We start from the raw sequence: 131,989 nt of genomic DNA on the forward strand, positions 1-131,989 counted from the left end.
CTGTTTCTGATTCTGTCAATAAAGGAATAAAAAGCACAAAAATAAAATTTAAAAAAAACGACAAAGTCTGAAAATTTCCAATTTCCTCCAAACATCCAAATTTTCCAATTTCCCATCAAAGACAAAAACATTCAAGGAAATTTCTCCCAAAGTTTCTAGAGAAACTCATCAATAGATTTTAAAAAAAATCCCCAAAATTTCCATGAAAATACTTGCAAATTTCACAGTGAATTCTCCCAACATTTCAGTCAAATTACCTAAACCTCAGTAGACATTCTGGACAATTATCTCAAATAAATCTAATCTGAGAAATTACTTCTCTGTTGTAGGAAAGCCAAAATATAATCTCCTCCTACATACTGTACATGCAGTGTCATAGGTGTTTGAACAGGACTGTAGTTTATGATAAAAAGAGGCAACAGTAAGAGATTTATCTCCATTCTGTCCTCTTCTATCGCCGCATACAGTCCTGCCTCTCTTTCCTCCATTGTGTAGCGTTGAGCCATCTGTGTGTCTGTTCCTCTGACACATTTCCTTTTCTGCTCTGCGTCTGTGTGAGCGCCCCTCTTCTTGTTTTTGGTGGAGTAATAAGGAAACTCATAGTCAGGGCTTTTGTGAAGAGCTCATTGTTAAACACTGCGTCCACACTCCTAATCGGCCAATCCATTCGGAGAAGAATAGCAGGAAGTAGAAAGTGGTTGTGTAAGCGGCTGAAGCCCCACAGTCGTACTCAAGAAGCATTTTCAGAACATGTGCTAACCTTTCTGTGGTGTTGTTTATTTTTAGTGGCTGATTTACACACTGACATCATGTCTGTAATATCTAACGGGAGAAATTAGGACTCATAAATTACTGGAAGAACACAATACTGGTTTAAAACAAAAAAATATGGAAAAATACTGTAGTTCCTTGTGTACTAGCCCAATTCCAAAAAGTTGGGGCGCTGTGTCAATGTAAATAAAATCAGAACACAATGATTTGCAAATCAAATAAACTCATATTTCATTCGCAATAGAGCATACAACCATCAGATGTTAAAACTCAGACATTTTACCATTTCATGAAATTATTAGTTTATTTTCAATTTAATGATGGAAGAAAAATCCCTGTTAGTAGGGACAGGGCAACAAAATGCATTAGTGCTGATGAAAAACAGCTTGGAGGAGCATTTTGAACCTAGTTGGGTGAGTTGGCAACAGGTCAGTAACATGACTGGGTGCATGTTAAACTTTGAGTATCCCACCATCTTCAGTACATGGTATCATCAGAAGATTCAGAGAATCAGGAGAAATCTCTGTGTGCAAGGGATACGATTGAAGGTCAGTATTGAATGCCTGTTATCTTTGGGCATGACTCTGCACTGGAAATCACTGCATCGGGTCAAGAGCACTTGTAGAAATAATCGCCTGTCAACTCAGTTGGCCGTGCCAACTACAAATGCAAGTTAAAGCTGTACCATGAAAAGACGAAGCCGTAAGTGAACAGGATCCAGACCCATCACTGTCTTCTCTGGGCCAAAGCTCATTTAAAATGGACTGTGGCAAAATGGAAAACTGTTCTGTGGCAATGGGCCAATCGTGGCCCATTTATGCTACTTCTCTTTGCCATTATTAACCCAGTTTTGCCTTGTTTTGCCATTTTTTACCAATTTGCCACTTCCCTCAAGGGGGAAAGCTTTCTGGGAACCAGATAAATTTATTTATTTATTTATTTATCTTTATTTAGACTCCAAATCATTGAGGGTGACAATGGCGTGAGCATATAAAGAATGAAAATGCATGGTATCAAACATATTCAAAAGATATAAAGCACAGTGACAAGTTAAAAAATACATCATATCAAACAGAAAAGGTCAAAGTCAGTTAAAACAAGTGCAATCAGGTGGAAAGTAACTAATTACTTCTACTCAAATTACTTTAATTGAGTAGTTTTTCCGTGTACTTGTGTTATCTTGAGTACATTTTGAAATCAGTACTTTTATTTCTACCATAATCACACCAGCGTGCTTTCATCATGAACTACTTTTGTTACACGACAGCATGGAAAACAAAGCCCCATTTTGCACAGCAATCACTTCATGTGGAAGCATGGTCTTTAAGCATTTTTTCAGTTTTTGTTTGATATCATAGGCCAAGTAAAACAGGAGATATGATCATTTTATTTTGATATGAAAATGAATGTGGCATATAGTAGACAATGGGCCATGCTGTACAGGACTGGCACTGGTATTCTTTAATAATTTCAGCAAATTGTAATTTCTTTTTTAAAATAACAACATATTGTTTTAAATAACATTTTTAAAAATACCGTAAATTAAACTGAAAAAATATAGTATTCCTTTTATAAATTTGAGGTAGCTCCAAAAAAGATTATACCAAACATGAGCGTGGTTTCCTGTACATTTCCTGAGTGGTTTATTTTGTCAAAAGAAAATTAACAAAATGGCAGAATAGCCACTGGAGCGCTAAGGGTTGAGTAAATTCTGACCAGAGTAAGTGTATATCACATCTGGGGGATCTATTGGCAGAGTTTCCCAGCATGCCCTTGGGCAGGCATGTTTAGATGTGTTTAGTTGTGTAAAGATATTGCCTGTTGTACAGTGATCCCTGTTGGGGTTATTTTTGATTCTTTTTTCAAATGTTTTTTTTCAAATGTTGTTTTTTTTATTTTGCTTTAAGATATATTTGCACCCTGAGTGAAGTTATCCACTGAGTCGGAGTGTCCACTTGTGACTTGACGTATTCTTACAGGATGCATAGAGTGTATTCTTCATCAGTATACATTGCCTCGCAATGAGGTTGGCTTTCTGCTTTTTTCTTGCCAAAGGAGCCACATAGTATTGTATAAACACTTGTAATGTGTTTGATTAAATACATATGCACACAGTCAGTTTTTCAGTGTGTAACTTTACCTGAACAACCTGGATGGAGATCTATTGTTTTGGTTATGATACTAAGGAGAGATCACTCCTCAGTAGCTACTCAGTACTTAAAGTACTTTATATTAAATATTTTTTACTTGTACTTGAGTAGGTCAAGAGACCCGTCCTTTTACTTTTACGTAAATAAATTTTATCCAGAGTAACTGTACTTTTACTTGAGTGCAGTAGTCATATAATTTTTCCCCCTATGATGTCATGAATAGATAATTTGAACATCAGAGCCCAATAATAGCTTGACACATTGTTCAGCTCCAAAATGAAGTAACTGTTAACCAGGACGCAAGCACCAAAGCCACAGATCTAACACACATGCATTAGTACTATTAATAAATCACAGTTGGGGAGGGACGGTTTACTTGGGGCCAGCCAGTTCTGTTGGCAGGCCTGGGAATATCACTCAGCCTAAACTCAAGCACAATGTGGTTCACAAAAGGTCCTGACTGTATTTAACAAAAGTTTTATCAACATCTAATCCCTATTGTGATTGAGAATAGTGTTAAATCTGCAGGGACAAGAGAGTCAATCATCTTTAATGTATTTCTTCTACAGTAACATGAATGGATTCACAGAGAGTCGCTCAGCTCATAGAAGATTTGTTGGCTTCAAAGTCCGCTGAATCACAAGGTCTCTCTTTCCTGTTGCTCCCACTTTTTCTGCTGACCTTAGCAGGTGCCCTGGTTTCACTCACAGACACATACAGTTCTTGGTTTCCCCTCTCTGTCACATATGCAGAGGTTTCATCCTCGTAGTTAGAGTCTAAAACAGAGTCATGGCCGGTGCCAGGGTCCATGCTGCTTTACCAGATCCTCCTCTGCAGAGCGAAGATGAGAACAAGGAGGAGGAGAAGGCGTTTGGAAATATCTTTGCAGAGTTAGAATCTGTGGATCTGCCTCTGGGAACCACTTTAAGGTAAATTCATGGAGTGTGCAGGTTGACAGGAGGGTTGGTGAAACGTCATCTGCTGCTTACGACTGACAGTGAATGTATTTCTTCCAAAGTGAGTCATATAAAATGCTGATTCATTCCAAAGGGGTTGGTCATGAGCATGCTCAGTGTAATTCTTTTATAATCTCAGTGTTTAAAAACATATATGTAGTGTATGAAAATATTTCTCTTTTTTCAATAAAATAAGTAGGGTTTATGCAGTTAAAAGGAGACAAATTCTTTAAAAAAATGATTTCTATTTGATGTTCATGATCAGGGTTAATGTTTATTGAGAAAACCCATGCAAAAGTGAGAAAAATACTAATGTATAGTATTTTAGAGCATCTTAGAATTAATTATATCTGCGAATTAAGAGTTGCTAATGTGCAATTACAGTAGCTACTTTTTTAACACCTCAAATGTCAGATAAAGTGCATTGCTTTAACTCTATGTGAGAACAAATGTGAAATTAAATTCCATAAAGTTGAAGATTTTAACTTAATCCTTGTCTGAAGTTCCTGCAAGGAGCTTTTTCTCTGCTGATTCTGGTGCAGCATGGACAAAACCAATAAGACATTTCTTTTATTGTGTACAAAGATATAAAACACAGCTGTTTTGGTGGGTTGTCAGCCATCTGACACCTACCCCACTGCAGTGGTTTGAGGAATTAAGTTTAAGAACACAGAAATACTTAGTCTTGTTCTAGATGTTCTCATTTGCTTTCTAAGGTCCTACAGAGGTACCAATTTGAATTTCAGTCCATTTCACAGGCAGCTAAAATCTCCTCGCAGGAGCTTTAACCTCCAGAGAACTCAGTTTTGTTAGGAATGCATTTTAGTTTCTCCCACTAATTCAGGAGGATAGCAGGATAGGACCTAATAAGTTCAAAGGTCAGCCTTTTCTTAGTACAGGAATTCATTTTGACCATAAATGATGTCAAATATCAACACAAATTCCCTAAAATTTAAATTAACTACCTTAGATTTATGTGAAAACTTTGTAAACATATTTTTAACCTTTCAATAAAAGTACCCCAAAATTTCTTTAAGTAATCCTCAAATGTTTTGGTGAAACCTCATCATAAAGCCTAAATATTATTTTTTTTTTAAGTTACCAAAAATTCTATGTAAATTCCTAAAAATTACAAAAAAAAAAAAAAAACTCAAAGCAAATTCCACAAAAAAGTACAAATATATTCCCCAAGATTCCAAAAAAAATGACATAAATTCCCCCAAACTTCCAAACAAATTCACTGAAATATTGATAAAATTCAATGAATTTCATAGGACACCCTCTTTGGATTCCCAATCAAATTCCCAAAATAGAAAAATTAAATTTATATGAGAATATGCAAAAATTCTAAGCAAATTTTCCCCAAAAAATACAAATAAAATTTTCCAAATTTACACAAAAATGAATGAAGATTTCCAAACAAACTCCATCTCAAGTCCCCATGAAAATATTCAAAAAATTTAATTGCAAAACCCTTCCAGTGCAACTCTACAAAAAATATACAGAAATATTGCAAAATTTCCCTGAAAATACTTGAACATTTTTAAGATATAGCCATGAAAATTCCTGAAATGTCATTGAAAATTCTCCAGCATTTCATGCGAATTACTTAAACTTTAATGAACATCCAGACAATTATCTCACAAATTCTAAAAGTAGAAATTAGTGTGATGTTGTAGGGTGGCCAGCATGCAGTGTTCTCATACAAGCATGCAGCGACTTAGGAAACATGGAGGTAATGTACAGTGTGGCTCAGCAGTATTATTAGCTGACTCTCATCTGGTCAGGGTTTTATCCTCAACTCTTGCAGCCACATTTGCACTTGATCTTGACCAAAACACTTAACCCCAGAGTGCTTCCACTGCTGCATCAGCAGGGTGCAGACATATATATATGATACTAGTTAATACTGATGGCCACTTCACATGGCGGCTTCCACCTTCAGCGTGAATGACCATGTGGGACCTGCTGTGTCAAGAGCTTTGAGCAGTCAGACAAGTATAGAAAAGCCTCATGATTCTAAGTCCATTTATTATGAATACTGACATATAGACTCAGCCTATCTAATAATCTGCAGCAGCAGAGTTTTATACTGTTATTGCGTTATTAAATTGATATAAATGCTAAATACTCAGCAAGAGAAACAAGATCTTGTAATTTTGTCAATAAGAATACATTTTATGATCCTAACTTTGTTGGTGGTTACAGAATAATACAGCATACTTTTAATTATCATTTAAGAAAGGTTGTACTTTTTTGGTTGTACTTTTTTTTTTTCTTTTTTTTTTTGAAACTTTTATCTCAAAGGTCTGTGTGTATTTATTAACCATACAACCAAATATTTCTACGAAATCGCCTATAGGATACACATGCAAACAGCAAAGCAAAGTAAGAGTAAGCCTAAAAGAAGGCAAGGAAAAAATTTAAAACAAAATAAAATAAATATCAAATTAAAAAGTGGAAGGGTTCACATAAAGACAAGTTCAGAAGTCAGAAAAGAAAGAAAATGAGGTCCAGGATTCAAAACAACAAATATTTAGACAAGTCAACTCTTATTTATCGCGCACTGCTGTTGGATTTGATATTTTCAGCACCAAAAAATAAATTTTAAAGCCACTTGTGAACCAGTCAATAGAGTGCTTACTTGTTTTTACTCCATGTTCTACAGTGAATATATTTACTCACGAGTTTGAAAAAGAAACGTATGAAAAATATAGAAAAGGTTAAGTTTCACCTTGTCTTCGTACCACGGTCTGTTTACTCTAAGGTGGAAACAAAGCTGTTGATACTGAGTGAACTGCAGCTCTAGTGCGCCCCCTGCCGGTCAGACCCTCCTGACCTGAGCTCTGCTGTAGCTGCAGTCACAGCCATAACACACACATAACAATCATGGCGGAGAATGAAACCCTGGAGTGTATAACGGAGCACGAACGGATTTTACAGGAAATAGAGAGCACTGACACGGCTTGTGTCGGCCCCACTCTTCGGTAAGAAAATACGCTTTATTGTAAAGCATGTATGAATTTAAATACCCGTGTTTTTGTGTGCATTTCGTCCGTTATCGGACCTTTTGTTCACAACCTAGCTTAGCTACCCTAGCCACCGGTAGGCTAACATTAGCAGCATCATCCAGCAGGCTTTATAGTGCTGAAATGAAGCATGAGCCTAGCTGTGTGGCTAGCTAACAGGCCAACATTGACCACTGTTACAGCTAGTTGAATGTAGCTTTAGCTCCACAGGGCTGCTGTGTGTTTTCCTGGCTCTGTGTGATGATGGAGTTGGCTGATGACCTGTCAAATCTAACCTAAACATCATCTGTGGGTGTGGCTGAGAGACCCCACATCTTATCAGTATACAGCTGATGCTAACTGACGATGCTAACGGCTTCTGCTAGCTGTCCAGCGAATGAAATGTGAAATTAGCCCAGATGACATTCCGTTAAAGCTCGGTTTGATGCGTCATTCTGACCCCCCGGGGTTTCCCTGTGGTTGACAAAGAGCTGTAGTGAAATAGGAAGTTCAGTTGCTTAAGCTGACCTTCTCTAGTACAGTGTACTGGTAATGTTTAATAGCTTCTTCTCAAGGCCACCAGATGGACAGCAGGATGACAAGCTACAGTAGTTATTGTGTACCTAGCTTCTGTTGACTGCCTCCACTTTACAGACACACCTGTCCTGTAGACATGCCTGCAGGCGGTGGTTGTTTAACAGCATACCTGGGGAAAGCAGTGAAAATCTGCCCTGAAGGGAACATTAGTTTACTCTGTAAGCCTGTTTCAGCTTCCCTTTTTTTCTCTGATCATTTTTTCACTTACGTTTCACAACAAAACTACTGTGGCAGACACTGTAAAACAATGACCAAGGGGGGCAACACAAGCCACAAAGAATAAGCCTCACAAAACAAACAAATAATATTAGAAATGGGTGTAGCAATGTAGCTGGAAACTGCAGGACATAGTCACAGTAAAACACTTAGATATCAATTAGATTGCTCATAAGTGTGTAGCTATCTTGTGTTAATGGATTGTAATGCTACCATGAAACTACAGTGTGCTGTCGGCCTAGGGCCAGGCAATATGCAACTAAAATCAGGACTTGATATCGTTTAGTTGAATTGGTATTAATGTGATAAATATGTTTTTGAATGTTAAGAAAGAACAAAGACAAAGTAACTTTATGTTAAACCCATTTGGGCCTACTATCTAACATCACACAGGCTCATTGATTTACAGTAGGGTGGAATGTTTGGGAGAAATTATCTAATTGCGATATTTTTTTTTCTATTATTGCATTTGGAATTTATTATGCAATTATTGTGAAGTTCCTCATCTAAAGTTGTGGTTTTTTTCAACAAACATAAGCCATAAATGATTCTATAACTAACACAATACTGGTAGATTGATAAAGGGCTGAATGATTCTGAAAAAAATATCTAGTAGCGATTATTTCAACTCATTGCAAAATTGATATGAGTTGGTGTATTGTCAGGAATGATCATTTTTTGTCATTTTCATTTTGATTTAGAAAAACATGCAAAAAAGAAAAGAAGGATTTTTGTAAACTATTCTAAAAAATTGGCATGAATGTTTGCATGATGTGTAAACATCTCAGCTGCAAGAAAAAGGTTGCAGGTTAATCTAAATTTCAGTTAACCCTTTTGTGCCTTTTTTGCTCTCATATCTAGAAAACTTGAATTAGTGACAACTATTGTTGCTGGTGGGCACACCTTATCTTTACCACTATAATAGTAAAATATGAATAATCCTAATAATCTTCATTAGGAAACAATTTTTTAGCCCGGCATATGTGGGAAAGGTCTTTTTTTTTCATTGCATAGATGGCTGGGAGCCTGTTATTTGTAGTTGTGAGGTCTTTTTTTCTAGGCCAACAAACTTGAAAAGAATCAATCTGTTTTTATTTGAAATTTGGGGGGTTACAATTTTTTAAATCTCTAAGAAAATATGTTACTTCAAGTTGATAAGAAATATATAATTTTAGTGTATTAAATCAGGCATTTCTAGTCTCAGTCAACATTGTCATCTAAAGGAGTCTGTTTCATGTGTGTGTTTTCTCAGATTGTAGCACTATTGTAATGATTAAGATTGTTGCAGAGGGGTCATCTATAAGCAGGATTTCAATAATGTCTACCAAGATACATCTGAATAAATATTAATGAGCAGGAGGTTAACTAGTGGTACTCGGTGATCAGCATATTGGCTGATCATCTAAATTCATCGGCGGGTGATTGTGATTGGTGGTTAGCTGCAAAAACCAGGCCAGGGCATTTTTATTAGCAGGCTTATGAAAATAAATATGCACATAAATGAAAGTAGTTGATCTCTTATGTCCAGCATAACCTTTTCAAGAACAGGTTTGGTTTGGAAGGTAAGAAGTGAATTACCTTTAGAGTAACAGAAACCCAGAGTTCACTCTGAAGTTACATCGCTAAGTAGAAGTCCTGCTTTTTCACACAGGCCCTTTTAGTGTGTATCCAACAGAGCTTCAGGTTTTAATCCAAGGACAGAGGTAGCATATCCAAGTCTCTTCTAACAGGGATTGGGGATTGAGGACATTGCTGAAACAAAGATATGATGTTTGCATACAAAACACAAAACCAGGATACACTCAAATAAAACCTGATCATAACTAGGACGCGTGAGTGTGTAAATGAACTCATTAATATAGTTAGCCTTCAATCTCCACTGCCAGTAATATATTTACTGACACACCTAGAGCCTGTTTGACAAAGTCACCTCAGCTTTCTTTAACTATTCATACCTCAGGTTCAAGTGAATTTACAACCCCTGACTCAGTAAAGTTAAAAAAAAATGTGCAAGCAGAAACGTAAATGTCGTGATTTTCCAATCATAAAATGTGTTTAATATTAAAAATAGTACCAAGACAACATGTCAAATGCACTGGTTTTGAAAATTCTGTGCCCTTTTTGAAACTGCTCCAGCAACTTGCTTCAAAAAAAGTTGGAACGGCGTTGTGTTTACTGCTCTGTAGCATCATTTTTAACAACACTACAGGTGTGTTTAGGGCGTCTCTACTCACTGAGTCGAGCTCTTCTGGAAGCCATGCGACTCAGTAAGCAGAGACACCGTCTTGAGAATTCTGGAGGTCCAATATTCGCGCATCAAGCTAATGTCTGCCCTATATTCTGGGATATTCTTGAGATCTTTGCCCCCCCCCCCCCCCCCCCCCGGGGGGTCCCGGACCCCAGGTTGGGAACCAAGGCGATAGAGCATAACATCTCTGCTGCAAAAAGTGAATAAAGCTGGTATTTTGAAATGTATTTCATGGTCAAACTAGAATGGCTGTCTGAGGCGGCAGAACCACGCCTAAGCAGCGTCACCGAGGAACTGACGCTCCCATTGATTACTATGGTGTTAAAAATTTCAAAGTCCAAGAAAAAACGAACGGGTGCGCGGATCATCACCAAAATCTAATCGATTCTTCCCTGTCACTATCCCAACAGTCCCTGAAAGTTTGGTGAAGATCTGACTTTCCGTTCTGGAGTAATCTTGTAAACAAACAAACAAACAAAAATCGAAAGATACGGAACCCTTTGCATAACCCCCTGCCGACTTCATAGGCGTGGGTAATAAACATTACACCTGTGTTTTGAAAATTGCAGTCGGCCATATTGTGGTTTATTTAAGTTTTGATTAATTGCCCAGCCCTAGTACTGAGCCACAGTAAGAGAGCCACAGAAGCAGACCAATGAGTTGTGATGTCAGCATGAGACATCAAACATGAGGTCTGCAGATTTCCTCCAGTATAAAAATGTAAACTTAGCCATGATGATATCACTCATTAAGTCATAAAAATCTGAAAAAAATAAAGAATAAAAATATTAGAAAAAAAGGAACATGGGAAAAGAAATTAATTTGTGTTTTCATTTCATATTTTCAATTTCACATAGCACAATTATGATTTCAGTCTATTATTTCGACTTCTATTTCATATTTTAACCTTTTAAATTTATTGTTTAAACTTTTTATCTCATATTTTGACCATTTTCAATTTGTTATTTTGACTTTTTGTTTCATATTTTGAATTTGTCAATGTATTATTTTCACTTTTTACCTTATATTTTGAGCTTTTCAATCTATAATTGTCATTTATCTAATAATTTCGGCTTTTTCAATTTAAAATTTTGACTCAACAATTCATATTTTGACCATTTTCAATTTATTATTTTGACTTTTTATCTAATCGTTTGACCTTTTTCAACTTATTATTTCGACTTTTATCTCACATTTTGACCTTGTAGGTGCACCATTTTAGATTTCAAATCATATTTTTGTCTTAAAAACATAATTATGACTTTCTTTTTTATATACATGTGCCTTTTAAAAGCATTATTTTAACATCTATTTTGTTTTTTTACCTTTTGAACTAATAAGTTTGACGTTTTCATCTCAGATTATGAGCCTTTTAACTGATCATTTTGACTTCTTAAATCTCAAAATCATTCATTATTGGTACTAGTTTCTTTCCCCCACAATTTATGACTGGTGAAAATAAGGGTTAACAGTTTGGTTAAATGTGGACCCTGTTCAGCCCTCTGGTTAGACCTTAATTCAGAATCCGGCCCCTTCTGTGATTGAGTTTGACACCCCTGTTCTAGCCCAGAGACAGGCATCCAAAATCAATGAAGGCATATAATTCCCAAAAATAAGGACATTTCTGTTTTAACTTAAGATATTTGACCTTTGAGGTATTTTTAATTTAATAAAGGATTTGATTTTTTTGCAAATCATTGCATTCTGGTATTTTTATATTTTAAGCAACATCCACATTTATTTTGGATAGAGGGCTGCAAGGATGTTGTGATGTTTTGATGGCTATTGTAATGTTGTATTTCCTCTTCTCCACCATCATTTCAGTTGATTCAAACCACAGACTAAACTGGACTTTCACATTTACAGACAAGGACAGGATGGCACCTCTCCATCATTGTTCTCCCTCTTTCCCAGCACAGTGATGAAGCTAGACACAAGGCAACAAACAGGAGCTGATGTCTGTTTGATATAAAACCTAGAGCCTGATGTTGCAGCAGCTGATATGGGGATGTTTTCCTGTTTTTTCCCCCAAAGTCTTGCTCATGGACATTTCTCTGGCATCCATGTAGAATTGATGATTATGCACGATTATCATGCTGCATGAAAAATGTGCTCACCTATCAGAGTTACATGTAACAGTAGAATAAAACATCACTGGGTCCTTATCTCACTAAAGATTTGAATCAAGATTTAATGGCAGAAAACATGTATTTCACTCCATAATACTAAATATTACTATCAATCCCCATTTCACATGTTTCTGATTGTTTGGGTGGTGTCAGTCACTGATGATCGGTTCATTTCATCTCCACCCAGAGGACTCTTGTCTGGCTGAGCCTCCAGCCCTGCAAGGAAACAGGAAGATAGTGACCTGTTTGTGTCAGTGGTACCACCTGGTTTCAATTATTAATAACAGGAAAGAGGAACCTCACGCGGTGCCATAGAGGCTGATCTTTACTTAGCTGACTGGACTCTGCATGCCCCGTTTGTTCATTACAAGCCAAGTACATGATGTCAGAGTCCTCCAAACATTAGCCAGAGCCTGTTTTCAACTTAAATGATTGGTCAGATTGGTTGGTTAAATGTTTTTAGTTACTGCTGGGAGTTTGAGGTTTTGTTACTGTTTAAAAAAACTTAATGGCGTGTCTTGTATGTTCCATGGATCAAATCAAATTTTTTTTAGTTTAATCAATGGGCAGCTTTTCTGCTCTTATCTGTGTATAAAATGAAACCTTTCTTCTTTCTTTATAGCCCATGCATATGTGTATTACTTCCCTGTTTAGTAGTTTGTTTTACAGACATGGCCACTTAAATGTTGTGTGCCGTTTTATGCCAGATGTATAAACTTCCACATGCTCGTCAGCAATGGAGCAGACTTTAAACTCGTCTGCAAATGCTGTGGCAGTGAGGGTGAGCACTTGTTTGTGTGAAGCAGCGTCTAATTTGTTAAACAAAAGTGTCCCCAGCAGTTTGCAGTCACAGATCTCTACAGAGATACTGTAGATCTAGAAGGCCGGGTTGTTGGCCATTTGAATATTGTTTTGCAGATTTTGGTTTATTAGAAAGAGGGGAAACTTGGGCAATTGGGATTTTTATGGAAATCAGCGTCAGTTATGATTGAAGAGATGTTATAGGAAGCTGCCAGTCATTGTTGACCACTGCTTTATATGCCTCCATGTGCCATGCATTCTTCCATTCAGATCTCTGTAAATCATTCTCCTGTAAACATTGAAAATATAAAATAATAATAATAGTAGTAACTTTATTTGTATAGCAATTTTAAAAACATGGGTTTACAAAGTGCTTTGACATGTGAAGAGGCAAACAGATGAACAAAGCAACAAACCCAAACAAAGGGAACAAGAAGACAGAACATGACATACAAAAAACATCAGAACAATCCAAACACTTAAAGAAACAAATCAAAAATATGGACTAAATAATTATTCATCAACATCAAAATACATCAAAACCTAGACGTCATGTGATGCCATGCAAACTAAGACATCGTGGACATCAGTCGGAGTGTAGGCATGAAACCATACTACACAACTAAGACATCATGGACATCAATCAGAGTGTAGGCATGAAACCATACTACACAACTAAGACATCATGGACATCAATCAGAGTGTAGACATGAACCATACTACACAACTAAGACAACATGGACATCAATCAGAGTGTAGGCATGAAACCATACTACACAACTAAGACATCATGGACATCAATCAGAGTGTAGGCATGAAACCATACTACACAACTAAGACAACATGGACATCAATCAGAGTGTAGGCATGAAACCATACTACACAACTAAGACATCATGGACATCAATCAGAGTGTAGGCATGAAACCATACTACACAACTAAGACATCATGGACATCAATCAGAGTGTAGGCATGAAACCATACTACACAACTAAGACATCATGGACATCAATCAGAGTGTAGACATGAACCATACTACACAACTAAGACATCATGGACATCAATCAGAGTGTAGGCATGAACCATACTACACAACTAAGACAACATGGACATCAATCAGAGTGTAGGCATGAACCATACTACACAACTAAGACAACATGGACATCAATCAGAGTGTAGGCATGAACCATACTACACAACTAAGACAACATGGACATCAATCAGAGTGTAGGCATGAAACCATACTACACAACTAAGACATCATGGACATCAATCAGAGTGTAGGCATGAACCATACTACACAACTAAGACAACATGGACATCAATCAGAGTGTAGGCATGAAACCATACTACACAACTAAGACATCATGGACATCATCAGGATGCAGGCAAGACACAGACATCAAGTACCATAAAAACAGCAGGAACCCAGGCAGTGCAGGAACCCAGCTACATAGGCTGAGACTGAGAGGACCAAAATTAAAAACGTGAGAAATTCAAAGAGAAGTAAAAACCAAATGGGAGGTAAATGAGAAAAGGCAGTAAAATGTAAATAAAGAGGGCAAAAACAGAGAGTAAGGGAAAGAAAAACAAGCACTATAAAAACCTTTAAAGAATAACTTAAATTGTAACTTAGGACTTCATAATTTGTCATGATTGTTTCATACTGTGCCCAGTATGGTTGTCAAAGTATAGATACTTTAATACTTTGCCACGTGCTTAAACTAATACAATATCTGTTGTTTTTACGAATGCTGGATGCTATGTGCATGATATTGGCATATTAGAGTTGTTCCGATTCTGATACCAGTATTGGAAATACATCCGATACTGCTTAAAATTCAGGTATTGGTGTTGCTGAATACACGTGATTATTCACCAATCCGATACCATTTTGTTTAACTTTAGATTTTGCTTTGTTTAACCATGCTAAATGTTAGTTCTATAAACCGGCAATCAATTCTTTTTTGCTACCAGAAAACACTGAATGCACGAACTACCGTGTTTAGAGCAGTGAAGAAGAACCAAAGGTCCCACTGCAGCATCAAAGAATGGTGGCTGCGTGACATTTTTTCTCTGAATGTGATCGTTAAAATGACTGCTAGACCGGCACTGTCGTACACAACAAGAAGTGACACAGTTTATCAAAAGTCAAATAACTTTTGAGTCATAAATCGTTGCCTCTTAAGGTGGCCTTACACCTAATGACTTTTCCTCTGATTTCAAAGTTGCAGACAAAATTCAAAAGTCAGAGTAAATTCATGGGAGTCTTGCTAAAGTCGCAGCTCACTCCCGTTGTCTCAGTTGTTAGGTATAAGGTGGTCAGACTTAATTATAGCCGTTTTTAGGAAATCTTTGTTTAGTCTCGGCGTTATGATAATATCAAACACGTTTGATATTGTGGTAAGTTTGAAGTCTGGTTGTATGCATATTGTGTTACTCAGTGATGCAACCATGAATGTGAAACATGAAAACATGAATGTGAGCGTAGATCATTCTAGAGATCACTCAAGAGATTAAAAAGCTTCTCTGTTCAGAGCTGCGGTCAGATCTCTGCACCTGTGTGTTTGTGTGCCTTGTTAGTCAACTCATTCCAGGCTGACATGACAGGTACGGTAAACCGCCACTGGGATTTTCAAAGTAAAAGCCCAATTGGTTTGTTTTTGTGGTGAGACGACTCGTTTTCATTCGGTACTTTTATCCTGAAAGGTTTCTGGGGTAGTTTCTCAGCTGTTGCAGTAACATGCAAAGTTGCTTTGGTGTTAAACTTTCCTATTTTTTAACTCGATGTTAATGATTTAAAAACATCAGATTATCAGAGATATCAACTTAAATGCGAACTTCTTCTACATCTTGTTCTCTGCTCAAAAAATGTTGTTGTGAATTTCCACCAGATGCATGATGGGAAACAGTCTTAAAAGGAATCATATTCTGGTCTTGTAGTTAGTGACCTACAGTCTGCAAAATCTGTGTCTGAGACTAAAAACTCAACGGATTGCCGACAAATTGTCTTTAGATATGAGAGGGTCTCAGATGTCAGTCTTTTTAGAGTCTTTTAAGAGTTTTAGCAAAGTCCTCTGGTGTAAGGCTGGCATTACTTGTTTTTCCTTCTGAAGCTTGTGCTTTCCCATTGACCTATTGATGCCTTTGAATCCCTTGCAGCAGCATTTTCAGTGAGCCAAGAACTTGTGTGACTTTTTAGGACTTAATGATTAAATCCACACCAATAAAGCTGATATTGAACTAGGGCTGAACCATTTGCAAAAATAACCTAATTGCGATTTTTTTTCCAACTATTGCTGTTGCGATTTAATATGTGATTATTTTTAGGTTCTTCATCTTATATATTTTTCAATAAATACAAGCAAGAAATCATTCTTAATTATAATGTACACAATATTAGATATTATTTAGTCAGGGAAATGATTTAAAACAAATATCTAATCGTGATTAGTTTGGCACTATTGCAAATTTGATATAAATTGCTATATTGAAGGGGATAATTGTTTTAGTGTCAATGGCATTTTAAATGTGAAATAATATACATTTGGTAGAGCAGAAATTGTTATTCTAAAAAATGTGAATTTTTGCATTATGTGTATAAAATCTCTGCTGCAAAACAGTACTGAAGAAATATTGCAACTTTTGCGATTTGTAAATTGCAGCAGGCCATATTGTGATTTTATCTAATTTGGGATTAATTGCCCAGCCGTATACTGAACAACTTTTTATCCATTTTAATCCAGATATGATCTATTATTATCGTTAGCTTTACCCATTATGAAGATCTGTCACCCAGTGGCAGGCTTTTCCATAATCACACCATGCTGCCTGAATAGAGCATAATGGAGAGAGAGAGAGAGAGCGCCATCCTGTGATGCAGCCCCCTGTATTATTGTTATTTTAATATTTAGCTGTAAAACTCAATAATCAGCAGAAAAACAACTTTAGGGTCCCAGAGATGCTGTACATTATGATTCTACTTGTTCAGTCATGTTCTGAGTCAAATGTAGGTCTAAAAGTATTTGCTAGTCTGCAGAGTCAGTCCAGAAAGTTCATACTGGTATTGGATCAGTACTTGGTATTAGTCATTACCAATCATCTTGGTATTGGAATCGGTATTGGGAAGGAATAAATGATACTGGAACATCTCTAGTAGTGGTTCAACAAGTGACCATGTTAAATGGAGGCCGCACATCGAATACGTCCCTGGTTAATAACAGATAATATCAAAAACTTTGTCCCTCTTTTGTTTAGTTTTTCATTAAATTCATATCTTCTAAGCATATTTTATACAGAAAATGGTTAGTGTTTTAACAGTGTTTAAACTAAGACAGCCACTGACACTTTCATTGCTACACGGCTAAACATTTCTGTGGTTTCAAATCTGTACTTAACAAATAGCCAATATTCAGATTTATCTTACAGACATTCTTTTTTTATCACAGTTTCCTGCTGAACCATACCTTTTCCTAATGCACAAGCCAACAATAAATATTATTAAAGAAGTGGCATTTTACAAACATAAAGGTTAATGTCAAATCCCCTTGGTTGAGCACTAAAGTTTAGTGACTACCTTGAGACTGTGCTGACTGTTGGAATCCGAACTGCTGCCTCTGTGCTGATATGTGTGAAACCATTTCTATAATCAGATAATATGTTATTGTTTCAGTAATCTCAGAGTAAGTAAAAACATGGGTACCATTGAACTCAGCTGCCTTCATAAGGCTTTTATGTTTTTTTCTGCCACGTTAACCAAATTCTGTGCTGATACTGTGACAGGCACATGTAAATAAGCTGGCCCAAATCTCTGTGCACCTGTGTTTTAGTGGATTGCCACGAGTGTTTATCAGCAGTGACCCCATGCTGATCAATATCTCCTGACAAATGCTGTTTATGCCTCTGCAAAGAGGAATTACTTTTGCATTCTAACAGAGAAACCCGCTTCAATTTTTGTCAGTTGATTAACGGCAGGCAAATTTAGACAGATCGTTATGCAATAAGGACATGGATAAACCATCACATCTTTATCTTAACATCTCTTCTCCAGTCTGTCTCTTTTGGATATGGGTGGTTTAACGCTTTGAAAACTGCTGGCTGAAAATACAGGAAATTATTTTTTTTCATTGAAGAATTAAATTAAATTAAATTATTAATTAATTACATTAAATTAATGGCAGCCACTGGTGTCGTGAGATCATGTTCACTGCGCCTCATTTGTAGGTTTAATTTTGTGTTTCTGCCCTTTTTGACAGCATTTATCAGCAGTACTTTGTATAACAACTCTCAAATAAATCACCCACCTCTTGAAATGTCTCATTTCAGTGTTTCCCATACATTCATTTATTTGTGGCGGACCACCACAAATAAATTAGGCCCACCACAAATAGATTTTGGTGTCTGCAGCGTTGAGCAGTCATTCAACTTTGAAAAGGAAGAGGTCTAACTCATGTCGTATTTGTTAAAATACGCCATAAGATGACTCCGAGATAACGGCAGCAGTAACACAACATGTCACTAACAACATGAGCCCAGTGTTGTTGAAAAGCCAGGATTTAAAAAATCTCATAAAGACACTTAACCCAGAATACAAGATTTGCCTGGGTGCAAACATTTTGCTGAAAACTCCCTGCCAGAGTTGTACATGTCTGAGAGAAGACGGCCCAGCAGCAGACAAATATGATCCACTTCTCCACAACTACAGAGCCTTATCTCAGCCTAACAGTTCAAAACACCGACAACGAGAAGTTAAAATGTTCCTGCCTCCAAACAAGCTTTTCCCCCTATGATCACACAGGAGAGTTTATTGAATAAGGTCTAAAGACGCTCTCATGTTATGAACTTGTCAGAAACATATCCAGCGTTCATCAGCACAGATTGTCCCTGCAGTTAGGGTTAGGGCAGTGTAGTAGGGTATACCCTGGAGCCCACCTTAAGTCCTAGGTTTAAGGTTGGGTGTTTAATCTAGAGCCCTGAAGGGGGATTAGGTTTAGGCATAAGTCACTAAGCGGTTAGAGTTAGGGCAAGGTAGTTGGGTAGGGCATACCTTGGAGCCCACACTAAGTCCTATGGTTAGGGTTATTACATAATTCGGCGTTATTACATAATGTGGCGCTACACGTCTCTCTCACAGCAGTGAGCCCCCGCTCATCCGGAAAACTCTCCTCCGCACGTGCGTTTTTGTATCAGCAGAGAAAAGAGAAGCATTGGAGAGTGAAGGAAGTAAACAGAACAGCGAGGTGAGTTAGCCGTGAGTTAGCAGCGTCCAGAGATGGACAATGAGAAACAGTACCGGATCAGACATCTGGCAGTGGTTCAGCTTTAAAAAGGAACAGACTTTGTAAATATTTTTTCCCTTTCTGCATACACTTTTATTAAAAATCCAATAAAACGGTCTATTTTAATCACCTAACTGGTGTCATTTAGGGCTGAATTAAATTTTATACAGCTACTTGGAGGAAATTTCAAAATTTATACTACGATATATATCGTGTAAGGGGATATAGCAAATATATATCGTAGTATAAATTTTAGGCCATATTGCCCAGCCTTTTAGCATAGTAACTGTTTAATTTCAAGTAACTTGTTTTTATGATTGTGAGAAGCTACATTTGTTAATAGGTAGCGCTATGCATTTTCTACAGCCTCAGGATACGATATGTATCACGATACAGGGGCCATGATGTAAATCGTATCACCGTACTAGAGGTGTCCCGATCCGATATTGATATCGGATATCGCTCCAATATCAGCAAAAAAACGACTATCGGATTATATCTGATTAGATCTAAAATCTCCGATTTAAGCACTCCGATACAAGCAGTCCATTCCAAACTCCGCTCCAGCACTTCTATCCAGCAGCACCACAGGATCCAGCATGCAGAGCCCACGTGATCACAACAACAGCATGCTTGAGTGCTAACCAGTGCTAACTGCTAACACAGTAGCAAGAAGTAGGAGTGATGTCGGCCGTGTCGCAGTATTTTTCGTTGAAGTCAGATAAAGACGTTGCAGCTGAGTGCAAAACTTGCCATGCACAAGTTCCCCATGGTGGCAAAGAACCGGGGAAGTTTAATATGACCAACCTCATCCGGCATTTGAAGAAGCGTCACAAAAAACAGCATGAGGATTTTCACAAGACCATGAAGAAATAACAAGGCTCTAGCTCCTGCAAATAACCGACACTGTCCGAAACATTTGGGTATTAAACTCCCAGGGGACGGCAAAAAGGCATTAGCTATAACAGAAAAGATCGATGACGAGCCCCTGTCAGTGGTGAGTAATGTCGGGTGTAAACACTTGATTGAACCTCGAGCCTATTTTTAACCAATGGGTTACATAAATTTTGACCTTAAACGTAAGCATATTCTACAGTTGAATAAAATACATCAAAAATAAATTAGACAAGCCTGAAAATGACCTCAATAAATCCAATAAAAAACAAATCATACTTTTAAAGTGCAAAATAACGAATGAAGTTCACCTCAGTTATTTTTTACTGCCATTATATGGTGGGAACAACTGAGGGCAGGGAAAAAAAAAAAACACAATATAGTCTATTGTCCAACTGCTCAAAGTTGAGTCCACAGCTCCAATTTCAAAATACACATCTCACTCTAATAACAAGAGCAGAAAACAAATAATAATCAGTCAGTTAACTAAATTCCTAACAAAACCCTTCCTACTCCTCCATCTCCACTTTCTGCAGTCTGAGCATGACGGGAGATTCTTTTTTAAGAAGATTAGCATTTCGGCTTTTTACACCCTGTCCCCACACATTCATGCTCACAGAAAGAAACACAGTATAGGCAGGCTTGTCTAAATTATATTTGATTTATTCTATTGTAGAATATGCTGATGTTTAAGGTCAAAATTTATGTAACCCATTGGTTAATAATAAATGGGTCAGTTTTTCTCGTACCTACTGTTGCTGACTTGTTCTCTGAGTAATATCACTTGATCAAGCCTTTTCTAACATTCCATACTACAAAATAAATAATAAAAGTATGTATTATTCGCGCTGATATCGGTATTGGCCGATACTCAAGGCTGAAATATTGGTATCGTATCGGAAGTGAAAAAATCTGATCAGGACATCCCGATACTGTACACTTTGATTTTGGATAATAGAGAGGATACGATGTTTCACATGTCCTACACTGTGTTTTATTGTAGAGGATAACAGAAAAGCTATAGTTTTGTGGCTCTTACACTTCTCCTCAGAGAAGGTCCTCAGAGATCCAATTAAAACAGTAATAATAGTAAACAGTAAATAATTATTGTATTGATATATGCAGTTTTATTAATATTTAACTTTTTACGCTTAAACTATCCCTCCCTGTCTTCTCTTCTACTGTTGTTTTTCATATTTTTCCATATAATTTTCTGGTTTCCTTTGCTATGTGTCCACTAGAATTTGTTGGAATGAGTTTTTACTTCTGTTTCTGGTAGTATAGACAAGTGAGGATTAAACTACCACTGCCTGAAGCAGCGTCTTTAATCCTTCATTATCAGCACCACTGTTAAGCTCATGTCTTCACAAATAAATCACAAAGTGCTGCTCATGATCTCCTTATCCTGTTTAAAAGCTGAGGGAAATTTTGACTTAAAAGCTTCATTCACTGCTGTTAAGGACGACACAGATTACCCTGGTGAGCCTAGCTGTTGCTGCTAACTGCTAGTTAGCCTGGTGTTTTGTCAGTGAAGATTGGTGTTTTTATCCTGTTTTTAGACAGACTGCATGATTCAAATCCAACTCCAGACTTTTAAAGAAACCAGAAATAATCCAGTATCTTTGCCTTTAGTCTTGCTGTCAGCAGATAAGAACTATAGTCCATGGTACTTGGTGTGAGCATCACCTGTAGCTTGTTTTGGTTAAATTAGATGTGCGCTCCATTGTGCAGTTTTACAACTGCTGCCATCTACTGGCTTTTTTTTAACTAAGACTAGCCAAAGATGGACCTGAGATGACTAAAACTGACAAAAAACTAAGTTTAGTTTTTGTCAAGATGACTAAAACTAGACTAAAATGTAATGTAGTTTTCATCGGACATAAAAATCCCTGATATTTCTCCACTGTGGGTAAATCTGTCAAAATACAATGCATCTGTATCTCTTTTGCCTCTTAGCAGTAGAAAGCAGGGACCCCAGGTTTGGCAGGGTGCATAGAACACACTACCATGACTTGGTACCAGATTTAGGTAAGAGAATAATTTCTTGGACTAAAAGTAAAGACTAAAATGTGAGGACTTTTTGTGGACTAAAGCTAGACTAAAACCAAAAACAGGAGAAATGACTAAAATGTGACTAAAAAATGTTATCAAAACAAGACATGTTATCAAAAGACTAGAATTAAAAATAGCTGTTAAAATTAAGACTGAAATGCTGTAACTGTAGTACGAACATACATTCCCCACGATGCAGTCTAGTTTTCATCATGGAAAAAACAGGCTGTGGACGAATGCTGTTACGGTTTGCATATCAGCAAGGTGCACGTGACGATATTGTTGCCCAATTTTTTCAGCACAAGAACAGATAAAGTGAAGTCTTTTTATTTTTTCATCCTCATTGCTTAAACTTTAAAAGGACTTAAGTTTTAGGTCTTGACAACAGTTATATATCAACATGGTATCAGCTAAAATGAATTTGTAGATATTTTGAATTGGATATCATCAAAAATTCTATGTCTGTCTATAAAAGAAATACTTTTATGTGTCACTGACCAGGCTAAAGAAAACACTGTTCAACAACTTAAAGGCTTTGCACGCATACAGTAAACAGTAGTAGAGCACCCTGGCTTTAAGTTCATTTTGAAGTGCTCACGCCTTTTTACGGTGTCTCACCCCGAACATACAGTCTGTGGTTTTTCGCTGCTGTACACAAGTGGCGACTGAGCATAAATTGTCTGCTGCAATTAAATAATCCTTATCAAGCTGTAAGCTTTGCGTGACTAAGCAGTGCATGTAAATTTACTACCTGTTGAATTAATAACAGACTTCCTGTGACACTTAAAGCTATTCCACGATGACAGCACACTTCATCACCTCAGGGAGATCTTCATCAACCACTAATTTCATTTATATGTAAAAACCAGGAGATGTTCATTTCTGTGTTGCTTTTTCCCTGATGAAACCAAATACAAGGAACCGTGACCCTAAAACTGAGGCTGTACCTGAACTGTGGTCTCTGTGGGCTTTAACATCACATCAGTGACTGGTTATGTGTGCTTTCAGGAAGCTGTCAGGATGGCAGGGGATGTTCAGAATACCCCCCTGGAACCAAGGTGCTGTCCTTTGACTGAGATAAACTCAATAATCATGTACTGTACCTGCATAGGACAGCAGATAAGAATTTCTCTCCGTTGACACTAGATGGAGCTGTTACCATGCTGGAAATAAATGGCTGCTGTTGCTGAGGTGTTTTAGCAGGCTCGAAGAGTTAGTCAGTCGGTGAACCTTATTAATCAGAAAACTTGCTGCAGACATGCATTATTACTAACACTGCAATTATACCTCCTGAGTGTTTCTCACATTGAATTCCTGCAACCCATTTCACTCACTGTGAGTTAACCTTCAATGAAACCATTACTGTGTGTACAAAATGAGAAAACACACAAATAGTTGAATCCCATTACAACATAGAATCTGCTCTCTAGTTCAGACCAAGAGCTCTAATGGAGTTTAAACCACTTGCATGTAATTTTTTTAACCTTTAATGAATATATGACAACTTTGATGACTCTGAGGTCGGAGCATTTAACAGCATAGAAACTAAAGAGTGAAGGCAGAAGTCATGCATGCATGGTACTTCTTATTTGGTTCCTCTTCCTCTCGACACCACCAGATGGCGCATATTACACACAATATGGGAGAAATCAACTGCACATATGCATTCACTGGAACCAGTGAGGATCACTTTATCTCCTATATTTACCTGCTACCTAAGGCTAGTGCAGACAATGTGACTTACAGTTTAGATTTTTTGTTTTTATCAACTACAGGGAGTCTTTTTGACCTTTTATCTTGTGTGCTGTTAGCTTTTAGACAAATAGCTAAGCTGAAGAAATCTATAAGAAATAGTACAACTAGATATAGACTGCAGTAGAAATATCCCCCCTTTCCTTTTCCTGGTTAAGACCCATTCTGTTTATTTAAGGAATAATTAACACTTCCATTGCACTGAAAAATGAATTTAGTGGAAGTCAAGTCCCTCAAGTGTTACTTTGGAAATGTGTCAGAATTTGAAATTGTCTCTTTTCATTTTAACCAAGTGAAAGCATTCAAAGAGTTATAACATCCATAGACTCTCAGATTTTTAAGCCCTGATGATTGTCAATAAAAAACCTGATGATGGATACCCGTAAGGCATTTCACCCCCTTAATTTGCATTGTAGCAAGGAGTCTTTGCATAGATTGAGCTGCCTGGTACTACACTGTCGTATTGTCAACAGTCTTTTCTTTCACTGGATACCCAATACATGTTAAAAAGATTATACTTACTGTAAAATCTGGGATACAAGACACCCAATGTGTAAAATACTTTATCCAGAAAGTATACTGATTCAACCACTATATTTGATGCTGACCATTATTTTTTTTTCAGGGCTATACTGATTCCAATTGTTTGAAGTTATGAGATTAATCAACAAAAATAGAACCTGTATACATTTAAATTATAAAATGAGCCATTAGTAAGTTTCAGTCCTTTGAATTTCACATTAAAAGAGGTGACAGAATGTAAACATAAGACAAATCAAGCTAGGCTACTACATTGCTAATTATTAGCTCAAAATACAGCAGCAACAAAGGGTTTTTTTTATCAGGGAAAATTTTCACCTATTCCAGTTCATGTTTGTATTAACTACATAACAAGTGCTCAGATTTTCTACTCCAGTAAAAGTTTCAGTACCACACTGTTAAGATGCTGATACAAATAAAAAAAATCTTTATTTAACAAAAGTAAAAACGACGGGTTTACTGATGCTAGTTTTTTCAGAGCAGATACTGATTATTCATGAGACTGATAGGTGATATTTGGAACAGATGTTCATTTACTATGACAAGCAAAATGTTCTTAATGTGGCAAAAGTGAAATTGCATGATGACGTGTTGTTGACATAGTTTGTGTTATTGTCCATGGTTTGAATTGCCAGCATGGTCGTCCACAGAGTAAAATCAAAGAGGGCCTTTTTCACAATGACCCTAAGTTTAGAAACAGGATTATAATGTGGATGTCTTGAGTCAGTCTTGCACACATCTCTAGCAAATCTTTTAAATGCTGAAATTACAATTTAAGGCTGAAATTTCACAGCAACACACTGAAAAGCTAACCTGACACGCCAGATGGATTTGTTTCACACACCCATCTGGTAAACCCTCCATAGACAGCCATTGGGAAACGGCAGAGTCTTTGAAAAAAACTTGGAGGATGATTGGATGAATGTTCTGTCCGTCACATCTTTACGGGCCAATAAGAGCAACAAAACACGTGACGTCGCAGCCCCAAACCAAGGTGCGCCGCTACCAACGAGTAAACTCCATAGAGAACTGCATAACGCAAACCATGGTGACTGTTGAAAAGAAAACAACTCAGTGCTGTTTTTGTTCTTCTTTTAACGAAGAAATGTGTCAAGTTCTGATAAAACTGGCACTTTAGCAGCATCCACGTTAATCTCTTTTGCCACAATTGCGTTGGCCTCTTGTTGCTGCTTGCTTATGTCTCGACTCTGCCATGCCCGAAAGTTCTTGCCCTCGTTGCTGATTGGTCCTGTCACTTTTTTGTTTGTTTATTGCAGTGATGTAGTGATGTGGAATCAGTTGGTCACCCTGGCCTCATCACTTGTACAGTCATGTTGACTTTTATTTCTTTTGTAGAGCTGTTATTCATTTGACAAGGCAAAGATTTTTATTTGATTTTTCTGTCAGACTATTTTAAAGGCTTAAATGTGAATCTTCAAAATGGGAATTAATAGTTTATTTTTATTTAAAAGGGTTATGTCATACTCTGCCATATTGAAAGTACAGGACTATGTGTTGACTCCATAACCCATGAACCAACACAGCCATAACATTTTCATAAATGCTGAGTTAGCTTCAAGTTTGTTTAGGGTTGCCAAGATATTGAATGTATACTTTTATATGACACTAGTAAAACTCAGAAGACATTGGAATACTTTTGGAGACCACAGCAACAAAAATAAAAGTCGTAGCTTTCCAATTTTGGGTAATGTCTTGTTTTCAATTTAAAAAAAATGCAGACAATCTGATAAATGCTGTCAAAAATGTTTTGGCAGCTTTGCTGCACCAAAATGGTCCAGATGTTTTGTGCAATTACAGAAATTACTCTCTCTGTCCTTTGAAGCAGCTTTTGGTTAAAAAATGGCTGAAAGGCTGAGGTTTTCATAGCTTAGGTTCTTTTTGATCATTATAATAAATGGGGACTGTTTTAAACCTCACTGTGCTGAACAACACTAAAGTATCGGAAATATTGAGAACCTGAAGTCTGTTTGTATAGATGTGCTTCGAAACCTCCAACAGGCAGCAACACAAGGTCAAATGCCAAGTGATGTTAGCAAATCATTTTAATTTTAACATTTTTTCTTTCATCTCCTCCCTCTTTCCTACCCACCTCTCTCTCCTGCTCCCTCTACTTTTGTCTGTCTCAGGTCTATTTACGATGACCAGCCCAATGCCCACAAACGTTTCATGGAAAAGTTGGACGCCAGGATAAGGAATCATGACCGTGAGATTGAGAAGATGTGCAACTTCCATCATCAAGGCTTTGTGGACGCCATCACAGAGCTCCTCAAAGTCCGTGCTGATGCAGAAAAATTGATGGTATGAAATATTCAGAGTGTCCGCAGGGTCTTAAAAAGTTTAAAAGTTGATAAATCAATGCTACCAAATATAGGCTTGTAAAAACTCCAAAGAAGTCTTCAATGCAAGACTATGAAGCCTTAAATTTTGTAGCTTTTTTTGAAATTTGCATCCTCTCCACATGAGGTTATGAATTAGTTATCCTGCATTTGTTTTTATATTTTGTTTTAATCACACCTGAGATTCTTTTGGGACTCCGCCAGATCTGAGGCTGCTTAGTGCATTTGTGATCCATCCCAATGAGTTGTCAGTGCATACTCAAAGCTTTGCTGTGTCTCTAGCAAGTGTAAGTGATGTGTAATTGATGGGTAAATGCAAGTTTTTTGCAAAGTAATTGGAGAAAATGAAGATGGAGCCACAGCTACTGTACCTGGAAACACACTGCAGGATTTTAGAAAAATGAAAGCAGCTTTATGGTGAAACATGTGCAGAGTTTAATACAAGGAAATCTTTACAAACATTTGTGGTATGGCAAAAGGCAGCATCTAGCTAATTTGTGATGAGACCTGGGATCAGTTTTAGTGTACAGAAATCTCCAGAAGTTAACTTTTCAAGCCCAGAAAACTTTCATACTTTCCCCACGAAGCAACAGACTTTCTACATGTGTGCTAGCACAGCCTCCCTTAAAGCTGTCTTTCCTCTTTCTGTCTCTACTAAAAAAATAAAATAAACAAGTGACATGTTTGGAAAATAAAACTAGCATGATTGGAGAGATGTCTAAAGAAATCAATTCTCTGTTTAATTTGCACTTGGGAAATACTTGCGACAAACTAAGATTTTCAGAGTGGGGCTAATAATTTTGTCCTCTTCTGTTTGTAAAATAAAAAAAACAACAACAAAAAAACAGTGCTGCTGCACTAAAGGAGAGCAAGAATGCAGAAATGCATTGTTTAAAATTATATTCAATATTTAATTGATAAATTCTGCCACCTCACAAACTATCCATACTTCTCATTAATTTTAAAGATGATAACTTCTCTAGAAAAATGAATTAAAAGTTCTGACATCCATTGTGCCTTAAAAAGACTTTTTTATTTGGCTAAATCAAAGTCATATTAACTTATTGATTTGATTTAATGGGGTACATGGTGTTGAAATACGCTTGTGTATGGATGAGAATCTATTTTATTATGTTGTTTCATTGTAATATCAGCTGTTAAACAGACTAAAGTTAAAAACCATCATTTTCTAAGGTAGTGGATAGTCATTATGGGGCTGCACGGCTGCATCACAGCAAGATGGTTCCTAGTTCATACCCCAAAACGGGCCTTTCTGTGTGGATTTTTGTATGTTCTTCTCATGGCTTGCATAGGTTAAACACCAAGAACTCCAGCTTTCTCCCTTTGTCTAGTAACATGCTCATTAGGTTAATTCGTTATTGGGTACGTACATTCCCCTGAACAGGTTTAGCAGTGTAGATAGCTGCATGGATGGATCATCACAATTTCCTGTGGGATTATCTGCAGGGATTAATCTTGTGAACACAAATTGGTGGAGGTGATGTGATGCTTACAGTATGTGTTACTGCAGGATTTTAGTCTGCCGCAACTTGACCTGCTGATGCTGTGATCCAGTGTTTAACTATTAAATACTATGAAATGTTGACTTTTATTTTGGGTGTTTTCTCAAGACTAATTGTCTGGTTTGAATTCCAGTTTCTATTGGATCAGCTCTGACGTTAGTTGTCGAGGAACATTCCTAGTTAAAGAGATGCAGGACCTCCCAAAATCAGGCAGTCACACTGTGGTGCGTCACCCGTGCTGGGTAAAAAGGAGACAGTGATTATGTAGTCGGTCCTGCTTGTTTGGAAGCTTCCCTGTTGAAAGGATTGTCATCAAAAAGCCGACTGGTCATTTGGGTCATGGCTCTCAGCTGTGTGACAAGAGCCGAGAGTTCAAAAATCCTCATCCAGAATCGAGAAGTTTGTCACTGAATCTGTGAGAAAGAGCCTGTCACAAGCCATTAAACCCCATGAAAGGCCCAGTGCACCAATGATGGGTTCAGGTCCCTGCTGCCTGGTTAATCTGAATTTGCCTGCTTTTGTCCCTGCCCCTTCATGGACAATGAGCTGATTTCAAGGCTGAGCAGCTGCAGCGAGGGAGGTAGAGAGGGAAAAGAGAGGGCAAGAAGAGGGGGAGCAGACAGAGGAGAGGGATGGATAGACATGTGACAGCATATTAGCTGATCCAAGACCAAAGAATTCATGTCCTGGAAAGACTGGATCCTTTAAATCATGGGAAAGGTCCTGCGTTAGAAATATATAGACTGTATCTGACTTCACTGTGTTTAAGAAACATGTTGTCCTTTGCAGCTGTTCACTTCACTTCAGCTTATGTTTTAGTTTTTGATTATAAACTTTACTTATAGGATGCATTAGTTAAGGATAAAAGGAGAACTACTGAAGCTGTGCTGATAAACTTATGCCTGTGTTTCTTTTGACAGGGTCAGGTAACAGACACCAACCGAAGACTTCAGGAGGCTGGACGGGAGGTAAGTTCATGTCTGCATGTATGGAAAAGTGCAGAAGACAGAAAGTATGTGTTTTGTCCAGGCAAATGCAATCACTTTGATGGCATTGCCTTGCTGATCACTCATTGTCTTCTTCCATTGTGTTTCTTCAGGTAACGGCTCAGACAGAGGAGGTGATTCGCTGTCGCATCCAGCAGAGGAACATGGCCACCACTGTGGAGAAGCTGCAGCTCTGTATACCAGGTATCACTGGCTGAAGTACACGACAAAAAACTTAAATTTTAGCAAGTGTGTTTGTCTGCTCTCTAGTCAACATTATCTCATTAAGAATAAATTAAAAGACCTTACAAGTCTGTATAAACATGTTATTTCCAAACAAACATGCTGAGTTTGTTGTATTGAGTAAAATAAACTTTATGAACTAAAGTATTTGTGGGTGGCTGAAAAGTGGTGAGCTTACAGGACCCCCTAATCTTTACAGTGGGGTGTTGAATTTTTGGCTTTCACAAAGCCAAAAAAACCAAGAGGACAAATGCCAGATATGAAAAAAAACAGTGTGGAAGACTGAGACCGCATGAGCAGCAGCAACTTAGTTTAGTTAGCAAAGGGCTAAGGTAAACACGCGTACAGAATCTTGATGGCTAACTCAACATTAGCGAAAAATGTAATCATATATTAAGTTATTCGAGCCTGAGAAAATATGCTGTTCTTTCTCCTTTACAGTCTGCCTGTTTACACAGATTGCACATGATCAGACGATGATGGTGCATCTGCCAATACAGCGTATTGTTTTACAGCCCTATTTTTAAATCTGAACAGAAGATTTTTAGCATTATATCGAAGTTCACAATATTTGGTTGGTGATGCTATCTGGTATGGGGGAATTCTGTTGGAGGAAGTCTGACCTTGTATCATTAATATCAATGTTGTATCAATGTTGTTTGTTTGAGCATTTCACTGCATTTCATTGCAGTTCCAGATCAGGAAGGCTCCAATGTGATAGGGAGCAGTGAAAATCTATGTTGCTACTACATATTTAAGGATTATGTCAACAAAAAGTCGGTTGTGACATGCCTCAAATCAGGTCCCAATTTTTAACTTAAGTTTTGGGTTTTTATAATTTTTGCTGGTACTTGTGGCACCATAATCCAGCAGTGATGACAGAAGTCACAGATTAGAAGTCTGCAGTTTACATTAGCCCACTGGTGAACCAAATGTTGGTTAACTGCTGTATGTTTTACTGAATAAACCTATATATCTTTGTGCAGTTTGTTCGTCAAGTGTGAACGTGAGTGAAATGCTTGGCACAATACATTTTCATAGTGGTATTAATATCGGTTATTGATCATGCACTCTTCTCCTTTGCAGTGCTGGAAATGTACAGCAAACTGAAAGAGCAGCTGGAATCCAAAAGGTAATAATTTCATCACAGTTTATCTAAAATATCACTGTCATAAAAATGTAAAAAACAATGAAAAGAACTGGATTGCTGATTTCCAAAGACTGTGTAATCAGGGTTACTCACCCAAATGTTTTAATCATTTGATGTAATAATAGTCTGTAAAGTAAATTTAAAAAGCTACTGTTACTAATGGTGCATTTCCACCAAATGATCTGTTTTTTTGCCAGGTTTGGTATAATAAACTGTGATCATGCTTTTGTTCCCACAGCCTGTGTCTGTCTAGCTTAAGTGATGGGAATTCCACCTCTTTTAGAGATCTGGATTATTTGGCTCAGCTCACTGAGAAAAACAGACCTGTATTATACTCCCCCCACCCCCCTTGTTTTCAAGTTCCCTCATAGCTCCTTGAGAAAGCGTTTGAAGGGGTAATGGTAAAATATTTCCCCACAAGATAAGAGGCCCTTCAAGTCTCTGATACACCGTCAGCTGTCGTCTACAGCATTTACATAAACAGACGCCAGGATAGCACGGAACATTTGTACTCTGAGCAAATTTTTTGAAATGCTTGTTTGAAATAAAAGGACTATAATACATAGAAACAACATTAAATTATGATGTAAGGTTGTTGTCATACTTTTTAAATCTTGCCAATGATTCATAAGATGTTCTTAGAGATAACACTCGTCTCAGAGTGTACCTCCAGAAAATATCCTTGTGAACATTGTTAATTTCATGGACTAAAACTTATACTAAAAATCATACTAGGCCACCCTTTTCCCAAAAGCAGGCTAGAATAATTCTAGCTAAAAAATAGATCTTTGGTGGCTAAAAACTCTGCAAAAAAACTATGTTTTCTTCAAGGAGAGTAAAAAGACACTAAAATGTTAGTGCAGGGCTATTTGGCATTAAACATACGGAGAGCATATTTCTCTATGTATGCTTTAATGATATGTCAATAATGCCATAAGTATTTTTTGAATCAATAAAAATATTGATTGTGCATTAATATGAGTGTTTTACAGTTTTATTAATTCTACAGTTTGGCCAAATAAATTAGCTTCAAGAAAAGATTTGCTTTGACTAAAAGTAAAAACTAAAATGTAAGGACTTTTTATTGGCTAAAACTGTACAAAAATGGTGTTGGAGAAAATCTAGACTAAAACTATAAAAGTTAAAATGACTAAAATGTGACTAAAATTGAAAGTCATTTGAATTTAAAGACTTAAGGCACTTGCAAACTGAGTCCGTTATTTTCGTCAGAATTTCCACGCGTTATAAAAGAAAACCGAGCTCATGTTGTTCTAATCATGTTTGCACACTGACGCTGAAATTGTTGTCCGTCATATTTTTTTTTCAGAACATTTTTAACAATTTTATGTGAAATTTCGCATCAGTCCAAGTCATTTTGATGATTCAAAATGGTGCCCATTACTTCTTCTTTGCTTGCTCAACCCCTCCAGACCCATCCTCTCTCTCTCCCTCTCTCGCGCCGAAACCTCACCTTAAACACCAAAGTTTGCTCGTTTATTATGTGGATATCAATTATGAAAATATAAGAGATAGATGGGTGATTGATGTTTCAGATCAGCGCCTGTTGCTTTATTCTTTTTTTGCTCGCTTACCCCTGCCCAACCCCTCTCTCTCTCTTCCTCTCTCGCATTGAAACCTTACTTTCAACCCCGTAGGTTGCTCGTGTATAATGTGGATATCAGCCATGGAAATATAACAGATAATGGCAGAATTTTGTAGCCTACTCAGGTCAAAACAGAGACAGAATTAATAGATTTTATATATAACACTATTTAAAAATGCACACAACTTCCTGGGTATAAACATGATAGAAACAAGATCCTAAAATATCCTTACAGTTAGGGCTGGGCAATCACAATTTGGCCTGCTGCAATTTACAAATCACAGAAGTTGCAATATTTCTTTTACTTGAAATGTGTCAAAAAACATGTTTAATAAATCATTTTGCAGCAGCAGAGACTTTATGCAGTGTCGGTTTTTTATAATGGTTTACAAAAATCCTCCTTTTCGTGTTTTATGTATGTTTTTCTTCATCAAAATGAGTGACATAAGAATTATAATGCCCTTAAACAAAGCAAATGACATCACATTTGCAATATGAACGAAATAGTTAGCTCATTCTAAATAAAACTGATGAAGCCTAGTGTATTTTCACGAAAGTCAGACCCTAGCTGTGATCAGCTGGTAGCCAACTAGACCTCCTCCACCCTAGCCGCTTCTTTATAGCTTAAAGCTTGTTGCACCCCCATATTCAGATTCATGCTACTATGTATTAATTGCTTCTGAAATAATTTCATTGTTTCCAATACACATGGTCTTATTTATGGAATTATTTATAGCTTGAATTTGTCGAAAAATACACAAGATTGACTTAAGAATAATCGCATATTAACTCATTGAGTGCCAGCCCTTTTATATAATGGAAAGTGGCTTGTGCCAGCGTTTTTGGCAATTTTGAGTCATCTTTAAAGACCCACAGAATATTTTGTACTATGACTCTGAAAACACAGAATAGCTCACACAGAAGTTAAAGTTTCTTCCAGCATCCACTGGCGAAACTGGCCACTTGATCCCTCAGTTTTTTGGGGGGCAATTTGTGCCGATACTAAATATTTTAGAACTTTTAGCTTAAATTACCTCCATCCCTGCGTCTCCACTTCCTGCTTTGATCTCAGTTGCTTTGATCTACCGTCTTCCGTGTTATGACTACGTATACCAGAAGCCCCAAAATTACTCACGGGAGCATGAGAGCGCCCCCTTGTGCCAGCCGTCGAAAAAACACAATGAGTTAAATTGCAATCACAATATTGAAATCACAATTGAATTATTTTTGAAAACCATTCAGCCCTACTTACAATGCATGTTTAATTTTAAGAAATGTGGTGCTGGTGGTTCAGAGGGGAAATATTTGATTAAAGTCAGACTGCTTTTAAACATTTACTTTAAATATGAAAGTAAGAAATAATCAAAATCAGGTACAAAATGTTGACAACTCTATATCCTATCAAATTAATCAGCAAATTCGTAATTGAGCCTCATGATTCTTCTGGCCAACTCTCAGGCTCATCCACTGCTGTGTGGGTTTGATTGAACTTCATTTTTACCCCATGAACTTCATGTTTGGCAGTAAATGACATGCCTGCCTGTATGAAGTGGAGAGGGGGGTTCACTTTGAACAGGAAAATAATGACCCTTTCTTGTTCATTACTGTGTACCAAAGGAAGCGGCCATTCACTGGCAGGACAATTGACCCTCAGTGTGCCCTTGTTCACAACAAGGCCGCCTCTCTGCAGCTCTTTCACAGCCCACAGCCAATCCAAGGCAATTAGACCATGCTGACTAATGACATGGTCTATACACATCCTATAAATTAGAATGGGTTTGCATGGCACAGATGCACATTTCTATCTGGACTATATGTGCTGGTGCCCAGGTCACATTCTCTTCAATGTCCTGCCACTTGCAGCCTTTGTGCGCTCCATCCTGGTGCTCTGCACCCTGACAAACCTTTTCACTGTACAGTTCATGAGGCCGTCTTCTGTTCATGTGTATACAACACATTTTACACTCACTGACCGACCAATTAGATCCCTTCACAGCCTGCCTATCAGCCTAATGATGGGAGCTCAGCACACTGACCCCAGGCTGAACCCTGGTGTTGTGTGCAAACTATGAAAGACCCCCAAATCTTTATAACGTAGGTGGCTGAATAGGCATTGAGAAAAAGATATCCCACAGTACTGCATGCAATGCATAAGACAAACAAGTTGCTCTTTAATTACCCCATTAGAAAATATGAGAGAATATAAAAATGTGAGAAACTGGTCAATCAGTGGAGACAACACTGTCTAACATGTTTGCATTACTATGCTGCACTTTAGTAAACATGTTTTTTAATCCAGCAGGTTTTTTCAGATTATTATAATAGCCTTGCATTTTTAAATATACTTCTTTTTTTCTTATTTTTCAAAAATCCTGGTTAATTTTTAACCAGGCAGCATACTTCTAAGTAAGGACAGGGATAAGAACCAGCTTCTGTCAGGGTTTTTGTTCCCCATTTATCAAACAAAAAAAGGTTAAGCTGTCAGTACTTCTATTGAACCTTGTAATCTCTTTACTGATAATTAATCTTGCATCAAATATTGGGATCAACCACAAATTGAAAGTTCCTCTATTGTGACAATTCCTTAAAGGTTATGCCTGGTTTTGATTTTCCAGATGATCCCATAACATTCCTAACACAATGTGAATTTTTCCTGCAAGTCTGACATTTGCAAACCACCTTTAAAGTCTACTGTGAAGTCTGGACCCTGCACTAGCTCCTTTCTCCCTCTGGTTTCAGTTTAGGCTTTCATGGCTCCAAAATCATAGAGTTACAGTGAGTCAGTTTACAGAAGAATGTGGATCTACCCTTTATTGATTGTGACTTTAAAAGACATAAATGTGATTTTACGATAACACGAGTTGTGTTGATTGTCTCTGCAGGTATTATGCTGCGCTGAAAACCATGGAGCAGCTGGAGAAGGTCTACATTCCCAGGTATAGCTTTACTATCCAGGCTCCATGAAGAAAAGTCACAAGATGACGTGAGAAGTCTGTAGCTCGGTTTTAGAATCAAAGCAGTTCTAACTTCAGCAGGGACTATAGACTAAATGTTCCTAGGAACCTCTCCACCATACTTGAAGCATAATGCTTAATCCTGTGTTGATTAACCATTTGCCAGCCACTTGAACTGTATTGCCTTTCGGAGGCAGAATACTAAAGTCTTTGTTATGCCTCACGTGTAATTTGTAATGCACAGAGGAGAAATGCTGGGGTGAAGTTTTCCCACCCCTGTTCCATCATTGAAGGTAGTGACAGAGGCAAAATAGGGGTACAGACTATCAGTGGGTAGCAACAGAGCCAGTGAGGCAGAGCAGAGCTTTGTATGTGCATGCGTGAGTTTGTGTGTATGTGAAACTTCCACACTGTGTGCACGTGCTGTGCCTCTCCCTCTCAGTGGATTGAAACACCATAATGATATTTTAATCCAAAACACCAGGGCACCATTATTACACTGTCATGAATCCTACAACATGATTGCAGTGTCACCAGTTTTCCAAAATTGGATAAGTCACATATGTCCCTTAAAGGGTAAAGTTCTGTCTGAGGGGAGTTGAGGGGAGTCTCTAAGGAGGCAGGACACAACCAAATGACTACAGTCATAGTAATGAATAAAAAACCATCATAGGCCTTGTATGTGCATTGGAAAGCAATGCTCAAAATGGTAAGTATTGTATCAGCAGATTTTAAATTTGTCAGTATTATTAGCCAATATCTCAGTTGTACACATTCATAACTTTCATATGCATACCCACATTCTCAGCTCTGCTGCTCTTCCCACAAAAGCATGTTTCCTTACTTTTTTGTGCTAAATTTATATGTATGAAAAACACTTCTCCATAACTTCATTACATTTAAAAATCCAATTTCTCTGAGGCCTTGCCTGATATTGGATGTACACTCCTGATCAAAATTTTAAGACCAGTTGAAAAATTGCAAGAATTTACATTTTGCACTGTTGGATCTTGAGAAGTTTCTAAGTAGAGCTTCAAAATGCAAAAAGAAGAAATGGGATTGAGACAAAAAAAAAACATTTGAGTTAGCAATTTATTGAAAACAACAAAGTGTAATCACCATATTGCACTGTAATCACCTGAGCTCTGAGTACCTCAAAATTGATAATAGATGGTATTGCAATTGGTTTTTGTTAGTTTTTTATAAATTAAACTTTGCTCCTTTTTCATACTTAAGTTTAAGTGCTCATGGTGGTTTTTGAAGTGTTTATATCATGACTGGTCTCATGTCTCCTGCAGAGTCAGTCAGTACAGATTCTGTCAGATCATGGCTGAAAACCTGCCCAAACTCAGAGAAGAGATCAAGGAGATCTCCATGTCCGACCTCAAGGACTTCCTGGAGAGCATCAGAAAACACTCAGACAAGGTTGGAGAGACCGCCATGAGACAGGTAAGAGGGTTTGTGTTTTTATTTTATCAGATAATGTAAAAATGTTTTCATTAACTGATCTTTGTGTGCATGTGTGTTTATCTTTTTTAGGCACAGCAGCACAGAACGTTTAACAGTGCAGTAGCCAAACAGGCCAGTACAGGCCACTACACCAAGCCTGTATACTCCCTCAACGGACGAACACATTCACATGCTCACAATGGCCTCATGATGGAGGAAGACTCTGGAGATGAGGAGGAAGCTGATGAAGAAGTGAGGAAATACTGTATAAAATAGGATGTGGCATGAGGTATCCTTAAGGCGGCTTAGACTACACGAATTCAGACAGATTGGAGCCCGACGGTAACATCGCAGCTCATCATCAAATCTCAGGCCTGATTTTGAGCATCAAATGGTCTTTCAGTATGACATAATTAACGACGCATCCAAGACACCCCACGACATGACTCAACAAGACTAGCATGTCAGAAATTTTCTTAAGTCATTGTCTAGTTTGACGTCAGCCATGTGAATCCCGATGCCTACCAACATTAGAGCATTTGCTCTTTATCTTTGCATCATCATTTACAAGAGTCCCTACTTCTTCTCCATCAGGGGAATTAATGTGTACATTTTATTTTATTTACAAAAAAATAATTGTCGTCTGAGCCAGCCTTAAAACTACAGTGTTTCAGTCTTTGTGATGTGATTTCTGCAAATTACAAAAGTCTTGTTGTAAAAGTCTGACTTTTATTTTGCATAGTTATAATCAAGAGCTTCATTGAGAACAAGCTGTAATTTTTAAAGATGAATTCAAGAGATTTTTTTGTATTTTTTATTAGTACATGATAAGGCCGTTTATTAACATAGATCTCTGTATGTTGTAATTGCTTGATATATAAATTGCTACCAAAGGAATGTAATTTTGTTTCTCATCCTTGTCCGACAGATTCTAACAGCTCAGGACCTGGTGGACTTCTCACCTGTCTACAGGTGTTTGCACATATACACAGTTCTGGTAGGTGTCTCACTGTCTCAATTAGCTTTTCAAATTTACATATGAAAATGATTTCAACAACACAACCGTCACTATCCGTACACGTGCACATCCTCACTGGGATGACATTTAAAATATTCATCCACCACAGGAAGTGATCTCCCACAATTCATTTGTGCCGCTCTGAAATGCTTTGATCTCATGAACTGATTCACCTACTGCTTAAGTATTCTCTAGTGTATTCCCAGACGAAAGAGCAAGACAGTAGTGTCTCCTAGTCTTTAAAAGTTTTTCTTTGCACCCTCATTGACAAACCTACAGTGCCTATAAAAAATTTCACTTCTTGGATGTTTGCCCCTTTTATTTATTTTTAATAAATCAATCATGGTCAATATAATTTGGCTTTTTTGACATGGCCTCTCTCACTAGTCTCCTTCTTGCACAGTCACTCAGTTTGTGAGGATCTAGGCAGATTTATACATGTGCCATATTCCTTCTATATCTTGATGATGGATTCACTCAGGGGGATATTCAGTGCCTTGGAATTTTTCATATCCATCCCCTGACTTTCACTTTTCAACAACCTTCTCTCTGAGTTGCTTGGAGTGTGTAGGGTGTAATGGTAGCCTGGACCTTCCAGACACAGGTGTTTTTATACTACAATCCCTTGAGCCACATTCACTGCGTTCAGGTGATCCCCATTTCACTGATTGTGAGACTGCTAGCACTTACTGGTTGTGCCTCTGTTGCATTAGGTCAGTCACTTTAAAGGGGGTGAATATTTATGCAGTCACTTACTTTAAATTACATATTTCTATTTAATTGACATAACTCTGCAATCACTTTTCCCTTTGATATTAAAGAGATCTTTTTGTTAGTATTTTGGGTCATAACAAGCCAAATTTTATTGACCATGACTGATTTATAAAACCAATAAAATGATAAAACATCCAATACTTTTTATAGGCACTGCACTTTGCAAGGTATCTGGAGATTATTTACAGTCATATTAAAGGACACCTTTCAGAAACAGGTTTATGATAACAAGAACTGGAAAATCAAGTCATTTAAATCAGTACCTGAATGATCCTTAAGTAAGAGAGTTGTAATGACTTTCTCTGAATATTTGTCCGCCACTTTTAGAGAAGTTATTGAAGTCATTTTTGTTTCTCTGTGTCTGCAGGGTGACCGGGAGACATTTGAGAACTACTACAGGAAGCAGAGAAAGAAACAGGCACGGCTTGTTCTGCAGCCACAGGCTAACATGGTGAGCAACACATAAATACTCCAGTAATCTCTAATAACTCCAATAACCCAAATAATCCAATCCAGTTAAGTCTAATAATCTCTGATCTCAATTACCAATTAAGTAGTACTTTCATAAAAACATGTCACATGCATATCCAGGAAATTCAAGGACCAAATTCATAAATATCAGCTTGTATTCATAATCTGTATAAACAAGGTATATTTTATTTCTGTGTTTTCAGCACGAAACAGTGGAAGGCTACAGAAGATACTTCAATCAGATTGTAGGGTAAGCTTTAAAATTCATTGTCACAGAGGAAAACGTTGTCATTGACATGAAGTTCTGGTCCTTTTTAAACAGTTTCATTTGTTAAAGCAAGCTTGCCTTCTTCAGTTCTGCTAATTTAAAGAAATAAATCCAGTGAACACACGAAAGGAAACAATTTATTGATTTGAATTTCTCTTTAATGCTTAAAAACATCTGCTCGTGCTTTCCATATGTAGTCCTGGCTCGACTATACTCTGTCTTGTGGTACCAGGCACCTTGTTACAGTATTAGTGTGTGTAGTGTGTGAGTGACGCTGCTGTAGAAGCAACAACAACAACAGAAGATATTAAGGCAGTGGTGTACCTGGTCCTTGATCTGCAGCTTTTCAGTGCACAATGAGACAGGAAGGAAAAGTTTTGTCAAAGGAGAGGTTTGCAAGCAGTGATGCAAAAGACTGCTGAGAAGTACAGAAGAATTTGCGAAGTCACAGTATGACTCTGATTAGTGTTGTCACAATACCAGAATTTTAACGTCAATATTGATACCCAATTTAGTATCATGATACTCGATCCTGAAATGATACTTGTAAGGTGGAGATCAGAAATAGGAGGTTTATGTGGGATTTTCACACTGTGGAAATGATCATTTATGAACAACCTGAAGTGTAAAACATACATTTAAACAAAGTTTTGGTTATCTAATTTTTATTTATGGTAACTCTTCTATAGCTATAATCAATTATTTGATACTCTTGTTTATTTGTTCTTATACAGCGTGCTTTTACAAAACTAGAAGACTCACTGAGTTTAAAAAGTTCATTTTTCAAGATATCTTTAATGCCTAATTTTACAGACATCAAGGATAGCAGCTAATCTGCTGTTAGATTTAAATTAAATGAGATTGGAACCTATATAAAGTTTATTTGGTAATATTTAAAACAATGCTATTAGTCTATACATAAAATAGATTCCTTAAATCTGTGATCAGGCTTTTCATACTAAAACATTACTCCAGTGACCTGATCTTATTTTTGTCTTTCTCCAGGGCTTTATGTTAAGTCTGGGCACTGACAGGTTCATAGAGGGAGTGTGACTTTTTATCTTTTTTACTAGTTGCTTAGTCTCACGCTATAGAGCCACCGTATTTTCATGTAACAAACGTTAGCAGCCCTACTGTAAGCTATTTAGCTCTTCAGTCATAACTCATATAACTTTAGCATCATAAATTTGTCATTTTAGAGCTCACGTTTTCCTGTCACCCTGTCAGATCTGCTGCTGGGCAACGATGATGGCAACTAGCTAAGGATTTGCTAACGCTAAGCTCATCAGCTTCCTACTAGTGGGCTAGCCAGCTAGCTTGTGTGCTAACCTGTTGCGTTTTGTAAACAGCTCTGTGTATTTGTGACTGAAGTGCTTGGTGATCTTGTGTGTGCCATTAGCATGAGGTTAAATAAGTCTGTTGTTCAGCGTCAGCTCTGAGGATAAGTTAGCTCATTTTGCTCACCTGTGCATGTGGAGGTATTAGTCGCAAAGGGGCTTTCCTCATGGCTGAGGCTTGCGCTATGTGCAACTGAATGGATGAACGGAGCCAGCTGCTAGCTGTTGATATGTCTGCCTATCTTGGTCTCACTGCCATCTGGTGGAAGTTCCTTAATTCATGGAAGTCTTTTTTTATTTCCTGTACAGTGGGTTGGTTTATCATCAGTCATGTTGTCCTTCTATTTGACCACGTCTAAAACATATTGAGAAAAGTGTATTTTCTGTGTGTTTCCAGTTTCTTCGTAGTGGAGGACCACATCCTTCACGCCACACAGGGGCTGGTGACCAGAGCTTTCACTGATGAACTGTGGAACATGGCGCTGTCCAAGATCATCGCTGTGCTCCGAACGCACTCTGTAGGTTCACACATAGACACACACATTTAAACCCACACACTCACACGCACCCAGTCAGCAGGGAGAGTACTGTGAATGAGAAGGTGGCTGTTAAGAGTTAATAGAGATAATAGAGCCTGCTGTGGATCTATTTATCCTGGAAGACGCTTCATTCACAGCCCCACAGAGGTCAGCGCACCCACAAACACTAATGATGTCACTCTCAGGAGAAGAGGTCAAAACACACATACGCATGCGGCCAAAGAGGAGGTCATTGGGGCCTTAATGAGAGACAGATTGCAACAATAACAGCAGATTAAGGAGGCATATTCCTGACCGCTGGGCTCTACTCAGTTGTAAATGACCCAGAGGATTATGCTAACAGGCCAGAGAATGGGCCGCACAGCTAGGGGTGAGAACACTAACAAAGGCCCTGGTGTCCCCCCCCAACCCACCCCACCCGGCCTCCAGCCCCTCTGCTGGGCCGTGACACAGGCAGCTCCACACTGCCGGGGGTCCTGCCCTTACAACCACTGCATGGGCAGCACACCAGGAGCAAATCTTTTCACAAACCCACCCATGAGCAGCTTCACTTCTCATTCAGTCAGTTTGTTTACATGCACTGTTAAGCTGAGCTACAGTTACAGCTCAATTAGGATAGTTTACTAGATTACTGTCAAATTCTCAATATAATGCATGGATTAATTGAACAATATATATTAATCCAATAAAGTAGATGATAACATGCCACCCTTTCAGGTCCATACTTTTGGACAAACTTTCAATTAGTCTTGCTAACACATTTGCAGGCGGCCATCCAGTCATATGTTAAATGGCCAAAACATGAACAATATAACAGCTTTGAGCATTTCATTTACTTTTTTACTTTTGGGACAAATGCTATGCACATTGTCCTTATAGGTTGTGATGATGTATAAAGGCAGCAACAACACGATTTCTGCTTTGCTCAGCCAAGGCTTAAGACTTCTGATGTCCTGCAGCAGACCTGGATTTATTAACAAAACAATAACTAAGCTAACTAATGCAAACAGTAAATGGGTCACCAAAGACTGCAGACCTATCACTTTGCAGCTGAAGGTAATTGATGTTTGTCTGCTGCCTAAGTTTGCAGTTTATGGATATTATTGCTCAGCAAATTAAGATATTGTAATTTACAAACCATTGCAACTAAGCTGAGATTTTAAAGGAAGTTTAAAAACTATAGTTACCATACTTTTTGTACTTTAAATGTATGCTTCGTCGTGATTAATCATGGTGTATTTATGTCATAAACTTTTATATTTCTAACAGCATTTGCATGCAAAAGCTTCATGTTTATATAGATGGAAAATATTTTTCTTAGAAAATTACCTAGTGAACTAATTGCAAATTTAAAAAGCAGATCTTTGCATGCTTTTTCTATAAAAATATGAAGTTAGTTTGACACTGACTTTGGGCTCATTGTGGACTCATCGCACTGATTGCCAGCTTAAGACTACTACAGCGTGGCCTAACATAATGTTTCATGATGTTTTTTAGCAATCAGTATTGCCTTTCTTTGTAGTACTTCAGATTTTTAAGTGCTACCATTGCAAAGAAGCTTTTAAGTAAAGCTGCCATTTTTGGGGACAGTTTCCCATCAGTTTGGTATGATTTAAGATTTTTCCAGTGATAGTGGCAAAAACTGTCAATATGGAGCCCTGGTGCTTAGTGTATTTGCTATTTGACTTGTGTTTCAAAGGCTGTGCCGAGTCCAATTTGGTTTAAATTGAGGTATAAACATGCAAATGTAGTCTGAGTTCCAACTGCATTATCTAGGTGTTTTAGTTTTCAAGAAACTGTGACTGATTTTGACGTTAAAAAATTAAACTTAGCAGGACTAACACCATAATTCAACTTTTTCTAATGGCATGTAAACATGCTGACTGTTGAACAATGTCAGCAGTTTCATGGCTAGAGGGAATACTTTCATCTATTAAAACTTCATACATCTTAAAACCATATTACTCACACAGACCGCTAGGTTCATCGTCTTCAAATAAAGGTGGTGGCACTATACACTACATGGCTTAAGACGACACATATAGTACGATTGTCAAACTTGATCTAAGAAAACTGTCCTAACATGCAAGGTGCATTGTGTAGTTCAGTCTCCAGCTGGTTGTTGGTGTATATACGTGTGTCTCTGAGTAAACAGAGAGGCAGGCGGTCGCTGCTTTACGTCAAATCTCAGCCTGTGTTCATTTACTCAGTTGATTTACACACTCCTGTGTTGGCAGGATCCCTGTGTCAGTGTTTAGGACTCAACTGTGCTGCTTTCAGGGTCATAAATCACTCTGCACCCCAGAAAAATGGAGGGAGCTTCTCTGTGTTGATTGACCCTTTGCTAAGACCCCTCCCCACTCCTTAACTCCCCCTAGTAACTGGTGCTTAGCCTGTCAAGCTTTTATTCTGGCTTTTTAGTTACATAGGTTAAAATTTTAAACATAGAAGATTTTCTTCTTTGATTTGTTGGAGGTTTAGTCTACAATGACCAGAAAACTGAAAACAAGATGCTTATTAATGGAGGATTTTGCAGCTGTAGTCCTGACTACACATTTGTTTTGCATTTGTGATGCATTTTGGGCATTTAAAAACCAAGTGACTGCACTTTTGTCTCTGCATGTATGAACAACCAGACATCAGAACTCACTTGTCTACCTCTAATGCAAACAATAGCCCATATATTGTCTCCCTTACTGTGACTTGGTATCCCTACATGCTGTGAAGCTGCTGGTGACTAGACTGGTTGTGGTGTAATTGGCCATGAGCTAAGAGACTCATGAAAAAACATCAATGTGGTACCAAATAAAGAGCCATATAGAAGCCTAAATACCGGCTCTTATTACTGAGGTGAGACTGATAATCTGGATCTCTAAAATGAGCAGAATACTGCAGATCACATCAGTTAATGGGATGGTATTTGATGTGGGCCAGTAAACGTTGCATCTACACAACTAATCCAACCCAAATCAAGGGGTTCTAGACCTCCTTTGTATGCAGTCTGAGCTATAACAGATATCAAACTACGCTGAGATACGTCCACACAACCCATTAAGGATCACCACTTGGTATCTAAAAGCCCAAATCAAGTATAAATCCCTGTTAACTTTTCATTCTGTTTAGATATTATTGATATTGAGGACACCAAATTGAGCTTAATTTTCGATGCCATGGCTGTTAGAACAAACTTGGTGCATGAAAGATCCTTTTGCTTTTATTTCAGTTTTTTAAATGTAAAAATGTTTTTTGAATCTTTGAGTTGAACCTCTCAGTTCGTTTCAAATCTCTTAAACACTCCGTTATGAGATATAAGTGTGACAGTGTTGTTTTTGTTGCTACATGCATGTAAATATTACCTGCTGATAATGATGTTTATTGTCCGTAGTCATACTGTGATGACCCAGACCTGGTCCTGGAGCTCAAGAACCTCATAGTCATTTTTGCTGACACACTACAGGTAGGTTCAAACATCTTGGCTTTTACTCACTGAGTTTGTTTTACATCTGAAATTGTTTAAACAGAAATCCAGTCTTATGTTGGGCTGCAAGGTGTCTCAGTGGTTAATGCTGTTGCTTTACAGCAAGAGGGTTCCTGGTTCACATACCAAACAGACAGGACTTTTCTGTGTGGAGTTTGCATGTTCTCCCTTTGCATGCATGGATCCTCTCCAGGAACTCTAGTTTCCTCCCACAGACCAAAGACATGTTCTTAAGGCTGACTGGTGACTCTAAATTGCCCATAGGTATGAGTGTGACTCCTTGTTGGTCTCTGTAATTGACTGGCATCCTGCCCTGGGTGTATCCCAACTCTCGCCCAGTAACAGCTGGGTTTCACTCCATCCCCCAGTGGCCCCAAAAAATAGGAATAGGTCTGATGTTGTACCAATCATGTTTTGCACTCTGATTTTTTTCAGAACAGGTTTGATTACTCTGCAACTTATCCCATCTGCTCAAGTCATTTAAATAGGTGATTGGCTATTAAGAGCAGTGGCTGTGATTTAGCGTTATGCCTGTGCATTCTGTGGATGGAACATGATAGATCAAGACCAGAGTTTCAGGTCACAGCCACATAACAAGAAAGTCTGAATTGAAAAGATGTGCTCTCACTCTCCAGCTTGGCTATGAGGGTTCTAGCGGGAGTAGAGATGAAACAGTTGCCAGTATTAATTTTTATCATGATCAAAATTTCCCCACAGTCATAATATGTGACCTTCTCCTTCTGTGCATTTTCTTTTGAACAGAAAAATAATTTCAGACTCTGTGTGCAACGTTTTTACTAAATCATGGATCTCGACATGTGTACAAAGAAAACAGACTTGATATGCACTGAAATCTATAAAGCAGCATGTATGATGTCTCTCTGTGTTTTCAGGGTTATGGTTTCCCAGTGAACCGGCTGTTCGACCTGTTGTTTGAAGTCAGAGACCAGTACAATGAAACTCTTCTCAAGAAGTGGGCGCTGGTTTTCAGGTGAGTTACTGTCACTGGTAAAAAGTCACAGCTGAGTTTGGACTCTGCTCTAAGTCCAAAAATTGATTTGTAAATGCTGTCCATTTTAATACATAAGTTGCTGTTTTTTTTATCCAGTAAGGAATGCAATGTTTATTGAAAACAGTGTTGGTTATTTTTGTATAATTGGGTCCACCCTTTTTTTAAGGAATAAAATACACCCACAGCACACTTCCCCATGTAGATGTATTCTGATGAACACTTGTGGACACTCTAGGCTCTGGTAATGTTTGGAGAGTTTGCAGAAGTTGTAAACCTTTATTTTTCACAGGGAAATCTTTGAGATGGACAACTACAGTCCGATCCCAGTGGAGACAGAGGAGGAGTACAAACTGGTAGTCAGCCGCTTTCCGTTCCACGATGCTGAGATAGAGAAGGTAACAAGTTTAAGAGACTCAACTTTCTGCTCCCGTATAAAGAGCTTTGACTAGATGAATACATTTGTCAAAAGTCGTAAAAGTATGAAACAGGGAGGAGTGGGTTATGTAATGTTGTTTCTCTGTCCGTCTGTTTGTGTAAGCAGCAAGACTTTCCAAAGAAGCTACCGATGTCTCAGTCCGTCCCTCAGATCTACACACAGGTCAAAGAGTTCATCTACGCCAGCCTGAAGTTCTCTGAGTCACTACATCGCAGGTTGGTTATTATGAACAGTTTCTGTATGTTTTTGCACATTGTCTCTTTTAGATTTGCAGATGTAATATATCCAGATCTGTAAAACTACTTTGTGTTCCCAGTTCAACAGAGATCGACGACATGTTGAGGAAATCCACCAACCTACTGCTGACGAGAACGCTCAGCAGCTGCCTGCAGAACCTCATCAAAAAGCCTCATATAGGACTAACTGAGGTATGAGTGACACAGTAATTACTAATCACAAACATCATGTAGATCACAGGAAATCTAAAACCATGACCTTGCCTCTGCAGCTGGTGCAGATCATCATAAACACCACCCACCTGGAGCAGGCCTGCAGGTATCTGGAGGAGTTTATTACAAATATCACCAATGTCTCCCCTGAAACAGTTCACACCACAAGACTCTACGGCTTATCCACATTTAAGGTAAATAGATTTTTTTTAATGTAATCAGGCACAATTAAAACCACTGAACATTTTTTTTCGAAAGCATTAATCGTTGTTGCGCAGTGTGAAAATGAATGTTCTATTGCACTGAGAGAGCAAGAGTGGGAAAAGCAAAACAGTCTGGCTGCAGACCTGACGGCCACTTCCATCTGAGATGCCATATATCTCAGAACGAAAATACATGCTAAAACTTATGACATAAAAGATGAATAACTTCCTTTCAGGGTTAAGGTAAGAGTTTGGATACCCTTACCAAAGAGTTGTAAGTTAAAAACCTGACCTGCAAAACCTGATTACAAAAACGTTAAATAAAACCAAGTAAACAGTCTGCTTATGGGGAAAAAGCTTGCCCTCCATGAAAACATTCTAATGCAGCCAGCAAAGCTAAAAAAGCTCTGGAAGCTTTGTGAGCTACGTAGATAACAGAGCTGCATAGCTAAGTAACTAAGGCTAAGCTCCCAAAGCAGCTACGTAAGCTACGCATCCATGCTATCTGCATAGCTAAGTTAGTTTTAGCTGCATTTGCTAAGGCTCATGTTGCTAATGCTAACTTAGCTAAAGATAATGGCGCTAACATTGCTAATGTAGCTATGTAGCTGATGTAGCTAAAGCTAAGCTCACAAAGCAGCTATCAATGCTTCTTATGTACTGAGCTATATTTGCTCAAGCTCACATTACTAAAGCAAACACAGCTGCATTGACTAATGTAGTAACGTTAATTATGTGGCTAGCTTTCCAGGTTTTTTAAAATAGTATTAAATCTGGTTATCCTGTCAAAGCAGCTCATAAAATGCATTTCTCAGGATGCTCGTCATGCTGCAGAAGGAGAGATTTACACCAAACTCAACCAGAAGATTGATGAGTTTATCCAGCTAGCAGACTATGAATGGGGCATGGCGGAGTCAGACGGCCGGGCCTCTGGGTACCTCATGGACCTGATCAACTTCCTGCGTTCTACTTTCCAAGTCTTCACACATCTACCGGTGAGTCTTACCCACCAAACAACCTCATACCTGTTAAACCAGCCGCCTCCCCTGTGTGGAACATTGTCCTCTTGGTTATAGATTCATTTGTGCTTCTTTGAGATTGTTTGTGGCATCCCTGATCATTTTTTGTTATTAAAAGGGATGTGATAAGTCCATTTTTGAAATATTTTCTTTCCTCTATCCCTGAACCCCTACATCTGTTCTGTTGTGTCAGTCCATGCTCATCACATCCTTACAAAAAATGTGCACTGTTTAAAGCGTTCTGCTACATTGCAGATTTTAAAGTTGAACTAAGTGTGCGTTATGCAGCTGTGGTCTGTATTTGCATGCTAACTAGGCTTTAACTAAGCTGAAGCCTATTATTGAGGTCATTATCTCAGATATGAAAATCTTGGTGATTTAAAGTGTGAAGGACTTGGAGTGTTTTGGCCTTTATAGCAGACAGCTTCAGACAGCGTCAGCCTGTTCGGATCCTCTCTCAGTGGCCACCTGCTTCTTCTCCTTTCCATCATCTTTTGTGTTTTGAATGGCTGCCAGTTTGTTTGTTTTTGTTTGAAGAATGTCTCCCCACCCTCACCCCCTGTAATCAACAGCTCTGTAACTAATTTCTTTTGCTAGAAGTTTTACTCCTTGATTAATTTGACTTGTCAAGCATGCAAGATATCTCTAGCTGAATTTACCTCCTCCTGTCCATTTATTGTTGGCACATTTCTTTTCCTTTCCTTTCCCTCTTTCCCTCCCCCTCTTCCATTTTTGGTTGATTTGGGGGTGTCTCTGCTCAGAATAACAACAATGACCATGCATCGATGTCGGTGAGTATTCCTGCCTGGCTGTTACAATACTTTTCTGCCAATCTGCAGGCAGAGTGGAGATGAAAAGCATGCTGTTGTTTGACTGTGGAAGCTCCACTTCGCTGGGCTTGTTGGCTCTTTTAACACCTGTAGTTTCAACATATTAAGGACGGGGTTTTAGCATTTAAATAGATGAGGAAGGTCCTCCATGGATCATGCTGCCAAAGAAGCTTATTCATGCAATTCTCCCCTTTAAAAACTGTTAATACTTAAGATTTTTGTTTGTTTTTACCATTTTAAACAAGCCTGTAAGCTTCTCTTGCTGCATGAGCGAAGTACAAATGAGCCTTGCTATTCTTGAGGAGCTCTGTTTTACCGGGTCACATCCTGATAGATCATCCAGTCTTTCCTTTGTTTGTAAGTTAGAGCATCATTTTTCATCTCTTCCATTCCTTTACATTTAACTAAGCTCATTCTTAGTTAAATGAGTTGTTTAGAGATTTTTTCCCCCAGTTTTTCTGAGGCTCTTTGTGGGTCACTGAGTCCAAAACTTTTTCCAACAGTTACAAAGACAGAAAGTTACTTTGTTGTGGTGCAACAAGACAAAGTTCAACACCGTGTATGCCTCATAGCAAAGACTATTAACCAGGTATGGACATTTTATTATAACTTTCTTCATATTTTTAACCTCTAAAGGGTTAAATGATATGAAAATAGCTGCAGAATAAGATGCAGTGTCAGGTGTATGAGATAGCGTTTTACTCCTGGCCCAGATTATTCCTTTCCACCTTCTCTTACGGGAGCTCAGTGGATGAGCATTGGGATGATACCTCTACAAGTAATATTTAGTGGGCCACAGTCAATGTTTTGCACTTAGTGATCACACAACAATCATAAAGTGTAGCTAATAACCACCAACGAAATTTATGTCATGTTCATTTGTTTAAGGTCCCTGTAAAGTGAAATCCAAAACTTCTGTCAAAAAACACAAGCTATATTGGAATAAGATTGCTGTAAACATCTGAGAACTCTGAGATCTCAATTTGACTGGATTTGGGATTTAGACACTTTAAAAGTTGTTCACATCTTTTGTGGCTAGGTTTAATTTTGGCAGGGAAAATAAGGTGCAAATAAGGAATTACCCCATCCCCTGAACGCTACAATGATATAAAATTACAGCTTAGCTAATGTAACTGCCATCATTGAAGCTAACCATCCAGATAAATGCTGTTTTTTTTGTTCAGTGTGAGGTAAATTTACCACATCTACCAGCCATGGTGGCCTACAGGTCATTTACAGCATCATAACAGAGAGATTTAAGCCAGAAAATGTACTTTATTTCTGCTCTGGCACAGAGCCAGGCAGCTGCTCTAGCCATAGTTTACTTTAAGGTCAGGGGTAGGCTAACTGCTGGAGTGCTTGTCTATTTTTTTACTTGAACCAGATGCAGCAGAATTAGGGTTCTTAACTGCTGAATTTGTGTTTTAATCCATATTTCACTTGTTTTCAGTCCTGGATGATTAAGAGAAGCAGACTGTGGCTTTGTCTCTCTCAAAGCAGCAAGTTCTCGTCTCCCTAAGTTAATGGCAGCTCACAAAAAACTTGTAAAGCTGCATGTCTCAAAGCAGCAACAGCTCAATCCCTCCTGTGTGTTTGCATGGATAATGTATAGTAAAGTATCCGATGATAGACATGTTCTATTCCTGTTACAATAAAAGTCTCCAATGCTCATCATCATCAAAGACTTTTATTTTGAAGAGCAACATGGAAATGGTGTGTTTACAGCAGCAAATGAACAACAAAGCCATCTCATAAACAGGAGGGATATAACTTCACGTAACTCAGGAAATGAAATATTAGGAACACCCCAAGAGTTAGATATAGGATGAGGACATAGAACTGAGACTTTTTAGTTCTAAAGTGTCAGTAATGACATAAATGCGATTGTTTCTCTTGTGTCTTAAATAAGAGGGTTATAGCATAGCAGCATAGCAGATGTTTCCTCCATTCAGGTTGTAGCTTTTTTTTTTTTTTTTTTTTTTATTCTTGTGAGTGGGCGTGGCTTCAGCATATTCAACTGACATGCCAACACAATTCTAGAGCAGATTTTACTGCCTCATTATTTAAGATTTTGAAGCTTAAGTTAATAAACTTAGAGATGTTTTTCATAAATGAAATTTGGTCTGGTGGTTCATAACACAGTGGCCTGTCATACAACACACCTAAAATACTGATTTTTTGAAATCACTTTACAGGGACATTAAAAACTAAAGTCTTCTGGTCTTCTTCAAAACCAAACTGGAATTCTGAAAGACAAACTTCTCAAGGCTTCAAGCTTGATTAACAGGATTGTGCAACACTTGCACTCACCAAACCTGTTGTGAGAATATTTTTAAGTGATACTGTGCAAAGTAGGGCTGAACTATTTAGAAAAAAAAATGTCCCGTTTATATTATTTTGGCTCATATTGCAACTGTGATACGAATTATTGTATTAAGGTGAAAGATTGTTTTAATGTAATTTTCATTTTTGATAAGAAAAACAAAGAAAGTAGGAATTTTTGCAAACTGTTGTCAAAAAATGACACTTGAATACTTGCATGATGTGTAGACAATAACACCTCTGCTTCAAAAGTTGTATTAAACTGGTATTTTTGCATGCATTCCAGGTTATTTGAATATTGCACCCTATGCAATTTAGAAATAAGAGTCTGCCATACTGGGATTTAATCCAAATTTCACTTAATTGCTGAGCCATACTGCATAGCAAAGTGACTTAAATGAGCCAGTCTGCATTAATTAGGGATAAAATTGGCCCTTTTCTGTGCATATAATCCTCTTTCTAAAAAGAACATCATATCCCAAATTTGCAAAGCTAACCATCATTTCTAATTCTTAATGGAGTTGGTGTTAACTGCACCACAGTTTTCATGATGGATTTATGTTCTCAAACTTTCCGCTGATTAGGACAACATCCCACCTCTGGATTACCTAAAAAATATTATCTGTAAATACAATGAACAAAAATATTGCATTGAAATTATCAAAATATTATAATGAGCTGTTGAAGCCTTCTAGAGCTCTTGAGGCTAAACCACTTTGCACATGCACTTAGCATATGACACATGTATGTAGTCATCCAGTATGCAGGTCCTAATCTAAATTAGATGAGCATCATCCACTAGCTTGGTCCTGGAAGAATTTTTTTATTAACAGTTAACTCTTATTGAGTCTGGACTCCTTAGAAAAGTGTTTGTCCTTTTCAGCTCGTCTGTATGTGGACAAAATTGACCTCCCTCAGTGCTGCCTTTAGCCGCAGAGAGCAAACAAGAGCAAATGGCATTGGGTAGAACAACTTTATAGACGTGTTACAGCTTGAATATCTTTTGCACAATATGCTTTGTGAATTGGACCATTAGGCTGGGCACTAGTGGAGGAAATTAATCAACAATTCATGAAGCCATTAGGAACTCCAATCTGTACAAAGAAAGTTCTTAAAGTTTAAGTTACATAAAGCAAAAACATAGTCTAGAAAGAAGGATGGAAGAAGAGGATCTGGGACATTTTTACTTTTACAGCTCAGACTCAGTATTACAATTGTGAGCAGGCACTTTTTGTGGCACATTTGTGAGAGAATGGTCTTCTAGTTGGCTCCTAGTTTATGCAAAGTTTACATGAAGCAATTGCAGCCATCAGTGGAGATGTGACACCAGCTTTTTGAATGGACAGCATAACTCTGACACCACATGTTTCACTGCTGTGTGCCAGTTAATTGTCAGCATGATGGGTGTAAAAAGGGATGCTGTGGACCTCAAATATAGACAAGAAATTCATATGATGTATACATGGTGTCTTTGTATACATAACAGATGTGTGCATGTATACATATATGTTCTTTAAGTCAGATTGACTTAAAACCTTTAGAAGTTGCCCTTCATGACTTTTACTCCAATAGACATGATTACAGGAATCCCTGATTGCTTTTAAGTGTTTTTCAATTGGACTTTTACTCTGTAAGCTGCTCTGTCATTGATATTGAGGGGTCTCCACATCATCCCTGGTTTTAAGAGGTTGTTTTGCATGAATATCTGAATGGATTTTGTTGATCTGCTTTTCAGTTTCTGTTTCCAACAAACACTAACTGTGATTTACAGATCCATTCTAAGTTGCTGTAAGTGTCTCAAATGCTAAAATCATAGCAGTTTTATCCATTTCAGCATAGGTTAAAGGTTAAATGCAGTGAAAACACTCACACTATTGTTGTTTTAAACTGTGGAAGTTTGTGAAGTGCTCCATGTGTTCATTATTGGATGAGATTAATTTGTGCCTTATCTGCATGCAGTGGGCTGTTTTTTATTTTATGTGTGATGCTAAGCATTGAACACATGACAAGGTCTAAAAAGCACCGTAAATGTTCTCATCATTCACTTCACTTTAATGGGATAGTCCTCATTCTGATTTGTATCAGTATAATCCATCGATACAAATCCCTGCTCTGAAAGCTTCATGCACCTTCCTGCCTGCACTGATGTAAACTTTAGGATGCCTGGCATAGAGTAGGCTATTTAACAGACACGTTTCGATTTGCGGTCCTGAAGAAGACGGTGAGTCAAAACGTGTCTGTTGCGACATTTGCCTTGCCTAAAATAAAACTGCTTTAAGGGACATTTTGAGGGCTGACTCCTCAGTTTTAGTATATCCCATTGCTAACCAAAGAAAGTCACTGGTCTTGTGACACTCAGCCATTCTAATCCACTATGATAACTTACAACCTATATGTAGTCCTACTTAAATTCATGTAGATCAGGCGAGGATGTCACACACCCTGACCCATCTTTTTTGGTCAGTACCAATGACTAATATATACATATTGTCCTGTTTCAGAGAGTGTTGGCTGCATAAGAGTTGTCAGATAACCAGAATTTTAAACCCTTATATGACTCTAGTAAGGACGGACTGTGAAAAAAATCTGTGGCCTTTGCAAAAGTCTCACATATTGAGGTAGAAGTCATATCGTAACTCTCTCTTTCTCTATGAAACACACAAACAGCATCGCCATCCATGTCAGCTGGCCGCCCACGTGTAGGAATATTTCCTGCTCGTTTATTTCCTTTATTTTAGTGGGGTGGTGGGCATTAGGAAGTCATTCTTGCTGTTGTCCTTAATGATTTAAGCTGCTGTCTGACAGTTAAACAAAGAAAAATACTCCAAAGTTGAGGATTCTGCTCGTGGCTCCTCTCCCACTGTGGATGTGTCTGGAGCCATACGACCAAAATGTCAAACGTCAGAAATCCATCTGACAATAAGGGAGTGGCTGGTCAGGCCGTAGTTGGGTCATGGTCAGCTGTTGCATCCCTCTGTACACAGCACAACAAACGACGAATGATCCTACTGTAAGTCGTGAGACTCAAAATTCACGGCTGAATCAGATGAAAATCGCACAGTGTCCACCCAGCTTAAGATCTTACCCCAACTGCTGGTGTCAGAAAATTGAATTATCAAACAGCTTTTATTTGTTTTCTTTTAATTAATGTCTTTTTTATATTTGAAAATCATGACCCACCCTTAACAGGTTCCTGACTCCTAACCCCTCTAGGTAGTAGACCGTTTTAAGTGCCGCTGTATGCCTCACATATTTCACCTTTATAAATATGTTTGTACAAAGATCGAAAGCTAACAGTTTATCTTTTGGCTTCTTGCTTTTTATTTCCCAAATCTTTATTATCTCTGTTTCCATTTCCCAAAAATCATCCTCTTTTCTTTCACATTGAACTTTGTCTTCATTTCTCATTTAAATGCTGCATCTTTTATGGATTTTCCCCTACAATGATCTTATACCACTTCTCTCCATCTCATCCTCTACTCCTTTGTTCCTCCTCTACTCTCCTTATTTTTCTGCACTCATTCCTTCCTCTTTTGCATCCTCCTTTCCTCCATCACCTTTTTTCTCTCTTCTCCCCCTCACTGTACCTCTCTCTGCAGGGTAAAGTGGCCCAGACAGCATGCATGTCAGCATGCAAGCACCTATCCACATCACTGATGCAGATGTTGCTGGACACAGAGCTCAAACAGGTCAGCATGGGAGCCATTCAGCAGTTCAACCTAGACGTCATTCAGTGTGAATGTAAGTACCAAGAAATTTTACCTTCTCTCAATGATAAGATAATTGTATGCTACCAGAAAAGGCTGTCGCATTCATCTCATGTGTCACTTTGTGCTAATGAATCTTAGCATATAAGGTATGAAAATAATCAGAGGATGCTCTGGAGATAGAAAAAAAGATCTGAGAAGTATTAGACTTATTCTGTGGCAAGATAAGGGGAATGTTATGGATTGGCAGAGTCAAAGCCCAGGCCTCAATCCAATAGAGGATTTGTGGATGGACTGAAAAGGGCTGTGCACACCTGATCCCTATTCAACCTGACATAGCTTGAGCGATTTTGCAAAGATGAATAGAGTAAAATTACAGTGTCTAGATGTGCAAACCTGATTAAGACCTATCCACACACTCAGTGCATCTACTAAATACTGGCTTGAAGGGGGTGAATATTTATGTAGTCAGTTATTTTCCATCACATGTTTTTATTTATTTGGCATTACTAGAAATCTGTTTTCAATTTGACATTAAAGAAGGGTCAAACATCCAAGGGGGTGAATACTTTTTATAAGCTCTATATAAGCTGTATTTCTGCCAACAACTAACACAAAATAGGATGTCAAATAAAGTTAAAGTTTGTAGATGTTAACAAGGGAAGTGTAAACGAGTTAATCAATCTATAAAGGCATAAAAAGCCCAAAAAATATATCTTGAAAAAACAAAACATTTAAATTACCTTTGCTTACTAATCTATCTTAATTTCATGAATGTGTGTAAGTGGTATTTTCAAAAAAAAAAATATGTCTGCTGGTTTTTTGCTTTTTCTCAGTGTTTGCAAGTTCAGAGCCAGTTCCTGGCTTTCAAGGAGACACTCTCCAGCTGGCCTTCATCGACCTACGACAGGTGAGTTTTAATACTACTTAATGTAGAAAAAACTAATTGTCCACACTGACATAAAGGCATTTTATACCTGGTATTACTGATGAGGTCTGACTGATCTGGTCACTAGTGGGCCACTCCAAATGCAGCTGTAATAAGGGATGGTTCAGAAGTAATCCAGAAAGACTTAAAGACAAATAATAAAGACAGAGTTATTGTTTACGATCGCATAACGTGAGCAAGTATGTTTTCTTGCTCAAAGTAGACTGTTACTTGTTTTGAATGTGGGTTTTTCACAGATAGCTGCTCCCCTCTCTTCCTGGTATCTCATACTGGCACATAATCTTTTAGTGGTATCCAGTACCAGCTTACTTTAACCCTGTGTTATCATTAATAATACATAGCATCACCCAGAGGTGCTAATCACATGGGCTTGGCAAAAGAAAACAGCATGTTTATTAAAAGTTCTGGAGCTTCACTATTAAACGTGACACAATTAGTACATGTTCTGTAAGGTACAGGATGAAGTTTACACTTATTTTGTCCCACCCCTTACTATTTTTAACAGTTCAGTATCAATACCAGAGAGTAAAAAATAAATCTAGTTAAGAAATGATCACTTCTTTTTAATGTCTATCAAAAACTTGTTATTATAACGTTTCTGTGGCTTAAAAGCGTCCCCCTAACTTCCATTCAGCTGAGCCACATCTCCCGGCTCTGCCAGCAGGATTTTATTTCACCAGCATGTGCTGTGTGACCTTTTCAACTCTCACTTGTCCTGCAGTTCACCTGCTCAAGAAAATACCTTTTTTTTCAGCACACACAGGCACAAACCGTCTGCCTCCTTTTCTGTTGTAAACACTAGTGGTATGTAAAGTGTTGCTGGGTCTCATTAACTTGTTCTGTGTTGACCTGTTAATCTGAGCCTGAGGGGGGGCTTGGCTCTGCCCCCCAGTCCAGGTCACTCTGATACTTAAGAAGTCTGTTGAAAGAGGGCCGAAAAATGAAAATGTGAAGATTTTAAATAGAATTGAAATAGATTAGGAAAAAGTGACCTATCAGTGTCTAATCTATGCAAGACTTCTTTGTGCGGTTTCCCTTTCTATCATTGTTTTTAAATCCTTAAAAAATGTGAGAAAGTAAAGTTAGGGGCAAGTGTGTGAAGGGGTGCTCACGACAGAGTCTTAGTTAATAGGATTTTGCAGTGGCGCCCAAGTGATCTGCTTCTTTCCTGGTCAAAAGCTAGTAATTACCTGAGTAGTGAGAGGCCATGTAATCCATCAAAAAAGATTTAAAAACAATCTAATGTAATTTAAATTGTATTAATTTCTCCATGAAGTCATCTGAACTGCATTTAAATCAGCTGATCCTGTGATGTGTTGGTATCATTTTTAGAGCTAAAACGGACAGAGAGAGATTTTTAATGTATATTGAAAACGTTATTAAATTTAGAAATGCTTAGTTGTCAGGTTTTGAAACTTGCATTCTTAAACGTTGCCTGGAAGGGCTGATGTTATATACTGACTGATGCACAGATGATACAGGCAATTTCTGATTGGCCCGCTTAAAAGTTCTTATTAATCCTGCCATGAAAGTGCAAAACACTGGTTGATTTTTGTTTGCAAAAAAGTAGAAATATAGACAGTATTGTGGTTAGAAAAGGTAGAATAATGGTTAAGTTTAATTCATGTTTCTTTTATGTACAAAATTAGATCTGTTGTAGTTTTCTGTCGCGGCACCAAGGTACACTAACCTCACGTATGTGTTTGTATTTTCTAACAACTCACGCTGTATATTACAGTACTTCCTCACATAGTTTTTCCTAAATTTTTTTTTCCGTGCTCAAACAGAGCTGCTACTACGGCAGCTGAGATGGACAAACCGCTGTTCTCTCAGTGAAACACTCCACCAGTCACTACCAGCAGTGTCAGGAATAGAGCAGTGTCTTAAAGAGCCACAGTGTGGGGCTTCCATTGGTGTCTGGCCACTGCCAGTGTGAGTTTGTTTAGATAGATTTTTAGGGGTAATCATTTTGACGTGGGATTGCAGCAGTGTGTTTTAGGCTTTAGACTGTGAGTCTGTCTCATGACAATAGCTGGGTTTCCATTACAGCTTTCTCCAAAATTAAAGTGATATTTCCTAAATTTCAAGTAAGTACAAGTGCGCTTTGAATGCGTTTCCACTGAAGGGAGTTTTTGGCATGAGCTGCGCAGTTCTCATAAAATCTCATCTCACAAGACCTCTGCAAGGAAGCAGGCCGTTCAAAACCTTTTGTGTGTTGGTACGGTTATGACTACATCTACTACGGTTGCATTGATAATTTTGAACAAAAGACGAAGAACAGATAATAATTCAGAGGCAACGTGCGTATGTATGGCAAAGGCCATACATAGTTTAGCCAGTTTAAGAGTTTAAGTATGATGTTTAAGAAAAGTCACATCTCCTCCTCTGTCCACACGTACCGCGCCGTGTTATCTTGGAGTGAAGTGGTCATGTGACACTGTACGTTATGTCCTGTGACTTGTAAATGCAGAAAAAGTGTTTCCATTACACTTTTGCGATATATTTCTATATCAAAACGTCTGAAAAACCTCCTCATGAGAGCGTTAAAACTTTTTAGCGATATTATAGAGGTTTTTCAAAATTCAGGTGTTTTCATTACCAGTTTTTTATTGCACAATTTAGATTTTGCGCCTTTCTAAGGGTAACGGAAACGCAGCAAATGACCTGTTGCTGTAGCCATACAGCAAAAACAGATGATACTAAAAGAGCAACACAGCTGCACAGAAACTGCATGCTGTAGATTTCACTGAACAAAATGGAATATGTAAAGTAGGAGGAAAGTTAAAACCCTTTTCTCCTCTGGGAGAGATTGATTTCTTTTAATCACATTATTCGCATGCTTTCAGCACTCTTTAGTGAAGCCTCATCAGCGCCTCCCTGCAGCCCCAGATGTGAATTAAGTCCACCGCTGCTCCTTAAAGCTCATTTCACTTTGAAAAACTCACACCGTTGAGTCAAACGTCATGTCAACCTTGTGTTATCGAACAATTACCTTTTTACTGTTCCGGTATTTCCTTTTCAATCCATAACCAGTTCTTTTTTAAGCTTGTGATGTAATCTTTGATCTACCCAAAGTTCCTATTTTACTTTGAAATAAAACCAGTTCTGTATCCACACAGGAAGTCATTTATCCTTAGTTTAAGACAGTAGAAAAATCTTAAGTGTAACAAACAGTTTTAAATGCAAAATCTTGAAATTCCAAATGCAAGAAGGAAATCAATGGCAATTAACAATAGAAACGTTGAGAAAGATTAAAAATGTGAACCTTTTGACAGCTCTAATCAAAAATAAATTGTAGGGCATGTACAGAGCTGTAAAGAATTTCACTGTTCAGCAGTTAGTTGCTTGTTAGCTGAGTTGGCGAGCTGAAAGGAGGCGGATTGCCACCTACGCTGAGTCTGACATACTTTGGTTAATAGTCTGGTTTTCATGGTTAAGTTTAGTGTGTGTATAAATTTGCTGGCTGCCCTGTTTTGAAGGAGTAGCTTCAGGTTAAAATATGGGGGAAAATCAACCAAATAGCCCCAGGAAAAAAAGTGACTATAAATACAGCCTAGTTGGTTAAAATAACTAAAACAAGATTTATTTTCTTTGTTTTTTTTTTAATCTCAATTCAGTTTTCAACATTGAACTAATAGAAAGAATGCTATCACAAGTATTAGTTGTTAGTTACTAACTTTACTAATGTTGGTAAAGTAAAAAGAAAGAGAGAACCAAAAAATCAAGCTTTAATCAAACATTTTAAATTTAAAGTCCTTTTTTACCCATGCAGTTACCTGATCACAAGTTGAATTTCACAATCAAAGTGTCACAAACATGCTCAGCCTTCTGCTTAGTAGAGGATTTAATTTTTTGTCATGAAACATCCTTTTTTTTTCTATTTTCCAAGTCTCTTTCATTTTCTGCCTGTAGGTTACAGTCTCCATCACAAGGATGTCTATTTGTCTGCATGTTTACCTAAATGTATATCAAGTTCATGAAATAGTTAATAGAATAAAGTGTCATCTTTACTCTAAATAAAGAATAAATAAGGACTGTACACAGTGTGATTACTTGCACTAGTTTACTAAAACCCCGAAAGGACATGACCTTCTCAGGCTTCAGCGCAGCAAAGTTTCCTACACTGCAGCTCATCATACTCTAGATGTGATCGTACTCCCTCTTTTATACAGGCTGCTGGGCAACATGTTAATCCTAGCCTTAGGTAATGAGGCTGGGAGTCATCCACAGGCCGAGGTTACTCAGAGGTCATCCTTTTACTTTCTCTTTATCTTATGGCGGCTGATTTCTGAGCTATATGTGCTTTTAAGATCGTTATCCTGTACCCATTAAGAGTGACTGAAAGTCAAACATTACAGAGGACATGATGAGTTTTAACAACTCACTGGAGTAGCTGTTTGGACAAAAAGATAACATTTAAAGGTTGATTTGTCTACATTCTGTCTTCATTCAACTCTTCTGCAGAGAATCAGATGTTCACGTTTCTCTACATGGAGAAGAACCTCCACAAGAGTCTAATGGCATCTAAAAGCTACACTCTGTTATAAGAAATTACTAAAAACACATTACAAGTACTGAAAAGGATACTTGAAATGCACAAATCAGGTACAGCTGTGATTAATAAAAGTAACAAGAGAAAATGCATCCGTTATCAGACTATATATACATTAACTAAGGGCTTTACACTAACATGGTTTAGGCTCATTAGAGACAGTAGACAGACCGTCTCCTTGGCTTTCTTTACACCGCAGGCAAATCAGATCTGATTCTTTCATCAGATCTTGATGACAGACTGTCTGTGTTATTATCAAACAATCAGATCAGATTTGGAGATCCACACATTATCAGCCACGTCACATTTGTTTCTTTTGAGACAGAGGAGACATCACTGACCACATGCACTGCTCTGAAAGGCTCTCAAAGTGGGACTAATCATTTTTAAGCCATCATTTTAATGATGAAAACCAACATTTTGACAAGGGCTCTGAATGCATTTGCAGCTTCACTCAGTATAGTCGAGATAAAACAACATCAACCAACAAGGATCTTTCAGGGTCATTCAAAACACAATTTAAGCTACATAGACACAACATGAGCATAGTCTTAAACAGAGCTGCATGTGATCCTTCACACTGTCTGGTGAACACCTGCACCTTCTCTATATCTGTGGTTCTCAATGACCCCAAATTTCTTTTAAAAAATGCAGCCACTTGAATTTATTTTAAGAGAAATATTGTAGCTTGGACCTTTGATGCATTGGTAATTTCATCAACTTATACTATGACTGAAATTGTTTGTTGACAGCCTTTCTTAAGTGAAAAAACTAGACTGAGACTGGCCAAAAATAGATCTTAGATTACTAAAACTGAAAAAAATGTGTCATTTTCATCAACATGACTAAAACTAGACTAAAATGTAATTAAATTCTCGTCATTTGACATTTAAAGTCTACTATGTGTCAAAATACAATGTATCTGTTGCTATTCTGCCTCTCAACTGTAGAAAGCGGGGACCCCAGGTTTAGCAGAGAACACACTACAATGGTCTGGTACCAGATTCAAGCAAAAGAATAAATGCTTGAACTAAAAGTAAAGACTAAAATGTGAGGAATTTTTATGTGCTAAAATTAGACTAAAATGTTGATGAGTTTTTGTCGACTAAAACTATAAAAGGTAGGAATGACTAAAACGTGACTAAAACTAAAAGGCATTTGAAGACTAAGACAGAGACGAAATTAGAAATAGCTGTCAAAATTAACACTGCTTTGATGGAGCAAAACATATGACTGAACAAAGACAGTGAACAAAATATGTAAAAAAACAAAGCACATCATTACAAAAATTCTAGGACACATTGCATACACTTAATTTACATCAATTAACCATGATGTAAATTTTGGTTGTTTTCTGAAGATTCTGTGCAATTGGCATGTTGTCATGATGAATCTAGCTTTCTTTCCCAAAATAGTGAGATAGATAAGTTAAGATCTCGAGAAAACAACTAATCTACTCATTATAATGTTAAAAAATTTAGTAGAATAAAATATGTACATTTATTTCCATTTAGTCACATTTTTTGCTCCTGAGCCCCCAGTTGAGAACCAATGCTTTAGAAACAGGTGTAAACACAGTCATTGCAAACTTTGCATAAAAAAGTAAGTACATTTGTGTTCGGTAGATAAGGCTTTGTTGTAACAATGCTTCTTGGCAATAAATCTTATACCATTCAGTGGTGCCACATTTGTAAGGAACATGCATATGTGGGATGAGCAGCAGAGCTGAGTATGTGGGTTGCACTCATGAAAAAATGTTTGCTGCCAATGCCAAACTGCTTATTCTGCCATTGATTCTTGTTTTGAGCTTCTGGTACCCTCAGGTTCTGACAATCAGGTGTCTGATTGGCACCTACTATGTTCAGCGATTAGTCAAGATTCTGCCTACAGCAGATAGACTGTACAATCAAAGTGTGTAGAAGATGCAGAGAATGCTGTGCTGATTGCTGCACCAACAGAGAAACATCTGTTGGTGGAGGCAGTGTGACGGTGTGAGGCAGCATCTCCCTCACTGGAAAAATGAGACTTGTCTTAATTGGGAGCAATCTCAATGCAGAGAGAGATAGTGATGAGATTTTGCAACTAGTTGTAATCCCATATGTCCACAGTCTGAGACTGAACTCTGCCCTCAAGATGACAATACTGGCCCCCACAGAGCGGGATTTATGGGAGTCTACCTGCAGAATTTGGGAGTGGAGAGGATGGACTGACCTGCCAGCCGTTCTGACCTCAACCCCGTTGAACACTTGTGAGATCAGCTTGGGCGTGCTGTTTGTGTCAGAGTGACCAACACAACTAGTTGGCTGACTTGTGACAAATGGTTGAAGAATGGGATGCCATCCCACAGCAGTATGTGACCAGGTTGGTGACCAGCATGAGGAGGAGGTGCCAGGCTGTTGTGGCTGTTTGGTTCTTCCACACACTACTGAGGCTCCTGATTGTTAAATGAATAAATTGTTAAATTGCCAATATGTCTTGTATCTTCAGACTTCAATCATCCAATCCACCAAACATCAAACAAGGTTTAGAATATAAGCCGTTTGGCATTGGCAGAGAAGATTTGGCACATTTTTCATAGGCGTGGCCCACATCCTCATCTCTGCTGCTCATCCTACGTTTGCATATTCCTTACAAATGTGGCACCAACAGAATGAGATTTATTGGAAAAGAGCATTGTTACAATAAAGAAATAATCTACCAAATACAAATTTCCTTACTTTTTGAGCAAGTTTTAGAAAGACTGAAACACACTGTAAATTGACAGGGACATGCCATTAGTAGAATATTTCTCTAGTGTTACTGTTGTACATTTATGACTTTACACAGCTTTGACATCATATATGATCAAACCAAACAACTACATTTTTAAGCATTTTCTCCTTGCATTTCCCTGTGTGGACTAAAATCCTGTGACAAGTTGTGAGTTGTAGGGAGTAGAGTGGGTGTGAGGCTAAGACGGCGCTCATCACTTAGCTCCAGGTGAGAATAATGGCATTAAGCCTCTCTGTGTGCTGGAGTCTCAGTCAGCTGAATAATGCTATTATCACTAAGCTGCTCTTTCACTGCTCTTTCAACATGACCCAAACACCCAGCTGTTTCACCCTATGACATTAGCATACACTGTGTGTGTGGGTGGGGTGGGGGGGTCATCTCCATCAGGTTAACCAGGGGTCGTAGGGGGGTCATTTTAATGTTCCTGTTCACACTTAAAACTCATCACGTAGCTGAAGAGACCCCTCCCCGTCGCTCCTTCTCTACTAAGTGTTTACTATCTTGTCATGACTCTAAGCTGGTTTTAACACGGTCCTGCTCTGTTTGGTTACTGACACCAAAAACATGTTTACAGGTCTCTGCTCTGAGTTCAGGGTTCATACTGGGACATGAAATCCTTGAAAATGCTTGAATTTGAATGTTTTGTTTTAAGGTTGAAAGTACATGAAAGTTCTCAGTACTGTAAGTGTATGCTATCATGATAGATAGTTATTACAGTTAGCAAATCCTGGAGGATAATCATTCAGTCTGCAAGAGAACTACAGCTTAAGAGATTTATTTTCCAGCAAGACGATGACCAAAGCACAGGGAGAAAGCCACACAGAAATGGTTTTCGGACAATAAGGCAAATGTTCTTGAGTGGCCAAGTCAAAGCCCAGACCTCAAACCATTAGAGAATTTGTGGCTGACTGGAAAAAGGCTGTTCACACCTTGAGCAGTTTTGCAAAGAAGAATGGAGTAAAATTTCAGCCCAAATGTGTAAGCCCAAAAGAAAGTTTCAGCTGTTTTCAATGTGAAGAGTTTTGCATGTGCAGTATTTTTCTCAGATTTAAGAAAGCACAACAAAAACAGAATTTTAAAATATTTTTAAGAAATAAGGTCCGGTAATTAATGTCCCTGACTGTTTGCCTCTGTGTGTTCTGTAGCTCCTTGACCTCTTCATGGTGTGGGATTGGTCCACGTACCTGGCAGACTATGGCCAGCCGACCTCCAAATACCTGAGAGTGAATCCAGCTACAGCCCTGGCTCTGCTGGAGAAGTGAGTACTTCTTTTTTTATACATCCCCATGATTTCAGTCTTTATTTAAGAGTGTGGTCCTTTTTGAGTGCATGGCAGGGATTTTGTATTGAACATTTTAATGCTTTACTTTTGGTACAAATGTGATGCTTATTATCCTTCCAGCTAATGATGGTATGTAAGGCCAACAATAATCTGATACCATGGTAGAGGTCTTGTTATGGTGTGACAGAAAAGGATTCTGTATTAACACAAATATATGCAGTTTGTTCTCAGATTGTGAGATGCTTTTGTGAACATTTCAATCCTTGTACATTTCTCATATTTGTATTATTGCAGCTAATAAGCCCATGATTTAATATGGCAGCCTTGTATGTTTTCCTCCTCTTGTTGTGTTTTTGTTTCCTTCCTCTTCTCTAAATGTTTTTTCTCTGCGGTTTTATTTTTTCTGCTGCCCAGAGTCTACAGAGGGTAGGTGCAGCTTCTTCTCTGCCTTTCTTTGGCATTTCAAATGCATGCTCTTACAGTGTAAACTCTGCATTATAGTGTATATTAATTGAGTTATAATAGATGATAAGTGAGTCAGTAATGGACAGTTAGTTCAGCAGTATACTCAGTAAGACATGCTTGAATGGAAACCAAACACCAGGCTTAATTTTGTTTAGAAATAAGAGGAAACACTTTCTCCTTTATTTGTCCCTTTTAAGACCTCCAAGAAATACACCTCTCTACATGCCATTATTATAACGATACTGTGCCACTGAGCTAAGGTCCAACCCTTTAAGATTCACCATTGGTGGTCTCCCTACACTGACATTATGATGTGCATTTTGTTATTATAATAATAGAAGAACATTAAATACATTTTCTCCATGTGGACCCTGGATCAAATCCCCATCAGATGGATCTTTTCTGGGTGGATGTTTCTCTGTGGATGCATGAATTTCCTCATGTACTTCTGCTTCCTTCCACAGTCCAGAACATGCTTGTTAGGTTAATTTGTGACTCTAAATTGTCCAGAGATGTGGATATTAGTGTCAGGTTAACACCAGAAGTTAAAACCAGAAGTTTACATATACTGTATAAAAAGATACATGACCTTTTTTTCTCACCATCTGAAGTTAAATCAGACGAAAGCTTTCCTGTTGTAGGTCAGTTAGGATTACCAAAATTATTTCTAATTTCTAAATGCCAGAATAATAAGGGAGAAAATGTTATATAGATGTTTTATTACTTCAGTCAAAGTCAGAAGTTTGCATATACTAAGATTACTATGCCTTTGAACATATTGGGAAAGCCCAGATGATAATGTCATGTCTGTGGGAGTTTCTGATAGGTTAATAGACAACATTTGAGTTAATTGGAGGCACACCTTAAACACATTGCTTCCTTGTTTGACATCATGGACAAGTCCAAAAAAATCAGCCAAGATATCAAGAAGAGGATTGTGGACCTCCACAAGTCTGGTTCATCCTTGGGTACGATTTCCAGATACCTGAAGGTGCCACATTCGTCTGTTCAAACTGTTAAACACTTGTATTAACTCCATGGGAATGTCCAGCCAACGTCCCACTCAGGAAGGAGGTGGGTTCTGTGTCCCAGAGATGAACATGCTTTGGTGCCAAATGTGCATATCAACCCTAGAAGCAAAAGCAAAAGAGCTTGTGAAGATGCTGTTGAAGCTGGTCAGAGAGTGTCATTATCCACAGAGAAAGGAGTCCTGTACCTACATGGGCTGAAAGGCCACTCAGTGATGAAGAAGCCATTACTCCAAAAGCAACATAAAAGGCCAGGTTACAGTTTGAAAATGCACACAGGAACGAAGATGTTTATTTTTGGAGGCAAAAACTTTGAACTGTTTGGCCATAATTACCATCGTTACATTTGGAGGAAAAAGGGGGAAGCTTGCAAGCCAGAGAACACCATCCCAACTGTGGAGTATGGGGGTGGCACCATCATGTTGTTAGGGTGTTTTGCTGCAGGAGGGACTGGTGTACTTCACAAAATAGATGTCATTATGTCGAAATATCAAAGTAACATCTCAAGACATCAGCCAGAAAGTTAAAGCTTTGGCACAAATGGGTCTTCCAAATGGACAGTGACCCTAATCTTACTCCCAAATTAGTTACAAAGTGGCTTAAAGACAACAAAGTCAATGTTTTGGAGTGGCCATCACAAAGCCCTGATCTCAATCCTAGAGAAAATTTTGCGGGCAGAGCTGACAAGACTCGTGTGAGCAAGGCTGACTCAGTTACACCAGCTCTGTCAGGAGGAATGGGCCAGAATTCCAGCTAATTATTGTGAGAAGCTTGTGGAAGTGTCAGAATTTTGCGTTGTTCTTTGACAGATGGACGAGAGAGAATTAGTTCAGCTTAAACCAAAAATGTTACCCAAAATGTTTGACCCAAGTCATACAGTTTAAAGGCATTGCCACCAAATAAGAAAAGGGGACCAGACTTACAAACGGAACATAAAAGTGTCTGTCCATCCTTGGTTAAAAGCGTCTTTTTGCTGCCAATTCTTCCTGACTCTCTCTGTCCATGTTTCTCTCAACAGACAGCACCCAACTGTATTCACTAAACTGGTGGAATCATGTCTCACCTTTAAAGCTGAATTTAAAAATCTCTGAATCTCTGAGTAAATGTAAATCTCTGGTATGTCTTTGTTTGTCTGCAGGATGAAGGACACGAGTAAGAAGAACAACATCTTCTCTCAGTTCAGGAAGAATGACAGAGACAAACAGAAGCTGATAGAGACTGTGGTCAAACAGCTGAGGAGTCTGGTCAACGGCATGTCCTCCTAAACACAGGTTTACACCCAGACCCAAAAACAGGAGCGGTGTGCGTGTGTCACAGAGAAATTAAGAAGGAAACATGCATGCACACACTGAACTGCCAAGACTCTACTAGACATAACACGTCTAATAACACACAACATGACAGGGAATTTAAACAGAGAAAAGGGACAAACACGCATCACGTAAAGGCACAGCAATACACACATACTGTACAAGGCATGCAGGGAACAGACACAAACATGAAGTCCTAACCTCTCCTTACTGTTAAACCCGACTCAATACTCCATGTAAATAACATACCCACACATAAAACCCAACACAGTTTACTCAACTGAACAGTACAATGTTGTAAAGTATTTTTAATGGTGATGATCAGACAAACTATGTTTTGTACATCTGTGAGAGTGTAATGATTGAACCTGCAGACACAGAGCGTGACATGCAAGTGCTGGGACAGTGAGGTCAAAGTTCAACCCATACTGTAACAGTTAAGTACCTAAAAATCCTAAAAGAATTATCCTGACTAATGTCAAACATGGATATAATCTCTGTGAAGGCCCTTTATGTTTCACTATGAAGCCAAATGACAGCAATTACCATGTTAGAAATGCTGACTTTACTTAAACTTCAATCAGTGTAAGGCAAAATGATCTACTTAAGACTGGATCTTCTGGATTTTTTTTTTTTTTTTTTAATTCAAGGAAGTTTCCCCTTCAGAGAACAATATTTTGGTTTAAATTGCCATGCAGGGATCTGCAAAGTTAAGCTGTGTTTACATGCCAGGCCAGCATTTGGCAGCGTGACTTTGGGATGAATCAACAATTGCATGGCACAATATAAAGTTATGTTCTAGAAATAAACACATTGCAACAATTACAGATGAAGCAACGTATCATGAATAAAAGGAGGAAAAGGTCAAAGGTCTAACGTGAAATAAAATTATGCATGGATCCATTTTAGAAGTTGTTACACAGACGTTGACTGCCTTTGGCTTCTTTAGCTGCAGCCAAAGCTAACATAGCTATGCTAGCTAGATAAATAATGTTACTAGATAAGCAAATGTAGCTTGATTAGCTCAAGCAACATGAGCTTTAAAAAAAAAAAAAAGAAGCTAAAGCTAACATAGCTACATGGGCTTAGTTAGCTGCTATGTGAGCTTAGCATGAGCTACATTAGCTATGTAGCTGTTATTTAGCCAGCTTTAGCAATGTGAGCTTTAGCAAACTTAGCTATCTTAGCTATTTATCTAGTAGCCACTTTGTGACTTTAGCTTAAGCTATGTAAGCTACATTGCTATGTTAGCTACATAGCTCTGTTATCTATGCTGCTTATGCCCTGGGGGGGTATTTACTGCATAAGAATGTTTTCCTGGAGGGCAAGCTTTTTCCCTGTAAGTAGACTGTTTACTCGACTTTTTTAATCATTTTGTAATCAGGTGTTGTAAGTCCGTTTTTTTAACGTTTAGTTTCTGTTATTTTAACTGTACCTTATTCCTCACTCTAACCCTTAACAAAAGTTGAACCTGATTACATTAAAAAAAAGTCTAATGTGTGTTTCTGTTCTGAAATACATGATATCTCTCAGATTCTTGTACAAGCCCATTGGGCTTCATTCCCTCCTTGCACCATTTTTTGTTAATGTGTGCTAAATAAATAAAACTAAACCTAACGAACAGTCTGCAGACTGTCTTCGAAAATTGTGGAATTTCCATTAAAGTGGATCCCAAAATTTGAACAAATTTTAGAAATTTAGCAAAATGAAGTACAAATTAGTGCATATTTCCCTTCTTTACAGTTAAGCACATCACAGCCCAAGTATCAAGAGACTACAGGTCAAGCAGCAGGTGGTGCTGCTTATGAAAAAAAAAAGAATACTGCAGAGGAGGAGGGCTTGGCACTTCATTGCATTATGTTTGATATTAGAGGTGCTGGAGAAAATCCGTTCCTGTAAGAACTGCAAAAATTGCAGATAATTTCTACAACTCTTTATAGAGTGTAAATGTCCAAAAAAGATATTTTCAAACAATCTTGATTTCATCGTTAACAATTTATAACAGTAGCCAGTTTAAGCACCACAAACCCTGCAGCTTATTTTAGCTTTACTGTCAGCATTGTTAGACAAATATCTCTGTTTGAATTTGGTATCCACCCAATATGTAAGAAAAGACAGAGGCTCATTGTCCCAGCACTTGAACCGTTGTTTCTGTGTTTGCATGTGTGCAGAAACTGAGTGATGCTGAGGTCTGGAATGGATGGATGGAGAGATGAATGGATGATGACGTCTCGAAAGACTGATGTTCATGAAAAAGTGAAGTTCTGTTAAACCTCTCGGTGGATTTTCTCGCTGTAATTCTTTTTTTTTCTGCCTCACATGCATTTGTACATTTGAAAACCCCCCAAAAAGACATGACCATCACAGCCAGGCTTTATGAAGAGACTGTATATGAAGGTGACTCTCAGATTGTACCAGGAATATTTGCAGTGTCACTTTCAATGTAAATGAGAAAAAGGGTAGAAACCTTAAATTATTTTGTTGTTTTTGTGTTACAAAACAAACAGTTAAGGGGCTTCCAGATGGGATGGAGTGCACTGTCAAACCCTGTCACGCATGTTGCCCTGTGACGACACTGTGGTGCATGCAGTAGGAGGAAAGATTATCCCACAATTGCAAATGGTAGTTAAAACATAATTTAATGATTTCAGCTCATCAGTTCTTTTGAATCTTGGTCTCCCAAACAAGCTGTTAAAATGCTTCCTTCTCAGCCTGAACTAAAATGAAAATGGCAGCTCAAGGACGGTCATAAACTCTCCCAAATCCCATCTTTCTCTGAGGACATCATAAACCTACAACCTTTTTCTTTGATGCTCTTCCTCCCTCACAGATATATGCAAAGGCTTTCTTTCCAATAATGAACTGACCCACTGGATATCTCAAGATATAACAAAGTAAAGCTACTGCTAGGTGGTTATATGCTTCTGCACCTTACTAACTTGTTGCTGTTCTGTTGTATGCCTTTTTTATGCTTACATGAGTCTTGAGCTGCACCCTTATTGTAGCTAAAGAAGGCTTAGCCCCCCCCCCCCATCAAAAACATGATACATTGCTGTCAAAAATCAATTCAATTAAATATCAATTAATTATTTGAATTGTTTCATTGATAAATCCCTACAACATCACACCTCTGAAAATGACGCATTTTCCTATCATAATATCTTTGCAATAGCTATTTCATAAGCATTTAATCATGATTTTATCTAATACCTGCAAATCTAATTTTAATAACAAAGCTTCACAAGTCCGCTGAGCTTTTCTACGTCCCTCCAAGGGGGTCATGGACCCTAGGTTCAAGTAGAAACTTTGGTAACTGAGAGGACCGCATTGTTTTTATTTCTCTGCCAGAGGGTCAAACTGATTTTGGCCTTCTGGCAGTGAAATGAATCTGATTTTATTTTGAAAATTTCCATTCTGAGACATATGGCATCTCAGATGAACAGTTGTGAGAGTGGTTGTCAAAAGTGACTATCTGCAGCCAGACTGTCCCCTAAGACGGCCCTTGAGAAAAACACAAGAACACAAAAGATTCATGTCACAGTGACATTTGACCTCCAAATTCTCATCAGATTATCCTGGAGTCAGAGTGGACATTTGAGCAATGTCTGAAAAAAAAAGTGGATTAAAGTGTTCTTTAGATATCATATTCACATATGTGAAAATGGGGCTAATGGTCTTGATATTTGACCTGTGACCTCCCGTTTCCAATCTGTTCATCCTTGAGGTAAAGTGAACAGTCATTCAAGGTTTGAAGAAGGTTTTTCAAAGCATTCTGGTGGTATCATGTTCACAAGAATGTGCTTGGCTATCACTGGCAGGGAGACATAAAAATATCTATTTTATTACAACTAACACAAACTACTTCCTGACCATGCATTTGGTCACAAACTTGTGTTTTAGATGGATATCACTTAGGCGTTTGTGCACCACTCCTGCACCAAACTCAGCACACACCACCTCCTATCTGAAAGCTTCTTTCTGCAGACTTAGGTCGGGTCTATGAAGGTTGTTGTATTGGATTTATGAGTGAACAGCAAACTGCTGTGTTGGATTGTTCCAGCGGTCCCTGCATGAAGAGATCGTAAATGAAGGTTTTCATCTGATGTCATACAGAAAATAATGACATCTCTCATGAGATTTGGATATGTTTGGCGTAAATGCAAGCAGAATACACAACTCTTAAGAATGTGAGTCAAGGTTAACATCTTGGAAACCTTTGAGAAGATTTTTTCCTCTGCATAAACTCCGCAGGCCCTAACTCCAGTCACTTTAAAGGTTAAAGACTTTATTTATGTGATTTTGACTACAGTTGTCTTTCAACTCACTCCAACTACTTCATTCATACTCGAAAACTTCTGTAAATGTTATGTTACCAGTGATTATGTACACATATTCTCTATTTAACAGTTCTATAACTTGCAGTGTATTTTTTTGTTCCTCAGGGTGAAATGAAGCTTTAGAAACTCATAACCCACATCCAGTTTATCCACAAAGCACAGCAATAATGAATCGGTTCTTTTAACAGCCTCTCAAACCTGCACGCGACTCCTGATGTTTTATAATGAGACTGTTTTTATTGGCTTTATGTTTGGAGTCTGTGCTCCACTTTCAGCAGCATTTTTGCACTGAAATGGATTTTTCCTTTAAGATTTATTTTGCCTCTTTTTTAAAGTTGCTTGTAAATGCCACTGTATATACTGCATATTTTGTAAAGAATATTCCAGCAGTGTGTCTGCTACAAACAGAACTGGAGGTAGACATGGTGATGTGCACCTCTATAGATAACTAAGTAAATATATAATAAGAGTTTGACTTTGTTGCTTCCTTGGTGAACAGCTCGACAGTGTGAGGAGCTCAGTGATTTACATTGGTACCTTCTCTCCACTCATCTGCATGGTTACCATACAATAATGCTTTATTATGTTCAAGCATAAACCCTGTGTAAAAAATGTGAAGTATGTAAATAACAGTCCAGAGGATTTCAAGTGACTGCTTATTGGTATTATCCAAAATAAAGGACGATTCCAAATAATGTTTCAACCAAACGGTTTGTCTGTATCAATTTGTTCTCATGAATAAACCTGACATGCCAGAAAAACTGGTGGATAGATCTGTTGCATGTAATATGTTCAACATCCGTCTGAGAAACAGTCCATGGTCTGTGTTTGGGAAGAGCAGAACCTTTGAAAAAAAAAACTGTGAGGGTGACCGGAGGAATATTCTGTTTGTGGCATTCATTATGAGCCAATCAGGACAAAACATATGACAAAGTGTGGATGGGAGGTAAACTACATACAGGGCCAAAAAAGTATTCATCACCTTCGGAGCATTGTCTTGCTGGAAAATAAGTCCACAAGCCATAGTTCATTTTACCCTATACCTTAACAGACTTCCAGAGCCGGCTGCTGAGAAGCACCCCCACAGCGTGATGCTGCCACCACCATGCTTCCCAGCGGGGATGGTGTATTTGTGGTGATGTGCAGTGCTTGGTTTCTCCCAAACTTAACATCTTATCTGCTTGATCTCATCAGACCAAAGAACTTAACCAAGGAGTCTCCCACATGCCTTTTGACAAACTCTAGTCCAGATTTAATCTTTTTTACTTTAGTAGAGTTAGTTACCTAAACAAATACAGTACCTGTAAAAAGTATTCACCCCCTTAGATATTTTACCCTTTTATTGATTTTATGAATCAATCAATAAAATGGTCAGTATAATTTGGCTTTTTGGATGAAAAAAAAATCAGCATTTTCCTTATTTTGCCATATTCATTTTACCCTCTACCGTTGTAAGCCTTCCAGGGCCGGCTGCCAAGAAGCATTTCCTCAGCATGATGCTGCCACCTCCGTGCTTCACAGTGGGGTTGTATGCAGAGTCTCTCCCATCTCAGCTGCTGAAGCTTGTAACTCCAATGGAGTAGTCATGGGTGTCTTGGTGGGCTCTCTCACAGATTTAAGCATGTGCCATACTAACTTCATTTCTTGCTGGATTAAACCAAACTCATATGCTTTTTCAGTAACCTTTTCTCTTAGTTGCTTGGAGTGTTCTTTTGTCTTCATGGTGTATTGGTAGCCAGGAATACTGATTAACCAATAACTGGACCTTACAGACACAGGTGTCTTTATACTACAATTCCTTGATAAACATCCACTGCTCTCAGGTGGTCTTTAAAGGGGGTGAATATTTATGCAGTCACTTATTTTACATTGAATATTTTTACTTAATTGACATAACTTTGTAGAAACCAGTTTTCACTTTGACATTAAAGAGTTTTTGTGTCAAAAAGCCAAATTTTAGCAACCATGATTGATTTATAAAATTAATAAAAGGGTAAACATCAAAGAGTGAATATTTTTATAGACACTGTTACAGGAGTTTAACAGGCAGCTGCTGTTGTTTGGTATCAGCAGAGCTATTTAGTTTATCAAATTCATGATGAATCTAACCAGGAGAAGAATAGAAACATCTTTCAACAAAGAAACTCTTTCAGTGCAGTTCTTTGCTCTTCTTTTAATTAAAAAAAACCTAGCCAGTTCTTCCTAAAACTGCCACTATAGCATCATTAACACTAATCTCTTCACCAGCCGCTATTTCCATAGCGACCACCAGGCTCTCCACATGATTACATTGATTGGTTCATCATTTCTCTGAACAATGAATATTTTATATAGAAGATTTGCAATATGGATCTGCCTGATGGCAGACATGGAATCAGGCCTATCCATTGGTTTTGCAAGACTAAAAACTCTACAATAAAAGACAGAAATTAAACACTGACCAACTTGCAGAAGCAGAAAAAATTAAACAAGTTCCTTATTTATGTCTATAGCAAAAGTTCTGCCATATTTCTGCATAGTATTTAGTGAAATTATTTTTTACAACCAATTCAACCTTAAGACTTGCTACAAAGATTTAAATATAAATAGTACTTCTAATATGGGCAGTCTTTACGGCAAGAGGTGTTAAAATCCCAGTTGCATTGTGTTCCCACCCTGTGGCACCACCCAGCTCCAGCCTTCTGTGACCCTTAATGGGATGAGCAGTGTAAAAATGGATGAATTTTGAGTAATCACAAGTCAATATTTCCGGCTTAATTGCACATTACATTTGTATTAGATCCTCTTCAGTAACAGAATTGCATGATCTGTAAAGAGGAAAAGGCTTTAACTTTTTTTTAAACATTTATTACCTGCAAAATTTAAAGTTTTCATCAATAATTGGTCCAAAATCTGCCTCTATAATCAGCCAGACCAGTCCAATCAGCTCTATGTACTGGGATGCTGCAGAGATGTTTGACTCAATCTTGAAAGGGCTGCCAGTTTAGAGATCTGAGGACTGTAATGGGCCATTCTTTCTAGGTTGGCTGCAGCAATTTGGATGATCTGCGGCTGTCTGATGGATTTTTTTAGTCAGAGCTGTTAAAACACAGTTATTGTAATCCAGCCTGCTCTCTGCATCCTCTTTGGACAGAAATCCGTTACGCCTTGCTACATTTTTATGATGACAATAGGTGAGTTTAGTAACTCTATTTATGTGGCTGTTAAACTTGAGGTCTGAGTCCATGTGTGCACCAAGATTTCTGGTTTGATTTGAGTCAAGGTAAGCGCTGACTTTTCAAAAAAAAAAAAGTCCAGTTCTGACACTTAACTGACGCTGTAGATTCATCCACGCTAATCTCTTTACAGGCCGCCATTGCTTACAGGCTTGTTTTCACTTCAGCTAAACCACACCTGGAGTTACTGCCTCCTTCACCTCAAACTGCTGATTGGTCCAATCATTCTCTGACCAGGAACAAGAGTAACAACTTGAAGCTTCACATGTCAGATGTGCATGGTGGCAGACATGGAATCTGGCTGATCTGGCAATTTTGCGACATCAGCCAAGAATTAGAAATTGTGCAGAAAACAACATGCATGAGACAAACAGGTGTGTTAGTGTGACTTTGGTGTGTGCACAACTAAAGTTAAACAAAAGGAGAAATGTGCACGGTGAACTGTGGCATGGTTATTTGAATAGAAATATAACAGAATTTAAACAGTGGTGTCTACTGAAACAGTCTGGGGATAGTGCATCTTTCCACTGTTGTCTTTAACTGGCCCATGGGTGACGTAGTCTATGTGTCGTGTATGTGCTCCTCTGCCTTCTTTTCACACAACAACAGGAGCGTCACTTCTTCTGTGAAAGTTTTCGGTCTTCGTGGATGTCTCCCTCGGAGCCTCGCTGTGTCCCACCACACACACGCTAACTGGGAAACAGCAAGTGAACTTTGGCCTGGGTCAGCGCCTGAATGCGAGGATCCCTGTCGCCGCAGATGTAATGAGGCGAGAGACATTTGGAGAGCTCTATTATGAGTGGACGCCAGCGACCCTGCCAACACACAACCACACAGAAATGTGTTTGTTTTCCTCAGAGGGTCTCTCAGCTCCACTGTCGTGTTTAATTCTGCCACCGCTCTTATTTAACATTGTGACCTTTTTTCTGTGGACTCCTCCTCCACCTCTCTTCATCGACACGAGACAAAAGACGGGGAAAATGACATGAGAGAGATTTGGGTTTGTTTTGCAGGGTAAAGGTGAAACGTCTAAAACAAATGTGAAGTACAAGTGCACAAAATAAAAAACGGATTAAAACATGCATCCTTTTTTTTAGTCAGAATATCATCGATAATATTAAAGGTCAAGTATGAGGAGAAGTGTTGGTATGAAATCTGACATTATTTACAGATAATATCATATTTGCCCCTTTGAAATGGAGATAGTTGTTACCTGCATTTAGGTACAGACAAGATGGACATAATCATAATTTATCGTTGCTCAGACTAGAGTAAAAAATGTACTGAATCCCTAGTTACAGTTCTCAATGTTCTAATTTCAAAACAATGACCTAAAGAGATTTTCAGCCCAGTTTGACTCGCTGCATCGCTGCTTTACCCGTTAAAGCCAATGGCCACCAAAAAACATTTTTATTTGAAAATTGTGCATACCCCACTTAACAATTGTGGGATCAGCTTGGGTGTGCTGTTCGTGCCAGAGTGACCAACACAACCACATGGGCTACTTGTGACAAATGCTGGTTGAAGAATGGGATGCCATCCCACAGCAGTGTGTGACCAGGCTGGTGACCAGCATAAGGAGGAGGTGCCAGGCTGTTGTGGCTGTGTATGGTTCTTCCACACACTACTGAGGCTCCTGTTTGTTTAATGAATACATTGCTAATATGTCTTGTTTCTTCAGACTTCAATCATCCAATCCACCAAACAAGAGTCAATGGCAAAATAAGCTGTTTGGGATTAGCAGAGAAGATTTGGCAAATTTTTCATGGGCGTGACCCACATCAGCTCATCCCACAAATGCATGTTCCTTACAAATGTGGCACCATTTAAAAGGGAAATAAACAGGCTTTTCACAGCATAAGATTGATTTGCAAGAGGCTTTGTTACAACAAAGAAATAATCTACCTAACACACATTTACTTTTTTTTTTTTATTAAATTGAGAATCTGCCAAAACATCCAAATATATTTGGGATGGGCCGGGCAAGTCTACATGCTGCATATATCCAAAAGAATTTAGAACCCTTTCACTCTTCTCAGTTTTGTTATGTTACAGTTGTTATAGCTGTTACATTGCTATTTTATTTCTCAATAATCCACGGATAGCAGAGTGGCTATACAGAAGCTTCTCTCCAGTGCAAAATGCATGAAAGCCCACTTGGAGTCTGCAAAAAAACTCCATGTGAAGCCAAGCGATCTTTAATGTGTTTTGCGCTGGAGAGAGGCTTCTATCTAGCCACTCTTCCATAAAGCACAGATCAGTGGAGGGCTGCAGTGATGATTGTCCTTCTGTAACTTTGACCCATCTCAACATTGGAGCTCAGACACCCCTTAGAAGAGTCCCGGTTGTGCCAAACTTTTTCCATTTCAGAATCATGGAGGCCACTGTGCTCTCTGGAACCTTCAGTGCAAAAGAATAGTTTGTAGCCTTCCCCAGATCTGTGCCTTACAACAATCCTGTCTCTGAGCTCTGCAGGCACTTTCTTTGACCTCCTGTCTTGGGTTTAGCTCTCTTGCATTGTCAGCTGTAAGGCCTTCTATAGAGAGGTGTGTACCTTTCCAAATCCAGTGAAGGGGGTCTGAATACCTCTGATTGTTATATGTTGTATACAGCATGATAAAGATAGATGAAATGTGAGATATTGAAAATAATCTCAGTTCATTTATTAGGGCTGTTTGGGGTGCAGCAATGTGTTCCCGTGTCAAAGCTCTGGGGGGTGGGGGGGGGGGGGGGTGTCTTGTGTTTCCTTCCTGAGTGTCACCAGGAGTCACAGGTATTTTAGTGCAGGGATCAAACAGTTTAACAAGGCAGTAAAGAGCTTTTACATTCACTTTAACAAAGCAGCAGACAGACAGAGGAGGAACAGGAGACATGTTCACGTCTCTGACGTCCTCTCATGCTAACATCATTACAGCGTTACTGTCTTTTTATCTTTTTAGAGCTGATGAGCCTCTACAACATTACAGCTTCTTCTTTTAGCATCTGCTTCAAGTTTGCCTACAATATTTCATCTTTTCCTTACTCATCTAGCTAAAATCAATCATGGGCAGAGGTATCTCCTCAAAGGTAACAAGGCAGAGAATCCAACTCTGAAATTTAAATGCCCAAATGCCTACCTTGTGCTTTTGCTTTCAGAGAAGCCTCATCACTCAAACTTACATCGGGATAGTTCAATATGCCAACTTATAAAAATAAGAATATGTGCTCACTATTGATGCAATATCTATTCTTCTGACACATACACATTCATATTTGTTGCATGCAATTTGAAGACATTCTGGAGCTGTGTGACGGCGTTGGATCCTGCTGGGGCCAGAGGTCCTCCTCAGAGATTGTTTTGCATTGAATCAAAAGTTTTGGATCTAAAAAAGATATCTTTTGCTGCTATTTTATTCATCCTATGATATTTTCTACATATTTACAGCCCGTTTTGATAATTAAAAGTAATTCTACTCCTATTTGATGCACACCTTTGGTAACTCTCAAGGCTGGTTGTAGCATGAAGCCCCTGGCATTGCCTACCCTTACCTATAGTTAAAAGCACCTGTGAGCATGAGTTTTGTCCTGATGTGCCAGATTTGTGCCTGTTGTATGTCAGAACTTTTTCACATTTGTTACCATATGAAGTCATTTTTTATCTATCTTTGTCAGCTACTGTCGCTTTTATAAATTTGTCCAAATGTTTCAATTAACACTGTAACAGCCAACATGAATCATGTTCACATCACTTGTTAATTTCATCACTGTAAGCAATAGCTACTGGGAACCATCCAACAATGAAACTGTCTGATTCAGCATTATTTATGCTGCACTCTGAAAGCATTTGACTTGGATCTCAAATTGAATTCTAAAAAAATGAGTGGGAATGTTGCAAAAAGGTGAACTTTTTTTTTAAAAAGTCCCCCTTTCCACAAGGCTGACCACAGACCTGACATTAATCAACACTCTTTGTGCTAACTGTTCTTGTCTCGTGGGATTTGTAGTTCGAGGTTCACTCTCAGCAGGAGGCGGTCAGAGAGTCGGGCTCCTGGTTCAACACGAGGTCACTCACTGTTTACCGAAGCTCACTCTCTCCGTCTGATACTGTAGGGACTCAAACAGGAGACACTTTCATTTGTTTGCTAATTAGAATAAAATCATCACATTTCTAAGAGGAGAAGCAGAAAATAATTCAAAGTTTACACAGCGAAACGTCACAGCCACATATTTTTGTCCTTATTCTCTGCAGTAAGTTTTTTTTGTTTTGTTTTTTTTGTGGTATGAGACTAAATGGGGTCAATAAGCAGTGAGCATTTTGTGGTTCTGTCATTCCTTTAAAAGACAAACACAGAGTCTATCCACTCCTGACACATTTGTTTGGATATTTGCACAACTTTAGTAATCACAGCACTGAAGAAATAAAAAAGCCCATTACAGAGATAGTAGGCATGCTTTCAACGTAGTCTTTCTTGCTTTATGTGGTTGAGAGCAGAAATTTTGGACTTAATCTGTTATGTGATTGTTGAAATCCGCAGAATGGGCACAACATGGTGTTAAAAGTGAAGTTCTGGTTCGTAGGGTGGAGAGAGAGAGGCAGAATCAAGATGTATTTATTCCCCCGCCATCAGTCCAGGCTGCATTGCTCAAGAGTCCGACAGGCCCTCCTCTACAGCGAGCACCTGAGCCAGAATCTTATTTGGGCCAAGGCCAGCGGGGGAAGAAGGGTAATATCTGGGGTTTGGGTCATATCCAGGGTCAACACTGGGTTAGATTTAGGGTCAGTAGAGGGGGGGGGGTTAGGTTTAGGGTCAGAAGGAGGGCTAGGGTTTGGCGTAATGCTATCCAAAGGATTGGGGTCAGCAGAGGGGGAAAGTTAGGTTTAGGGTCAGCAGAGGGATTAGGGTCAGGCGTAAGGCCATCTGAAGGGTTAGGGTTAGAGCCAGCAGAGGGGGAGGGGTTAGGTTTAGGGTCACTATTGAGGGGGTTAAGTTTAGGGTCACTATTGAGGGGGTTAGGTTTAGGGTCACTTTTGAGGGGGTTAGGTTTAGGGTCAGGAGTGTAATTAGGGTCAGACGTAAGTCCAACTGAAGGGTTAGGGTTAGAGCCAGCAGAGGGGGAGGGGTTAGGTTTAGGGCCACTATTGAAGGGGGTAAGTTTAGGGTCACTATTGAGGGGGTTAGGTTTAGGGCCACTATTGAGAGGGTTAAGTTTAGGGTCACTATTGAGGGGGTTAGGTTTAGGGTCACTATTGAGGGGGTTAAGTTTAGGGTCAGTATTGAGGGGGTTGGGTTTAGGGTCACTATTGAGGGGGTTAGGTTTAGGGTCAGCAGGGAGGTCAGGGTTAGGCGTAGCTGCAGCCACTGCTCTAAACAGTCAAACAGTCAGGCATTTTCCTTTATTTTGCCCGATTAATTTTATCCTCAACCTTTGCAAGCCTTCCAGGGTCAGCTGCCAAGAAGCATCCCCTCGGCATGATGTTGCCACCACTGTGCTTTACAGTGAGGATGGTGTGTTTGTGGCGATATGCAGTGTTTAGTATCCGCCAAACAGTTTGTCTAATGGCCAGAAAGCATACTTTTGGTCTCATCAGACCAAAGAACTTTCTTCCACTTGAACATTGGAGTCTCCCACATGCTATTTGGCAAACTCTAGTTAAAACATCCATTATAGGCACTGCACTCATCAAACATTTCAGCTCTATTGTGCACTCAGTCCCATTATTTTTAATGCACTAAGTCTTCCTCCTTTCTAGTTTTTCATGCCTGGACTTTGTTGGGTTATTAATCTGAATCTTAGGCAGCAGAATAAATGTTGTGTTCAGTAAATTCAGACGTCTCTGTGGTCAGGGAGTTTGTGTTTGCTGTCAGATGAAACACAATCAGCAAACATCATCATCAAACGGCGGACTGATCAGCTGATTGTCTAAATGACCTCTCTCTCTCTCTCTCTCGCTCTCTCTCTCTCTCGCTCTCGGGTGAACTTGGTTGCGCGCGAGGGTTCACAGAGATGTCAGGGTCACAAACAGGTCAGCCAGCGCGCGAGCAGCGGGAGGAGGAGAGACACAAACACGCGCCGCGGGACTGTGGGTGTGTGTGTGTGTGTGTCAGCTGTTAGGAGACAAGCTGCTGATCTTTCATCATAAAACGAAGAATAAACATTTGACAATGGTTTATGAAGTCTGATATCATAAAGGGGTTACTTCCTGTTCAGTTGTGCTTCACTTGACTCATAACCAGGACTAACTCTGGGTTTTTCCGGTTGGAGGAAGGAGAACCGACTTTCCTGGTCTGGTATGTGAAGAAATTTGACTCCAGTGAACTTTGCCCACGTGTACAGCATTAAAAATGAAATATTAAACTAAATTATATCAAAGAAAAGCAAAATATAAAGTGCAAAGAATCCAAAAACAGGTAATTATGCAACATGAAGATTTATATACAACACATGAAGACCAATGATGCTAACTCATTTACTATTAACATTAGAACATTAAAAATATCTCTTGATTAATTTTATTCTAATTGTTCCATGAATCAGATGTAAACTCACACTTTTGGCACCAGCAGCAGCAGGATTTTTTTTTTCAAAGAGCTACAGAAGGTCTCACACACATAATTCAGCATGCATCAGTCCAGACAGCATGAAAGAGTCACCCTCTAAAAATTGTATCTGAGTGTTTGGATGTGTTATGCTTTTATTGATATTATAAATCAATCATGGTCAATGTAATTCAGCTTTTTTGGGAAAAAAAAACCTCTTTAATGTCAACGTGTAAACAGATTTCTTCAAAGTAATGCCAGTTAACTGAAATATATGATGTTAAATAAGTGACTGCAAAAATATTCACCCCCTTTCATATGACTGACCTAATCCAACAGAGGTCCAGCCAACTGGAGCTACAGTCTGACAGTAAGTGAGATGGGGATCACCTGAGATGGCAATGTTTTGAAAACAATCTCTGTGCACACGATACCGCAGAAAACACCTGGCATACATACTACGCTGTAGTATGTATGCCAGGTCTGTAGTGGGCAGTGTGATTTTGCAATGAACCAAAACACATGCATGCGTAGAAACCCTCCCTCCCATAGAGCATCCACCCATGCATGTGCAAAAAGCCCTACTCGAGCATGGCAATTGACTGCAACCATAGTGCACATTTGTGTTTTCAGAAAGTTGTGTTTTGTCTGCATGGAGACAGGAGCATTTTTAAACTCTCCACTCTGGAGCTAAACTTGCAAAGCAGATGGATACGCCCGTTTCCTTGTTTTTCACTGGCAAATCCATCTTGCAAAGCTCCCATCTGAACCATCTGGGCCCGGTTAGAAAGTGACAGGACCAATCAGCAACAAGGGGCAGTACATTCAGGCGTAGCAGAGTCGTGACGTAAACAAGCAGCAGCAAGAGCTGGTGCAGTTATGAAGGAAGAGATTAGCGTGGATGCTGCTAAAGTGCCAGTTTTATGTGAACTTGACAACATTTCTTCATTTAAAGAAGAACAAGGAACAGCAGTGAGTTGTTGTGTTTTAAAAACGACAAAAGTCGAGTACTTACATGGCTATAATCGCCATGTTTCATGTTATTCCTTGGTAGCTCGCAGCGCAGCTCGATAGCTGCTACGTCACATGTTCGGTTGCTCTGATTGGCCCGTAGAGATGTGATAGACAGAACATTCACCCAATCATACTCCGAGTTTTTTTCAAAGCCTCTGCCTTTTCTCAAATGTTTCCTATTGAAGCTTTCTCAGATGGATATGTGAAACAAATCCATCTGGCGTGTCAGGTTACTCTGGAGCTATATCAAACACGTTTGATATTTACAATTCTAGGTCACAGTGCCGCTGACGGAGTACCCACAACAACCAATGAGAGCGAGCGGACCGGGTAGCGTCACAGCCAGATTATACGTACTTTCACCACTCACAACCATTAACACAACTTTAACTTAATTTCAGCCAGGATTTCATCCCGAGTCTTTCCCTTGTATTTTGATTTTTGCTTCACCTGTAATGCACGCCAGGACAGCCTGTTGTGGAGAGACAGCAAGACGGTATGGACAGACATCCGTGTTTTGTCTTTTTTTTTCTGAAGTCACGTGATCACACAAGGTCGTAGGCAGGTCAGCAGGTGTGTGGTCTGGCTGAGTCATCTAGTGTGTGCGTTCAGAGGATTAAAGATGAAAAATCTTTGGAAATTGTCCTGAAGTCTGTGGTCTCCCACAGTTTAAAAATCATTCCAGATTTAAAAAATCATGTAATGTGTGGCCAGCCTAAGCGAGGCCACCAAGACACCTATGACTACTCTGAAGGAGTTAGAAGCTTCAGCAGCTGAGATGAGAGAGAGTCTGCAACTGTTGGCTAGGTACTTCACTAAAGCTTCATGGGAGAGCGGCAAAGAGAAAGCTAATGTTAAAGATAAGTCATACTGAATCTCGATTTTTGCCATCAGACAGGACACTATGTTTGGCAGACATCAAACACCACATCACTACAAACGCACCATCCTCACTGTGAAGCACAGTGGTGCCAGCATCATGCTGTGGGGATGCTTCTAGGCAGCCGGACCTTGAAGTCTGCTAAGGTGAAGGGTAAAATGAATGCGGCAAAATCTTGGAGGACAATCTTACTGTCCCCATGCAACCTGACAGAGCTTGAGTAGTTTGCAAAGAAGAATGGTGTAAAGTTGCAGTGTCCAGATGTGCAAACCTGACTTAGACTTATCCACACAGTCTCAGTGCTGTGATTGCAGCAAAGGTGGCTCTTCTAAATACTGAATTGAAGGGGATGAATATTTATGCAACCACCTATTTTACTTATTTTTATTTAATTGACAGTACTTTGTAGAAATCTTTTTTCAAATTTACATTTTTTCAATCAATAAAGCCAAATTCTATTGGCCACAGAACACAGGCTGCACAGCTCAACTCTGGCAAACACACATGGTCAGACTGTTGATGCAAAGTTTTAAGGATCACAGCAAGCATTAAGGCTGTCCACTCATAATCGGATCTCCCAGAGAGGTTGTTAAATCCAGGAGTTAATAGGGCCTTTAACACTAGTCATACTACATTACCTGACTTTCAGCAACATTTAAATAGTGAGCTATGGGACCGCCTCTATTAAATTTCCCTGGAAAACAGATATCATTATTTAATATCTTCTTGGGAGCCTTTCAGGGGTGCGGCCCTTTCTTTGTGCAGGCCCAGTAGGTTTACAGTTTGAGTTTATGCAGCAGTAGTTTTTTGTGAGTTGTAGCTCTGCACTTGAACTTCCCTTCACCCTCTCCATCTTTATCACACCTGAGCAGCAGAATCCTGTTGAACACATTCACACAGTCATGAGAAAAACTCTCAGCTACACCATGAGCAGCTGGAAACCCACTCACTCTGGACATACATCACCCGCCGCTGTCCGTCTGAGCAGACAGTAAACAACCATCTCTAGGTCCAGAACGGTTTAATACAGACTGTCAATACAATTATAAGATACTTGTATCAGTAGGATTAATATACTGCAGAAAAATAAACAATGCATGTGGAATTTTCATGCTCTGCTCCTGACATGATGCCTCAGTTTCTCAGTTTTCTTCTCCAAATTTGGCAATGAATTGGTGATGTGAGGCTTGCATGCAGCTGTTCAGACATGGAAACCCATTCCATGAAGCTCCCACTGCATCATTTTTATGTTTAAATTAATACGTTAATGATTAATAAGTTCAGAACTCTTCAGCTATGGAATCAGTGAAGAGTTGGAGATTTCTAAGCACCATATGCCTTAGCAGTTGTTGACCCCGTTCTGTGGTTTTAAGTGTCTATCACTTCATGGCTGAGCTGCTGGTGTTTCTAAATGCTTCCACTTTTATAATAAGATCATTTAGCAGGGATGAAAGTTCATGCACTTTCTTATTGTAAAGCTGGTATCCATCACAGTATCACTCTTTAAGTCACTGAGCTTTTCAGAACGACCCATTAGGATCACAAATGTTTGCAACTGGAGACTGCATGGCTAGGTGCTTTTATACACCTGTGGCAACTGGCCTGATTGAAACACCTGAATTAAGTAACAGGTGTAGCCAAATACTTTTGTCCATATAGTGTTTGTGCCAAGTCTATTTTAGTGGAGCCTGCTGCCTAAATGTATCAATCCAAATAGAGCAGACTCAAACAGGAAAAAGAATGTACAAAACATCTGGTCCTTTTCAAAATACAAGTCATTTTTAAGCTGGAAAACCACAGGATTTCATTTGACACCACACGTCCTGTCTAGGAAACAAACATTTAACTGCCTGTGGTGCTTACCCATGGTAGAAGCAGAAAAAGTAATGGATGGAACCATGAATTCTTTTTTTTAAGATATGATATTTGTTTTTCATGCCTTTATGTTAGAGAGGAGGAGGACAATGGATTGAGTCAGAAGCAGGGAACCCGGGCCACCCGCACACATTGGGCTCGACCCAACCACAAGCTACTTGGATTATGCAGCAAGACAATGATCCCAAAACAGTCCACCTTTGAACAGCTTTAAAAATTTGAAGGTTTTGGTGTGGCCTTTTCAAAGTCTGGACTTCAAGTTGATTGAGATGCGGAGGAATGACCTTAAACAGACCATTTATGCTGAAAAAACACACCAGTGTGGGTGAATTAAAGCAATTCTGCAAAGACAAGTGGGCCAAAATTCCTACACAGTGATGTGAAAGAGTAATTGGTAGTTATTGCAAATGCTTGCTTGCAGCTGTTGCAACCAAGGGTGGAAAAAACCGTTAGGTTTAGGGGGCAATTATTTATCACATAAGAGCCAGGTAGGTTTGGATGTTTTTTTTTCCTTTCATAAATGAAATCATCAAATATATTTGTCTATTATTAAATTGCTGGATGATTGAAAACATTTAAGTCTAATAAACATGCACAAAAACAAGAAATCAGGAAGGGGCAAATATTTTTTCCCAGCACTGAAATTGTGTTTTGCACTTTAGGGCTACCGTAGAATTAGGACTGTCTTCCTTAATTGTCCAAAATAGTGAGAATACTCAAACTTTGCTCTGAGTGAAGTTGATAAAATAAACCCACAAGGCGACCCAGTTGTGGTTTGGTTAGGTGGCGGTGTGAAGTCAAAGGATCAGCAGTGAGTCTGACTTGCAGTGATGGGAGATCAGATGATTAATAATAGATGATCAATGTCTGTATCAGTGATAGTCGCCGTGCCTTCACTGGGGTGAACCTCAGGGCGCACACAGTCAGCCAGAACAGACAGATCATCCATGTAATGTGTCGCTGTAAAAACAGCAGCCAAGCTGTCTCACTCTGACCGATTGGCCCTGCCACACACACGCAGCCACGCACGCGCGCACACATACGACCTGACGTTATTGCACGTCGTAAAAAACATGAGTCCAAGCGCGCAGTGAGGAGGATGTGGTGTGATGAGCGCCTCCTCTGCTCTGTGTTTACTTTACGCGGCGGAGGGATAACCTTGCGTGCGTGCGCGTGCGCGTCTCCCTCCCCGCCCGCCTGCGCTGACCCAAGTTTGAACCCTCAGAGAGAGATATCATTTTTATAACGCACACATGCGCGAGGGTAAAGTCTTGTTGTAGATTAGGAGGTTCAACGTGAAACAGAGTGATAGAAGCGAGTCACCGAGAGGACAGACGAGTGTTTATCACCGAGTCATCACTGGTGTTTTTATTGAAAGGCAATACAAAAGAATGACAGTCATTCTATGGACGCCCATTCCTGCCAATAAAAATATGAGACCAGCATTTATGAAGGAAAAATCTCACTTCTTATTTATGGAAGGAAAAGTCAAAATTATTGGAACATGTAAGCAAAATGACGAGTAAAACTATCTTATAAAACTGCATTAATTTCTTACTGTTTCAACTATCTCATAAATTCAACTTTTTGTGCCAGAGTTATGACACTTGCCTAATTTTGAGCCCATAATTCTAACATTTTAATATAATTATTTCCATTTTGTTTAATAATTTATTCTTTTTGTTGCTTTGGATTAATTTCAATTAACCATGATTAAATGACACTCATCTTTAATCTATATTAATCGCGTATCATTTTGCAAGCTTGGCGATGCGTTAGCCAAAGTGCTAGCAGAATCCCAGATGAACATATGCTTTGCGCTAATGTTGTATTTTAAGCTGGAAGTGCTTTGTTGAAGAGAAAACTCCTTCCTGCAGAATGTGCATAATACTTTATGTCAGTCGACTGTTCCGTCTCGGAGGTTTTTTGTACTCAAATTTCCCATTGAGAGGGCCAACGTGCTGTTTAGGGTCTTCCATATTGATTTGGTTGGTCACTACCGGATCAACGGCCCATTTGCGCATTCACGGCAGTAACCCTACTTGGACAGACTGCCCGAAATGCGTTGCCAGAGACATTTCAGGGATTTTGAGTCAATCTGTGCTGTAGATGGGTTAATTGCATTAAAAAATTTTAATCAGATTAATCATGAAGATGGATTAATCCGCATTAACGCATTAATTTTGAAAGCCCTAATATATATATATATGTATATATATATATTTAAATTAGGGGCTTATTTGAATTGAACAAATGAATGCTCTCTGGCTTCGCTTCCAGCACCTATGTGCATTCTATGTGCTTCCAGCATGAACCTGGAAGTGCCCTTTTAGGTGCATTTCTCCCTCATTATGAGCAATTTATGAACAGGAATGGTCACTTTATAGATTAAAATAATTATTTCAATACAAAAATCAATGTATTGTATCTTTAAGAATACTATCCCTTGTAACTTTGGCTACTTGCACTTTATTTGAAATATGTGCCTTTAATGAAACTACATGGTTGGAGATTTATATCCTCTCTTTTTCACATGAAGGTAAATCAAATTTTACTTTGCAACTCCCACAGGTATCGGGGAAAAAAGGTATCCATAACATGTTTTATTTTCTGTAGTTAAGCTAACGTTATCACTTTCAATCTACCAAAGGTTACACATTTCCTTTCAAAATAAAAGCACATGTTTATTTAAACAGTAATTAGAGCACACTTTGCTTAAGACAGTACAGGTTACAGAGTAAAAGCATGACATAATACAGTTTGTTGATCCATTCCCTTAGCTTAATAACAAAGAGATCTGGGACTGTTGGACATCAGTGAGTCATTTTGTACATGCACTTCTGCATAATTCATGCAGCTGTCTCCTAGCTCTAGGTCATGGTTTCAGATCCCACTGGTGTACCACCTCTCTGACTTCATTTGATTTAATATTCAAGATAAGTGCCAAAATGTGGTGCAGAACATCTGACAACACAGAATTTCAAAATGCCAAATATCTGCATTTCAAACACACAATTAAACTGTGATACCATTAAAATTCCGTGATTATTCTCAATCTTTAAAAGTTGTATTGTTTCACAGCTGTCAGCTGATCCTTTCAAACACTAAAAGTGTGATTCCCTCCTTCAAAATAAAGTCAGACGAATGAAGACCTGGGGTAAACTTTGAATGGCACCAGTGAGTCCCACATGGAGAGGGATTAAGACATTCTTCGAGCCTCTTTTCCTGGTTTTGAAGCAGCTGAAAATGTGCTGCTTAAAAGCTTTTAGCTCTTGAATGCATGCCGCCCTGCAGGCATGATTACTGATCCCACAAAGCCCAGCTAATGACTGTGTAAACTAGCTGCCTGATTGCCAACAAAGGCGTCCTCCATTGTCTCACGGGGACTCCTCACCTTTTCTCAGTGAAATTGTCTGCGTGCAACAGGAGGTAGGGATTAAAGATGGGCTCTTTGGAACAAATGGTGAGGCCAGTCAGCCAGTACAGGCCGGAGGCGGAGCCCAACGACAGCCACAATTAAAGATGAACTTTGAGTGAACTAATTTATGTGAGGGAGGAGAAGGTGAGAGGCTGACCGCGCTCCCTGCAGACTATAAAAGCTGACGATGAGCAGCCCGGAGCCTCTGACGCTGACAGAGCTTCTCCTGCTGCAAACATGGCCCTGAGCACGCTGCTGGCCACCTTCCTCTGCACCATCGTGCTGCCCATCCTGCTCTTTCTGGTGGCGCTCAAGCTCTGGGAGGTTTACATGGTCCGAGGCGCAGACCCGAGCTGCTCCCGCCCGCTGCCCCCCGGATCCATGGGCTTACCTTTCCTAGGAGAGACGCTGCAGCTCATCCTGCAGGTAAGCTCACCTTACAGCGCCTTAAGTCTGCTTTAACATCGCTGATATCTGCAGAGGAGGCTCATCTTAAGAAGGGTTTAGCATGGATCTCAGTAGTTTTACCTGTTGCCTAAATTTAATCTCCACTAAAGCGGATGAAGAGAGTTATCAATGATTCAGTGTAGTGTTGTTCCATTTGAACTTATTGATTTGAACATATTGTGCTTTCGAAGTCATAATTTTACGATGAAAACACTAAATTATGACCTAAAAAGTTAATATTGTAAGATAAGAAGTCAACTTATGATATTAAACATCCAAATTATGATTTAATAAGTCAGATAACGTGGAAAAAAAAGTTAAAATTCTGAGTTTAAAAGTTTGAAGACAAGCAAAAGAAAGAAAAGTCATTTCTATTAAGTAAAACAAAGGAGCCAAAAGTTGAAAACATGGGGTGAAAAGAAGAAATTCTGATGATAAAAGAGTAAATAATGACCTAAATGCAAAATTGAATGCTTTAAAAGTCAAATTGTATATAAAACATTGAAAATTTTGGGGGAAAATGCCATAATTATGCAAATATATATCTCTATATGTCTAAATAATGAGAAACAAGTAGGTATGATAGAAAACTTGTAAATAAAAGAAGTAAAAGAGGAAATTCTTATCATCTTGTCATTGTTTCACAAATGAGTTAAAAGGTCAAATTTACCATCAAAAAGTGAAATTATGAGATTAAAGTAAAAATTGTGAGATAATAAAATCAAAATAATAGGAATATAATATAGATAAAAAGTTGTAAATAATAAAGTTAAGGAAATTACAAGACAAAAAGTTACAGTTGTGAGCCTAACTTGATATGATGAGAAAGAAAAATCTAAATATAAGTTTAGAAATAGAAAATTTTAAGAAAGAATGTTTAATTATGAAAAAATATTGACCAAAATGTAAATCATGGGATTAAAAGTATGAATTATAGCGTAAAACAAGAAATTTGTGAGATAAAAAGTCACAGTTAAAAGTTAGAAAGGAGAAATGGTGGCACAAATCATTGAATTTGTGATATACTGAAAGTGATCATTGTGATGCAAAACTTCATAACTATTAGTTTAAAAGCCAAAATTTTGAGATGGAAGGTACAAAATATGGCATTAAACAACAAATTTGTGAGCTAAAAAGTCAAATTTACAAGATACTTTTTCATATGTGGGATAGAAATGTGATAAATGTTGAAATGTATGGATTTCACTCAAATTTTTTGACCATCTGTAAACTCATATCTGTTACTCACTGACTTGTGTTGATTGTGCGTAATTGTCTACCTGTATTATCAGTGTTTGTTTACCAATCCTCACTGTCTCTGTGTTTGCAGAGGAGAAAGTTCCTGCGAATGAAGCGGCAGAAGTACGGCTACATCTACCGCACACACCTCTTTGGGAATCCCACAGTACGCGTCACTGGAGCTGATAACGTCAGGCAGATCCTGCTGGGAGAGCACAGGCTCGTGTCAGTGCAGTGGCCCGCTTCCGTGCGCACCATCCTGGGCTCGGACACGCTTTCCAACGTGCACGGAGCCCAGCACAAGAGCAAGAAGAAGGTCAGTGCACTCTCCTGGAAATTCAGAGTTGGAGTTCTCATCTGCTCAGTGAGAGCCATAAAGCCATCCATCCAGCTTGTAGTCTAATTATAGTTCATCAGGATCTGATTGCAGTCGTATCAGTGATAGAATCCAGGATCTTTGTCCCAGCTCAGTAAGAGGTCCCAGCTCTTTTGGCTCTCGAACTGCTCCTCCTTTGACACCATTTTGGCTTTAAAAGTCAGGCAAATTAGATATTTGTGCATATATTTTAAGGAAAATTTTCAGTACAGGAATACAATATTATAATTGTAATTGCTTTAATAACATAACTGGTATACCAGAGAGCACAAGGTGTGCCTGGCTCCAACCATTTACATAAGAGCTGGGTTATGACGGACTTATTCGTATCAATAAAAAAAGCAGCAATAACTTTCAAGTTATTGTCTTCCTCAAGCTGCATTATCATTCTTTATTCCCACCAGGGAGCTCAGCAACTAACATAAAAACAAGCTATCATAAACGTCTTATAAAACTGTCTGAGGTAAATAATAAAACTGAACCAATATTTAGCCTAAGTTTATGAGCAATGATTTTATAGGAACGTGTCCTTCTTAAATGACTGATGGCTTTAACTATAAGCCATAAGAAGTGCCTTTTAGGGTCTGAATTAAATAGTTTATTCTGAATTTTCTTGCAGACTTTATGGATTAAATCTTCAAGTCTTTTAGATTTATCCTACCAGAAAAAAATCTGCATTAATACAAGACATTTTCTAAAAATAACATCCATTGTGTCATCATTAAAGGGGGAGGATATCTGCTTTAGTAACCTTACTTGTCCACATTTATGCATAAATGAACCTTTTAAAGGGTTTTCCAGCTATTTGACAGTGTCATCTTTGCAGCTGCTGCACAAAGGATTAAGTGAAAACTAACTTTGACTTAATAAAATCTTTCAAGTAAGTATTTGCAAATAAATTTGCATTTGGATCTGGGTGAAAGACCAAAAAACCTAGCTTTCCAGTGCAGTGGCATCCATTATAATGTAATCTAGTAGCTGCATCATAAGTAATGAAAATAATTACATTTATATTTGCACTTGTAAGTGCAAGAACGCCTCTAAAATAACAAGCTTGCTTTAAAAAAAATCAGCTGTAAAGGCTTAAATAAAGGCATTTTTTATCATTTGCACTGTCTCTATAGGCCTTAATATATTAAAATTAAATTATTAGTACTTATCCAAAATTTTGCACATGAGATGTTAACTAATTCTACTCTTTTTCCCTCCAGGCCATCATGCGAGCCTTCTCCAGGGAGGCTCTGGAGCTCTACATCCCCGTCATCCAGGAGGAGGTGCGGGCTGCAGTGAAGGAGTGGCTGGACAAGGACTCCTGCGTGCTGGTTTACCCCGAGATGAAGCGGCTGATGTTCAGAATTGCCATGAGGATCCTCCTGGGCTTCGAGCCAGAGCAGATCAAGACGGACGAGCAGCAGCTGGTGGAAGCTTTTGAAGAAATGATCAAAAATCTGTTCTCGTTGCCCATCGATGTTCCCTTCAGCGGTCTGTACAGGGTAAGAGAGGAAAATGCCAACCTAAGCTCCTTTATGAGGTTTAAAATATGCATACATGATTTATGCAGGCAGGTCCAAGCATTATAAACAGTCAAAATAGGTTGATTCTTTGATTTTTCCATCTCAAGATTGAAGTCACAGTAAATGCATTTTAAGAGCTTGATTTTCAACTGGAAAAAATCTATATTGATAGATGCACGCTGAAAAGCTGAAAACAAACCAACAGCTGCCCATGATGTAAACAGGATGCAGTTCTGAAATTAATCTTTTAAGTTAATTAATCTTATCTTATCCCTTCTTTCTCCTCCTCTTCTCTAGGGTTTGAAGGCGAGGAACTTCATCCACTCCAAGATTGAGGAGAACATCAAGAAGAAGATGCAGGAGTCGGACAAAGAATGCAAACACAGAGACGCTCTGCAGCAGCTCATCGACAACAACAGGAAAAACGGGGAACCAATCAGCATGCAGGTACGGATATGATCACGTTTCAGTAGAGTCTGTTCTTATCATAAGCCGTCGTACAGTCAGTCCTAGACTCATTTCTTCATTTCTGTCTGTAGGCCATCAATGAGTCTGCCACAGAGCTGCTGTTTGGAGGCCATGAAACCACAGCCAGCACAGCCACCTCTCTGGTCATGTTCCTGGGCCTGAACCCGGACGTTGTGGATAAACTGAGACAGGAGCTGATGGAAAAGGTAATTAACAACATGCTTCTGCAATCTAGGATACTTCTCATCAGTGCTGTTTTCATCTCATGCACATCGTTGACCGTTTTTCTAAGTAGTGTATAAATGTCAACAAAAACAATAGAAAATCCAATTTTTTAATGCATTTCTATGAGCCAAATGAGTTCACAGAGTGAACTGTGGAGCTGTGAGAACTGTGATTGGCTCTAAGTGTTGGAGGGCAGGACTTGGCTATATGGTCAATTCTCATACTCAAACATGCTTCTTAGCTAGTATGAAGTCCCTGCGTCTTTTAAGTGTAGTAGACATGGATCCAGTTTGAAAAAAGACAGCACATTTCAGACATTTTCTAGCTTTAAAAACCATACACATCTCTAGGTTCTGCACTGTGGTTGTTTGCTATTGTCAGACCATATTGTCGCTGCAGTGAAATGGCAAAGATAGCTGCACAGGGGACTTGGTTTGTTGTTACTGTTTGGAAAGTGAAGAGGAATTGATAAAAAACGGGTCAGCTTTTTTGAAGAATAGAAAATAAGTGTTTGATTGTGACACAGACTGTTGTTTTGTCAAGGTTGTCAATTTTAGAAGTATTTCATTGCTTCTCAATGTTTTGAAAAAATTAGTTTTTGTTGTAAATATTTCCTTTTAGCTTGGTCTGATATAGATAATGTACTGATGGCCTGCTAATATTTACAGTAACATATTGGAGGTGTTTATCAGGATGTACACAAGGGTTTCATTCCTAGAGAGAGTTTGTCTCATTGAAGCTTTCTTGGTAAAGCTCATTAAACCCTGATCAGGATAATTAGACATGTCTGAGCCCAGGAAGGCCAACAGGGCTAACCAGCTGATCTTGAGTCGACAAGTTTTCAGTTTGAGACACCAGCTGTAAATGTAACTGGATAAGAATTTACTGTTTTAAAGCCAGCATGATCTCATCTTCACCACCAGCAGCTTTAGCCGGTTCGTCTCCTGACATGTCTTATTGTTTGTCTTCAGGAGGAGCAGGGCATGGACCTCCACAGTCTGGACATCGAGTCCTTGGAACAGTTGAAATACACTGGCTGTGTCATCAAAGAGACTCTGAGGATCAACCCTCCTGTTCCCGGAGGATTCAGAGTGGCTCTCAAGACTTTTGAGCTCAATGTAAGTTCACAAAGATCTCTACATAACACTGTTATTATTAAAGCTTGTAGAAGCTCAACCAAAGACTAAAAATCCATAAATATTCATGCACAGTTACATCAAGCTTTAGTAATAGTTTAGTCCTTTTCCTGCTGTACAAATTGATTAAGATTGGCCACACAAAAGATGATTCTGGGAGACTACAGACATAAGGACAGTTTCAAACCAGTTTTCATCTTATAATCATCTGAATGCACACACTAGATCACTCAAAAGGCTGTTAGACCACATACCCTCCATTTGTAGTAACTTCACAATCAAGATTCCCTGCACATGAGATCTAATAGAAACTTGCATGACCAAACGTGGCTCTGAGAAGAAAAGCAAACATGAAGGATGATCAAAATCGTTGGCTGGTTGTCCTTGCATTTGCAAAAATATATATTTAAAGAAAAACAAGAATAAGAATGGGGATAATGTTTTTTTGCTTGGCTGCAAAGCAAATTTCACTCAGTTGAAGCCGAAGTTGGTTCTTGAGGTTATTACTTTGGAGACAGGCAAACCTGGAATCAGCTTGATATTTATAATAAAAGGCTGATGATTGTAAGAGGAGGAAAATTTGGCCTAAAGTCAGACTTAAAATCATGTTTGTGGGCACACAAATGTGTCCAACTCGCTACAGTAGACGGTGATATCCCTCCTTCAACTGTTTACAACAGAAAGTAGTTCCAGTTGATACACCATCCCCACTGTGAAGCATGATGGTGGCAGCATCATGCTGTGGGGATGCTTCTCAGCAGCCGGCTGTGGAAGGCTTTAAAAGTAGAGGGTAACAATTTAGAAAGCAGCTACCAAGAACAACTTTACAGCTCTGTGCATTTCTTGCACATGCTGCACCATGGCTGCCCAAAAGGAGGTAGCTTTCTAGGGCCAAGCATCATGGGAGGCCCATTAAAGTTAGCTAAAATATGTGACTGTATCGATAAATCAAATCTGGGAGGGGATATGTACTGGGCTTTTCATGGGCCTAGCCATTTCTGTGGGCAGGCTGTCTTGCACCTTACTTTTGGTTCAAATGTAATGCACAGCAACTGTGTAGCTCTTGGAAATATCTGAAGGCAGATGCCATTTGGACATTTGCATTGCTTAGTATTTGTTCTCTTAGACCTCTAGGTCAAAGCCTGACACAGGGGCTGCTGAGCATGCCAAGAATGCCTGAGGCATCAACACGCAAGAGTAAATCTATCTCCAACTACGTTATCTAAGAGTGTTAGTCTGGCTTCAAGAAATCAGTGCAATTTCAGTCAGACTTATTGTTTTAAAAGTCCAGTTTTAGTCAAAAGAACATAATATGACTTTTTCTAACTGCATGTGAACATGGCACTTTAATGAACTTTTCCTTTACCCTCCTCAGGGTTACCAAATCCCAAAAGGCTGGAACGTCATCTACAGCATCTGTGACACCCACGACGTAGCTGAGATCTTCCCCAACAAAGAAGATTTCCAGCCGGAGCGCTTCATGACCAAACCCACCAGTGACTCGTCCAGGTTCCAGTACATCCCATTCGGAGGGGGATCCAGGATGTGCGTGGGGAAGGAGTTTGCTAAAGTCCTGTTGAAGATCTTCCTGGTAGAGGTGGTCACAAAGTGTCACTGGACTCTTCTAAATGGGCCACCCACCATGAAAACTGGACCTACTGTTTATCCTGTGGACAATCTGCCAACCAAGTTTACCAGTTATGCACAAAATTAAACCCTAGAGTGAAACGTGGGGTTTCCCTAAAGTCTGAAATCATCTGTGCTGCAGTATAATCAACTCACTTTGGGGAGTTTTTGAAGCACTGGGGTGCTGTTAGAGAATAGATCAGACTCATGAATTTATTTAGAATAATGAGTCGTTTGTTTTGGACTTTTTAATGTGACTCTTTTGGTATTATTTGTACATATTGTAGATTCTTTATCATGTATATCGAGATGTTAATACATTGGACTTGTGTGTTTTTGTATTAAAGAAATGAACAAACTAAACGAGAGGCACTATACACAGACAGGAACACTTTAATCAGCTCAGAGGTCTATCTATAGGACTATGTACATATGTAATGTAGAGGCTGTTTATATAACTTTTCTATTTTACCCAAACTTATTTATGTGACATATGTTATATTGTATGGGCTTTTTATTTAATAAAGCTGTTTATGGAAAATATATTTTTGTTCATTCATTTAAACAGTCATCAAAATCAGAAATATTCTCTGACCATGTTCATGCATAATTAGCACTGCCGAATTCAACAGAGGTCCAGCCAACTGGTGCTAGTTGTCTCACAATAAATGTGAATAATCTGAGTGAAGTGAATGTGTCTCAAGTGACTGTAGTTTAAAGACACCTGTGTCTTGGAAGATCCAGTCACTGGTTAATCAGTTTTCCTAGCTACCATTACACCATGAAGACAAAAGAACACTCCAAGCAACTCAAAGAATGGTTATTGAAAAGTAGAAGTCCAGGGATGGATGCAAAAAAAACTTCAAGGCTCTGAACACCCCCAGTGTCCAGTTTAATCCATCATCAAGAAATGGAAGGAATATGGCACATGTAAATCTGCCTCGACCAGACCACCAAGACACCTATGACTACTCTGAAGGAGTCACAAGCTTCAGCAGCTGAGATGGGAGAGACTCTGTATACAACAACTGTTGCCTGGGTTCTTCACCAGTCAAAGCATTATGGGAGGTTGGCAGAGAGAGAGAGAGAGCTGGTCTGATGAGACCAAAATAGAGCTTTCTGGCCATCAGACAAGACACCAAACACTGCACATCACCACAAACACACCATCCCCGCTGTGAAGCAAAGTGGTGGCAGCATCATGCTGTGGGGATGCTTCTCAACTGCTGACCCTGACAGGCTTGTAAAGGTAGAGGGTAAAATGAATGCATAAAAATACAGAAAATTGTGGAGCGCAATCTTATTCAGTCTACAAAAGAACTAGGGAGAAGATTTACAGTGCCCCCTTTCTGATTCCTGATTGTTTTTGCATGTTTTTCACACTTAAATGTTTTGGATCGTCAAACCAATTTTAATGTCTCACAAAGACAACCCAAGTAAATATAAAATGCAGTTTCTTAATGATAATTTTATTTATTAAGGGGGAAAATCCAAACCTATTTGGCCCTATGTGAAAGGTAATTGCCCGCCTAGGCTACAAGATCTCAAAAAGAAACACATCATGTCACAATCCATAGAAATTCAAGAACAAATCAGAAACAAATACTTTTTTCACAGCACTGTATTTAACAGCTATAACTATACAGAAATGATTTAAAGACATAAAGATGAATGTTCTGGAGGGGCCCAGTCAAAGCCCAGACTGGTTTCCATGCAACCTGACAGAGCTTGAGCAGTTTTGCAAAGAAGAATGGAGTAAAATTGCAGTGTCCAGATGTGCAAGCCTGATAAGATGTATCCACACAGACTCAGTGCTGTGATTGCAGGGAGTGAATGTTTATGCTGCCACTTATTTTACACAAAATATTTTTATTTGACATTACCATGTAGAAATCATTTTTTACTTTTTGTCAAGAAAAGCAAAATTCTGTTGACCATGATTGATTTATAAAATCAGTAAGAGGGTAAAACATCCAAGGGAGTGAATACTTTTATAGGCACTGTATAAAAGGCAATCATGTTGATTCAATAAAGTCAACATGCTTTCAATGCAGGGTTCCTTATAGCAAAGAAAAGTTGTCCAGTACTGATCAAAGTACTGTTTCAGCTGCATCCACACCAATCTACCCGGCTACCATTGTTTACAGGTTTGCAGTTGCTTCAACGAATCCAGGCCAGTAGCTTCCACCTCCTGTCTTCTCAAAGGATGCTGATTGGTCCGGTCACAATCTGACCGGGAACAAGCATTTCAGTTTGAAGCTCTGCAAGATGACAGGTGTGGAATCTGGACAATCCATTGACTTTGCACAGATGGCTTGTTGGCCAAAAATATCCAGCAGGCAAATACTCATAAAAGCAAAATGTAGTTTTTAGTGTTCCTTTTTTCTGGTTTTGGGTTACATAAATTTTACTTTTTAAAAATTGCCAGTAGTGAGCTTTAAAGCTGTTTTTCTCTGGATGCATTATCTATTTACACTTGCATATTAGCTGTATTTTTCTTTTTTTTTTTACCTGTACTCTGAAAAGGTCTGCTTAAATAACATCTTAAAAACTACATCTCTTACGCTAAGTGTCAAAGAGCTGCTAAAATTTGTCAAATTAAAAACATGTTCAGTTTAACTGTAAATAAAGAGGTTTAACAAAGAACTGTCATTAATTTGAAGTCATAACTTTATTAACAAATACAGACGGTAACAGTGCATATATTAAAAACAAATATTTAAACTGCAGCCATCATACATGTGTGGGACTGTTTGGAGTAGAATGAGCAGCTCATTACACCTGGTGGAGTACGCCGATGATAGCTAATGTATTTACTCTGTACATACAGAGTGTGGGTGGTCCCCTGACATGCTCTCACTCACATTCCTTTATCCTTGCTAAATCAATAAGTAGTGAGGAGAAAAGGAAAATAGGAGTGAAATCTGGAAAGCATAGAGGGAGTGAAAGCAGCAGCAGCAGTGCAGAGGGCTGATGACCGTGGCAGATGAGCAGACGGAGGGTGAAACAGAGTTCATTCTGATCAGTTCACTTTCAGGGCACTGAACCCGTATAGACATCCAGCGGAGCGGCGGAACTAGGCCAGTGGCATGGATTCATGTTAGCTGCAGGGTCACAGATAAGATTTTTCCTCCCTTTAAGGACAGTAAAAGGTTAATGGATGACTCCAGCTGCTCTTCATGTTACAGGGTACAGTTAACAGCATAGATCTGGTATATTCACAGCTGTGGCCCTAAGTTTTTTTCTTTGCATGTTCTGGGTTTTCTTATACACAGCAGGTTTTTGAGTTGCTTCATTCGATTGCTTCAGTCTGCTGGAGTGAAACAGGCTGTAATGTTTGCAACATAAGTCCAATGAAAATGCTTGTTTTAACCTTGAACACAGTCCAGTAAAGTTAGAAAATTCTTCAACTCTGCCAATATTTTCCCACGTTTTTTGCGGGTATACAGTAAAACATTGAAAATGCTGGCACATAAACAAAGAAACAACTAAAACTTTCTTCTGGCAGCTGAGATAAAGTTTTCAGTTGACCAGAAAAGGAAAGGGTGTTTTCTATGGTACGGATGTCATAGAAAGGCCTAACTATGAGGCCTACTGATCTTTACCTCCAAAATATCATCAGTTTATCACTGAGTGAGAGTGAATGCATGTGCAAAATTTAAAGAAAATCCCTCCAAGTTTCACAAGAATGACCTGGAAAGCGAGAGATAAATATAAGGCCTAATGACTTTGACCTTTGACCTGACATCCAAAATCTTATCCTTGTGTCAGAGTGAACATTTGAGGAAAGTTTGAAGGAAATCTGCATTCTTAGAATACAGCATAACAAGTATGACCCTGATGGTCAGGCAACCCTATCACATGTGCAGAGGCATAAAAACCACAAAGTCATAACCTGCAACTCAATTATGTAATATATAAGATGTCTTATATATGATTACTTTGCAGGCGATTGCAGGCCTCCTACCCCAGATTTTGCATGCTCTGTGCAGTGATCTGCTTGCGAAGCATACTACAAAGTAAATCGCTCCCTTTTGTACTCTATCCTAACAATTCCCTTGCATTATATCGGCTTTATCCAGAAATGCCACCTAGTCTAGATATGCTCTGTGTCTATTTTCAGTGCAGTCTGCTGCAAAACCAAATCAATCCACTTAGAGCAGATCGATCCAAAACAAGTACAGAGTCCTGATAGTAGATCACCACTATCAACTTTAAGTCTCAACCTGTGGCACCAGTCAGTCAGTCAGTGGGTCACACAGCTACTATGCATTACCGTTGATGAAGATGAGTTAACCTTTGAGGTGGAGAACCACAGAATTTTACATGAAGCTACACATTTCTACAAACCTAACCCTTTTAACCTCTTAATGTACTAACCAATGGTAGAAGTAAAAAATCACTGAATACTCTCAAAATGAATGCCAAATCAACCCCAGAAAGGCTTAATTATCCATTGCAGCCTATGTTGACTTCCAGAAGTTGTTCATCTCAGTGAGTAGTGATGCCCTCTGGAGGTTTCTTTCATCTACCCATCCAGATGATGTCTGCCCTATTTTCTGGTGCAGAGAGTGCTATGAAGTGTGGTGGCTCCACCCGTTGATTCTTCCTAGATGATTCTGGGGTGAGGTAGGGATGTGTCTTAGCCCCTACGCTCTTCAGTACCTGCAGAGACTGGATAATGGGGCGGCAAAAGGGGCAGTGAACTGTGGGATGTCTGACCTTGTGGGGGCTTCTACCTAGCTGAGTGAGGAGGCTGAAGTGTTGGGAATGCACATCTTATGGGCAAAACTAAAGATCCAAGCATTTGGGGATGCCTTGGTTGCTGCCATAGAGTCTGTGTCTGTGAATATTGAGAGTGTGGACGTTGTAGAGCAGTTCACCTACCTTGACAGCTTAATTTATCAATCCAGTGACTGCAAGGCTGAGATCAAACGCAGACTTGGACTTGCACACAGGGTCATTACTGTGTTCCTGGTATATGAGTAAACAGATGAAAGTCAGAGTCTTTCAGCCCTCATCTGTCTTTTTTCAGTCTTTTTTTACTCTTGTGAGGCCCGGATGTTAAATGATGGCCAGAGGTGTGGACTTGACTCCATCGTGACAACTTCTCGTGGCGCATCTTTGGGCATCATTGGGAAGACTGTGTGTCTAATGCTGGCGTGCTCAGGAGAGTGGGGATGGGAACGGTCAGCTGCCTGATACAAGAATGGCAGCTGTGCTTTTGCGGGGCTGATCCAGCTCACATACTCTGGGTCTGGTCCAGATGCTGGTGGCATGGGACGCACAGCATTCCATCTCCTGGGATGTGTCATGGAGGGGCCAGCTGAGAGGACACCTGGAGAGATGGGGTATGAGATGGCGTAGGCCTGGAGGATGGCCATCAGGAGGCCAGAGCAGTACAGGACCACGGTTAATGCGACAACGTGCCAAACCAGCATATGCTCCCATACCTGACCTGACCTTGCATGGTCTTCCCACATTAACTCTTAGCTCTGTGATTTTGTGATCTTGAGTCTCCAGGCTGGTCTCCAGGAACGCTTCCAGTTCCAGCACCATTGTTGAGAGGAAAGCATACCTGCAACACAGCACAGGCATAGTATGTGGAATTTGGGAGTTAGGAGCACTGTACCACGGTCTTTCTCTGTAAGGGTGCCTGGCTTTCCAATATTTGCAACTAGGCCATCTCAGAACTTAGTAGGTAGTTTAATACAAGCGGATAAATCCAGCGAATGTGGAGCTAAATCAACAGTTGCTCCATTATTTTGGGCTTACCCTGCTTTAGATCAAGGGTTTAGCCATAGTTACCACCAAATTAAAATTTGTTCTAATTTATTCTGAGAGTAAATATTAATCTTACAACTGCATAGCCAAATGGTAACACAACTTCAGGGACAAACTAGCTTAAATGAAGGGATTAGAGTTGACTTCTACACCTTAACTTCGGACACGTATCAGATTCAAGTAAACAAAACCACAATAATCTTCTTGGTAAAATGCACTCAAACAGGTTTCCTGGTTCAGGACCTCAAATGTTCGACAGTTTTGAGACTCTCTAGCAGCATCAAGCTTCTTGACGTTTCATGTTTTTGTCCAACACATTCCTAAAGTCTTCCCTCACTCTGTTAGTGAGTTTCAGCAGGCTGGAGGCAGCTCTAACTGGCAGATGTGCTTTGGCCTCTTTCACATGTTGTTTCTCTTCCTGGAGCCTTTCTGATTTACACCCAGCCCTCCTCAACTCCACATCGGCTTCTTAGCATTGTGCTGTTGTCCCCTGGCTCTTGTTTATTACTGTGCTGCTTGCGATTATTGGATCCACAAATGCTTAGCTGTGGTAGCTCGTTCTTGTAACTCATTGTTGATAAGGGTTGCAGCTAAATGGCCAAATTGTGAGAGTAAATTGTAGCTGACACCTTTATGTCTGACCATCCTATCCCTGCCGGTCCGGCCCTCGAACGATGTGAATGAACTTTTATGAACTTTGCCTCCTCTCCTCATTCTAAAGAGCGTCTGCTTCCCTCCATTGTTCCCCATCACCCAGCGGAGACAAAACTTTGTCCGGCCAAGGCCATTTCCAGCGAAATTTGTGACCATTGTGGTAAATTTACAACGGTGTTGAAAGAGAATTGAAACCAGCCTGCTTTCACTTAGATCCTCAGGCCTGAACATGGTCCAGTGTAAATCAATGTTATAGCTATTGAAGGAGTGTTATTGAAGGCAGCACTTTTATACAACAAACCGCTTGGTTGCCATGAACAGTACATGAGAGAGGTGAAGGGTAGAGACTCCAGGAAGCACAGCAATGTACGGAGAGAGAGAAGGGAACAAAATCAGCTCTGTTTTTCAACTTTTACCTGGTTTTGGTGTCCAGATTTAAATACCTCACTCTAACAGTGAATTATGTGTTTACTCCTGTTCAATGAAAGTTTTCCATCAGCTCTTTATTATTCTATTCCAACTCATATCCATACAATATCTTATATTGTTTGCATTTAGTCTTCTGAAACATGGTGCACAATATCTGACTTTGACAAAATCCAATTTAGGATGAAGAACCACTACTTCATCAGATTTAAGGTCCTTTCACACTGAGTCTGTTTTTTCTGATGTTTTTTTTAATACATAATCCCTGCAAAAAAAAAATGCCATGCACTAGAACCTTGCACTTTTATATGTACTCACTGGTTTTGTGAGTCAATGGTTTTGTTCTGCAACAAGTAAAAAGACTGAAGTGGTTTCACCCCTTGAAAAATCCCACTGGATCCATCCAACCTGACAGAGATCTTCATACAGCACCAGCTCATGATACCATAGCTGTGCCAAGTTAGCGATAGCAACTTTTTAAATTGAGTACAAACTTTGGCACACTATCAATGATGTTCCACAGAATTCACAGGCAAGTCACAGTGCTTAAGAGAGAGAGAGAGAGAGAGAGGAGGGAGGGGGGAGAGCAAGGAAGCAAGATGACTTGTACTGATGCCAAGAACTTGAACCTGTTCCAACAAAATCTAACCTTGCAAAGCAGTTGGATTTGCCAGTTTCCGTGTTTCTCTGTGGTGAATCCCTTTTGCAAAGCTCCCGTCTGAACCGTTTGGGCCAGTTAGAAAGTGACAGGACCAATCAGCATCAAGGGGCAGTACTTTCGGGGACGGCAGCATCATGGCAAAAGCAAGAAGCAACAAGAGGCCGGTGAAATTATGACATTAGCGTGGATGCTGCTAAAGCGCCAGTTTTATCAGAACTTGATGACATTTCTTTGTTAAAAGAAGAACAAAGAACAGCAGTGAGTTGTTTTCTTTTCAAAAACGACAAAAGTCGTGTACTGACATGTCTACAGTTGCCATGGTTTGCGTTATTCCTCAGTGGCTGCACTTGTGAACCTCGGTCACGGCTACGTCGCGTGTTTTGTTGCTCTGATTGACCCTGTAAAGATGTGACAGACAGAATGTTCATCCAATCACACTTCAGTTTTTTTTCAAAGGCTCTGCCCTTTCCCAAATGCTTAGTATTGAAGGTTTTCCAGATGGATGTGTTTCACACATCCATCTGGTGTATCAGGTTATTATAATAGGGTATAGTCTTTATTATAGTATCAATGATTATTACTGGTCTATTATGATAGGCCACAATAGAGAGTACAATAGAGAGTCTAGACCTCCCCTCTTTGTAAAGAGTCTTGAGATAACTTCGGTTATGAATTGGGGCCTTAAAAACAAAAGGATAGATCAATTGAAACATGCTTAGAACAACATGGGCTTGTTTTTTCATTTTTAACATGAGAATTATGGACAAAAAAGTCTCTGTGTGCAAAGACATTAAGCCTCATGTCATTATGCAATCTTGGAACTCATTGCAATCGTTACTAATGATCAAACACTACCTCTGTTTTTCTCAAAATAAAGGGGATTTAAGTTTCCTGAAATGAGCCTTGATTAAAAAGTAAAAACTCAAGCTTTGTCTGGTATTTCCTTAAGAGAAGAAGAAGAAAACTTTTAAATACTTTGTTTTAATGGTGTTTGGATCAATCTCTTCTGATACATTTCAGGTAGTGAGAGAATTTAGACACTGATCATCTTAAGCAGACCTGGTTGTTTCATAGTGTGCTGTCGTTCAAGGCACACATTGCTAATTTGGTTACCAATCTCAGAATGAAACTAGTTTTCTATTACAGAAATCAATCCTCCTTCTCCCTCAGAACTTGGAAACATCTTCTGTTGGTATTCTTCTACCTTTGATTGATAATGGAGATATGAATGAATGAGCACTTGAGCCAAATGTCTACAGTCTGAATTTTGTTTGTTTATGACTGCGCTGTGAGGTTTGTCACTGGTTGTAGTCATCTCATGAACTCTATGATAAATCTGACTGACCTTCTCTGAGTGTTTGCAGGTATTGGCTGAATTTACACCACTTTTCTTGGCTTAGTCCCCTCTTTATGTACTTTTCTCCAAAGATTTAAATGCCACTACGCATTGCATTCAAGTGACATTTTTTCATTTGCTTATTCCTCTTGCAAGGACTGAAATAGGAAAAGTAACATTTGGTTTTGCTGCCGTCTACATGGAAAATTCTCCAAACTGATGCAAAACTGTCAGAGCTCATGTAACTTGAAGCCTTTCGTTCTGTCTTAAATGACGGACAAAGTGAGACCATTCAACATGGCGTGTGCCCCTGACCTCTTGGCGAGGCCACCCTCCACCCTTGGAATAGACATCTAGATCTCAATGGGTCTTCCTCTGGTTAGATGAAGGATCAATGAAAACGTAATGGAAAAATATGGTTGTAAAAAAGATTACCATATGAAACTTAGAAAAATATAAAGTCTTTGCCCAACATCAGTCCCTGTTATCAGTGTGTTGGGGGGTTAGAGTTAACATCACTAAAGATCATACTCTTATCAGAGCTAAAAGTCCTTGTTTTCATCAACAAATGGCCAGCATTAGAGGAAATAATCTCATCAAACTGCAGTCAGCTGTTTTAGAGCTATCTTGAGTCTTTAATCAGGCACAGTGCAGATCCATTCTGACTTCAATGGGCAGCTATTTGGTGTGATGACCAAGGTCATTGAGAGTCAATCAGCTTACGGTGTCTCTGCAGGAAAAGTCAATGCAAGTCAATGGGAGCGTTAATTCCTCAAACTGTGTTTGCCCAGCGTCTGCTCTCCTCTCAGCCTCTGCTGTGGAGCCCTGAGTGCCCAATAAGAGATGCTAATGGTGTCGTTAGCATGGCTGTTGGTAGCTCACTGTGATTATTCACGATTTCAGAGACTGTTGACAAGTTCAGCAGGTCAGAGAGAGTTCAGCTCTGTGGGAGAGAGGTGCTTCATTTACCTACTCTTCTTTATCACGCTCCTACCATGATCAAGCTCTGCCTACCACTGTTCTAGCATGATGTCTTTAATCCTATAATGGATGATTGGCAATGCTGATTATGCAACTGTTAAACAGATTCTTTTGTCAGCCCTTGTTTATATCATTTTTCCTCAGCTGTGAATGCAGTGCAGCAAGCTCAGCTTCAGTTTCTACTTATAAATGTTGTTTGAAAATAGTTCAGACAAAGCAGCAAAGTTTGGAAAATAAAAGGGGCTCTAATGATGGATTTATCCTTGTGGTAACGGCTCAATTCTGCTTGGTTTTGCAAACAGGCATTTTGTATTCTAACGTTCTCCCAGCATCCTCCAAACCCAGACTCACTGATCTGACATGCCAAACAGAAAAGCATGCTTTGTCACTCCACAGAACACGTTTCCACTGCTCCACAGTCCAGTGTCAGCGTGCTTTACACCACTCCATCCAACACTTGGCATTGGATGAGGTGATGTGAGGCTTGCATGCAGCTGCTCGGTGGACTCCAATCAAGGTGTAGAAACATCTCAGCAAAGATTAAGAGAAGTGGGAGGAACCTGAGCCAAATCTAAACTGTTGCTACACAGGTGTGGTGGGTGCATCATGGTTTACTGGGTGTAGATTAATAAGAGAAACATTAATGCAAATGATTGAAGCATCAGGCTGCAACATAAAATAATTTAATAAAGTGGCTATATGGCTGAAAGGGGGTACTGCCTGACTGCATTGTTTCCAACTGTCAAGTTAATGGTAATGGTAATAATGGTATGGGGCTGTATTTCAGGCTTTGCCCCTTATCTTCAGTGAAGGCCAATCTTAACGCTTCAGCATACCAATCTATGCTTCCAACTGTGTGGCAACAGTTTGGGGAAGACCCTTGTCTATTCCAACATGACTGTGCCCCAGAGCACAAAGGACTATGAAGACATGGTTTGATGAGTTCATTGTAGAAGAACTTGACTGGCCCACACAGAACCCTGACCTCAACCCCAGTAAGCACCTTTTGGATGAACTGGAATGGAGCTTTTAAGCCAGGTATTCTCATCTGACATCAGTGTCTGACCTCATAAATGCTGAAAGGGCACAAATTCCCACAGAAACACTCCAAAGTCTTGTGCAAACCATTTCAAGAAGAGTGGAGGATGTTATATCTGCAAAAGGGGGCAAACGCCATATTAACATACATGTATTTGAATACAGTGTCATTACAGGCCCTGTTGGTGTAAAGGTCAGGTGGCTGAATACTTTTGTCCATATAGTATATAAGTATTACAACCAGAGACAAACATTGCAGGGGAACTGCAGGGGAAACTAACTAATACTTTCAAAGGGCTGTACCCTAACCTAGGCCTGTATCACTCCAGGGCTTTCAGTCTATTGTTTAAACACTGCAGTGTTTCACTTGGTTTCACAGAGAGCTGCTAGAGATGATTTCATTGTTCACAGCTGAGCGTAAAACATCTGACAGCTACAGATCAACCTGACATGTGCACATCAGCCTATAACAAAACAATGAGGGGGGAACACTCAGGAGGGGATTGGACAGGAGACAAAAAGTGTCATATCTGAACCAAATTCAAACTAATATTTAAAGCAAAGCCAGACAAGAAATAAAACAGATACCCACATAACTGGGGTTTACTTTCATTTTGCTTGAATTAAACTGAAAAGAAAACTAAAAACCCAAATACCAACCCAGGATAACAAGATGGATGGTCCCTCTCCTCTTTAGTTCAGTGGTCCATTGACGATTTTAAGACGCAGTTTTGTCACAGATTGGTTTAACTTTGTTCATCTTTACTTTTGAGAAACTCTGCCTTTTAAAAATACTACTTTTATACCCTGTCATGTTACTGACCTGTTTAGTTACAATCACTTCTTCCTTTAACCACAGTAATGATTGGTGCAAAGTTTGAGGAAATTCCCTTCAAGCAAGGGATGAACATGAGGCCTAAAGACCTTTAACCTGTGACTTCCATAATGAAAGCAGTTTAGTTGGGGTTTCATGAGTGCAAAGTTTGAAGGAAATCTCTTCAAATGTTGTTGAGATATCTGCACACAAAAAGGGCTTGGAAAGCGAGGAATGTACATGAACCTCATGACCCTGACCTTTGACCAATGACCCCCCAAAACCTAATTAGTTCACCATCCAATCAGGATGGATTTTTGAGTAAAGTTTGGTCAAAACCATCAAATTTTTCAAAATATACAGACAAGAATAGCCTGGATGTACACAATGCTGCTGAGCTTTCTTGGGCACAGCCAAATGGGGGGCCATGAGGAGGCCAGCAAAATCATGGTCCATTCTAAAGTTAATCTGTGATAACCACATTTTATATTTAACTGAAATAGTTTTACTTATGAAAGCAACAACAATTCTTTTGATTTCTCTGTGCTGCAGCACAATATAGCCTTTATCAAACTGCCAAACCCCTTTTCTTAAACAGAATGACCTTTTTGGTGATATTAACAACAAGGATGGACACACTGAACTAAAACATTTGAAAAGTAATAACAGACTTCATGGGCAAGCAATGATGCGCACAAATGTGAAAAGGCTAGAAAATAAAAGAGAAGACAAAGAGACAACTTTTAGGAACAAAGAATTAAGTAATTGCATAAATGGGTTGAAAGTGGCCTAAATGGGTTAGAATGGGCAAAAATTGACAGGAAAGGTGGTGAAAAGGTCATAGAGAGTCACAAAATATTGGTTGAAAGAGGCAAAAAGGGGCAAAAATGGCAGGATAAAGTAGTAAAAAGGAGTTAAAGAGTGGAATCAAGGGGCAAAAAGTCACAAAAAATGTTTAGAGGGAAAAAAAGAGGCAAAATTGGTTAAAAGTGGCAAAAATATTTCAAAATGGCCAGATAAAGTGGTGAAGAGGTGTTAAAAAGAGGCAGAAAAGGGCAAAAAGTGGCAGGAATAAATGATTTTGACAGAAGTCATCAGAACTCAAGAACAGCTTGTCTTACTTTACAGCTTCAAAAATGAGTTAACTGTTAGCCAGGATGCTAGCACCAATGCTACTGATCCAGCACACATGCTTTAATTTCATTAATAAATCCCAACTTGGGACGGCCCGTTCACTGTGTTTGTCAGGGGCCCAGCCAGTTCTGTGGGCAGGCCTGGATGTACAGATAGACTTGAAATTATAATACTTCTGGCCTCAGTCATCATCAGCCTGGAGGCATGAAAACTGTCCTCTGAATCTGCAGCCTGAAACTGATGCAACATGACAGATAAACATCCACTTACATCATTTTATGTCAGATATTTGCAGATGGGTTGATGTTTAAGTTCATGGAGCCATCATCAGTTGATGCAGATGCTAAACTCATGCAGAACTTCATTATTTAATTGCATGCAATCACCCTAAAGTGCCGCTGCTTTAAACCTTGATAGAAAAATAAGACTGACAGCCGAGTTTGTTAGAAAGCTTCGTTTCCTTCTAAAAAAAAACACACTCACTTTCTTCCTGCTATCACAGCAGCACTGATATCATGTCTTGGTCTTTGGTTCACCCAACAAGCAGCAATAAAGGTGAAAACACTTTCTAAGAAACCCAAAGGTCAGAGGTCATCACTGAAATGAGATCTTTATAATCGGATAGGCTTGTTTTCCTGGTACTGTTGAACAACCGCTGAACTCTACTTCTGTGATATCTGGAGCTTTTAAACTTGTGACATTCGAGGAATTTCATAATAAGCAGCTCTGCTGGATTGATTGTATAGGTTACTGTTAGAGGGTTGGATTTTTAGTGGAGGCAAAAGCAAAGCAATAAAAACCGTTTTCAATTATTTTTGTCATTTCTTAATATCAGCACTGTCGTTTTTGTTTCAGCCTTCACTCTGGTTCTTCTCAGGTCTGGAGTTATTGAGGATGCATTGGCAAAAATAAGTATTTTTCACAACAGTTCAGGAGGTAACATAGTTATTGTAGTCAGTTTAAACCATCAAAAATCAGTGAATCCATCTTTATTAGTACAGCACCAATTCCTAACACAGTATTATGTCGGCAGATATAAACATTTCTGTCTATATTAACCGCTGGTATTTCTTCTGTACTCAGCATAAATCAACTCATTGGCTCCTAATGACATATTGGCCACATTTTATTTTTATTTTATTTATCCTTTATTTAACCAGGAGAAAACCTTGCTGAGATTATAAATCTCTTTTTCAAGAATAAAAGAAGCTTCCCTCTCCTTGTTGGTGGCCTTTAACATGTGTGAATAAAGATAGACATATTTTTCATCCAGACTTTATCGAGAGGCTGCTCTGCCCCTGATACAATTTCTGCATGAAGTCCAGGTAAGTTGCTATATGGAGACAAGTTTGAGTATTCATGCTGTTTGACTTCCAAGTTAACACCCACAGTGGAAACTACAGAGCACTCTAATGCCTTGTTTAATTTAGGTTTGATTTACATGAATATGTTCCAGAGTACATGTATATGAACCAGAGTATATCTGGTGTATGTACCAGAGTATATCTTACTCTGTATATGTACCAGAGTAAATCTGTCTCCAACCACACTGTCTAGGTGTTGTAGTCCATAGTCTAATCTTAAATTCAGTCTTGTTTAATTTTAATTTGACTGACACGTCTACATGCATAACTAGAAAAGCACTCAGAGAGTGCAGACCTCTGCCTTTAGCCCTACCTCCCAATAGTGTAGACTCCCTAAAAAAAGTCCTGGATCCGTCCCCATGTGCCCCCCACCATGGCATTCACTGATTAGTCCCTCCCCAGTGGAGTGGACAGTGGCAGTGAGGCAAGGCATTGGCTTCGCCACAGGTGGACTGTCATGGTGGACGCATTGCCTGCTGGTGCCAACAGATGCACTGACAGTCTCACCCATGGTCTCACCTGACGCCTGAAAGTCATGGCAGAGGGTGAATATTCTTCTATTCCTCCCAGCATTTTGAGTATTCTCGCTACAATTCACTGTCTTTCTCTCTGGTACGCTCCGACTCGTCTCCTCGACTGGGCGTGCATCTGTCAAACCCTATAAACTCCAAATCTTTGAATAAAAACACACCCAAAATGCTGCTGGGATTGAAGTTGCTCATGTCCGCCATCTCCTGGTGTAAAGTGGTAACAGCGCAGACCTCCACCATTTGCCCTAATAGTACAGAATCCTTTAAAAAATTCCTGAATCCAAACGTTGATCCAGATCAGTCCCAAAATATAATCAGTTCTTCCTTATGCCATTTCTGCCATTTCCTGAAAATTTCATCAAAATCCGTCCACAACTTTTTGACTTATGTTGCCAACAAACTGACAAACAAACAAACCAACCTGATCATATAACCTCCTTGGCGGAGGTAACAAGGTCCAATTTAAGTTAGATAATAATCAAGACATTGTATTTTCCACATTCATCAGCTGCACCGAAGCATCACTGTTCTGCTCTGGCTGAAGGCGAGCCCCCTCGCACACTGGAAGCATGCATTATTAAGCCATTCATTTTGACATGATTCCATTATTTTATTACTTCTGCCATGGGCCAGTACATTAAGAAGTTAAAGGTAGATGTTTGCTACAAAGAATCTGGTTTCATGTGAAATTCTGTATTTTACATCAAAATTGGCTTTTCCTCGTCAGACACGCTGTTGTAGCTCTGTGACCCACTGACCTCACAGTGACCTCACTTTTGCTTGTGCTCCAGGATGAGATGTAATGTCAATATAGTGATGATTTATGATCTGGAGTCCATGCATTGCTCAGTAGGTAAAGTGGGTAGTCTCACAATTGGAAGGTTGTGGGTTCAATCCCAGTTTCTGCAGTTACATGTGCTTGGGCAAGACACTTAATCCCAATGTGGCCACTCCAAATCTGAGGGAGAAATCGCCCGGTGCAAGCAGCTGGTCTGTGACCCCAGCTACTTCCTGGATCGCACTGAAAAAAAGGGTCAGGTGGTGAGAGCCATCTGCATCTTGAGTCATTCCATTAGCCAAACCAATAACGCCACTGCTGCATCAGTGGTGGGTAAATGGGTATGGAAGCATGCAAATGAAATTAGCTAATACCGATAGCCGCTGCTCCCTAACAATCTCTGCCATCAGTGAATGAATGTGTTTGATATAGTTTTGCAGCAGCTGAAAATAGACCTGTAGCGGATCTCGACTGAAGTGGAGCATATTGATGCTTCAGGGACGTGCCAAAGCCAGACTGAAGAGTGGGCAGTGAAATTGCTCCCATTGGCTACATGCTCAATGCGATGGTCACAGTACTGTTTATCAGCAGATTGCAGTGCAGACGTTGTATGTGTAAATTAGAGGTCATAGTAAGCCAGAGGGCTTGTTCGCATAATGAAGCTGCTTCTTACCTCATGTCCTGCTTTAGACATTCCCATTTCACAAGGGAAAACTTAATGCTGTTGGAACTAAAGTAAGAATGCAACTCAGGAAGTTTAACTTTTTAAAAACTTTATTAGGTCTGTGTGAAAATAGCTAAAGTTTGTAAGCTTACACAAATAGATATAACTGTCATGAGAGCCTCACATTAAGAAGTAAAAACGGTCCTCCTGGTCTCGATGGGGAAATCCTCTCGATGTCACTGCTGTCAAAGTCCACAGGGATTACAGCCAGCACATTTTTCCTGCTGCCTGTTGCCTTCAAACATACTTTGTGTAGTTCAAAAGTTCAGCTCAGCTCTGAACTCTGTCAGGCAGTGTGGAGGCCGGCAGCGTGCTCGGTTCAGTCGTCCAATAACAGCGAATTACTGTACAGTTCAGGGAATACTGAGGATAACAGCGGGTTACAACTTAAGGCCAAGGTGAGGGTGACACTAATGAGTCAGAGGTTAGCCAGGAGGCAGAGATAACAGCGACACACTCACACACACATGACAGCAGTGCAGAGTAACATCTGTTAAAGGAATACTCAGAGAGAGGTCACAACAGAGGCCTCTGACTTTGAGCACTGAACTCTGATCATGCTCTTTACAGCAGCATTGGCACTTTACTGTAGCTCAATTTACAACAAGCAAAACTGTTAAAAAATTTCGCAAAAACTGCATGCGTAGAAGGAAACTGTTGAATTTGTCACTTTAGTTAACCCAGACTTTTTTTTCTGTCCGCCCTCTAGTATAGTTTTTGCATACAGTAGAAGCTTATACAATATATGGACAAAAGTATTGGGCAAAACCTGTTAATTATTTAATTCAGACATGACATGGTCAAAAAGAAAATTAAATTGTGTCCACAATATAGCTATAACATGTGCACGAAATACTAATTCATGGCTACTAAATACTAATTCGTGGCAACAAAATACCAATTAATAATGTTAATATCATTCCAGGACAGCTGGGTAAGCAAATTGAGCGCACTTCTCTAAGGTCTAAGGTAGAGGCAGTAGCGGGGTTAAAGCTACATAATGGACATAATGAACATAGTATGACTGAATTTTATTTTAGGCTGGGAATGAATGCCTGTTTAAAGTTCAAAGAAGTATCAAAATATGACTTAAGAATTAAAATTGTGAATCTAAATGGTCAAAATATGAGATAAAAGTCAAAATCATGATTTGAAAAGGTCAAATTATGATATAAAAAATGAAAACTATACCTTTAAGTCATTATTGTGAGATGCAAATTAGAAAATACGAAATGAAAACAATATTTTTTTCTCATATTCCTTACTTTTTATCAGATTATTTTAACTCTTTACTCTTTTTCAATTTTTATGACTTAACAAGGATATTTTCAATCATCAAGGTTAAGTTGTTATACTGGAGACCTCATATTGTTGGGCCAGTTATAATAAAAATATGAGATGATCTGGTGGGCTGGGTTATAAGAGTACCATGGGCCGGATTTGGCCCCCAGGCCTTGAGTTTGACACTCCTGATGTAGAGTATGTTATTGCAGAAGGCTATACTTTCAAAATTATGCAGCTGATCAGGGCTAGACTGGTAATCTAGCCGAGGTTTATAGAAAAGCCAGAAGTAATCAATCAATTTCAAAATAAAACACCAGGGACAGACTGCAGAGGTGTGTCCCATCATTTTATCAACACTGGCACCAAATACTTCTCTACTGATGACAAGGCATTCCTGGGACATGTCCCACCATGAACAGACAATGTGAAAGGTGCTTGTGTCCACAGGAGGTAAGATCAGCATGAAATCTTCACAGTGGCTTTCAGTGTCAGCTTTTATTACCTCCCATCTTTAATAAAATAATAAATAAAACAGCTGAATCGCTATCACCTTAAATCTCCACAGTCGGCACCATGTGAGCTCTCCTGCCGTCTGCTTCAAACTCTTATTAAGGCTCAGAAGAAAGAGGAGACAGGATGGAGCAGGTGAGGAGGTCACCGGGGTCAAATCACTGAACTTTTACAAGAGTTCCCCACTTTCATGAGCCCAGGAGCAATCAAACATCTGAAAGAGGAAATAAAAGACACAAATTACACTCGTCCTTTAGTGCCGTTAACGTCTCCTCAGCGTCATTTACATCCCAATGCCACACCCCGCCTCATAAACACTGATAGACCTGCAGACTCTCTGATGTCACAATACACTCACTAAAACAATCAGAAAGTCCTAAAAGCTGATATGTTTGACTCATTTGATCTCTATAAATGTAACCCCTGCACTTTTACACTCGGACACAAACCTCAGATGACCCGTCAGAGGCCAAAGAGAGGCCGAAGGATCTCACAGGTACATGTCACATTTCTGACACCATCAGTCCTTTGAAGAGGAAGAAAGGAAGAGGACGGGCTATTGTCTGTGAGCAGACCCCAATTTAACCGCTTCATCAGCCTGTTAGGAAGGACGCACACTCACCATCTCACACACACACACACACACACTTTGAAGAGCCCTGAGCTGCCTGAATGAGGCTGAGTGCAGAAATAGCAGCTGTTTTAAGGAAGGGAAATTAGATTATAGCTCTGATTTTGTGGGGTTTTTTTGGTCAAAGTGGAAAAAAAGAGGAAAAAGTTTTCAGAACTTACTTTACATTTTTAAATGAAATAGAAAATACTGAGACTGGAGTATTGAAGTCTAACTTAAGGTGCATTTCTACAGCAGTCTAACGGTGCATTTCTTTGCTTTGGCACAGGTGGAAGAGGTTTGCCTTGGCGTGATATGCTTGCTCATGTAGGCAAACACAAGGTAGCAATGTGCATGTGATGTATAAATGATATGTATTTCTCCATCGTGCCAACTCCAGGAGACTACTTCTTGCAAATTGCTGTCATATCAGGTCATGATGGTGTATCCGTACTCAGGCCTGGTTGGAAGTGGAGTGATGTGAGTGCAGGCCTGCAGGGGACGAGGAAGAAGGACCAATATCAGCACAGCATGGGGCAACTGGCCCTTGTGAAAATGCACCCAAAATAAACCATAGATATCAATCAATGTAAGGCATATATAGTTGTCTTTAAATCCCTATTTAAGTAGAAGTGGAAATCTTTGAAAGGAAACGTGATTAAAGCCCAAAATGCACCAGCGCCACAGTGACAGGTCGTGTGATGCGTCTCAATTAACACCCAAGCACGCACTGACATGTCACAAAAGCACAAACTTCACACCAGCCACTGCTGGCTGGTCATTTGGCCTAGCTCAGCAAGATGAGCCGGCTCCAGAACGGCTCTTTATTTATGTACCCGTTTGGCTTCATTTTACCAAATTTAGCTATATGGCTGATATTTGAGCTGTATTTCTCTCCAACTATGCATACTTTTTTAAATTAATGAAAATATCCTAAAGAAAACCTGCACACTGGCTTGACTTGATGGCACACCTGACATAAAACATCAATGTAGCAGCACCAAGCACACAGCCTTAACGCTTGGTGGGCCTCAATCAATAAATAAAACAACACACAGAAAAAATAAAAAAATAGACTCTCAAATGGGATTCAGATTTAATCATTCACATAAGAGAGACAATTCTATGAACCGGCTGAACAAGTAAGTTCCCACGAGTAACGGTTCAAAAGTTATTCAGCTTTGAATAACACGTGTCTCTTCTTCTCATGACAAGACAAGAAGACAACGCTGTTCTCAGATTTAAAAGAATTTGCTAGAAAAAATTAATCATAACTTTGACTCAGTAACACATAAGACCCAAATAAACATTTTGTAAAGCCTGAAGATGTGACCTATAAACACACATATCGAGGATGTCCATGTAAGGAGCTGTGTACTGTGTCAGTGGCATGATAGTGCTAAGGGTTAAACACCATGTCATGAACATTTCTGCGATTATTGACTCAAAACTTGAGGCGGTCTGCAAAAAAGCACACCAGCGACTATTTTGTGTAAGGAAACTTGCTCGTTTTCATGTTGATAAAACTTTGACAATTTTATTCTATTGAGCGTTCATTGAATCTGTCTTGTCTGTCTCCCTTGTTTTATGGTTTGGTTACTCAGATCTTTAGTCCTCACAATTGCAGTGTAAAGCCAACTCTGTTCTCCATGACTGCTCTCATCCTTTAAGTTCAGAGTTACAACTTCTTCACTCTGGTCGACACTTTATTGTTAAAACAACCACCAAAATGCTTATATCCCACTCCTCTCAGCTCAACCTTTATGCACAGGAGACACTAGATGTTCTTTATAATAGAAAATGTACAACACTTATAATGGAATTAACGCATGATTGGATATTTGCAAAAATCAGTTATTTAAGTTTAATAGGCATTTTAAAAAATAATGATTTACATCTACACTTAAAACAACAAATAGCATGGGTGCCATACTGGTTTATTTGGTATCCCCCATCATGTGTCTGCGCCTGAGATAGTCTGGCAGGTCACTAATTCACACACACACACATTATGTACATACGTACACAGACACACACACATAGGCACAGTCACATGTACATGCAAAGCCACCCACCCTCGCCACAAATGCACATTTGTGCGAGCACATTCATCATCCAGTTTCACTTTCTGTTGGCTCGGTGTATTCCCATGATCAATCACAGTCTCAGTGTTTGCTCTGCCATCGGCCATCTTTCACTGTCACCTTCAAAGGAGTCTGCTTCGTACAGATGTGTAGGTGTCTGTGAGCCTGTGTGCTAGAGACAGAAGGGCAGAGGTGGCAGTTTCATTTTTTTCTGATCACCTTTTTAAAGACTTTATTATCAGTGATAGGAAATTGTCAACAAATCCCCCACTTACAGATTAAAGTGTAGGAAATTTAGATTTCTCTTCACGGGTCTTTTGGTGTAATGTAAGAGGCTCAGATCCCCAAAATTCAGGTGACAGTGGTCAAAACAATGTTATTTATCCAGGTGTGCAAGCATTTCTCTCTTTCTTGCTGGACTTAGGACCACTGAGCATCCGCCCAGTTCTTTTTCTCCTTAGCCCAGGTGAGACGCTGATGACATCTGTGGTTCAGGATTGGCTCCACACTAAGAACACGACACTCATAGTCCATCCAGTCCTTGAATCTGCTTTGTTTGACAGTCCTCTAAAGGCTGAGCTCATCCCTCTTGCTTTTGCTTCTTTTTGTTTAATTTTTTTTTATCACATTTCCTACAAACTTTCCATGAATCTGCTTTGATACAGCCTCTGAGAACAGCCTGCTCTTCCAGCAGTGATCTTCTGTGGCTTACCCTCCTTGTGAAGGGTGTCAGTTATTGTCCTCTGGACATTTGTCAAGTCAGCAGGCTTCCCCATGATTGCAATTGTGTGTACTGAACCAGAGTGAGAGAATAAAGACAAAGGAAATGTTCGCAATTTCCACAATATTCCTGAAAGTCTTGAAACACATCACTTTGTCTGAAATTAATCACTTCTCTTGCATGCACACGCCTCAATCAGCCTCAAAACTTGCCTTGGTCTTCTTAGCGTGCTCCAGAGTTCTTGCAGTTTCTGGTTTCCACCTAGAAGGTGAACAGCATAAACTGGAAGGAGGAAACAATGAAGAAAAAAAGGCAGATGTATCATGATAGCACAGCTTATGTGTACATATGCAGAGCTGCAAAGCTAATTTAGAAGTGATGCAATATATCAACCAGAGGAAAGTTCATCTGGCATATCACCAGCTACTGTAGTGCAGACAGACACATTTCCATCAATAAAATCAATTCTCCCCTGCAGCTTGCAGCAGAACAAAGACATCAAACGACCTAATTGAGCGTGGTTCAACTTAACTGTGCATGTAAATGTGCCAATTAAACCCTCTAAAGGCAGTGATGAAGTATCTGATTTTAAAAGTCTGATTTTGTCCGAGGAAAACAATATTTTAAAAAGATCACAATATCAGTAAAATTGGAATTCTTCCAGGATAAAATGTTCCAGCCCAAACATCCAAAGTACAAGGAAAAGTAGGCCATCAGGAGAGCAACACTGCAGGTACGTTGCATCATTTCCACAAGTGACAGGCTGAGAGAGATTCAAGAAAACACCCCACACTTGCTTTAAGTGAAATCAGCGTTTGTGCAGAGGAGCTTTTGCTGACACAACTAGAAGGCAGACGCTGTGATTGGCCTCCCCCCTCTCTCTCCCTACATCTCATACTGTCATCTGGCCTGCACATGAACCCTGCTCACCTCCTCACCCCGAAGTCACAGCATGCCTGGCTGAGTGTGAGCGCTTCTCTGCTGATCGCATTCAAACAGATGAGACGCAGGCTTCTGGCATGGATAAGTTAAGACAAAAGATCCAAATGATGTGAGGATTATTTACTGCTGGGTTCCCACGTCAGCTCGCTCTACTCAGTATGTTTTTATGTAGCTAAGAAAAGCTGAACTATTGTGTTTTTGAGATGAAAAACTGGACTTTTAAAATGCATGTAGACACTCAAGTAAGACTGAAATTATACCAATCTAAAATTCTCAGCTCCTGAAGCTTGTAACTCCTTCAGAGTAGTCATAGGGGTCTGGGTGGCCTCTCTTTCTAGTCTCCTTCACCTTTTCACTGAGTTGCTTAGAGTGTTCTTTTGCCTTCATGGTGTAATGGTAGCCGGAAATACTGATAACCAGTGGCTGGACTCTCTCTAAATAACTTATAAGCCCTCAGATTTTTTCAGATTTTCAGGAGTTTATGCAGGTAGAAATTAGCCAATCAGGTACCAGGTGTGTTTAAACTGTTAAAACTTTAATGAATTTGAGGATTATTTTTGATCAATGGACGGAGTTCAGAGATGGGAACTCTGGTCCGAACAAAAATTGATCCATCTAACCGAGTTAATATTCTGGTAAATTTCCTGGTAAATTTATTGATTGTGATTTTCCTCCTTTTGGAGTTGAATCTTTTGTCTTTAGAGTGGCCTGATTCAGTGAAACAGCCTTGTTGTACCCCTCTAAAATCTCCATATGGCGAGTCAGGGTACCAGGTGACAGAAGACAAGGTCGTCTTCCCGGCAAAGACCTTCTACCAGCACCAGAGAGAAGCTTAGTGACTCCATGGCACCTGTTCGACTGCCTGAACAAACAATGAGAAGGTTACTAGAAGTACAGAGGTAAATATTCAAGAAGCTTTCTTCTTCTGGTGTGTAAGAAAAGCTTCCTGCAGTAAACTGTGAGGAAGCTGGCAGTCCCTCAGTTGTCACCTAGCCAGTTTCTATTGTTCCTTTCTTTCTTTTCTTTAAAAAAAAAACAACTATGGTGGCCTAGAAATGCTATAACAAATTACAGAGTCTGAAAGGCATTTACAAAGCGGGAAAATAATTTAAATCAACCACACATTTTTGCTAAACAATTGTACAAAAAGTCCAATACATAATTACAATGACTTTTTTTTTTTTTTTTTACAAAACTTTAAGGAAATTTACAAAGTCTGATACAAAACTACAGAGTCTTAAACATTTCCAAGAAAACATACATTTCATGAAAGAAATACAAATATTCAAAATTTAAATTTACATTCTGTAAATTTAAAAAACACAAAATAATTTAGGAGCCAAGACAAATTTAGACTGACTTCTGAGAAAAAAATGTACAAACAGAAAGAGAATTTCCCAAAGCAGGAAGCCACCCAAGGTTCCTTAAAGTGTTTCAGACTTTGGTAATTTTATGTCAGACTTTATGTAAGTTTGTTTTTTAATGTAATTTTGATCTTTATTGTTATCATTATTATTATTAGTACTATTTTTTATTGTTATTATTATTATTATTATTATTATTATATATTTTTATTTTTAGTATGTATTTTTATATGCTGTTATTATCATTATTATTATTATTATTATTATTATATTTTAGAATATATTATTATTTATTTATTATCATTTTAGTTATAACATTTATTTATTTATTAGTAATAGTAATGGTAGTATTAGTATTATTATCAAAAAACAGCTAAAACTGCATTTCTATTATTGTTATACAGCTTTCTCTTCACCACCATTATTTTTGCCAATGCTAGAATTGATTATTCATTAGTGATAATTGCTTTCTCTTTAAAGCTTAAAGCTTCATGCTTTAACTTTCGACTCTATAGTCTAACCTGACACGTCAGATAGATTTGTTTCACACATCTATCTGGAAAACCTTCAATACTGAGCATTTGGTTAGGGCAGGGAATTCGAAAAAAACTCGAAGTGTGATTGGATGAACGTTTTGTCTGTCACATCCTTTATGGGCCAATCAGAGCAACAACACACGCGACGTAGCCGCGACCGAGGTGCGCATGCGAGCTACCAAGGAATGACGCGAACCATGGCGACTGTCGACATGTCAGTACACGACTTTTGTCGTTTTTCAAAAGAAAACAACTCACTGCTGTTCTTTGTTCTTCTTTTAAATAAGAAATGTTGTCAAGTTCTGATAAAACTGGCGCTTTAGCAGCATCCACACTAATGTCTTCCGCCATAATTGCTGCTTGTTTACGTCACGACTCCACCGTGCCCCAAAGTGCTGCCCTTCATCGCTGATTGGTCCTGTCACTTTCTAACCGGGCCCAAACGGTTCAGACAGGAGCTTTGCAAGATGGATTCACCAGTGAGAAACAAGGAAATAGGTGGATCCATCTGCTTTGCAAGGTTATCTATAGTCACTACTCAGAAAGTTTTATTGGATCCAGGAGTAATACGACTTCCCTGCTATGATAGATTAACACTGGTCTATTCTAATAGGGTATTTATTACACTGTTAATCATGAACACTGGTCTATTATAATTGGCCATATCAAAGAGTACGATCTAGACCTGCTCTCCTTAAGATAACATATTCCTTTATTAGTCACACAAGGGGAAATTCCTTGTTCAGTATCTTGAGATTCTTTGGTTATGAATTGACGCTATACAAACAATGACTGATTGATTAATGAAATGTAAAAATATTTTCATCAATGCAAACTTGTTTTTAACTTTATAAAAGTGTTTCAGATTTTGTAACATGTAACAGAAAGTCATCAGTCAAAACATCTACAAGCTGATGCATCTTTCTCCAAGATTTTCGATCTACTTTTAAAAACAATCTAAGGAGACCAGATCATTCAGACATATATTTTTTCTTGCAGCCTGCAGGAGCAGCGAGTCTGAAACTCCTTTAATCTGTTTCAAAACTGACTTTGGGCACAGAGAGTAAACACATAAAGTATAGCCTTCTTTTATTTCTGTAGTAAAAGCTCGTATGAAACTTTAACTTTGTTATAATTGTTCACTATAAAGCTTTAAAGGTCAGAGACTCATCATCTAAAAAGTTCAGGTATTGTCATTGTGATGTTACTGGAGGGAGCTGGTGGTTGTGGGTTTTGGTGTCTACATGGTCTGAATCAGTTGTAAACCCCAGAGCCAGTTGATTTGAGGGTTCTGTAGTTGAAGGGGCATCTCTTCCTGCCCCTGATGTAAACGAGCTACCACGTCACACACTCACCTCCTCTAGGGTCATCAGGAAGTAGAGAACAATGGAAGCAGACGACCTGACTCCTGCCTAATGGCTCTCCACTTAGAGCTCACACACAAACTGAACCCATTAAAGAAAGGCCCACATCACATGACCACCACAGCTTTTACATCACTGATCCATACAGACACATACCACCTGTCTGTGTAGACCGTTACTGTATCACATCATCTCTGAGGCGGCTCATCCGTCCGTCATCCCTCCTCACATCCATCCATCCGTCCTCACATCCCTCCACGCCGTGTACCTGCAGCGGCAGCAGTGTGTGTGCTGTAGTAACACGGTGTGATGAATCTGCCAATAAATCAGAGATGTCAGAGGGGGAGTGAACTATTGGCCTTTAATGGCCAATAAATACAGGTTAGCAGGACAGAGGTTGACTGCAGGTCAGCGGGTGGAGGTGTGTGTCAGTGAGTGAGTGTCGTATTCACTGTGGAGGGTTCACAAAAACTGATCAAAGAGGGATGAGAAAAGTGCTAATTTTAGTCGCATTTCACAAGGTTAGACATTTTAATCAGAGCTGTTTTTGTCTATTCTTTATCAAAAATATATAACACTGTCCATAAGCCACATTTACCTGAAACATTATAGTTCAAGATATCAAAAGTAGAGTTGCCAATATAAAGTATTTATCATAAATATCTTGAGGCTAATTATTTTTAGTCATATCAACAACGTGAGATGGATTTTATTTAATATAGACCTTTGATAGTTCACTGTTTCTAGGTGGTTATTTCTAAGGTTCACATTTATATTTTACTCCTTTCTTTACCTTTGTGAGACATAATTCAGAAAACTGTTTACTTCAGTCTAAATCTGTCCTAAATGGAACAGATGCCCCCTTTACAGTCATCAAGTCATCGAATCAATTTACCTGACGTGGAGGTGATTAATATAACAGTTTAAGTCCTGCAGACCTCCTAGCGTCGTCAATCCAAATGAAGGGAGACAAACATTTAGAGGAGTTAAGCTAGCTAAAGGCTAACTGAGCCAATCTAAAAAAAATCCTCATTTTGTCACAAATATCCCTTAAATGAAAGGGTGATGTACTACACAGCCAGCATTTTCTTGTGGGCCAATATACGGGTTATATGCTGGCTACAATATGGGTCCCATATGGGTTTGTCCATGGGTTCCAAGGTGGCCCTACCTGTGATAGCCCATGTGAACTGCAGGTATGTATCAGCCCATAAGAGACCCATATAGGCCCCATCTAGAGATCCTTGTGATTGCCCATGTTTACTACAAGTGGGACCTATCTTGGATCTCTACAGATGGGGCCTATATGGGACCCATATGGGCTGATCCATGCTTGCAGTTCACATGGGCAATCACAGGTGGGGTCACCTTGGAACCCCTGGACAAACCCACATGGGACCCATACTGCAGTCTTTGTACTGTATAACCCACCTGGGACCCACAAGGAAATGCTGGTTAGGTATCAACAGAATAAACCTGTAAAAGGTAAGAGACTGAGTAATTATGTGCCATTCATGAACGAGCCTGTGCAATGAAACGGCTCTTTTATTTAAGCCACTGTAGCTAGCTCCAGTTTGAGTGCCAGTTTCCTTTCCTCCATCCTTTGTCATTATTTACTCCACATTTAAAAAGCCAAACTGGTACCAAATGAGGGGCTGTTTCTGGACCCTAATAATCTGAATCTCTTTAAAGAGATCAAAATGAGTGAGACTGGACAGACATCAGCTGAGGAAACAGCTCAGTTTTATGTACTAAACCAAGATAAAAATGAACTGAGCCAAACCGTTTTTATGGAGACAGACCATCTACAGATTTGTGTTAGTTTTTTTAATGTTTTTTTTTTTCTAATCTGGATTATTCACTACTTAAAGTAGTTTAAGAGTTAAGGGTGCTTTGATTTTTGCACTTTGAATGCTTGGCATAGTCACAAACAGCCTTTTTGGCCGCGTTTCTGCCCCCATCATGAGTAATCAAGGTGATTTAGTCCCTGATGCTCGTTCATGTTGTTTGCAGTTATGACAGGCAAGCAGTCGACTGTAGAAAGATTTTAATAAAGTCAATCCAATGCTTCCTACTGAAAACAACATTTTAAACTAACTATGATCAACTGGGAAAGAGCTAACAGGTTAAGCATAACATCCCCAATCATGCATTTATCCTTCTTAAAACCAAATTAATGTGCCAATACAGACTAAAATGTGTTTGTGAGCTAGGCTGTATATATAAAAAAGGCATTTTAACATGGAGTATGTATGGCGCGCCTTAACCACTCGACTACCGGCGCGCCAGTTTTATGACATTTTGACTAAAATTAAACAAATACACTTTCTAGGACTTGAGTTTCACTGCCAAAATAAGACATTTCAATCATAAACACAGCCCCCAGATGCCTCAGACATGCTCTTTATAATAATGTTCTTGTTCCTGCCTGATGCAGCTGAAATCATTTAGTCTTTGAATTTAAATTTACGCTGGTTTGTAATCTTTCTGAACTCTGGCGTCCTCTCTGACTGGTTTTCCAGCTGGAACCGTCAACAGCCTCCTCCTCCTCCTCTCATCTGTCCACGTCTGTCTCAGGGAGACAGCGGTCACCTTTTAGCCCTGTGAACGGCTCGGCCTTCAGTCCCACCTCCCACGGAGACGACGGGGTCAAAAGCGATCCAACCCAGGAAGTGATTTTACGCCCTTCACACATGTGAGGAGCTTTGAAGGAGCGGAGGAGGACAGGAGGCTGGAGGTGGAGTTATAAACACCGCAGGCCTCAGATCTTCTAACTAGCAGCCTTTTAATGAAGACACGTTTGCTCTTCATTCACCTCTCATCACCCCCCCGACTCACATCACTACTCTCTGATAGTCCTTCCTCCCACAGTCTCTTCTTTTCCCTCTCTGTTTTCACCACAATAATAAAACAATAAACCCACAGCAATGCAATGGAGTTACATTCATTAGTATTTCTATCCTAGTCATGGTTTGGAAATCCTTTTGGTCAATCCACTAACAAAGTGCAACGAAATTTCCATTCTAACATTAAATCCCATGTGAATAAATAAAAGTATGTTGCCAAAAAGCCTGTGAAATTAAAAGTTTGCAACAGAATATTATTTATAACTGTGACTTATAAATAGACTTATAAATTAGTGATGATGATTTTTTTCAATATATTGTTTTGCTGAGTGCTTCAGTAGTAACTGCCATGTTTATTGCTTCATAACATGATTTGCAGGCATAAACTCCACCTACACTGCAGAGCGGTTTGCTTCAATCAACAACGTGCACCTTCATCCACTGGATGTATTATAGGAGTGATGCACAATGGAGCTTTTAGCAGCTGGAGACGAGATCGCAGAAGGACGGCGAGTCTGTGTGAGAATAGTGTGTAAACGATGACTGAACAATGACCTGAGGTGTGTGGCACAGGATGAGACAAAATGCTATAAAGTGATGAGATCTGCCATTGGGCGGTGCCGACTTGATGCTTTGCGTGTCCTTTGTCCCGTTCTACAGTAAATCTTGCAGTGTTAGAGTAACACTAAAAGAGTTAAATTTAAACACCGTATCCGAGTGTATGTTGGTGTTCAGTTGAGAAGGGTGTATCTGCAGGCTCGCAGACAGCAGATTCAGCTTGCCTGTGCTCGATACGAGCATGAGCAGTGGAGAATGACGTGGCTAAAACTTGGTCCATTGAAGAGTGAAAACGTCTTCTGTGCCAATAAAAGCTTACAGTTTGGCTTTCCGCTCTTGTTTTAACAAAGACATGTGGCTGCTAATAGCAGTTATTGTATACACCAGCTTACAGTAGAACTCAACCTCACAGTAACGATCCCAAACCCACCCTGAAGAAGGGAGAGAGGAGAGCTTTTGTTGTAAAAGTCTGATTATTTCCCTTTTAAATGGTGCCACATTTGTAAGGAACATGCATTTGTGGGATGAGCAGCAGAGCTGAGTATGTGGGTCTCCCCACGAAAAAATTTAAAATCTTCTCTGCCAATGCCAAACAGCTTATTCTGCCATTGACTCTTGTTTGGTGGATTGGTGGATTAAAGCCTGAAGAAACAGGACATATTTGCAATTTTACATTGTATTCATTTAATATACAGGAGCCTCAGTAGCGTGTGAAAGCACCAAACACAGCCACAGCAGCCCAGCACCCCCTCCTTATGCTTCAAGATAGCATCTCATTCTTCAACCAGCATTTGTCATAAGTCAGCCAATGTGGCTGTGATGGTCACTCCTCAATAGGGTTGAGGTCAGGACCATCCTCTCCACTGCCAAATTCTGGAGATAGTCTCTAATAAACCCTGCTCTGCTCTCAGCATTGTCATCTTAGAAGATAAAGTTCAGCGTTAAAAATCAGGTGACAATCGGGCATCTTATTGTCAAAACCTGGGGGTACCAGAAGCTCAAAACAAGAGTCAATAGCAACAGCTTTGGCAGCATGGGCACAACCTACTCAACTCTGCTGCTCATCCCACAAATGCATGCTCCTTACAGATGTGGCACCAACAGTATAAGATTTATTGCCATGTAGCATTGTTACAACAAAGAAATAATCCAGCAAACACAAACTGCCTTACTTCTTGTGTTAAGTTTGGTTTATGCTTGAGTCAGAGTGTACGTGCAAAGTTTGAAGAAATCCCTCCTGACATTTATGAGAAATTGTGCTCCTAGGCAAGGGACAAAGGTAAGGCCCAATGACCTTGACATTTGACCTTTGACCTCTAAAATCTTACCAGTTCATCCTTAGGTCAGAGTGGACAAATGTGGAAAATCTGAAGTAAATCTGTCCTATCAATCTGGAGATATGGCATTCGAAAGAATGGCGTACGCAAGTATGGATAACCTGCATGCATATTTCCTCTGACCTCAGCTGCCACATAAAAATAAGAACTTCCTTTCAACAATGTACTTGGTTGTTGTTTACTTAGACTTTATTTATTCATATCCAATAAATGACAATAATGACAAAGAACACAGATAATTTTTGTATAAGGGTTTATATGTTTAAACTCTCTGTGACCCAGCAGAAAAACTCACCAAGCATTTATTTTCAAGTAGAGCAAATAACCAAACAAATAAACCAAATATTCCTTCTCTCCTCTCTCAGGTCTTTCTGTCGTCTCCTCTTTGTTTTCATTCCTCCCCCTCTCTGTCACGTCATCCTGATTTTATCCGTCTGTTCTCCATCCATCTGTCTCTTTCTTCTCTCCATCCTCTCTAACCTCTACTTTACCTCTGTCCCTCTGTTACCTTTGTCCAGGGCTATGTATGTTTGGCATGCAGCATACCTCCACTACACTGAGTGTGTGAGTGATAAACAGGCTCTAAACACAGAGTTTCTAGTCTCTCTCTCTCTGTTTATGTGTGTACTTCTGTCTATATGTGTGTGTGTTATCTTTCTGTGCAGTTATCCATACAGTAGATTTGGTGTATTGTAGTGAATGTTTGTGTGTGAAGACAGCAGGGCGCCACCTCTAGACTTAAACCCTGGAGTGACCTCTGGATGATCATCCCACTGTTTGACACACAGCCTCAGTCCACATTCCAGCCTGTGATGGCTCCTGTTATACATGGCTGCATTCACACGTCAGCGCTTATTCTGTGATGTTTTATCACGCCACGGCAGCCCAGAATATATCATTACAATGAGGACAATCAGATTAATCCACACTGATGCTGCAGCAGTGAAATATCAGTGTTCCAGTCTGTTAATTTACATTACAGCACTGCAGAGGCAGAACAGAGCAAGGCACTTACACAGAGTCAGAACGTCTACATGCAAATGGAAAGTCAATTTAGTTAGCTTAACCTGGACTTTTAAAGTCCCACTAAACTTATCAAATTTCTCAGAATCATACCCCCTTTAGACAACCCATAAACATGGATTTTAATATCAAGACATATTTGGATGAGATCATACACCTGCGCCTTGATTGTCCAAGTCAGCTCTCTTTAAAACCCTTATCCATGCTCATATTGAACAACATAATACAGGAGATGTGTCACACATTGCTGTTGGAATCATTCACTGACAAATCACGGTAGTCTTCAGTGCAAAGCCCCACAAGGTGTGCACACTGAAACTTTGTAAATAAGTTAAAAGGCACTAACCTAACATAGCAGATGGATACGGCTGTTTCCATGTTTCTCACTGGCGAATCCATCTTGCAAAGCTCCCGTCTGAGTCGTGATGTATGCAAGCAGCAACAAGAGGCCGGTGCAGTTATGGCGGAGGAGCTTAGCATGGATGCTGCTAAAGCATTAGTTTTATCAGAACCTCACGACATTTCTTCGTTAAAAGAAGAACAAAAAACAGCAGTGAGTTGTTTTCTTTTCAAAAACGACAAAATTCATGTGCTGATATGTCTATAGTCGCCATCGTTCGCGTTATTCCTCGGTAGCTGCTCACGCGCACCTTGGTCGCAGCTACTTCACGTTTTGTTGCTCTGATTGTTACCGTAAAGATGTGACAGACAGAATGTTCATCCAATCACACTCAGAGTTTTTTTCAAAGCCCCTGCCCTTTCCCAAACCGTAGTATTGAAGATTTTCCAGAAGGATGTATGAAGCAAATCCATGTGGTGTGTCAGGTTTAAAAGACACAGCTTTAATGCTCCCCTTATTGTGTTGTTAGCCTATCAGTGCAGATATGCACCGGTGTGCTGAAATGCTGAGCCATTATGCAGTTAGAAAAAACACCCCTTTCCATGCAAATTTGGCCTCACTGCATTAAGCATCTAATGATGAGGAGGTAATAGCCTGGCATAGGTAGAGTCAATGTTATCCTACTGGTTGCAAGAGCTGATGGAAGTCACTGCATTTTTTGACTAGGAAACTTTACAGGGATCCGGAAACAAATCCATTGCTGTTAAAATAATTGATCAGTGATCAAGGCTGGAAAATATTACTTTGACATCACTATGCATGACAAGAATGTAGTTGTTTTCTTAGGGTTTCCATCATTCATAGAGGAAACTTAATCAGGGTGGTGCTTAAGTGAACATATTAATAGCGCCTTTGATTGAACACACTGTCTGTTATATGAATATTTTACGTGGACTGTCAGAATCCGTGTTAGATGCAGGACATACCTGTTGCAGGTGCAGGTGGGAGTGGATGGTACACATTGCAGGAGTGGGACGGTAATGGTCAAAAATCCAGCAGGAGGAGGGTCCCATGCAGGGCTGTAGTGGCTGATAATTAGATGAGCTACAGTCGACACGATGTGTTAAGTTCATGAAGCAATGGGTCAGCTGTTGAAGTGGAAAACTGAGCTGAAATAACTAGTTTAAGTTTAATTTGTTGTCCTTGTCTGTGTTGAAGCATGCATGACCAAACAGCTGATCAGGAGATTACAAAACGCTGAGGCAGAAGAATACATAGTCGAAAGTTGCACAAAATAGTGCCAAACACAGAGGCTTTGTGGGTGACCTATGCTTTTGAATTTTTTAATATAGCATGCATTTGAGCCAACATTGCTGTTTTAGCCCATTTTTACCTAAAACTGACAAAATTGCTCAGAGCAGCTATACCCATCTGAAACTGTGAAGGAGGCTGATGTCACTATTAACAAGTACGTTATAGAAGTCAGCTACAGAAATACCAACATTTCCCAGTAATGCAAAAATTCACAGGCCTCAGACTAACACACTTAGATAATGGAGCTGCAGACTGGTGAATAAATTCACCACAAACTGCCCCAAACTGATTGAGGAGTTTGAGTTTAAGTTCTTCTTTCTTATACATACGACAGTATTTTTGTCCCAGTGGAGGGAGTTACATTATATTAGTCTCAAAAGTAAGAATAAAATTCTCTGAGACACTTTAGGACCTTAGACTTTCAGACTATAAAAGATGTATTAAGGATCTGCAGTAACCCTGTAGCTGATAATATATTTATTAATTCCTGCTACAGCATCATAAATTGTCTTTGTTGAGGATTCTGTATGAGCTGTCATTTACGCAGCATTTATACACAGTGATTATGCCATTAATCACTTTTATATTATTGATTTATTCATCCAAGTCATATGACATGACCCTCAGAGTTAAAGGTTGGCTTCAGCTCGCTGTATTTTTAGTGAACGTGGACGTATAACAAACGGGTGAGTGATGTGTGGTGAGAGCGAGGTCACAGCCTCTGGATCAGCGGCTCAGGTCAGGAACTACCATTTGCTGCACACCTAAACACTCGCTTCACATGTATATAACAATCACACACTCACAGAATGACTGCGGTCGTCAAAAAGGCAGATGTCCTGGCAAGGGAACCCCACAACCTGCACATGCATGCCTCTGTGTGTGTGACTTTTTCATGACCACAGTCACGCAGAGTTCAGCAGCAGTTCACTCAGGGTAACAGCAGCAGATACTCCACCCTCTCTCTCTCTCTCTCTCTCTCTGTCTGTCACACACATGTTGTCTTCTTTTGGAAACATTTCACTACAGAGTCTTTAATAAACAATAATGAATAACTGACCTTTCATTTTCCATGACTGTTTGAGTTAATTGATGAAAATGCTTGTAAGAATTGTGCATCTGTGTAGAGCTGCTTATAAAACATGTAGTAGTCAATAGTTCAGTTAAGCTGGCCAAAATAAACCTCTGAAATACAGTTATAGAACTGAAAATATGACTTCTGTGTGACTCTAAATCTGAAAAATCCAAGATCAGTGCAAATGATCATCGCATTTGGTATGAGAGTCAATCAGTCTCTAGATAGTGCATCTTTGTAACCAATGTCGGCAGATCTAGACCAGTGGTTTTTCAACATTTTTTTTACCCAAGGCCCACCTACGCTCAAGCCAAAATTTCAAGTCATACCAAATCCATATTTATACAAAACTTCCTTTTTTAAAATATGTTCCTCAAGCACTGCTATGTAACAGCTGATCTTAAGCAGGCCCTCATCAGCTGACAGCCAGCTGATTAGCTTTAAAGCTACTGGCTACTTGCACTCATGCTGCCAAACTGCTCTAAGCTTCCTCCCCAAGCCATTTTTACAACCCTCCTCCACCCCAGCTCCTCCTTGCCAGAACAGCCATGTATGAATAACAGCAGTAAGTTCAAATTTACACCTGCCAAGAAAGAAAAACTATTTATGACCACAAATCGTGTGTTTCTGACCAAAGTGATCCTGACTTAACTTAAGCTATTGTATAGTTGCAGTAATTATGTGGTTATACAAATTGGTACGACACACCAAGACTTCAGATTCTTTGGTTTATATCTACCTTATTCTTAGGCTCTATTGCAGATATGATCATGGTGGAACTCCTGGTGAATAGTAAAAATATAAAAATATGTTTTAGTCAGGAACACTCTGATAGTATATTCAACCATTTTATTGTAAAATGGGTCTGCAGTTTGATTTGGCAGAGAGGGCTCTGCTGGAAAGATGCCCCCTGGGTTAGTTAAGGAGCATGTTTGGACATTCCATGGAGAAACACCCATATGGGTACATTAATGACAATGGATATTGAATACAACAAAATTAGTTCAAAGCATTAATCCACAGTAGCATGAATCTCAATATGAGGGTGCAACAAGCTTTATGCTATAAAGGAGGAGGCTGGGGTGGAGGAGAGGAGGCTTTGCCAGTAGCATCAGTGTGGTGCATCAGCATTAATGTGATCAGGTTTGAGTAGAGAGAACGTCATATTTAAATACACTGCTGTGTTGAGAGAAAGAGCTGTGATTGGCTGTGGGAGCTGAGAGGTGATAACTGAGATCAGCTGGCCATCAACTGATCACGACTGGGCTTGTGGCTGCTGTGTCCCGCATGGAGTAGCACTGAGCTCCCAGCTAACCAGAGTTGTGAACAACCAACACCTCAATTTAGCAAATTCTGCTTAATTTTATTAAACCAAACAAATAAATGGGCTGCACTGAATTAGCACAGCAAGAAGGTCCCTGGTTTGCTTCCCGGTCAGAGCCTTTCTGTGTAGGGTTTGTGTGTTCTCCTCATTTGTGGGTTCTCTCCAGGTACCAAAAACATGCTCGTTAGGTTAACTGATGACTCTAAATTGGCTGTAGGTGTGAGTGTGAGCGTGCCTGGTTTTCTGTCTCTATGTGTTAGCCCTGTGATTGACTGGCATCCAGTCCAGGGTGTATCCTGCCTCTCACCCAATGACAGCTGGGATAGGCTCCAGCCCCCTATGACCCCCCCAACAGGATAAGTGGTATAGAAAATGGATGGATGGCAACAAATAAATGTTACCATAAGCTCTAAGTTGGAATAGCAGTTGCATGGTATACCAGAATTTATGGGGGGGGGTTTGGTACTTTTTATTCAAAATATGTGAAAATATGTTACCAGAATTTTCTAGCATTCTGTACTGCTCGTTCGTCAAATATGACTCTGGTGCCAGCAGCCAAGCTATTTTTGGATTATTGTGTCTCTTCTTATCTTAAATAAACCTTCTGCTTTTATATTGTCTGATTATGAGCCATGACTCAAAGCAGTTCCAGTCTGCAGAGACACAGAGGGAAACATCATAAGTGCTCTGCCTCTCTTTCTCTCCATTATGAGCCAATCAGGCCCTTCCCTTTAGTTTCTAAGTGCATACACATGCAATCACCCAAGTTCCAGGCTCGCCAGAAGAGCAACCATAAGGGCTATGGAGGTATGGATAGTAGACGATAACAACGGTCTCAGGGGGTTGAGCAGGCTGGGAGGATTAAAAAGTTTTACATGGATCCCCACAAGATGGCACTGTGAGCAATGTGAAGTAGGTTACTCCAGTCATTCATTTAGCACAAGCCTCATTTGTGAGAGGTAGCGTGTCAGCTACTGGCAGTAACAACAGTAAGTCATTCACTGTAATACGAAAAGAACGGGCTGCTGAACTCTCCCATAGGCGTGGCCACCCATAGAGGGGGATAAAGGTGAAAGCTTTCTGAGTCTCACCAAATTGGGGCCCCATGGAGGTCAGGAAAATCATGGAGGTCAAGTTGATCTGTGATAACTACATTTTATGTTTATTGTAAATAAATACCACTCACCAAAAAGCAAAAAAGATTTCTTATTTATTTATGCTGTAGTAAAATGTTGCTTTTTGAAACATAAATGAGTTAAACTTGGCAAAAATTGGCAGAAAAAAGTGCTTGGATTGTCTCCGGGCCTCCAAACAGAATAGCAGTGTAAATAAAGGATGGATCAGATATGCATACATATGAATTATG

The 131,989-nt window shown here is 39.2% G+C and overlaps 2 protein-coding genes across 5 annotated transcripts; both read left to right on the forward strand.

The window, feature by feature from the left end:
• The first annotated feature begins 3,685 nt into the window (after nucleotides 1–3,685).
• Nucleotides 3,686–71,924, forward strand: exoc6 (exocyst complex component 6). Of its 4 annotated transcripts, none has more exons than XM_041815382.1 (24): nucleotides 3,686–3,850; nucleotides 26,541–26,712; nucleotides 29,194–29,241; nucleotides 29,373–29,463; nucleotides 30,589–30,634; nucleotides 35,138–35,191; nucleotides 36,508–36,658; nucleotides 36,749–36,910; nucleotides 37,587–37,655; nucleotides 38,818–38,901; nucleotides 39,125–39,171; nucleotides 40,924–41,044; nucleotides 44,451–44,522; nucleotides 45,437–45,534; nucleotides 45,845–45,950; nucleotides 46,097–46,206; nucleotides 46,308–46,419; nucleotides 46,500–46,634; nucleotides 47,459–47,638; nucleotides 48,424–48,453; nucleotides 54,414–54,555; nucleotides 55,358–55,431; nucleotides 63,940–64,052; nucleotides 66,708–71,924. In XM_041815382.1, exons 1-24 carry the CDS (start codon nucleotides 3,711–3,713, stop codon nucleotides 66,832–66,834), a joined length of 2,484 nt encoding a protein of 827 aa, XP_041671316.1. In that variant the 5' UTR covers nucleotides 3,686–3,710; the 3' UTR covers nucleotides 66,835–71,924. The 4 variants fall into 4 exon arrangements, with proteins under 4 accessions (XP_041671316.1, XP_041671317.1, XP_041671319.1 ...); XM_041815385.1 differs by lacking the exon at nucleotides 3,686–3,850 and adding an exon at nucleotides 6,757–6,864; XM_041815383.1 differs by lacking the exon at nucleotides 48,424–48,453.
• A 15,993-nt stretch (nucleotides 71,925–87,917) lies between these two features.
• Nucleotides 87,918–95,710, forward strand: LOC121527974 (cytochrome P450 26A1). The gene is made up of 7 exons (XM_041815033.1): nucleotides 87,918–88,562; nucleotides 89,914–90,138; nucleotides 91,410–91,691; nucleotides 92,010–92,159; nucleotides 92,252–92,386; nucleotides 93,377–93,523; nucleotides 94,917–95,710. Exons 1-7 carry the CDS (start codon nucleotides 88,374–88,376, stop codon nucleotides 95,253–95,255), a joined length of 1,467 nt encoding a protein of 488 aa, XP_041670967.1. The 5' UTR covers nucleotides 87,918–88,373; the 3' UTR covers nucleotides 95,256–95,710.
• The last annotated feature ends 36,279 nt before the right edge of the window (nucleotides 95,711–131,989 follow it).

This window comes from Cheilinus undulatus, linkage group 20 (genome assembly GCF_018320785.1).
Source record: "Cheilinus undulatus linkage group 20, ASM1832078v1, whole genome shotgun sequence".
Lineage (NCBI taxonomy): Eukaryota > Metazoa > Chordata > Actinopteri > Labriformes > Labridae > Cheilinus > Cheilinus undulatus.

Coding starts and splice junctions, on each gene's coding strand:
- exoc6 (XM_041815382.1), top strand. CDS start 3,711: ATGGCCGGTGCCAGGGTCCATGCTGCTTTACCAGATCCTCCTCTGCAG. Junction 29,464..30,588: donor GCTGCAGCTCTGTATACCAG/GTATCACTGGCT, acceptor TCTCCTTTGCAG/TGCTGGAAATGTACAGCAAA. Junction 45,951..46,096: donor ACGATGCTGAGATAGAGAAG/GTAACAAGTTTA, acceptor TTGTGTAAGCAG/CAAGACTTTCCAAAGAAGCT.
- LOC121527974 (XM_041815033.1), top strand. CDS start 88,374: ATGGCCCTGAGCACGCTGCTGGCCACCTTCCTCTGCACCATCGTGCTG. Junction 91,692..92,009: donor CCTTCAGCGGTCTGTACAGG/GTAAGAGAGGAA, acceptor CCTCTTCTCTAG/GGTTTGAAGGCGAGGAACTT. Junction 92,387..93,376: donor GACAGGAGCTGATGGAAAAG/GTAATTAACAAC, acceptor GTTTGTCTTCAG/GAGGAGCAGGGCATGGACCT.